Source organism: Leucopleurus acutus (assembly GCF_964270905.1).
Source record: "Leucopleurus acutus genome assembly, chromosome: 18".
Taxonomy (NCBI): domain Eukaryota; kingdom Metazoa; phylum Chordata; class Mammalia; order Artiodactyla; family Delphinidae; genus Leucopleurus; species Leucopleurus acutus.
The window spans coordinates 16,659,480-16,803,658 of NC_139160.1; the positions used below are offsets into that span (position 1 = coordinate 16,659,480).

The following is a 144,179-nucleotide window of genomic DNA, read 5'->3' on the forward strand; positions in this document are numbered from 1 at the left end:
AGAGCAAAACGGTTGCCTGGTGGAGTAGTGGCTTTTTGTTTTGTTTTTGGAAGGAGAAAAGCAGGAGCCTGTGGCCCCAGCTGGCAGCTTCCTTGACCCTGATAGAATATGCCAGTTTAATGCTCAGCTCTACCGAAGATGCCAGAAATGGCGAGGCAGGTGCCCCAGCCCTGGTTGAAAATGGAGAGGATTTTGTTCCATGTTTATTAGGATCAAAATAATCTTTTCCAGCTGTAATTGAAAGACTACATCGTGCATTTGGCATCCCCCTGGAGCCTACTATTTATTCTTTGGAGTAAACACTGGTGGAGACAAACTTCAGGTGCCCAGGGAGACCTAGCCAGGCCGACAACGTGCTCCGTGAGCCCCAGGCACTCCCGAGGGAGCATTCGTTCTGGGACACACCTCTCTGGGTGGGAGCCCTCGGGAGCCTCAGTGCCAAGCTGGGGTGTGTACACACTCACTCACAGGGCAGATTAGCTCATGGTACTCCTGCACACTGCCGGCCTCCACCAGTGCTGTGTGCTGACACCAACATCTGGTGGTCCGCTCCAGGTGCATCAGTCCAAGGTCTGGCTGTCACTCCAGATCACAGACTTTTGTTTATGAGCAGTGAATGCTCTGCTCAGCAGGGAAGGCGGAGTGATGCTGGGATGAGCCTCCTCTCAGCCTTAGGTCCTCGGAGGTCCCCTCCCACACTTACAACCTGTTAGGTTCGTTTTACCCAGGAACTCTGTCTGGCTCCAGTGCCTTCCTCAGGGCACAGGCCAGGGGCACAGAAGACTGGGATCCAAGCAGATGGCTGGTGCGGCTTCCGACCTGGTCCAGCAGGCCAAGGACTATTACAAACACCCTGGCCTCCAGCCCACGGAGAGAGGCGGATATTTTCATTAGTAAGAATTTGAAAACACCATCCACCGTCCTTCCCCAAGGAGCGCAGAGCTTAATCCCATGGCTTCTTAACCCATCTCCCAGCCTCTTATACACGAAGCCTCTGTGGACAAGTTGGTGGACATGGGCTGAGTCCCTCCCACCTCCCGGACCTCCCTCGGCATGGCTCTCCCCTTCGTGGGCATCTGAGCCTGGCTGTCCGATGCCTTGCCTGGCCAGGGGCTTGTGTCTCACCCTCCTTTGGGCTCTGACCAGCTTGTTCTTAATGACAACCTGACTTTCCCCGCCCTTTCTTTTTCACCCCTTTTTCTTTTCCAACTTTCCTTCAGCTCAAGTTGTGTGTGAGAGAAAGAAGGAGAATCATGTGCCTGGCTGAGGCATGAGATCATTTTTCTCCCCTCTTAGCATGCTCGCTGTCTGCTGGTCGGGGTTACTGGAAGAAAGCGGGAAAGCTCCGTTTCCACAGAGAGCCATCTGGCTCCACCAGACTCACGCTGATGCTAATCTGTTGGTTTCTTTTTCTTTAGTCTTTTCTTTTTCTTTCTTTCTTTTCTTTTTTTTTTTTTTGTTCCCATGGAACACTTCATCTGCAGCTGTAAACTGAGACCTGGTCCATCTGAAGGCAAGCATTCATCTGGTGCACATTTATTATGGCATCAGGCACCCCTCCGCCCCCATCCCCTTGTAGGTGTCAGGACATCATTGTGATCACTGGTGGGTCTATGTAGTTGTAATGTCAGGGCTGTACTTTCAAATGGAAATTAGGCAATTATGTTCCACATGGAGAAATCTGACAGATGCAGAGGTTTTACACCACTGGCTGTGTCACGGGGACAAAGGCAGCCAGCGCTCCCAGGGGAGGGTTAAATAAATAGAATATGTTTCAAGAGCACAGAGAAATCCAGGAATAATTAACTGCGTGATGAGAGTTCATAGATCCTGTGGCTGTTTAACTTCAAAACGTGATAATGATATGTCAACGAACTGCTTAACTCATCCTTGTAAAGGTGGCATCAGAAAACCTATTACAGTGTACAATTCAAACAGAGGTGGGCGCTGCTCTGCGCATCTGTTTTCCGGTTTCCAAATGCGAAGCCTCAGAGTATTTTCTCTTGTTTCACTTCCCCCGCATGGAGGGCTCCAGTTCGCTGAAGGAGAAGAGGGGCTGGTCATAGCCTGGTGTCTACCTGTTAGAGCAGTTTCCAGTCAACAGGCAGTGTTAGGTACATAGGTGCTCATGTGGGAAACTATGGTGCTGATACTGTCGTGGGTGCTATCGGTCCAGTACTTGTTATAGGCCAGGCATCAGCCACGTGCTGTAGTCCTGCACGTGTGAGGTAAGTGCCATGATTATCCACATTTTATAGACGGGGAAACAGGTGCAGAGGTAAGAACTGGGCCCTGCCCAACTCTGGTCTTAGCTCTTGGCCACCAGGTTGCACCCTCCTAATGTTCAACCGATACATACTAGCTCGTGCACCCTTATAAAGCACCTACATCAGATGCATATAGTTGGAGTGAACTCAACAGGAGAGATGTAAAAAAACGTTAAAACTGAATTTTTCACCTAAACTATCCATTTGTTTAAACAAATGGTTAGTTTGGAGCCTGAAACATGCAGTAAGGTTCACTCAGTGTGTCCCAGACTGGATTGGAATGAACCCATATTACCAAAAAGTAAAGTGCCCTCAGATCCTGGCCATTGCTCTTTTCTGTCCTGGAGGAGAAAACTCAGAGTGGGCTTTGGTCCATGGCTGTGGACTTTGCAGCCCCTGAATTTTCCTCCGATGTCATGGCCTTGGATTAGGCTAGGCTGATGCCAGTGGGAACTGAGAAAAAGGAAAGACATCTTTTATATAAGACACTTTTTAAACTAAGCATATGATAAAATAAATAAAATAGATTTATGTAGGAATCTCTAATGCTTTCTCAGATCAACAAATGCCAATGAGGCCCCACTGTAGAGAGAATACATTAATCAAACAAAGCAGGGGGTGTCAGGAACCGTCTACTAATTTGCCAGCGACTAATAAACACCACTCTGAACATGACTTGTTTTATCTTATTCAAGGGTGGAAAAACTTTTAAGGAGATTCAAAATCATTTAGAGCATCAGCTTCGTCTTACGTTAGGAAAAAATTAAGTTTCTGCTTACGGAAAAATCAGTTTGACTTTTTTCATCTATATTGAACACATTTGTTTGGAAATACTGTTATAAACTTGCATTGCAAGAATGAAAAACATCATTAAAGTATCTTCTTCAATAAAGACCTGAATTGAAAAGGATTGAAAACACTAGTGACAAACACAAAGGAGACCGAAGTCACAAATCGCTCAAGAATGGATCACTCAGGCACTCAACAAAGCAACAAGAACATCACCCCGTGGGCGGGACCAGCCAGACTGAATCACACCCCATCACAGCAAGGCCTTGTTCCATAGAGACCAAGCACTAATGAACTGAAAGGAAAAAATCAGAGTGAAGAAAATGGGAAAACCAATTAAAAATCAGGAATTAAAAAAATTTTAAATCAAGGAGAACTAAAATGGAGGTTAACAGCCTCGAAATATGTCATAGCTAATGTGATTCAACTGGTTAATGTCCATGATCAGTTAAAGTTATTGGCATATAATATCTTTACACAAAAATTTGTCTTCATTATAAGTTCTTCACACATCAAAAAGTTTTTCAAATTAAGCATTTGACCAAAAGAAAAATCAGTTTACAGAGAAGCCTCTCACACTTTCCCAGATTCAACAAGTGCCATTGTGAAAGTTCAAGATGCCCAGACTTGCAGGGATAATTTATTAATTGAACCTGAGCTGTCTACTACTTTGCCTGTGGTTAATGAGCATCAGATATACACACTCACGCATATAATCATTAGTCATTTTAGCTTCCCAAATATTGAAATACATTTAGAAAACCATTCAAAATCTTTGTGGCCATCAACTTATGATAGAAGAAAATTAAAAACCCTCTGATTAAAAAGGAATTGGGGGCTTCCCTGGTGGCGCAGTGGTTGAGAGTCCGCCTGTCGATGCAGGGGACGCGGGTTCGTGCCCCGGGTCCGGGAAGATCCCACATGCCGCGGAGCGGCTGGGCCCGTGAGCCATGGCCGCTGAGCCTGCGCGTCCGGAGCCTGTGCTCCGCAACGAGAGAGGCCACAACAGTGAGAGGCCCGCGTACCGCAAAAAAAAAAAAAAGGAATTGGTTTTGCCTTTCTCTTTAACACATTTGAAAATATTATTATAATCTTGTGATTGTGACTCAAAGTGATTGTGATTGGCAAAATCAGAATTGATTTTGACCCAGCTCTTGCAAAAAATAGTGTATGTGTGTTTGTGTGTATCTGAATATTAACCATGCTTTCAGGTAACATACGTATCGTATCGTGACTGCATGTATGCGTATAGCTCCATAATACCTTAGCATCTTCACAGAAGTAAAGCAAGTTGCTGGCCAGTGAGAGTACCGATAAATCAGTAGGGATGGAACAATGCAGGAAAGCTTTCCATTAGCCATTCCAATAAAAACATATCAAACTTCTTTACACTTGATCGTGGGCAATGTGAACTTTGAAAAACCATGCCCTTTATTGAAAGAAATAAAATGAGACAGTGAGCAGACTGTATAAAAACCACATGTGGGATTTTTCAGATTTCAGTCTTCATACCCTTGACAATATCTGTTCAGACTGAGCCACAGTCCTCAGATGGATCGGGGTGGAGAAACAGTTGAAAGCCTCTGATTTAGATCAAAATGTTAACAGTGGTCATCTTCAGGAACTAGAATTATGGGTGACTTTATTTTTCTCCTTCATGTGTTTGAGTTTTTCAAATAATAATGTAATGGGCTTTCCAGCAAGATGTTTAAATGAGTGGGCACTGGAGCCAAGCCACCAGATTTGGAGTCTGGCTCTGCTGCTTATTGGCTTGTGCAAATCACTTTCCACCTTTGGACTCTCAATTTTCTCTCTGTAGAATGGCAGTCATCACAGTGCCTACATCAAAAAGTTATGATGATTAGCAAGATAATGCTTGCAAAGCACATAGTGCCTTGCACATGTACTGTGCAATAAATGTTAACTATTTTTTTAAAAAAAATCCTTATACAACCCATGTCTGTATGGATTCTTACAAAAATAGAGAGTGGAAATCCTGTCTCACTGATGAAATCTATTACTATTTTCATGTGCCACATTGCCTGATGGCCTGGTATAAGTGAGCACTCTCTCCAGTTCCTTCTGTGCCGCACTTCCCTGTGTTTCTCATTCCTAACACTCATTGCAACCTGAAATTGATTTGTTTATATACTGGAATCAGCCGTCCTGTTGATTTTAAGCTACCAATAGTTTAACAAATGGCTTGCAAAACTCCTGAATATTTAACAATTGGCTTTCATGAACCAGCACACCCCTGACTATCTTCGACTTTGACAATTTCAACATTTTAAACTGCATTTTAAATGGTAGTTTGGGTTTGACGATGAAGGACAATAAACCCCCTGTCCATACCCTCAGGCCAGCACAAATATGACAATTTGTAGGCAATATTACCAGCTGTAACTAACCATATAACTGATGGACCATTTTTCTGGGTTGATTTTAACTATTGTGGAGGTAAAACAGAAGATTTCCTTGGAAACCTATAGGATTGTAAAAATAAGACCCCTTATTCCTTCCCCAAGTAGCTCCAACGCTCTGAGGAAAGGAGCAAAGTTGAGCACCTTTGGATTTTTTTTTTTAAGATCCAAGTATTTTCTTTGTCAATTTACTTCAAAAGTCAAAATAATATAGAAAGGCGTATGTTAAGATATCTTTCTCCTATTTCTACACCTGTGCACTCGTTGTTCTCGTTGACAAAATTGTTTTTTGTTTTGTTTATATTTTCTGTATTAAAATACACGTAAACACACATGGGTGTTTGTATTCCCCACTCCTTCCTGTGTTACTCAAAAGAAACTTTTTACAGTGCTCTCCACCTAGCTTTTTTCACTCAACAAAACCGGGAGTTTTTCCATGTCAGTGTAGAGACCATCCTCATTCTTTTTTATAACTGCATATGCTTTCATTATGTGGCAAGTTAAAGGTGGCCCCAAATTCTTTGCTTCTCTTCTCATTGAGAGATGGATTCTTGAATATGTGGTGGCCTTAGTGACTTGTTTGGCCAACAGAATATAGTGCAAGTGAGGCTGTGTTTGTAGGTCATGAATGAAGCTGTCTGTTCCCACCTCCTGCCACTGGGGACACTCCCCCTGGGGGGCCAGGTGCTTGGGGAGAAGTCATTGATGCCCCTCAGACCTCCATACTGTGAGGTAGCCCAAGCTAGCCCACATGGAGAGACCTTGCATAGAGAGATGCTCGGTTGGTCCCCAGCTATTTCTGCCATGCTGGCCCACACCCCAGATAGGGCAAGGAAAACAGTGGAGACTTCGGGTGATTCCAGCCCAACTACCATCTGACCTCAACTCCAGGAGAATTCCTAAGTGAGAAGCACCCAGCTGAGCCCCATCAACCCACAGAAGTGAGAGATAATAATACATTGTTGTTCTGACTTCTGTTATTTTGAGGTCCTATACCAACTGATAACCTGAACAGGTACACACGATTTATTTAATTAGCCCCTCATAGATGAGCATTCAGGTTGTTACCAATCTTGTGTTATTTCAACCAAAGATGTAATGAATAATTTTGCCTGTATATCTTTTTTATACTGTTTCAAGTATAAGTTCCCAGAACTAAAATTAGTGAGTCAAAGGAAAAATGCATTTGCAGTCTGGTTTATTTCCATTCATTTAAAGTGTCCATTTGCTCACCCATTTTTCTATTGGCTTGCCCTTTTACTTCTCAGTTTCTAGAAAATTAGTTCTTTGTGATGAGGTGCAAATATTTTTTTCCCCACTTGTCTTTGAACTTTGCTTATGTTGATTTTTGCTATAAAGAATTTTAAGTCTCCCAAATTTCTTCTATTACTTTTAGCATTTAATCTTTGATCCACTTGGAATTTGTTCTGATGCATACATATATAGTTACTAGTTACAAAATTATCTTGGTAGTATTTAAACACAGGGATATTTAATTCAGGGAGATTTGACATCTTTATAAAATTCACTCCTTTTATTCAAGAATATTTGCATTTGTTTAAGACTGCTCTTGTGTCTTTTAGGATCAATTTAAAGTTTTTTTCATATAGATCTGGAACATTTCTTAGGTTTATTCTTGGTTACCTTGGCTTTTTTTTGTTGTTACTGTAAGTGTAAAAAGGTCTTTTTTTGCATTGCATCTTCTAACAAGTTGTTTAAATGCATGAAAGCTTTTGAAAATGTTCATTTTATATTAAGCCACCTTACTGAAATCTTTTCATAATCTTCAGATGATCCTTTTGGGTTATCCAAGTATACATATTATGATAACTTTACTCTTCAATTTTTGTATGTCTAATTTCTCTTTTCTAACTGTTTATAACATTTAAATCTTATTCCTGCCTTTAATAGGAATGCTATTGGTATTTCTCCTTTAAACATAATGTTGACTTTCAGTTTGGTTTGTTAGGGAAGTACACATCTGTTCCTAATTCACTGAATTTTTTACGTCAGTAATGGACACTGAATTTTACTTTTAAGCATCTAAAGAGATACATATTTTTCTTTGATCATTAATATGTTGAATTCACATAACTAGACTTCCTAATGTTGAACTGAAATGGAGCAGTACCCTATGGTCCTTCCCTATGTCCCCAGACTGCCTTTTGTCTGTAGAAAAACTTTAGCCAAAGAATAAGTTTAATCAGAGAAGTGAGAAAATGCAGAAACAAAGAAAATCGGTCAAACAGGACAAAACAATAATAGTTTAGTCATGGAGCAAAGTTAAGGATCTTTATTTCCTTCTCAAGGGCTATAGGTAATATTCTGAGCCCTATCCTGTGAGCTGGCTTGTAGATCCTATAACCCCACCAGACGGAAGAAGTTAACTACACGATGACCAGACTGTAGCCATGACATAAGCTGCCGCGATTCCGAGAACTGGCCTCAAGGAAATGGGAACAAACTGACCCTGGAATTGAAGCCTAACTCTACTTAAAACAATCAAGATGATGCTGATCAGATCACTGCAGGACCAATTTCAAGATGATTGTCAGAGCTGACCGTGCTGTTTCTATCACTATAGGTAGCCCCCTCCCTCCGTTCTGTCTATAAAAACTCTTGCCCCACTGGTTGTCAGTGGAGGTGGGGGGAGTCGGCCTTTGGCCGGGAATTTCCCCCCACCAGCCGCCAGCCTCTGAACTAAAGCAAACTTTCCTTTCCACCAAGCTTGCCTCTTTATTGGCTTCTGAGCAGCGAGCAGCTGGACACCCACTTTCAGTAACAGAACCACCTTTGCATTGAATAAACCCCGCTTTGTCACATTGTATTATTCTTTTGAGTTCCTTGAGTCTATTTGGTAAGATTTTGTTTTTTTTTGCATCAGTAAAGTTTTTTCAGTTGTACAGTTATTACCAGGTTTTTGCGTCAATATTATGCTCACTTTGTGTCCTGTGTAAAGCTTTTTTATACCCATATCCATTTAATTTTGCTTGGTTTTTCTCATTTTGATCCTCTAAGCTCCTTACTTAAGCTTTTATTGTTATCTCTTTTTCCTTCCAATTCATCCCTGTTTCTTTGGTTTCTTTCTTTTCCTCCTATTTGTACCCTGGACCCTGTCAGCTCACATGTTGTCTCTTGTTGTCCTGTTATCACTGCCAAATAGATTCCTGCGTCTCTGCTTTGTGCCCAGGCTTTGTAGAGGTAACTGCTTCATTAAATATTTTACATTGGTAGTAAAAATACTTTTTTTCTTACTGTTTTTGTCTGCTCTCTGGCAGCATTTTATCTGCTGTTTATTTTTCCTGATCTTTTTTGGGTCTGTATCTTTGAAATAACTTGGGTTTGTTCTTTTTGATGCCTCACCTTTGAGGCAGGTGAGTTTTTCTTGGACCAGATACTTGCAGGGCCACATCCCAGCCTAGCAGGAATTTTCATTATGAACCAGGGTCTTGTGCTGGTTATAGATATATTCCCCCCAGCCAATAATGACAAGCAGCTGTGGGGTTTTTCAAAAAGCATCTTTTTCCCTGCTGCTTGTAGGTAGGGCGTTCCCTGCAAGTATGCGATTTTTTAAAACCCCATCACCTCTACTTTCCACAACCAAACTGGGTCCTGGAGGGTTTTTGCTGCCCTGTTTGTACATCGTCTCTCTGTTGTAAACATGAAGCTTAGATTCTGTTCCTCAGCTGATCTCTTTTACAAATGCATTTTGCTGACTCATCCTGATTTCTGCAGTCAAGTACTGTCCTCTCCTCTCCCTCCTATACGCTCCCCTGCTTTTTCCAGCCCATCCACCTGTTTTGTAGTTTTCAGCTTTAACTCCCTATTTTTCGTGAAAATGGAAATTAAGTCTTCATTTCTTATTTCCCTTTTGCTTTCTACAACTTCAAAGAAGAAAAGACAGACCTCCCACCTTCACCTTAAACCAGAAAGCTACGCAGATGTTAGTATTTCAAATTTTGACATGAAAAGCCTAAATGATTGAAGCAGCTAATTTTGAAAATCCTTTAAAGAAAAATAATAGGATAGGGGATTTCATTTTCCAGAGCATATAGATATCTTGAAGACTCAGGTAGATTTGTTGCCAAATCAGACTCATTTCCCTGATGCTCAGCAAGCCAAAACGCTGAGACACCGAGGTTTGCAGCAAAGAGAGGCATCCGAGCAAAGAGGTCTCAGATTCACCTCCCCGAAGGCAAGGGGCGCAGGTATTTATGGGATAAAGCATAAAGCAGCAGGGCGGTCTGGGGCGTGGAGAGCTCGCAGAAAGGTTACTGGGAAAAGGTGGGTAATTGTCATTCTGTGCAAGTGTAACTAAGCTACAGGCCTCTGCACGTTCAAAAACGGAGGCACCCGGCCTGATCTGAGGGTGGAGTTCTCGGCCCTCTGACATCAAAAGGTCACCTAGAGGACACTCGCGCATGGCGGGTTGGAGGGTCAGTGGTCCTTTCCAGACTTAACTTTCTCAGCTCCATATAGACACAGGTGATGCCAAGTTTCTGGAAAACACCTCGGGCAAACATCTTGTTTAGGCTCCCTGATCCTTGGATGACGTGCAGGTCTTTTGCAGCAACAAGTAAAACAACTTTGATGTGTAAAGACAGGTTACAGGTGAAATGGATTTAACTGGTGATTACCCCCGGTTATAGATTTAAAGTATTCAGGGTATTTTCTTAGTTTATCATTTGGGCAAGACGTCTTATCTTTCTGGACCTCATTTCTCCAGTGAGGGGAAAGGCTCTCTAAAGCCTTAAGACAGGGTGGACAACCCAAGGTTTAAGTCCAAGAAACGAATCACGGGTAGTGGAATCTAGGCTCAAGGCTGCTTGGATGGGGGAGCAGCTTGGGCCTCTGAAGTGTCAAGTGAAGAATTAACTTGTAGAGAAAAATGACTAGGGCCTGGCTCTGGGCTAGGAACTTTACATATGTTAATACTCCTGGGAGCACGTATTATTACCTGCTCCATTTTAGAGGCATGGGAATAGGGGTTTCAAGGGGTTAGATAACTTATTCAGGATGGCAGAGCCAGGACTGAAATCCTGGCCTTCCTGGTTTTGGGGCCAAATGTTCTTCTCGGAGCAATTCTCGCAGGTGTGAAGGCCTGTCCTGCCTGACATGCGTGGGCTGCGGTAGCATCTCCAGTCTCCAGGGCCCTTGCCTCCTGCCTTCCTTCCCATCTCCATGGCAATTTTTTAAAATCCAGGCCTTTTAATACGTACTGATTTAGTCTCTAATCCTGAATGCAACCGAAATAACTGGATCCCCCTCTGCTCTCGGTTCCCTGATGACCGAATTCGGGCTGTTATGTGTTACGGTAACCACGTTCTGCCTGGCCAGGCCAGTGCTCTGGAAACTACACTCTAAACGACAGGATATTTACTAACTCTAACAAAATTATTTAGACAAATCATCCATTTAAAAAATAGACCAAATAAATATCTTTGAAGACCCAAGGAATCTTTTACCCAGATCGTTTCTTAAAAATAAGACAAACAAAAAGCCATTGGTGCTTTTGCTCACATTAAAAAAAATAAGATATACTGCATTTTGAAAACTTCTCATTGTTCACTAATGAAATCAATGCAAATAACCTTGGTATATATCTTTTTTTTTAAAAAAAAGGTCAAAAACTCATTTCCGAAAAATTCATTTGCTTGGAAATTCATTTTACCTTATGAACTTCCTTGGCCTTATAAACCTGTCAGCAGAGCAAACTGGGAGCCAGTTTCCTGCAGCCATAAATTCCACCAGCCTTTTTACAAGGCCTTATCCTTTGGAAATGTAAATGCTTGTGTTGAAAAGTATTCACTGGGAAGATAAATGAGCCACAAAATGATTAGTGCCCATTAAGTGATTTGTCACCTCTGCCTGGTGAGGGCTTTGAAAGTTGATGCCATTCTTAGCACCTGAGTAAATGCGGTCTCCTGACTTCACTCCTGCCTGGGCCTGCCCAACCCCAGGGCCCCTGGACAGGCCACGTCCACCCAGGCCTGTTAGCCAGCCTTTGTGGACTCTCCCAGGGGCAGAGGTTCTAACCACAACCTGACTTGGCATTTCCACTGCCACCTTTAGGCCACAGCACCAAGCAGAGGAAGAGTGTAATTATACCCTAAAGGGATTCTCCAGAGCTGAGAGTGCCTCAGGAATTCTCCACTTTTCCTTCTGAGCAAAGGGCAGGTGGGCGCACAGTAGGTGCATGCGTTCCCAAAGGAGCTCTTTGCTCCTTTGGGCCTGGCTTCGGGCCACACCTGCCTAAATCTAGTCATTCCAGCTCAGGCCCACCTTCTCCACAGAGCCCTCCCTCTTTTCACGGCTCCTCTCTTCTGTTTGAGAACCTACACTTCCATCCACTTCAAACTCCTCTGCTGACTTTCAAGACCTAGATAACCCTCCTCACCCAGTTTATCACCCACTGGATTCCCTGAGCAGCCCTGCTGGGTGCTACAAAGAAGACAGAAATCACCATCAGCTCTGCCAATTAACGCTGATGCATCTCAGAGTCGGCTGTCTTCCCCAGAGAAGAGTGGAAAACTGGCAACGGATGAGTTTACGTTTCCTGGAGGAGAGTGCTTCCCAAAGGCAGTAAGTGACATGCACACCCTAATCAAGGATAATGAGCTCTTATCAAATATTCAAAATAAAATTAATTAACTTCATTTGATAGGTCAGTGAAGCATGCATGGGGGAGAGGGGGCAGCCGAGTGGTGGTGTAGATGGCTGATCATTGTTAAAAACAACATTCTCAGGAATGACTTCGCACTGTCGGGATGTTCTTAGTCATGACCCGCTCTGAAATGGCTCTGATTTTTACGGTTTTGAGTTCTGCCTGCTTGTCCTAGTGGCTCCCCTCCGGTACTGTTGAGATAAAAGGTGTTATTTCTTCCTCTGATCAGTGTGCCTGCCTATTGGCAGAAAACAGTAATTTTGAGAACAGAAATTTTAAGAAGTCTTCCAAAAAATAAGAAGAGATTGGCCTTGAGTGGGAGCCTGGACCTTGGGAAATACAATTGTCAAGGTAGAGATGGGGCAGTAGAGGAAAAGAAGGGGAGTGAGGGTATCAGGAGGGGCTGCACATGGAAGTCCTGGTGCCCAGACCACACAGCACACCAATTATATCAGAATCTCTAGGGGTGGGCTCCCAGCATGTCTTTTTTAAGGCTTCCAGATGATTCCAAAGTTGCGTTGCTCCCAATACTGAGTGTCACTCTGCTTGGTCCAATGGGCTGACAGTGTACAGACGTGGTGAAGGAGGGAGGGGACAGGAAAGCTGGAAACCTCATGGGGGGAGCCGTGTGCAGGTCCTGGCCCATGGCTCCCCAGCCCTGTCACAGATCCAGAAGATTCGTCTTTGTGAGAAAGAAATTCTGACAGGCTCTGACATTGCTAACTTTCCTGAATCAATTTCATTCTGCCGTTTTTAGAAGTATGTACATTCTTTGGGTTATTAGAATGTAGTTGATAAGTTCTGTTTCTTAGTTCCTTTGAGAATTTCCACAGGGTAGCCTTAGCCCTAGTCCTCTGAGATCATTTTCATTTTCCTTTCAGAAAATAGGTAGTAAATCACTTACGAAATGTCAAATACTGTGCAGGGTTCTGGGGATACAATGGTGTGTTGACCATACCGCTCTCTGCTGTGAGGACTCACAGCAGTTGTATGCAGTTGTATTCACGGCCGAGGTTTATCACAGCTGTGTGATAAGGACACAGGCGAATCACAAGGAAAGGGGAGTGGGAAGGATCAGGTGCAGGCTTCCTCAGGCTCGTTCCCCCCGCCCCCGCGAGAGGGGTCACGCAGAGTGCACCCCCAGCCAAGTGCGGCCACAGGCAGGCAGTGACTGTCTGGGAGACCACTGGAGACTTCGGCTTGAGGTCTTTACTGGGGGCTGATCACGTGAGCACCCCCTGGCCAGCACGTTCCCAAATTCCAGAGCCCCAGTAGAAAAGCAGGTGTTCAGCATACACCACATTGTTTGTGCCATCTGGGGCACAGTGGGCCGCTCGGAGGATCTCAGTGTGAGAAGCCAAGGTTCTAGACATCGACCAAGGGCCAACCCTGCAAGCAGGCAAGGAAGGTGGTCTCAGCCCTGCTGTGTGACCTGTTTGCTGCAGAAATGCTAAGCTGAAACGGTCTCTGCCTCCCTGAAGCTCTGTGTAGTTGGAGAGAGAAACATTTGTCTAATCGTTATGTGTACAAATATCACCACGTCTCTGTGAAAGTTCCAGGAAGGAGATGTACTGGCTGCCAGGAGAGCTGCTGCAGGGAGTCTGACCTGGCCTGGAAGGTCAGCCGAGCCTCCCTAAGGCTTCCCATGGCCAACTCAGAAAGATCAGAACTTAGTTAATTCGCAGGGGCTGGCAGAACCTTGTAGGTGAGGAACAGCAGGTCTAACAGCCGTGGAGCCAGAAAAAAAAAAGTAGTGTGTCTGTAACCGAGATGGAAGGGTTGGAGTTCTGGCAGGCAAGGCCTTGCAGGTCACGGGGAGGATGTGGGGCTTCACCCCAAGAGCAGGGAGAAAGCACCGAGAAGTCAGAAGTGAAGCAGCGGGTGGTGGGATAGGGACTTCAGTTCTTACTTCGAAGCTGAGTAATTTGGTTACTGTGTGCTAGGGAAGAAAACCAGAAAAGGGCGGGTAGCAACAAATGTCAGGTTATTTTCTGTGTTTTCTTTAATCAGTCATGTTTTTTTTGCTTCACCTCAGTTTTGTAGACAGATACAGTAATTCTCAGTCTGGTTGTGAAATACCCCAGAGTATCTGCAATGATTTCTGGGGCTCTTAGTAAATCTTCAGAGCAAAATTAATTAATTTCACCATCCGGGTACATGTCAAATGCATACAGTTTAAAGCGAAACATAGTTTTGACTGGGTAAGTGAAGCCAAGGAAGCAATGGCAGGGATCTGAAACTCTCAGAGCTTTGAGGAAAGAAGAGTAATTAAGTGATTACTTATAGATTTGCTAAGAATACACTTGAATACTAAACACACAATAGTGAAACATCAATTCTTTCTCCAAGAAACTTAATTTTAAAAACTAAAAAAAAAAAGCTTGAAAGAAAAAATTTAAGGAACTCATGGTATAAATATACCCAGTATTTTTAAGGTTATTATTTTTGTATTAATGTAATAGTCATATATGTTTGTCATAAAAATTTCTAACATGAGACAAACAAGAAGAAAAAAGGACAAAAGAGAGAGAAATTACTTATACTTTGAACACCAATTTTAAAAGCTAATTTCCCTCAGCTCTCCAATTTAGTTTTTTTCCCAATTATTCACTATTTATAGTCTCACAACGAATACTCTTATAGCTAATGCTTTGCACACATTCATGATTATTTCCTAAGCCTGTATTTCTAACAGTGGGTATTGCTGAAGCAAAGGCAGTGCAAACATTTAAAGCTTTTGACATTTGTTTCCAACCCGGCCTCCCCAGAAGTTGTACCTTTTTATATTCTCCTTAGCAGTGCCCATTTCCCACAGCTACTCCAGCTCTGAGCACTACTGACAATTTGACAGAGAAGGAGCATCTCGTTTTATTGTTTTTGTTTTTTTTTTTTTGCAGTACGCGGGCCTCTCACTGTTGCGGCCTCTCCCGCTGCGGAGCACAGGCTCCGGACGCGCAGGCTCAGCGGCCATGGCTCACGGGCCCAGCCGCTCCGTGATACGTGGGATCCTCCCGACCGGGGCACGAACTTGCATCCCCTGCATCGGCGGACTCCCAACCACTGCGCCACCAGGGAAGCCCAAGCATCTCGTTTTATTTGTGCATCAATGACTCACGTGCTTTCGTGGAACACACGAAACACACTCAGCTCTGTGACGAGACCTGGGCCATGTGATCTCTGCCCTCAAGACAGCTGACAATCAGGTGGGAAACCTGATGCTTGGTGGCAGCTGGCTGCAGAAGGGAGGGGGTTTATGTGAGAGTGCTGGGAAGCATTTCTGTCCTGGGGGGTATTGCTGAAGGAGGAATCAACAGGATTTGATTCTTAGATAAAACAATGAAGTTGGTTGTATGAAAAGTGACTATAGGGCTGCCAGCTAGAAAAAGGATAGAGGAAACTGGATATTGGAAATTGGGTAACTAAAAGGACCTTATTCAGGGCCAAGGAGACAGTTCCTAGAGGAGCCTGGGTGGGGGTGAGGCTGGTAACAGCTCTTGCTTTCTCTTTTTAACTTTTGGAGGAAGCATCTTTACTTGTGTAAAGAAAAAACAATAATGAATTTCTGTAATGTTAGGTGTGCTGCATTTGAAATGTTAGTAGTTATTCAAAGTTCAGAGGCCAGTGGAATATGAGGTTGGGGCACAGGTAAGAGAGTAGGGCTTCCAGTGACGACCTGGGTGTCCTCAGGATCCAGTGGCTTTGGCCACCAAGGGCTGGACGAAATCTGAGGCAGTGAGTACGTGTGTGAGCGTGTGTGTGTGCTGAGAGGGTGGTGGAGGGGAGGCAGAGGGCCAAGACACAGCCGAGAAGTGGAGCCAGTAGAAGACACAGAACTGTTCCACCAAGTCTTTCTCAAATTGGGGGAGCCTCACACAAGTGGGAGCACAGTGCCCACACAGGTTTCCCAGGGGTGAGTCTTCTAGGAGGAGGGGAGAGTCAGCATCAAGCCAGTTTTCTCTCCCACCCTGAGATGTGGTCCTGAAAGGAGAACCGATTTGCTCAAAGACACACAACACACCCCGAAGTTGCTCTGGGCCAAAATATATGTCCACTGACCTCCAAGGACAGTATTTGGGATCGTGCAAGGAGAAGGCAGAAAAAGCCCGATTTTAACACCACAGTGTTATGCTGACCTATGTGTCAGGCTCTCGATTCTTACCCACGTGGCCTGGCTATCAATCAAACAGGAAATTTCTTTGGAGCGCTCGCTCTTGGAAGCCTGTGCTACATCCCGAATTCCACAACTGACTCCTAGAATTGAGTTTTTGGAGACGAGGATTCACTACAACTACACCACACGATCAGGTACGGAAGCGCGGGAGTGTTAAAGGTCCTACAGATTAAAGAAAATTTCCCTGTGTGAAAGGAGGTGTGTAAAAAATTACAGAGTACTTTCCAGAACGTACTTACCTGATGGAGTTAGTTAGAGACTCAGAAACAAAATTATTTCCCAAAGAGAAGGTTTGGGGTCCTGTTGGAGGCACGAAGGTCACCCGAGTGGCTTCCACCCGAATCCTCCTGCAGGTCAAGCTGATGAGTCAGCACAAACTCCTGGACTTGTCTGCACAAAACCTGCCTACGCCCCCTAAACGTCTTCACTATGCATCAGAATTCCCTGCTAAATTACTTTTTGGCATCTACTTCTAACTTTCCCGCATATCTTATGCCCGCACTCTAAATAACTACAATAATGCACACATTGGACAAATCTTTTAAAAATGAAGCAATGTTTACAACTCCGGCACACCATAAAATGCACATGTTCAGGTATTGTTATGAACTAGAAGCTGCCAAACTGATAAGGAGTAAAGGAAGGGCAGGCTTTCTTTTTTCTTTTTGGGGTGGGGGTGGGGCTGCCCCATGCAGCTTGCGGATCCTGTCTCCCTGACCAGGGACTGAACCCCTGCCATGGCAGTGAACGTGCTGACTACTCCCCCTGGTCCTCCCGGCAATTCCCCCTTTTTCTTTTTTTTAATAAGGGTAGAAACTCGGTCTGTCAAGTCTTCTCGTGTGGAATCTAGTACTTATAGTCACCACATGAAAACCTAAAAGTGCTGTCCTGACCCCAGGAAAACAGCAGGCCAACAGGGTCCAGCTTAAGAAATGACCCGATTTTCACAATGAGCCGTCTCCTCCCAATGTTTTGAAATCTGAAGCACCAGACTGTTAAAAACCCATACCTTTATGGTGGGTAGGCTGGGGCAGAGGGGTGATATGGCTTGAATTCCTCAGGGCAGAATCACACTAGGGGTGCTTTCTAGTTCCATGCCAGTCGCCTCCAGGGGGAGTTGCTGCTGCCTGAAGGGACTAGCGGTATTGATCACAGAAATAAAACATTCCTGGTTAGTCCTTTACATCTCTTGGCATTCGGTGATTTTCTAGGAAGTGCAGAAGAAAAAGTTTTAGCCCTTTGGGAGTGTCTTAAATCACGTGAGAAGCAGCCAAGTCTTGCGTGGATCTGTTGTCACTTGTCCCTTTTCTGTCTTTGTGCTGCCACCTAGGGAGAGAAGGAGAATACATGTTGTATCCTGGTGAGGAGAAGCAGTCACCTGCAATCCCGAGGACTATCTGCACCTTCCAGAACAGAAAAGCAAGGCTGGTTGGGTTAGTCCTGAGATCAGCAGCTGTGCATTTGTGCTTCAAAGAGAAGCCTTTGGGACTTACCTGGTGGCACAGTGGTTAAGAATCCACCTGCCAATGCAGGGGACAAGGGTTCGAGCCCTGGTCAGGGAAGATCCCACATGCTGTTGAGCAACTAACGCGCCACAACTACTGAGCCTGTGCTCTAGAGCCCGCAAACCACAACTACTGAGCCCACGTGCCACAACTACTGAAGCCTGGCCACAACAAGAGAAGCCACTGCAGTGAGAAGCCTGCACACCACATCCAAGAGTGGCCCCTGCTCGCTGCAACTACAGAAAGCCCGTGCACAGCAACGAAGACCCAATGCAGCCAAAAATAAATAAATAAAAAAGAGAAGCCCTCAGGCAAAGGAAGCGGTTTCCTTTGGGGCGACCTCATTCTAGGGCTAATGTTAGGCTCCTGGAGGTGGGTGAGACGCACATTTTCCTTCCAGTGTTCAAAGGGAGTGAAATACAAAATAATGTTAAGCTTGCCCAAACTCAGGGAATAGATACCCTCATTTTAGGAAAAAAATGATAATACAAGAAACATGAAAAAAAGTTCTAAGGTGAATAATTCTTAAACCATGTTTTCTTCTCTTTTCCTATGCAGATCCAATGTATAAAAAATAAATATAGACTTGCTGGTGGAAGTAGTAGTCCTTAATATCCTCCTGAAAAATGCCATGGAACAAGTGTAATTATTGAAAGCTGGTTTCTTACTGATCACAAAGTCAAACAATTTACTCTGGAGCTATAAGGTATCAAAAAAAAAGAAGTTGATGGAAATCAGACTTCTATGCTGTAAGTGGATAAGATGTGACAGAGGTTAGACCTTCCCTGACCAGCCGCCTCACCAGAACTCTGTCCACTTCCCTGCTCAGCTTCTTCCACAGCCCCCGGCAATATCTGACACTCCATCTAGCTGCCCCCCAGAGCAGAAACTTCTCGAAGGCAGGTATTTTTTGCCATGTGGACAGCTGCATTCCTAGTGCCTAGAACAACATTTGGCACAAAGCGGGTGCTCAGTATATGCTCTTAAAAGAATAAATGAATCTAAGCTTATTCCTTGGCTCCTTTTTTCTTTTGAAAGAACTTATAACTTGACTAACTTTAATTTTACACATTCTGATTAAAGCACATGTGTAAGGTAACAATTCTCTTAACATCCATAAAGAAGCTCTGATTCTTCTGTAAATCACATTCGGTGCTTCCCTCCGCCCCTCCCTGTCTCAAATAGGCTTGATTAGTGTGAGACCATCAAAATAACATTTATTAACAAAAGTACAGTAAATGCTAAAAAGCTGACAGCTGAATTAAAGACTTGGCATGCAAATGCAATAGCTAAGTAGAAGCTTTCATTCTGGCTCAGCACTGCTGAGGATAAATTGACCTGCAGAATTCATTATGAATAGAGCAAAAAGATGAAACAGAATAAATCTGATTTTTCCTTTCTTAGGATAAAATTCACAATTAAAACAGACTACTGAAGGAGAAATGGCCATAAAGCTATATACACAACAATAAGAACCTTGGGGAGGCAAAAAAGAGAGAGGGCTGGGCTTGAGGGTGGAAGGACAGCCTCGGGCTTGGCCACTCACAGTCTGGGTGTCCTCACTTGGACCATCTATGAAACAGGGATACACCCCCCTTCCAGTCTACCTTAGAAGGTTGCTATAAAGATTAATTTAACTACTGATACAGGATTGCTGTAAAAACTGTAAAGTACTATTAAACATAAGGTACTTTGCATCAGTCTAACGACCCTGAGAAGCATATAAACTGGAGGAGTGTATAAGTCTGTGTATCAAAAGGTGCACGAATCTAACCATTTCTGCCTTATTCAGATGAGGTCAAAGCCTGTGGACATCGTCCAAGGACACTAACAAATGGCCTTTCACTTGCCTTCCTAGACTCAGAGCTCCTTGCCTTCCACCAAGAGGTTCAACTGTATAATGCAGCTAACTCTGGAGATCTCCAAATCTTGGATTAGTCCTGGAGAAAGGGCTGTTTGGGGAAAAAAAAATACGTGATACAAGTCAGCTAGTTAAGTTAGATCAACTTTAAGAACAGAGAAAGTCAAGCTTAACCTATGTGAAGAGGCTGTCTTTCAAATCTGGTGAAGGGGTGACTTGCCAGGATGCAACTCAAGTCAAAGTTAGGGCCTCTGGGGAAGGGAGTTAATTTGGTGCGGAGAGCCCGGCAGTCGGAAGTCCTGAGTTTACTAGCTGTGTGACCTTGGGCAAATGAAATGACCTTACCCTTCTCAACTGTAAAATGGAGGAAATAATACCAATTGTGCCACATGGTTTCCGGAAGGATTTTAAACACATAAATTCATGGGAAAAGTGCTTAAAAAATTGCAAGGCACTTTGCCAGTCTTTGTTATTACTTTCTAAGAATTATGCTCTTTGCAGTTCTTTCCACTGCAAAGTAATGTAATCTATGGAAAATGAAGAAAAGAGACAAATATATAACATGAACACAACAGCCAGAGTGAACATGTTGGTGTATTTGCTTCCAGTCAAACAGATGAGAGAATCCACCCAAGGAGCTCAGACGAGGGCCTGATGCGGGGTGAGCACAGGACAGATGCTAATCAAGGGCATAGCCTCACAGAGGTGGAGGAGATGAGGCGCCCCAAGCAGCAGTGACCGCAGGGCAGGACATCAAACAACCCAATGATCTAGTCTCATCTCACACGGAAGACACCACTGTGGGTCAGCCATGCTAGTGGTTTGTCCATGGGTCAGAGTTAAGGCAGGATTAGGACTACAACCAAGTATAAATCCAGCTCCTTTAAATTAATTGGCCTTTTCAGACCAACTATTTTACTTTTTAAAAGTAAACTTTTTAGTTTAGTTTGAAACATGGTTGCTCATTTTCACTTCATTTTCATCTGTTTACTGTTATTGTCATCATAAGTTTGCATGCAGTATAAACACTGTACATTTAGTAAATGTAAATGGGTACATTTCAGCTTCTCACTTCCAAATTGCCTTTGTGTCTGGCTAAAGCCCCGAGTAAGAGTAAGAGAAACGGGAGTGTGGGAGTGAAGGTCGGCGCACTAAAAATAGACCTGAACGGATGAAACCCAGTCCCCCTTGACATCCACATTAAACCTGATGGAGGGGAATCTCTTTGGGAGTCAGAACCCGAGAAGCACAAACCTGGAAGATGAAAGAGCCTGAGAGCTAGAGTACAAGGAAGATTTAAATCGAAGATAAACCAGGCACAAAAAAGGAAAGGATGTTGGTAATCTGAGATCAGTTTCAGAAATACGAATGGTTTGATGAAAATGATGGAGGCTCTTGTGTGTGTACACAAGTGGTTTTAGAGTTTGCAGAAATCTTTTGAAACTTTCCCCAAACTCAGCACATTAATCAAAAAGATAAATGATGTAAGTAAGGTAAGCAAAGTGCCAAAGGATCTGAGTTTTCTGCGCTACCCCAATGTTTGATACTGTACCTGTGGTAATAAAGTCTAAAAAGTCTCTAGTTTGAAATTCTTTAAATTTGAAGGAAGGATAGGATATATACGTGTATGTGTGTATATACGTATGTATGTTTGTGGGTGCATATGTGCATGTATTTGTATTTAAGTGTGTGTGTATATACATGTGTGTCAATTTGTGTATATTGTGCATGTATATATATAAAGTCCACACTGATTTGTTCCTAATATTATTCCCCAGAATAGCACTTGGCAGGTAGGTGTAACACCTTTAGTTTTTCACTCTTCAACTACTATTCAACTCCTAGTTAACACTGCACATTGCAAGTAGGATTAGTATCTTGACATCAAAAGTAAACTCAAATATGGAAGAAAACAAAATTGATGATTTCAGATTCCCATTTAATCTATAGCTAAGTCATGATGTGAGCACCTATTTAAAGCTCCTGAAATCTAATGTACAGTGTAGTGACTATAGTTAATAATACTGTATTGTATACTTGAAATTTGCTCAGAGAATAGATCTTCAGTGTTCTCATCTCACTCACTCACACACACACACACACACACACACACACACACACACACACACGGTAAACAAGTGAGGTGACAAATATGTTAATGAGCTTGGTTATGGTAATCATGTCACAATCTTTGTGTATCAAAACATCACATTGTACACTTTATACAATTTGTCAATTATACATCTATAAAGCTGGAAAAAAATAAAAGCTTCTGTGAAGACAAGGAGTATATAGACCACATATACTCTCAAACTTCAATAATTTAGGTTATGGGCTTTATATGAATAATCTTTAAATGCCATGTAAAAGCAAATTTATTAACAGCACAGATGTAAACAATGTATTCTAACTTGAGACATTCTGACGCAGATAAAATGACTACAGTAAGTGAGGTTTAATCAACTGATAGAAGAAAATTCACAGCCCTTTATCCAGAGATTAAAGATTATATCTATTTCTATTAAGCCTCTACAAGGAGTTTATGAATATGTTCTTAAACTTCAACTCTAACAGCACCACAGAAAACCACTCAGAATGAAACTTGAATTCCAAAGTTCAGCCATAAAATGTCAAGGAACCCCATTTTGTACTGCAGAACACTTTTCTGAGGTGTCCGGTACAGACTAACTGATTGATCGATTGATTACCTCATACCTTTATAGAAGGCCTGCTCTGCGCTGCCCCATGTTAGGTGCTGTGGACATAACTGTGACCTAGTCAGGCAAGGTTCTATGAAGAGGGTGAGGCAGGAAGATGGGAGAGGATTGGAGGCAAGTGAGGAATTAGGAATTGCATCTCTGAGAAAATGATGCTTGAGATGCTTGAAATGACATGATGGAACAAATCATGTGAAGATCTGGAGGAAGGATATAAAAGATAAACAAGTCACACAAAGGCACTGATATGGGAACAGTGTGGCATATTCAAGGACCAACAAGAAGGTCATGTAATAGCTTAGACAATTTGAAAGACCAAGATAGATCAAGATCATGACTTTGACCCTTGGGATAAAAAGGTCAAGTCTCAATTAGTGAGGACACTGGTTAGAATACTCAACCTATCCAACATTTGTGCCCAACCTATCCAGTGTGTACCAACATCTACCAACTGCATACTCTGTGCGAGACACAAGGTGAATAGTACAGAGTCAACATTTGTGCCCAACCTATCCAGTGTGTACCAACATCTACCAACTGCATACTCTGTGCGAGACACAAGGTGAATAGCACAGAGTTCCTGCTGTTAAGTAGCTTACCTTCAACAGGGGTGATAATTCAAGAGTTTAAGTAGCCTTTCTCTCATCCTTTTGCCCTTTGGGTTGGGTGTCACTCTCCTGGCTCCTATGGCACCCTGCCTTACAACTACAGCTGCTGTGGGGATTAAATGAATTATTATACGTAAAGTGCTCAACAGTGCCAAGCACATAAATGCTAGACAGTATTTGTTGTTATTAGTATCATTAGTTATTAGTATTATGAAATGATCACATGAGAAACAGGATATTAGCACAATTTCAAGGTATCAGAAATGGAGGGGCATTTCACAAAATAACTGACCAGTACTCTCAAGGTGTCAAGGTCACGGAAAGATAAAGAAAGACTGAGAGACACATTACAGAAAAGAGGAGATATACTTAACTAAATGCAATGTGGAAGGATGGACTGGACCCTGGAATGGAAAAACATTAGTGTAAAAATAGATGAAACTCAAACAAGGGGGTAGATTAGTTAATAATATTGTGTTATTGTAAAGTCCCTGGTTTTGATAATTGTACTGGTTATATAAGGTGTTAAGGTTAGAGGAAGCTGAGTGAAGAGTATATGTGTACTCTCTAATGTTTTTGCAACTTTTCTATAAGTCTAACGTTATTTCAAAGTAAAAAAGTAAAGACAAAGAAATTGGCACAGAAATGTCGGAGATGTTGGAACTAGCAGACAAGAACATTTAAGCAGCTATTGTTAACGAACTACTTGAAGGAGAACACAATGAGGAGAGAAATGCGAAGATATAAAAAAGAGCCAAATGGAACATCTAGAGCTGAAAATTCCAATATATGAAATAAAAATTCACTGAGGTTATAGAAAATAAAACACTACAAGACAAAGTAAAATTGAAAATAAAGAAGAAGAACAGAAGTTAAAGGACCTGTGGGACATCAAGTAGTCTAGCATACATGTAACTGGAGTCCCAGAAGCCAAGAGGGTGAAGAGAAAAGGGGGTGGGTGGGTGAAGAACAGAAAATTTATAGACATACTGGCCAGAAATTTTCCAAATTTAATGAAAATAATCAAGAAAACAACGAAGAGACACAACCAAATCAGGTATGAAAGAAGGAATATCACTAGATTCACAGACATAAAAAGGATAATAAAAATATAAGAAACAAGTTATACCAATAAATTTGACAACTAGATGAAAGATACATTTCTTGAAAGACATAAATTACTAAAACTGGCACAAGAAAAAGAAGAAAATTAGAATAGCTTTACATTATAGAAATTGAACTAGTAACTAAAAAATTTCCCAGAAAAAAAAAAAAAATTCCAGGCCCAAATGGCTTCACTAGTGAATTCTGTCCAACATAAAAAGGAAAAACAATACTAATCTCACAAAAACGCTTTCAGAAAATGGGTGATGACAGACTATTTCCCAACTCATTTAATAAAGTCAGCTTTACTCTGATACCAAAACTAGACAAAATCATTACAAATAAGGAAAACTACAGACCAATATCCCTCATGAACAGAGATTAAAAAAATCGTTAATAAAATATTAGGAAATAAAACACAATACTATATATGAAAAGACCAAGTGAGTTTATCCCAGGAATATAAAGTTCAACATTCAAAAATCGATCATTATACTTCACATATTAAAATATATTCCTTTACTAAAGGAAAACTGCATGATCATCTCAATAGATGAAGAAAACTTATTTGACAAAATTCAATATCCATTCATGATTAAAACTCTCACTGAGAAGAACTTCCTCAGTCTGATAAAGGAAATCTACAAAAACCACACACATAGATCGACAGTAGCAGCAAGCACACCTCTTGCCTGGGTCTTGGTTTCTAAATACCATTCTCCTCTAAAAGGAACCCTGGCTCCTTGGGAAAGAGGCTGATTCCAGGGCTTGGACACAGAAAATACATGAAGAGTCTGGAATACCCTCTTGCAGAAGAAGTAATGAAGTATTTAAAAATGAATGAAACATAACAAAAAGATACAGTAGGCAGCTTGAAGGGACTCCTACTGGCCCTTCTGGGACAATATGAGGAACAGAATAATGTAATTTAAATCACTGGATAAAATAACCTTCAAGTGCATGATGATATAAGCTCATAAATGAATAAATAAGTAGAGAAGGGAAAGCCCTTCCTTCTAGAAAAATGTCAAAGTAAATAAATATAAATGTAAAATAAATAAATATAAAAGAAATGATGGAGTTGGAAAAAACATCAGTTTTATTTTAAAACTTGTGAGTGAATGCTGAATGAGGAATAGGATACTTAAAAGTGCCAGAGTATTTGCCCACAAATCACTTATTAATTACAAAGAGAAAAATAATAACTCTACAGTGGATAAACCTGGTGGACACCACCTTAATCAAGCAATCAAAGTTAACATCCCTAGTACTGGGTCATGTGACTCTTGACATGGTGCACTAAGAAAGACACAGCATTACTTCTGTGGGTGCCCAAAAGGTAAAACTTGGATCTAATCAAGAGGATACATTAGGCAAACTCAAAGTGAGGAACATTCGACTAAATAACCAGCCTGTGCTCTTCAAAAATGTCAAGGTCAAGTAAGACAAGGAATAGGTGAGAAATTTTTCCAGATTAAAGAAGACAAAAGAAGGCTCAGTGCCAGACAGTTTTACCATGGATGTTCTTTAAAAGTTTCCAGAAATAGATTGTTCTTATGCAAAATTATTCCTTCCAGAATACTGGGAAAGATTGAAAGCCAGCTGAATTCTAACACTAAGATCTAACAGCAATATTGCTTTCGAATATAGATGCAAACATTCTAAATAAAAGCCTAGACAACCTAATTGAGAACTAGATTTGACAATGGTTAAACCAGATAGGGAGCATCCATGATGCTCTCCTTTATCTACTGCCAGGTAGAGTTTAGTGTAGGAACTCAAGCACAGTTTAATTGTGATAAAAACTCTACAACCAGCACAAGAGATGCCAAAAAGATATTTGATAACAACCAATACCAATGACTAATTAAAACTTTAAGGAAACTAAGTATAAAAGGAAATACCAAAGATAGATATTCTTTATCCCATTAACAATAGCTAGTGTCAGAACTGATGGTAACGCACATTAATAAAATCACAAATTAGGCAAAGATAACTACTATTACATATTATTCTTCAATACTGTTCTAGGTAGTCTTACCCATGTAATATGATATAAAAGATATAAAAGAGCTACTATAACTATCAGAACTGCACACAAATTTTTCGAAGTTAAAATTATGTACCTTATTATGCATTGAAAACCCAATATGAATAAAATTTTAAAATTTAGATTAATAGTTTAGTAAATTAGTTATTTAAAGGATAAATATATAAAAATGTAATACTTTACCACAAAATAGCCAGTTAGGAGATATAACTGAAAAAAAAAAAAAAAAAAGATTTCATTAATAGCAACAAGAATACCTAGAGATACTCCTAAAAAGAAGTATCTAGAACCTACATGAAGATGAAGAACCAAATGTTAGTGAAAGGTATGATTAGGATTTTAGTAAATATAGACAAATACCATATTCCTGAATAAGGACACTGACTTTTGTAAAGATGTGTTTTTCTCAAAATAATTTATGGGTCTTTCAAAATCTCAGTAAAACCCATTAGAATTTACTCTTAGAACCTGTAAAAATGATCCTACAAATCTAATGGAAAAAATAAATAGATGAGAAAATAATTACAAACCAAGGGAAAAAAATTACAATGAACACAGTGGACAAAAATGAATGTCTTTAAGTTATAAAATACTTTTTAGAATCAATAAGAAAAATACTGATACTCCAATAATTTAACAAAGGGCATAAACGAATAATTCTCTATAAGATGGCAAATGATAGGTAAATGTGAAAAAATGAACATTATTATTACTGTGGACAAAAAAATGTTGCCTGCCATTTCAGAAAACAACAAATGCTGCCCACCATCAAGCCATCAGCCTCTGCAGAGCTTTCCCTCACCCGCCCCCCCACCTCGGTGTGCCCTGAGGGGAATTCAGGATGGAGAAAAACAGAATACTGGCCCTGAACCAGAATACTGGTTCAGATGCATATCAAAGGAGTAATTTCAATGAGCCCAGACTCTTGCATCTTCCCATACCCAGAAAAGCACTAAACTCATTAACTTGAGATGTCTGGGGTTTCTTTTGTGTGTATATGATTAGCAGTAATCTTTTGATGTTTGACTGCATGTTTTTTTTTTTCCAACAAAAATTCCTACATATCCTGGCTTCTCTCTTACCTCTTTGTAACAGTTCCTCAGAGCTATCTGAGAGGCTGCCTCCCAGGCTATAGTCCTCTGTAAGTTCCCTGAATAAAACATAACTCTCAACTTTCAGGTTGTGTGGGGTTTTCTTCAGTCGACATTATTAATCAGGAAAATGTGAATTAAAACCACACCAACATGCCTTTTTTCCACTTATTTGCAAAGACACTACTCAAAGCTAATAAGATAAGGACTCATACCATCATTTGTTAGAGTGCAAGATACTATAACCTTTCTGTGAAATATATTCCCAAAAGTATATATTTGAAAAACTTAGTTATTAATCAGTAAGCCCACTTCTAAAAATCCATTCTAAGAAAACAATAAAAGATACGGACAAATATTTACATAGACTCTGATTCTTCCAATAGCAAATGTTTAAAAATAATACAAATGTCCAAAATAGGACTATGATCATTAAATAATCAAATACTCAAATAATTAAAAATTACTGTCATTAAAGAAGTATATTTATGAAGAAGAGTAGCCTGGGAAAATGCTCACAAAATGATGTCAAGAAAAAAGGTTATAAAATTACTATTATAATTCCTTTAAAAATTATTATAGAAGAAAATACACCATATTACCTCCAGGTAATGAAAAGTCGGGAGATTATAATTTTTGTTTTATACTTTTCTCTATTTTCTGCAAAGAACATGTATTCATAAAACAGAAAATACATTAAACAAAAGATTTACCCAAAACTAAAGGCTTTTAAAAAGTAGTAGTTTATCTGATAGTTGTGTTATATTTCTCTCAGTATATTGAAAACCATATTGCTATAGCTACCATGTGCAACGTTGCATAAAATAACAGGCATACACTCAAATATTGTCACACATCAGTTTATTGAGGAAATTGTGATGCTAGAGGTTAATTCTATTCACTTGATTACTTTTCATGATGTCAAACAAAACTCCAAAGGCCACAAGCCATGAAGTTATACAATTACTTTCCCATATTTTGTTCAGGAAAACACAAAAATCAAACACAAAGAAATGTTCAAGTGAATCTGAAAATTGCCCCCTTCCTACTTTTTTTTAAAAGGTGGTAATTAAGGGTTAGGAAGTACAGTGGAATGGAGGAAGGCTGAAAATGGGACATGTAGAAGGCAAATATTTTTGCTTGATTTAATTTTCAAAGTTTCAAATCTTTCCAATTTTTTTAACATGTTTTGCACCAAAAAAGGAATCAATACTTTTCATTCCACTCTTGTCAACTTTAGCCAAAGCCTTCTGAGCTGCAGTCATTTTGCTATTTTTCTGTTATTGAAAATAAGAGAGAAAAATTGTTATGAATGTAACATTTATAAATCATACATGCAAATCAAACAAGACCATGCATGTCTCAAGGTTCGTTAAGGGAGGTAAGCATTTGCTGCTGACATGCTTCATAAAGGAGTGATTCTTTTTAAAAGTTCTGATTTCTATTCAGAATTCAGATCTAAGAGACAAAATATGTTAAAAGAGGCAGGAGACAAAACTGCCACCTTCTAAGGAGTGGAATGTTACAACCAACGGTTTACTTTAGGGGAAATAATTCTGGAGGGTGTATTAAGTGAAATAACACAAACAATGGAACTGACACAGGCAGCAATTGTCAGAGGGAGGAATTACAGCCTTGTATTACCAAATGATGAATAATTCACAACAATCTACCATCTGATTTTATTCATAGGCTCTATGGGAAACCAAGGACAAAGCTATTATATTCAAAAGATAACCTGTATTGCAAAGCATCCAGGACCAGCAGGATAGCTGTCCCATTTTTCCTCCAACAAAAAAATACTTTCTAAAAAGCTGACTCCAAATAACTCTGCCTTTTAAAATTCTCTCTCTTCCTGGTCACTGTTTTTGTTTTGTTTTGTTTTGCCATGTCCTATAACAAGCACTGGCAGAAGGGAAATAGCAGCTGATTTTACTTCAGTGTTCAGCAAAAGCATAAATGATGGGAATCAGCAAAGAAAAAATCATCTGTCTCTCTGGGAACTGTGAGACAGAGCCATTGCCAAGGTATCTTTTAAGGGCACAGTCAATATATGATCCCTAAAAATTTGCTTTTTACATTCTGTCACTTATAATTTAGTAGGCTTATATTTTGGCTGGATGGGGAAAAGTGACAGTCTCTGAGACAAGTTATCCTCCATCCCCTGCAATTAACTGACATCCTGGTCCAACCTCTTATCTCACTGGTGCGGTGCCCAAGTGGATACAATGGGAAGCAGCGCTTAGAAGGGTGGGGCAGAAATACTCCTCACAGAGAAACTCGAAAATGTCCCTGCTTACAGAAAGCACTGAGATAACCAGCTATTTTAGCCAAATCTCAAGTTGGATTATCCCCTGATAGCCCATGCCCTGATAAATTACATGTAGATTAAAGAATACAATTTTTAGAAAACATTAAATCTATGGAGAGTAAGTGTTCTTAAAATCTAGGTGGAAGTTAACCTATCTTGGGGCAAGGCAAGGTCTTTCTAAGCATAAAAATAATGAGAAAATCATAAAAAACTTCCATATTTAATCCTCAGATAAACTTAAAATAGTTCAAAAGTCAAATGAAAAGCCTAAACAAACTGGAAAATTATCTGTACCCTATATGTCATGAAAAGTGTTAATAGCCTGAACTTAGAATGAGCTCTTACAAATCAACAAGAAAAATATTACTATCCCAATATAAAAACAGGCAAGAAACATGAACTGACAATTTGCAAAAATGCAGACAGGCAATAAGCATTTGGAAAAACAACCTTTCTACCTAAAGTAGCCTACTTAGGCAAATTTTTCAAGAATAAAAATAATACTTGATGTTGTCAAGAATGTGAGATGAACACTCATCAGCAATAACGGCTGGGAGTACAAATTTCTGCTACACTTTTGGAAAGCATTTTAGCTATATATATGTATACCAGTAATCATGGAAAGAGTTCATGTTTTCTAAGCCTTTACTCTTAGTTTTAAATTGTGTCTAATGAAATAGAGATGCAGACTATAAATGAGAATGTTTATCACCTCATTAAAACAAACAAAAAAGCAGAAGTAACCTATGTGTCCAAAAATAGGAGAATGATTAAATAGACTATATTCCCTGTGGTGAAATAAAATAACACATGACTGAATATCACAAAACCATTAATAATTTTTCAAAGAAAGCTTAATGACATGAACATTTTCACAATATAGAGCTAAATGAAAAAGGCAGAACCCCAAACTATATATGTGTGTGTATATATATATATGATGATGTATAGGATAAATCAGTAAGAAATGTTATGAAAATACTTGCTGGGGTGGTTGCTGAATTATGGAGTTGTTAATAATTGTTGTCATTGTCATAATTGCTGGGAAGCTACTGGGCAGCAGAGCCGACAAAAAATTACCTTTGGAGCCCCTTCCTCTGCCCCATCCTATCACTCTGAATATATTGCAAAGTTTAGGCACACTCTTGCTAATAAGTATACTGCATTTCTTTATCTGTAAAAAGTCTTCTTTGCTTGACGCTTTCATCACCATTCATAATTTTGAATTAATTCTTAAGTCACAGAAATGCAAGTTAATAATTCTTCATGGTTAAAATGATAAAATCACAATCAAGCATGCAATCGTTCCTCGAAGTCCCCATGCAGCAACAGCCACAGGATTCAAGAGTATTTGCTGCTGCACCCAGACACATACCTTTACAGTCTTCAAATCTTTAGTGTTAAACTTAGTGTAATCTTCTTTTGCTTCTACGGGCTCATCTGATAACTTTACTTTCTGCAATGTTAGAGCAGTGAAGTGTCAAACGTCAGCTTGACACTTACATCAGTCCATTAAAAAAAAAACCCAACATGTATGTGCAATTTGGACCAATAGCGAGGTCAAATGGAGCAGCAGACCCTGCAGAGGGCTTACTTTTTACAAGTCCCTTCGCTTTTTGCCAGTTATCTAGGAACTAAGCCAGACGTCCCTTCCAAGAAGCAGCCTTGGTGATGGGGAGATGTGAGCAGGCAAGCCCATGACCCAGCCCTTAGGCTGTCTAGCGGTATGATCACATAATGTATGTACCAGGGACAGGGGGCATCGAGGTGACTGCTGACTTCCAGGACAGTCTAAGGCGGGGTGAATGCAGGCACAGAAGGCAAAGAAGAGAATTTCCTTTAAGATGGCCGGGGTCCAGCCAGAACCCCGACTTCATTCACCTGCAGGGCTGCTGTAATGTCCATTTAGGAATACAGGGACAGCATTCTGACTGTCACCATCTTTGTATAGCTTTATGTTCTTACCTCCTTTCAATTCAGTTATCTCATTTTATCCACATAAGAACAACCTTGCAAAGCAAGCAGAAGGAAGCACAGAGGTTAAGTGAACAGCTTAAGGTCACCTAGCAGAGGACTTGAGGTGAGATCTCAACTATGGTACAAGTGCTCTTTCCATTGGACCCAATGCAATTAGGTCAACCTTTACTTCATGATTTTACCTTTCACATGAGCATTTTTCACCAATCAATGAATGTGAGAATCTTGTCAAGAGCTAGACTGTGGCCATATGTTCATATTATGGTAGGAATCTGACACATTTATTATGTAAAAGGCACATAGCAGGGCAGGTAAGTCTTGATGTTTAACATGGAGAACTGACTGCACAGGGATCACAACTTGGACTTTTACAGATTTTCAAGCTCTCTGTGGAGACGCTGGGTTGACAAGACCCAATATGGACCCACCCTAGGAAATGCAGATTTGTTCCCAGCTTCACTCTTCACACCCAGCTTTCACTACACAAAGAACTGTAGAGTCGGTACTAAAAGATGCCACAGCCCATGTACAATACAAGTGGGTAAAATGACACGTCTTGAAATTTTTCACCAGCACACTGTTGAATACGTTGGGAAAAAAACATTAACTGTAACATCTACTTAAATTTCTGTTATTTAAAAGACTGAATCACTACAGATTTGGGGGAATGTTTCAGAAGAAATAGAAAAGTGGCTCAGAAAGACAGTAACAAAGGGTCTGACTAAATGGGTACAGTTCTGGAAAAAAAGGCAGACAGAAAGTACAGAGGAACTAATGCTAAGATTGGTCTTATTCTTACAAATGACTTGCAAAGAAGGCACTTAGGAACATCTCCAAATCCACTGATTGCATTCAGCTCTGCCAGCTGACAGTGATAAATTCAAAAGATGCAAGGGGGTGAGAATTGGAAGCCGGGCCTCAACATAGTCAAACATAATAGTAATAAAATAATGCAAAACATATTAAGGATGAGAGGCTCCATGCTACGAATTACAACACAGATGCAAAGATACCTAACAGTCACTGGAACGTTATTTCCTGCAAACAATCAACTATATTTCTGTAAAAATCAATCAAATCCTAGACACAGACGGGAAACCTAGCAGCAGACATTATCCTACACTTGTTTCAACTATGGTACATCATCCAGTGAAGTTTGCAATGTACAAACCGGAGCCCCAGGAAGACACAATAGAGCAGGAAACCTCAGAAAGCGACTAAAATAATCTAGGAGGTGAAGTTGAGATGTAGGAGAAATGAGATGCCAAGATCTAAATCTGGGCTTAGCCAAGTCCCGCTCAGGGGCCAAGTCCAGCTGGCTGGCTGTTTTTATAAATGAAGTTTTACTGGAACACAGCCATACTGATTGGCTTATGAATTGTCTGTGGCTGTCTTCGTGCGGCCAGAGGGTAGGTTCTCGTATTTTTGTAGAAAGAATTCAGAGCCGAGACTGAGAGGCCAAGTAAGCAAAGGATTTACTGAGTGACAGTACACTCTCAGGAGGGAGCGCAGGCAGGCTCAGGTGAGCAGCAGTGAGTCCTTTCGGCAAGCTGGTTATACGGGGTGTGAAAATGATTGGGTGGAATATTCATCAAGAAGGGAGGGATTTGGGGGTAATTTCCTGGTTTTCATCCCAGGTCCACCTTCCCGAGAGGAGGGGGAGTTTCTGTCCTTATTTGGCTTTGCTCGGATCTGTCGTGGTGCCGGTGCATGATGGGTACTGCTCTGGTTGCAATGCTAATTCTACTGTAATGAGGGCATAATGAGCAAAAGGTTACATTCCGACCAGGAGGTTCCTGCCTTTCTTTGTTTGCCTCTAGGACCCTTGTCTTCACAAGACATATGGTCTCCTGTCAGCCCGGAGGTTCCCGCTTTTCTGTGTTTGCCCCTAGAACCCCTGTCATTGCAAGATGTATTATGGTCTCCTGTCACATGACCTGTGCCTCCCTCCTCTGCTCATGTCTGGCTAACTGCCTGCTCTAACGTCTCCCCCCTCGGGGAGTCTGGACCCTTAAAATCTTTTAAGGGTCAAAGGGTCGATGGTCCGTCTTCCGTAGCTGCTTCAAGCTGAGCAGGGGCATTGTCCCTACCAGTGGGGTCCAGATCACCTTGCTCTGTCAGAGACAGGAGGTCTCAGGGTCATGTACAGCGGCAGAGATGGGGAGTGGGGAGTAGAAGGAGGCTGCAGCCCTGTCCAGTGGGTGTTGATGGTCCCCATCTTCTTGCAGGATGGGTTGAAATCCCTGGCATACCATCACATGTAGGTGACACTGTCGTAACCTGAAGAAACAGACTTAACAAACAGGAGACTAAAAAGGCAGGGGCCCCAAATCAGCAAAAATATTACTGTAGTCAGAGGTCCAAGCAGGGGTAGGAACCAGGTCATGTTTGGTAATACCCCTCTGACTGCAGTCCATGTGGAGCTGGCACTGGGGTCACCCTTCCCACAAGTGTGGAGCCACTGGGCCTGTTCATGTATCTTTTGCATATCTTCTTCCACCTGGCCAGTGGTGTTGATGGAGGTGCAGCACATTTTTTTGATTACTGCACATACCCCTCCCCGTTCAGCTAGCAGATAGTCCAGGGCCAGTCTGTTATCCATCACCACACTTGCTAGGAAATAAAGGGGGTTCCCCCATGGTCCTGGCCAGAGGAGACAGAATATCTGGCAGGTTGCAACGCATTGCCTCAAGGTAGGCAAAGCCGCCCATGGGGCCACCAAACAACAGCTGCTCCAGTTGCTGCCAGGATGAGGCCCATCAGCCTCTTACTTCAGGAGTGGTGGATACTATGGAGGGATACACCTAGGTTCATCTGATTACTTAGCTGGCCTAGCGTGCACTGTACCGCAAGCAGGGCCTTATCTATCCAAGGCAAGGCCACAGCCAATCCTGGGGAGGGGAAGGAGAGCTGGGGTTATTCTGAGAAGGCAGCTGGTTTATGTTCAGGCCGCAGAGGGACAGGCGTCTGGGGCAGTGCACGCCTGGCGCACTTCTGAGGAGCTGAGCCATTCCTGTAAGTGGTTTGCCCAAGAGGGTGTACCCACGCGGCTTGAGGAGAGAGGCCACCGTTACAAGAGGGGTCGTGAGGTGTGGGGACTTTTCTGTAGGCCTTAGGAGGGCCATATTGTAAATGCCGGACAACTCGCGTTTTCCCTCCCTCTTCCACTGGTCACTAGGGGCAGGGGCAGCAAGACAGGCTAGACTCATTGCACTTGGGAATGAGTACTTGGTATTGGTTAGAAATATTGATGTGAGGGGTGAGATCCAAGCATGGAAGCTGCGTTAGGGACGGGATATGAACTTCAAGAGAGATGGGGTGAGTTTCTTGGCTAGGGTCAGCAAAACCTGATTTCCAGACTCTGAAATCACCTTTAGGACTTATCCTGATTTATTAGGAACTTAGTGACCTCACTGGTTTCGGTGTCCACCAAAATATCTGAGGGTAAGAAGGGCCTACCATTAGTCATTTCAAAGGGGCTGAGCCTCAGCTTGTCTGAGCCTGCCCGTGTTCCCTCCTGAGAGTTTACTATCTCTCAATAAATCCTCGCTTTGCTTACTTGGCCTCTTGTGACTTGTCTCTGAATTCTTTCTGTGAGGAAACAAGAACCTACCCTCTGGCAACATCTGTGGTAAGCCAGCCAGGAGTATTATTGGGAGGTCAAATATCCCTCCTCCTTTCCCTGGCAAGTCTTAGCCTCTCATCTCACTTGTGCTTGAGAGCCACTGCCTGACTTCTTGTCATTACTCTCCCTTTTGCTCCCTTTGCCTGTCACCTTTTGGACCTGCTTGCTGCAACATACGTGGGCATGGGTCAAGCATATGTAAGACACCAGGGTGTTTCCCACCACAAGACTCCTGCCGTGTAAGGATATGTGGGTCATGGAAGGGACTAGAGAGAAGATAGGTCTGTCCACCCACCTTAAAACAACTTCCATGTAACGTTTTTAGGCACACAAGCTTAAAACATAACACCCTCCCTTTCCCTGTGGCTATCCCCACAGGATTATTTTAGGTCCACTTATGTCTGACTATCTTTGTCTCTGTGTCTCTATCTTGCTCTTATTACTTCCTTGGAAATGGGGGGAAGAAATTTGTCAGGCGTTTTCCAACCTAGCTGCTAGGTCCTACATATTTCACTATTGCATATGCATAGGGCATGTCAAGAAAAGTTTCCAGCCATTTTCACAGGCAGCCAGGGACACGGACCATTTGATTAACTATGATCAGGTTCAACTTTGTGGAAATATAAAATGCAGCCTTACTTGGACTGTAAATGAAAGGAAATTAAGACTTCTCTAGATAATAGAAAGGAGGCTTGTACACAGTCCTACATACCACCTCCCTTAGTGGCCAGTGCCTGTTTTCAGATCCTGACCACCCTTTTAGAGAAAGGGGACTGGGACCTAAATAGCTCCTGGAACTATGAAGACATCTGTTCCAGGGGAATACACCCTGGAACACATGGATTACTCAATGGTCAGAGAATCTACAGAGAAACCCTCAGGAAGGTCGTTCATCCTGGGTACCAGAGCTGTCAGGATAGGACACAGGCCCCAGCACTCTGGGGCTGGCAGAGTTGCCATGTGGCAGGGCCACTAACTACCCTGACATTGGCCAAAGTTGACAGGACTAGGTGAACAGGGATGCCTGTAGCCAGTCCTGACAGAGGGAACCCCTAAAGGGACATCCTAACTGTAGTGCTCCTCTCTTTTACGGGAGCCCTCTCTCCCTGAAGGATCAGTGGGGAGCATCTCCTCCATCCCCAAGGATTCACCCCTCAGGGTGCATTCTAAGTCACTGGGACAAGTTTTCTCTAGATTTTTTTAAACAGGAAAAGCTCATCTTCTTCTGTAATAGAGCCTGGCCCCAGTATAAACTTGAGGATGATGAGATCTGGCCAGAAAATGGAAGCCTCCACTATAATACCATCGTACAGTTAGAATTTTTTTGCGAAAGGCATGGAAAACGGACAGAGATTCCTTATGTTCAGGCCCTTATGGCCCTAAGAGAGAACCTGGAGCTATGCAAGTCCTGTGTTAGGGAACCTTGCAGGTTGGGACCTGTTCAAACTATTCAAAAACCCCCTCTGGTAGTATCTCTGCAGGAAAATAAGTCTCGGACAGAAGACCCAAGTCCTCTTTCGCCACCTTCAGCCCCTCCAGCACCATATAAGCCTCTTTATCCTTCCATACCAGAAGTGCAGCCAGAGCTCCTTTGCCCCCTCTAAGAAGCAACAGGCAGACCTCAGGGAATGACCAGAGTCTGCACCCCCTTTCTTTGTCTGACCTCAACCAGTGCTGCACTCACTTAGGCCGATTCTCAGAGGATCCTAGCCAGTTCACTGAAGAATTCCAGGGACTAATGCTTTCCTACAACCTTATTTGGAAGGACCTGAATGTTGCCATTTCCCACTGCAGCACCCGTGACGAAAAGACCTGTATTTGGGTGCATGCTCAAGCATATGCTGATGGATTATACACTGTCCAACCCAATTATTACCCTGTGGGCATGACAGCAGTGCCACTGATTGATCCCAATTGGGACTATGAACTAGGCCAACCTAGTATCCCTAGAAGAGACCACATGATCCTTTGCCTCACTGAAGGGATGAGACACCAGCGCATAATTAAACCTGTCAACTATGATGAGGTTTAAGAGATCGCCCAAGGTGAGGACAAAAATCCAGCCCTATTTCGGGCCTGGCTGGTAGATTCCCTCAGAAAGTATACAAATGTGGACCCAGATGCTTTTGAGGGACGCATTGTGCTTGCAACTTACTTCATTTACCATTCGGCCCCTGACATCCATAGGAAGCTGCAAAAGCTTGCCGTGGGTCCCCAAACCCCTCTCAACCTTCTTATGGATATGGCCTTCACTGTCTTTAACAATACGGACCAGAGATAGCCTCATCCACCAGAGGGCAGACAGCAGAAGCAAGAACAACAGGCCTGCAGCCTGTAGAACAAAAACCACATTCACAGAAAGACAGACAAGATGAAAGGGCAGAGGGCTATGTACCAGATGAAGTAAAAAGATAAAACCCCAGAAAAACAACTAAATGAAGTGGAGATAGGCAACCTTCCAGAAAAAGAATTCAGAATATTGATAGTGAAGATGATCCATGACCTCGGAAAAAGAATGGAGGCAAAGATCGAGAAGATGCAAGAAATGTTTAACAAAGACCTAGAAGAATTAAAGAACAAACAAACAGAGATGAACAATACAATAACTGAAATGAAAACTACACTAGAAGGAATCAATAGCAGAATAACTGAGGCAGGAGAATGGATAAGTGACCTGGAAGACAGAATGGTGGAATTCACTGCTGTGGAACAGAAGAAAAAAGAATGAAAAGAAATGAAGACAGCCGAAGAGACCTCTGGGACAATATTAAATGCAACAACATGCGCATTATATGGGTCCCAGAAGGAGAAGAGAGAGAGAAAGGACCAGAGAAAATATTTGAAGAGATTATAGTCGAAAACTTCCCTAACATGGGAAAGGAAATAGCTACCCAAGTCCAGGAAGCGCAGCAGTAATCAAGACAAGACACACAGTAATCAAACTGGCAAAAATTAAAGACAAAGAAAATTTATTAAAAGCAGCAAGGGAAAAATGACAAATAACACACAAGGGAACTCCCATAAGGTTAATGGCTGATTTCTCAGCAGAAACTCTACAAGCCAGAAGGGAGTGGCATGATATACTTAAAGTGATGAAAGGGAAGAACCTACAACCAAGATTACTCTACCCGGCAAGGATCTCATCCAGATTGGAAGGAGAAATCAAAAGCTTTACAGACAAGCAAAAGCTAAGAGAATTCAGCACCACCAAACCAGCCCTACAACAAATGCTAAAGGAACTTCTCTAAGTGGGAAACACAAAAGAAGAAAAGGGCCTACAAAAACAAACCCAAAACAATTAAGAAAATGGTAATAGGAACATGCATATCAATAATTACCTTAAACGTGAATGGATTAAATGCTCCAACCAAAAGACAGAGGCTTGCTGAATGGATACAAAAACAAGACCCATATATATGCTGTCTACAAGAGACCCACTTCAGACCTAGGGACACATACAGACTGAAACTGAGGGGATGGAAAAAGATATTCCTGCAAATGGAAATCAAAAGAAAGCTGGAGTAGCTATACTCATATCAGATAAAACAGACTTTAAAGTAAAGAATGTTACAAGAGACAAGGAAGAACATTACATAATGATCAAGGGATCAATCCAAGAAGAAGATATAACAATTACAAATATATATGCACCCAACATAGGAGCACCTTAATACATAAGGCAACTGCTAACAGCTATGAAAGAGGAAATCGACAGTAACACAATAATAGTGGGGAACTTTATCACCAATGGACAGATCATCCAAAATGAAAGTAAATAAGGAAACAGAAGCTTTAAATGACACAACAGACCAGATAGATTTAATTGATATTTATGGGACATTCCATCCCAAAACAGCAGATTACACTGTCTTCTCAAGTGCCCATGGAACATTCTCCAGGATCGATCACATCTTGGGTCACAAATCAAGCCTCAGTAAATTTAAGAAAACTGAAATCATATCAAGCATCTTTTCTGACCACAAGGCTATGAGATTAGAAATGCATTACAGGGAAAAAAACGTAAAAAACAAAAACACATGGAGGCTAAACAATACATTACTAAATAACCAAGAGATCACTGAAGAAATCAAAGAGGAGATCAAAAAATACCTAGAGACAAATGACAATGAAAACACTATGATCCAAAACCTATGGGATGCAGCAACAGCAGTTCTAAGAGGGAAGTTTATAGCTATACAAGCCTACCTCAAGAAACAAGAAAAATCTCAAATAAACAATCTAAACTTACACCTAAAGCAACTAGAGAAAGAAGAAAAAACAAAACCCAAAATTAGCAAAAGGAAAGAAATCATAAAGATCAGAGCAGAAATAAATGAAATAGAAACAAAGAAAACAATAGCAAACATTAATAAACTAAAAGCTGGTTCTTTGAGAAGATAAGCAAAATTGATAAACCATTAGCCAGACTCATCAAGAAAAAGAGGGAGAGGACTCAAATCAATAAAATTAGAAATGAAAAAGGAGAAGTTACAACAGACAACGCAGAAATACAAAGCATCCTAAGAGACTACTACAAGCAACTCTATGCCAATAAAATGGACAACCTGGAAGAAATGGACAAATTCTTAGAAATGCACAACCTGCCAAGACTGAATCAGGAAGAAATAGAAAATATGAGCAGACCAATCACAAGCACTGAAATTGAAACTGTGATTAAAAATCTTCCAACAAACAAAAGCCCAGGACCAGACGGCTTCACGAGCGAATTCTATCAAACATTTAGAGAAGAGCTAACACCTATCCTTCTCAAACTCTTCCAAAATATAGCAGAGGGAGGAACACTCCCAAATTCCTTCTACGAGGCCACCATCACCTTGATACCAAAACCAGACAAGGATGTCACAAAGAAAGAAAACTACAGGCCAATATCATTGATGAACATAGATGCAAAAATCCTCAACAAAATACTAGCAAACAGAATCCAACAGCACATTAAAAGGATCATACACTATGATCAAGTAGGGTTTATTCCAGGAATGCAAGGATTCTTCAATATACGCAAATCTATCAATGTGATACACCATATTAACAAACTGAAGGAGAAAAACCATATGATCATCTCAATAGATGCAGAGAAAGCTTTTGACAAAATTCAACACCCATTTATGATAAAAACCCTGCAGAAAGTAGGCATAGAGGGAACTTTCCTCAACATAATAAAGGCCATATATGACAAGCCCACAGCCAACATCATCCTCAATGGTGAAAAACTGAAAGCATTTCCACTAAGATCAGGAACAAGACAAGGTTGCCCACTCTCACCACTGTTATTCAACATAGTTTTGGAAGTTTTAGCCACAGCAATCAGAGAAGAAAAGGAAATAAAAGGAATCCAAATCGGAAAAGAAGAAGTAAAGCTGTCACTGTTTGCAGATGACATGATACTATACATAGAAAATCCTAAAGATGCTACCAGAAAACTACTAGAGCTAATCAATGAATTTGGTAAAGTAGCAGGATACAAAATTAATGCACAGAAATCTCTGGCATTCCTATACACTAATGATGAAAAATCTGAAAGTGAAATCAAGAAACCACTCCCATTTACCACTGCAACAAAAAGAATAAAATATCTAGGAATAAACCTACCTAAGGAGACAAAAGACCTATATGCAGAAAATTATAACACACTGATGAAAGAAATTAAAGATGATACAAATAGATGGAGAGATATACCATGTTCTTGGATTGGAAGAATCAACATTGTAAAAATGACTCTACTACCCAAAGCAATCTACAGATTCAATGCAATCCCTATCAAACTACCACTGGCATTTTTCACAGAACTAGAACAAAAAATTTCGCAATTTGTATGGAAACACAAAAGACCCTGAATAGCCAAAGCAATCTCGAGAACGAAAAAAGGAGCAGGAGGAATCAGGCTCCCTGACTTCAGACTATACTACAAAGCTACAGTAAACAAGACAGTATGGTACTGGCACAAAAACAGAAAGATAGATCAATGGAACAGGATAGAAAGCCCAGAGATAAACCCACGCACATATGGTCACCTTATCTTTGACAAAGGTGGCAGGAATGCACAGTGGAGAAAGGACAGCCTCTTCAATAAGTGGTGCTGGGAAAACTGGACAGATACATGTAAAAGTATGAGATTAGATCACTCCCTAACACCATACACAAGAATAAGCTCAAAATGGATTAAAGACCTAAATGTAAGGCCAGAAACTATCAAACTCTTAGAGGAAAAAATAGGAAGAACACTCTTTGACATAAATCACAGCAAGATCTTTTTTGATTCACCTCGTAGAGTAATGGAAATAAAAACAAAAATAAACAAATGGGACCTAATGAAACTTCAAAGCTTTTGCACAGCAAAGGAAACCATAAACAAGACCAAAAGACAACCCTCAGAATGGGAGAAAATATTTGCACATGAAGCAACCGACAAAGGATTAATCTCCAAAATTTACAAGCAGCTCATGCAGCTCAATAACAAGAAAACAAACAACCCAATCCAAAAATGGGCAGAAGACTAAATAGACATTTCTCCAAAGAAGATATACAGACTGCCAACAAACACATGAAAGAATGCTCAACATCACTAATCATTAGCGAAATGCAAATCAAAACTACAATGAGATATCATCTCACACCAGTCAGAATGGCCATCATCAAAAAATCTAGAAACAATAAATGCTGGAGAGGGTGTGGAGAAAAGGGAACACTCTTGCACTGCTGGTGGGAATGTGAATTGGTTCAGCCACTATGGAGAACAGTATGGTAATGTGAATTGGTTCAGCCACTATGGAGAACAGTATGGGAATGTGAATTGGTTCAGCCACTATGGAGAACAGTATGGGAATGTGAATTGGTTCAGCCACTATGGAGAACACTATGGAGAACAGAACAGTTCCTTAAAAAACTACAAATAGAACTACCATATGACCCAGCCATCCCACTACTGGGCATATACCCTGAGAAAACCGAAATTCAAAGAGTCATGTACCAAAATGCTCATTGCAGCTCTATTTACAATAGCCCGGAGATGGAAACAACCTAAGTGCCCATCATGGGATGAATGGATAAAGAAGATGTGGCACATATATACAATGGAATATTACTCAGCCATAAAAAGAAACGAAATCGAGCTATTTGTAATGAGGTGGATAGACCTAGAGTCTGTCATACAGAGTGAAGTAAGTCAGAAAGAAAAAGACAAATACCGTATGCTAACACATATATATGGAATTTAAGAAAAAAAAAATGTCATGAAGAACCTAGGGGTAAGGCAGGAATAAAGACAGAGACCTCCTAGAGAATGGACTTGAGGTTATGGGGAGGGGGAAGGGTGAGCTGTGACAGGGCGAGAGAGAGTCATGGACATATACACACTAACAAATGTAAGGCAGATAGCTAGTGGGAAGCAGCCGCATGGCACAGGGATATAGGCTCGGTGCTTTGTGACAGCCTGGAGGGGTGGGATAGGGAGGGTGGGAGGGAGGGAGACGCAAGAGGGAAGAGATATGGGAACATATGTATATGTATAACTGATTCACTTTGTTATAAAGCAGAAACTAACACACCATTGTAAAGCAATTATACCCCAATAAAGATGTTAAAAAAAAAAAAATCCTGAGTATGTTGGTCACCTCGAAAGCAGGGAAAAAGGAAAGTTGTTTAACACCCACCTTACATTCATTTGCAAAGCACTCATTACTCTTCTGGCAGGAGAATGCCCTCACTGACAAGCTGTTGCACGTGTTTACTTCCCTGTGTCTGAGCAGCGCTCACTGGTCTGCGATCACGCCTGGACTTCGGGATGCTACTCTTTGCTCTCAAGTGTGGTTTATAGCTGGCTTCTCTACTCCCTATATCTGGGAGACAAACCTAGGCCATAGCCCACAGTGCAGAGGAGCTGTGGGTGGCAGTTTGAGAACATCTGGAAGGGGAAAGGTTTCCCACTGATAGCTTCTCTGTGTTGCAAAAATCATGCTCTATGTGCCTTTGTGCCCATGACAATTATATTTGGAAAAATGAGTTTTAGTTCTAGAGTATTCCTGGTGATTAATAAAGTTAATTACAGGATCTAGCTCACTCAAGAAGACTTAATTTTAATTATACTTCTTTAATATTTTGACATAGGTATCCAGCTAAAATCAACTCTTTGATTCTCACAGCACTTTATCATTCACGTAAAAGCCACAGAAATAAAAATACTGATGAAGAACCCAGTATAATCTTTATGCCACATAAGTTGAATGAAGTATGTTTTAAAATACACTAAACTAAATTTATGTGGCAAAAGTATAATATTTTTCTAAGTCCTCCAAAGATAGCTTAGTCACAGCTTCTTACCTTTGATGGAGGGCTTGGCACTGAAGCTGGAGGTTCTGGAAGCCTGAGGAGTAAAAAATAAAAATCATAGTCATGGTTTTTCATAGACAAGCAAACAGAAAAACTGGGCCAACTTCAGACTTAGTAAGTCCTACTTTCATCTAGTAGTTTCACCTCCATATATCTTAATGTTCAATCACCTCAGTGGAAAGAGTGAAATTTTTCTAAGTGAATAAATGTTCATTTGCCTCCTTAATTCTAAGTATTGGAATTGTCTGAGAAAGAACAAAATGAGAAGTCATTTGCTGAAATGGAATTGCTTTTCTTTAGCCTCTAAAAATTTGCATTTTGGTACTGTATTTTTTCATCATAAATGATGAATCTAGAATATATACAAAAGTGAAAATTATTTTAACTGTTGACAAAAAGTCATACAAACTTTACTTTTCTTGTATTAGAGTTTAATTGACATATCTTTCTCCTCAAGTCTTTAACCAAAACTTAAAAATTTCAGCAGTAAAGAATATAAAAAAAATAGGGAGTGCTTCCGGGAAGATGGCGGAGGAGTAAGACACGGAGATCACCTTCCTCCCCACAGATACACCAGGGATACATCTACACGTGGAGCAGCTCCTACAGAACACCTACGGAACGTTGGCAGAAGACCTCAGACCTCCCAAAAGGCAAGAAATCCCCCACATAGCTGGGTAGGGCAAAAGAAAAAAGAATAAACAGAGACAAAAGGATACGGACGGGACCTGCACCAGTGGGAGGGAGCTGTGAAGGAGGAAAGGTTTCCACACACTAGAAAGCCCCTTTATGGGCGGAGACTGCGGGAGGCAGAGGGGGAAGCTTCGGAGCCGCGGAGGAGAGCACAGCAACAGGGGTGTGGAGGGCAAAGCGGGGAGATTCCTGCACGGAGGATCGGTGCCGACCGGCACTCACCAGCCCGAGAGGCTTGTCTGCTCACCCGCCAGGGCAGGCGCACTTGGGAGCTGAGGCATGGCTTCGGTCGGAGCACAGGGAGAGGACTGGGGTTGGCGGCGTGAACACAGCGTGCAGGGGGTTAGTGCGCCACGGCTAGCCAGGAGGAAGTCCGGGGAAAAGTCTGGACCTGCCGAAGAGGCAAGAGACTTTTTCTTCCCTCTTTGTTTCCTGGTGCGCGAGGAGAGGGGATTAAGAGCACTGCTTAAAGGAGCTCCAGAGACAGGCGCGAGCCGCAGCTAAAAGCGCGGACCCCAGAGACGGGCAGGAGATGCTAAGGCTGCTGCTGCTGCCACCAAGAAGCCTGTGTGCGAGCATAGGTCACTATCCACACCCCCCTTCCGGGGAGCCTGTGCAGCCAGCCACTGCCGGGGTCCCGGGATCCAGGGACAACTTCCCCGGGAGAACGCACGGCGCACCTCAGGCTGGTGAAACGTCACGCCGGCCTCTGCCGCCGCAGGCTCACCCCGCACTCCGTGCCCCTCCCTCCCCCCGGCCTGAGTGAGCCAGAGCCCCCGAGTCAGCTGCTCCTTTAACCCCGTCCTGTCTGCGCAAAGAACAGACGCCCTCCGGAGACCTACACGCAGAGGTGGGGCCAAATCCAAAGCTGAGCCCCTGGGAGCTGTGAGAACAAAGAAGAGAAAGGGAAATCTCTCCCAGCAGCCTCAGAAGCAGCGGATTAAAGCTCCACAATCAACTTGATGTACCTGCATCTGTGGAATACATGAATAGACAACGAATCATCCCAAATTGAGGAGGTGGACTTTGAGAGCAAGATTTATGATTTTTCCCCCTTTTCCTTTTTTTGTGAGTGTGTATGTGTATGCTTCTGTCTGAGATTTTGTCTGTATAGCTTTGCTTCTACCATTTGTCCTAGGGCTCTATCCCTCTTTTTTTTTTTCTCTTAATAATTATTTTTTTATTTTAATAACTTTATTATATTTTATCTTTATTTTATTTTATCACTTTCTTTTTATCCTTCCTTCCTTCCCTCCTTCCTTCCTTCCTCCCTCCCTCCCTCCTTCCCTCCCTCCTTTCTTTCTTTCTACTTCTACTAACTCTTTCTTTCTACTTTTTCTCCCTTTTATTCTGAGCCGTGCGGATGAAAGGCTCTTGGTGCTGCAACCAGGAGTCAGTGCTGTGCCTCTGAGGTGGGAGAGCCAACTTCAGGACACTGGTCCAAAAGAGACCTCCCAGCTCCACATAATATCAAACGGCAAAAATCTCCCAAAAATCTCCATCTCAACACTATCACCCAGCTTCACTCAACGACCAGCAAGCTACAGTGCTGAACATCCTATGCCAAACAACTAGCAAGACAGGAACACAACCCCACCCATTAGCAGAGAGGCTGCCTAAAATCATAGTAAGTCCACAGACACCCCAAAACACACCACCAGACGTGGACCTGCCCACCAGAAAGACAAGATCCAGCCTCATCCACCAGAACACAGACACTAGTCCCCTCCACCAGGAAGCCTACACAACCCACTGAACCAACCTTAGCCACTGGGGACAGACACCAAAAACAACGGGAACTACGAACGTGCAGCCTGCAAAAAGGAGACACCAAACACAGTAAGATAAGCAAAATGAGAAGACAGAAAAACACACAGCAGATGAAGGAGCAAGATAAAAACCCACCAGACCTAACAAATGAAGAGGAAATAGGCAGTCTACCTGAAAAAGAATTCAGAATAATGATAGTAAAGATGATCCAAAATCTTGGAAATAGAATAGAGAAAAGGCAAGAAACATTTAACAAGGACCTAGAAGAACTAAAGATGAAACAAACAATGATGAACAACACAATAAATGAAATGAAAAATACTCTAGATGGGATCAATAGCAGAATAACTGAGGCAGAAGAACGGATAAGTGACCTGGAAGATAAAATAGTGGAAATAACTACTGCAGAGCAGAATAAAGAAAAAAGAATGAAAAGAACTGAGGACAGTCTCAGAGACCTCTGGGACAACATTAAATGCACCAACATTCGAATTATAGGTGTTCCAGAAGAAGAAGAGAAAAAGAAAGGGACTGAGAAAATATTTGAAGAGATTATAGTCGAAAACTTCCCTAATATGGGAAAGGAAATAGTTAATCAAGTCCAGGAAGCACAGAGAGTCCCATACAGGATAAATCCAAGGAGAAATACACCAAGACACATATTAATCAAACTGTCAAAAATTAAATACAAAGAAATATTGAAAGCAGCAAGGGAAAAACAACAAATAACACACAAGGGAATCCCCATAAGGTTAACAGCTGATGTTTCAGCAGAAACTCTGCAAGCCAGAAGGAAGTGGCAGGACATATTTAAACTGATGAAGGAGAAAAACCTGCAACCAAGATTACTCTACCCAGCAAGGATCTCATTCAGATTTGATGGAGAAATTAAAACCTTTACAGCCAAGCAAAAGCTGAGAGAGTTCAGCACCACCAAACCAGCTCTACAACAACTGCTAAAGGAACTTCTCTAGGCAAGAAACACAAGAGAAGGAAAAGACCTACAGTAACGAACCCAAAACAATTAAGAAAATGGGAATAGGAACATACATATCAATAATTACCTTAAATGTAAATGGACTAAATGCTACATTTACCAAAAGGCACAGATTGGCTGAAATGGATACAAGAAGAAGACCCATATATTTGCTGTCTACAAGAGACCCACTTCAGACCTAGAGACACTTACAGACTGAAAGTAAGGGGATGGAAAAAGGTATTTCATGCAAATGGAAACCAAAAGAAAGCTGGAGTAGCAATTCTCATATCAGACAAAATAAGACTTTAAAGACTATTAGAAGAGACAAAGAAGGACACTACATAATGATCAAGGGATCAATCCAAGAAGAAGATATAACAATTGTAAATATTTATGCACCCAACATAGGAGCACCTCAATACATAAGGCAAATACTAACAGCCATAAAAGGGGAAAAAGACAGTAAAACATTCATAGTAGGGGACTTTAACACCCCACTTTCACCAATGGACAGATCATCCAAAATGAAAATAAATAAGGAAAAACAAGCTTTAAATGATACATTAAACAAGATGGACTTAATTGATATTTATAGGACATTCCATCCAAAAACAACAGAATACACATTTTTTTCTAGTGCTCATGGAACATTCTCCAGGACAGATCATATCTTGGGTCACAAATCAAGCCTTGGTAAATTTAAGAAAATCGAAGTTGTATCAAGTATCTTTTCTGACCACAACGCTATGAGACTAGATATCAATTACAGGAAAAGATCTGTAAAATATACAAACACATGGAGGCTAAACAATACACTACTTAATAACGAAGTGATCACTGAAGAAATCAAAGAGGAAATTAAAAAATGCCTAGAAACAAATGACAGTGGAGACACGATGACCCAAAACCTATGGGATGCAGCAAAAGCAGTTCTAAGGGGGAAGTTTATAGCAATACAAGCCTACCTTAAGAAACAGGAAACATTTCAAATAAACAACCTAAACTTGCACCAAAAGCAATTAGAGGAAGAAGAACAAAAACACCCCAAAGTTAGCAGAAGGAAAGAAATCATAAAGATCAGAGCAGAAATAAATGAAAAAAAAACGAAGGAAACAATAGCAAAGATCAATAAAACTAAAAGCTGGTTCTTTGAGAAGATAAACAAAATTGATAAACCATTAGCCAGACTCATCAAGAAAAAGAGGGAGAGGACTCAAATCAATAAAATTAGAAATGAAAAAGGAGAAGTAACAACTGACACTGCAGAAATACAAAAGATCATGAGAGATTACTACAAGCAACTCTATGCCAATAAAATGGACAACCTGGAAAAAATGGACAAATTCTTAGAAATGCACAACCTGTGAAGACTGAATCAGGAAGAAATTGAAAATATGAACAGACCAATCACAAGCACTGAAATTGAAACTGTAATTAAAAATCTTCCAACAAACAAAAGCCCAGGACCAGACGGCTTCACAAGCGAGTTCTATCAAACATTTAGAGAAGAGCTAACACCTATCCTTCTCAAACTCTTCCAGAATATAGCAGAGGGAGGAACACTCCCAAATTCCTTCTACGAGGCCACCATCACCTTGATACCAAAACCAGACAAGGATGTCACAAAGAAAGAAAACTACAGACCAATATCACTGATGAACATAGATGCAAAAATCCTCAACAAAATACTAGCAAACAGAATCCAACAGCACATTAAAAGGATCATACACCATAATCAAGTGGGGTTTATTCCAGGAATGCAAGGATTCAATATACGCAAATCAATCAACATGATACACCATATTAACAAACTGAAAAAGAAAAACCATATGATCATCTCAATAGATGCAGAAAAGCTTTTGACAAAATTCAACACCCATTTATGATAAAAAACCTCCAGAAAGTAGGCAGAGGGAACTTTCCTCAACATAATAAGGGCCATATATGACAAACCCACAGCCAACGTTGTCCTCAATGGTGAAAAACTGAAAGCATTTCCACTAAGATCAGGAACAAGACAAGGTTGCCCACTCTCACCACTGTTATTCAACATAGTTTTGGAAGTTTTAGCCACAGCAATCAGAGAAGAAAAGGAAATAAAAGGAATCCAAATCGGAAAAGAAAAAGTAAAGCTGTCACTGTTTGCAGATGACATGATATTATACATACAGAATCCTAAAGATGCTACCAGAAAACTACTAGAGCTAATCAATGAATTTGGTAAAGTAGCAGGATACAAAATTAATGCACAGAAATCTCTGGCATTCCTATATACTAATGATGAAAAATCTGAAAGTGAAATCAAGAAACCACTCCCATTTACCATTGCAACAAAAAGAATAAAATATTTAGGAATAAACCTACCTAAGGAGACAAAAGACCTATATGCAGAAAATTATAACACACTGATGAAAGAAATTAAAGACGCTACAAATAGATGGAGAGATATACCATGTTCTTGGATTGGAAGAATCAACATTGTAAAAATGACTCTACTACCCAAAGCAATCTACAGATTCAATGCAATCCCTATCAAACTACCACTGGCATTTTTCACAAAACTAGAACAAAAAATTTCACAACTTGTATGGAAACACAAAAGACCCCGAATAGCCAAAGCAATGTCGAGAATGAAAAACGCAGCTGGAGGAATCAGGCTCCCTGACTTTAGGGTATACTACAAAGCTACAGTAATCAAGACAGTATGGTACTGGCACAAAAACAGATAGATCAATGGAGCAGGATAGAAAGCCCAGAGATAAACCCACGCACATATGGTCACCTTATCTTTGATAAAGGAGGCAGGAATGTACAGTGGAGAAAGGACAGCCTCTTCAGTAAGTGGTGCTGGGAAAACTGGACAGGTACATGTAAAAGTATGAAATTAGATCACTCCCTAACACCATACACAAAAATAAGCTCAAAATGGATTAAAGACCTAAATGTAAGGCCAGGAACTATCAAACTCTTAGAGGAAAACATAGGACACTCTATGACATAAATCACAGCAAGATCCTTTTTGACCCACCTCCTAGAAAAATGGAAATAAAAACAAAAATAAACAAATGGGACCTAATGAAACTTCAAAGCTTTTGCACAGCAAAGGAAACCATAAACAAGACCAAAAGACAACCCTCAGAATGGGAGAAAATTATTTGCAAATGAAGCAGCTGACAAAGGATTAATCTCCAAAATTTATAAGCAGCTCATGCAGCTTAATAACAAAAAAACAAACAACCCAATCCAAAAACGGGCAGAAGACCTAAATAGATATTTCTCCAAAGAAGATATACGGACTGCCAACAAACACATGAAAGAATGCTCAACATCACTAATCATTAGAGAAATGCAAATCAAAATTACAATGAGATATCATCTCACACCAGTCAGAATGGCCATCATCAAAAAATCTAGAAACAATAAATGCTGGAGAGGGTGTGGAGAAAAGGGAACCCTCTTTCACTGTTGGTGAGAATGTAAATTGATACAGCTACTATGGAGAACAGTATGGAGGTTCCTTAAAAAACTACAAATAGAACTACCATATGACCCAGCCATCCCACTACTGGGCATATACCCTGAAAAAACCATAATTCAAAAAGAGTCATGTACCAAAATGTTCACTGCAGCTCTATTTACAATAGCCCGGAGATGGAAACAATCTAAGTGTCCATCATCGGATGAATGGATAAAGAAGATGTGGCACATATATACTATGGAATATTACTCAGCCATAAAAAGAAACGAAATTGAACTATTTGTAATGAGGTGGATATACCTAGAGTCTGTCATACAGAGTGAAGTTAAGTCAGAAAGAGAGAGACAAATACCATATGCTAACACAGATATATGGAATTTAAGAAAAAAAAAAGTCATGAAGAGCCTAGGGGTTAGACAGGAATAAAGACACAGACCTACTAGAGAATGGACTTGAGGATATGGGGAGGGGGAAGGGTAAGCTGTGACAAAGCGAGAGAGAGGCATGGACATATATACACTACCAAACGTAAGGTAGATAGCTAGTGGGAAGCAGCCGCATAGCACAGGGAGATCAGCTCAGTGCTTTGTGACCGTCTGGAGGGGTGGGATAGGGAGGGTGGGAGGGAGGGAGACGCAAGAGAGAAGAGATATGCGAACATATGTATATATATAACTGATTCATTTTGTTGTAAAGCAGAAACTAACACACCATTGTAAAGCAATTATACTCCAATAAAGATGTTAGAAAAATAATATTAAAAAAATGGAATACAAAGCCATAAAGTCTCTAACAAGATAAGCAGGTACAAAGAAATCCAGGAAAATATTAAACAGAAGGATATGTTTATCAATTCAAAGCAGGCTTTCAACATACTATATTACTATACTACAGAAACCAGTATCTACTAACTGTTTTTTTAAAGTAGGACCTAAGATGCAATTTGCTAAAAACAGCAACTGTATCTATTAAAAAGTCATCTTATATTCATGTATCAGAGGAAAAAATTATTATAAGAATCAGGAAAGGCTATTAAATCATCACACACATGAAATCTGAACAACAGTTGCTAAAATACAGAAAATAAACATTTTTTTCAGCCTAAGATAAAGTCTTTATATTTTATTAAAGATCATTATGAAGGAAGGAACACAAATCAGGTCATTCTCAAACCCTTCTTCCCCCTCAAAGACACAGATTGTGCTTCATTCTTCATTGAGTTCCAAGTGTTGGGCATAATAAAAATACTTAGTGAACATCTAATGATAATAAAAATGGTACAAAACCTTTAAATATAACTTTCAAAAATATTCTATTCTGCCATTCTACTCTTTCTTTCCCACGAACCAAATCAGTTAAGTCTGGCTGGGGATAAAATTTTAACACAGTTTACCCTCTAATATCAAAACAACCGATAACCCCAATCCTAACACTCAGGGGTTCCTACAACTAGTATCCATTAAATCAGCTTGTTCCAATCAAAAAACTATCCATTAAAAATCACCTCCAAATCATACAGTCTATGACATAACTCACGAATAATCTCTTATCAGAAAAAGTGATATAAGCCATAAAGAAACCCTATTTCTTGGAAACCAAGAAGCACAATTATGCTTAGTTATGACTAAAGCTGAACCACACTTACTTTAAATATTTAGATAAGTCATCACTCAATTCTTTAGGGATGTAATCCGATATCAGACCATGGGCATAACAAATATAATCCTCTGAAAGAAATAGAATGGAGAATGAAAAAAAAATTAGTAATAATTATGGTAGTTTTACAGTCAAATTGACCAGAGTTCAAATTCTGGCACTGTCTGGCCTTAGAGAGTCACTTAAGCTTTTTTTTGTGAAACGGGGATGCTCATATCTATCTGTCACAGTAGTGGGGTAATCTGATGGATGGATATGTAGGATGATATCAAAGATATGATGAGATAATCAAGCACAATACAGTAGATGCCCACTAAATAACAGGTAAAAACTCAGGGTTCTTTTCTTAGCTGAGGCCCTTGAATACAGATAAAGTTCAAAAATCAGATGTAACAATATGAAATATTCATGTCTTTTTAAAAGACTAATCTTTTCTAGGTCTGTTTCAATATAAAATAAATCTAATTATTTAACAGTAAATGAGTATGCTCATTTAAGAGAAATAATACATGATATGTCTCTATTAAGTACTTGCTTTATAAGAGTCCTGAATGTTATATATACCCCCAAACTAATAAAATGCCTTAAAAAACAGAAAAAAACAAAACTCAGCAGAGAGTATAATCATTACTTCTAAAGTATTTGGATTCTCAGTACTAAAATGAAACTCTGGTATCAATTAAATACAGAACGTAAGAGAAAATCTGTTTTAAAGCTCTGTTCCTTAATTCAGTATTTTTTGTAGAATACTAGGGGATAATCAAACTTAATAGATGGGATAATCACAAGGGGATATAAACTACCAAAAGCAATATCCCAGGTTTGTTGCTGGGATATTCATTTTCTTCTTTTTTTCCTTTCTCTTCTACCTTCAACGTTAGGATAACAATTTGCCTCAGTATTACTTAGGAAGTGACTGCTGCCTGGTCCACCTCATTCTCAAAAAGTCTTCAGTAAGAGATTTTCACTGCCAGCACAGAACTGAAAGTTATCACTGGACCCTTCTTAAAATATGCTCATGGTTCTGAGTTAGTAATTATCTAATGAGTCATGAATAGACAAAGAAAGTTATTTTAAGAAAGCCAATATATCATCTGTTTGCTTCTTCTGGTAGCATATCAAGCTAAAGATCTAAAAAAGGAAAGAATGCAGAGTATAAAGCTTACGTTATGGCTGGGAACCTAAATGGTCATGTAGCCAAGCCCAGACTCATATTTAGAGATTGGTACAAACACTGGCCTCAGAGCAGAAGACCTGGCCTGCTAGCTAGGATGGGTGACCTTGAATAAGTCATCTGCTTCTCTAAGACCACAGGTTTTCATTTTTAAAATGAGAAGATCTGTCTAAATAACCTCTAACACCCCTTCTCCTACTTTAACAAAAATCTATGGTTTTATCCATCCATCCATCCATCCATCCATCCATCCATCCATCCATCCATGCATCTGTCTATCTGTCCAGCCATTTGACTCAGTCCCTTCTCTTCTTTTGTTAAAGCCAATCAAAGACACTGATAGCTGGTAAACTCAGATGTCAAGGGCAAGTCTACCACTCCCAGAATGGCAGAAGCCAGCTATTATCTATATGTACAACGTACTGTAAGGTGGATTTCTGCGAGTCGAAGATTGCCTGAATTACCAACAGGCCACCGTTCCTAGTTCTTTTTTTTTTTTTTTTTTAATGATGAAACTCTGATGTTTTGGAGTTGTATACTGGAACAGGGGAACACTGAATTGGAGCTTAAAGTCAAAATAATGTCTGTCCTACCATTTCAGAAAGTTAATTGTATTAGATAGCTGTTTTTATTCAACTACACATATAAAAATAAGAGGACACTACACTGTAAAAAAGCAAAAAATTTACCTTAATAACCTAAAAGAAAAAACTGCCAATTGAATAAAGTTTCATCTAAAATCAAAATACTGAGACCTACAGTAGGACCTATGCTTCTTGAGAGTAAGATGCAAACAGATACAGCTCATTGGAAATCCTGGTGCCACACGAACAGTACAACAGGAAGGTTATGAGTGTGGGCTTAAGAGTCAGGCAAGCTCCATTAGTAGCTCAGCTCTACCATTTACTAGCTGTGTGACTTTGGACACAGCCTCAGGACTCTCACTGTAAAATGAGACTTAGATGGAGGGTCAGATGGGCTAATGTGTGCACACTGGCAGCTTAGTAAAAGGCTTGGCACACAACACACCCTCAATAAATGATAGCCAGGGTTGTTAGGGCTGTTATTACTGTTAGCACAAAATATATATTTCTCGAATGAATGATTTAAGTATCAATTAGTGAAAGAAGTGAACTAAGGCAGAAGTACTACTTGGTTCTGAAATAAAATGCACACCTGCCACAAGATCTACGAGAACACATCGGCAAGAATGTGAAGCTTCTGAGACATTAAGATTTTAAAATCATAAGACTGGCATTTACTCTGGTCAGCAACTTACTCCAGACAAAAATAATTTCTGATGAAATGATTTACTTACCTTCCTTGTCACTGGAAACCGGGTCACCAGAGAAAAATGCAGTAGACTGTACCCGGGCACCGACATTTACATTATTGGTTTTTAACGCTGCCATAGTCTGATTAACCTATGAAATAAACGAAAGGGGAATATCAGGGTATTTTCAACTAACTTTAGAAACCCCATGACTTTCCAGACAGTCCTCAATCCAGTTAAGATCCAGGAAGAAGTAGTTGAGGATCTAGAAATACCTTCACCAGATATCACAAGATGAGAGATAGCTGCACATCTGAAGAAAGGTGAAGGGTAGTAACAGCACTACGGGATGAGCTCAGTACATGGACTTCCTAAGGCCTACACAATATGAGAGCACTGACTCTGGAGGCAGGCTGCTTGGGTTTGCTCTGTGACCATGGGCTAGTTACTTAACCTCTCTGTGCCTCTATCTATGAGAGGGGGATAAAGATAGTACCTATCTCATAGTACTGTTGTGAGGATTAAATGAGTTAATGTACGTTAAGCTCTTAGTACAGAAAATGGCACAAAGCTTATATGTAATGATTTTCTAAATAGAATAAATAATATAAATTTCTCACTTCCTAGGAATTTAAGAAAGGAAACACAATCAATAAACATAAACCTCACTTTGCTATTTTGTGTCATTATCATTTGCTAAGAGCAAAAACAAAATGCCAAGTTTCTGCTCAGTACTTCTCATTCTTCACCTACACAGAATTCGACTAATGCAAATACTACTTACCATTAAAGCAAATGAAAAGTGAAACATGGGTACTTTTCAAATCTTTTCACCACTCTGTACATAAGAACCTGATTAATTCTGCAAGGTTCATTTCTATGTTCCCAAGTTCCCAATGTGCTCAGTAACATGATATTACAAACATGTTTTTCACATACAAGAGAGAAGAGAATCTTAGGAATCAGTACTAGAACTGGTATCCACTGAACTTACAAAAACTTTGTCATCCATAGATCTGGTCTGGCGAGATTCTTTGTCACGGTGAAAGTGTGCAATATCCTTAGACCAGTAGCTTTTTTGTTTTTTCCTTTACTATACCCATAATAAGAAATACACAGCAACCCAATACCCCAAAACATATATAAGTACGTTTCATACAGTCATACTTAATACTTGCCCATACTCTGTGCTATCTTTTAATACATCCTATCCTATTCTATTCCATTCCATTCTAAGAGAAATACTGATTGTGACCCACTAAATCGATTTGAAAAACACTGCCCAAGACCTTATATTGGTCTAATTCTTAGGATCACTAAGATACAGGGTTTGCCTGGAAGATGACCCCTCTTCAGCATCCAGACACTAAGCCTGAATCCCATCTGCCTGGTCCCCTGTGGGTCATGTGTGAGCAACGTCGACCTCTGAGACGCCTATAGGACTGACAGCATCAAGTGCACGTAGCCCTGGTATCACCTGGCTTGAAAGACTCAAGTCTACACCAACAAATAGCAAGAACTTCTTCATTCTCACTGGTGAGGACCACAGGGAAATGGGGATGCAGGTCAAAGGAACACATCAAGCTAAAACGATACATGAATTAGGGAGAATGAAAAGCCAAAGATTCTTCTTCCACTTGGAGGTCTTTGTACAGCTTCTCTCTTGCAGTTGATGTTCAAGATGGTCTTTGGGGTCAGGCTTACTACCTTCTCTAAATATGTTTAAAAAGGAGCATTAAACTCTTTCTGCCACAAGGCATTGGAGAGGTACCGTACCTTTTTTTCCAGCCATTTTAATGTCTTCTCTTTGCTGTACTTGTAATATTTCTTCTTGTCTATTTCTGGATTAAATTAAAAGAAAAAAAAAGACAGTGCAGTGGATTAAACAAAAAATAAACTCGTAAGTTTATATCGTATACAAGATAACAGTTTTAAAATATTTCAGGGAATTCCCTGTCAGTCCAGTGGTTTGGACTCTGCTTTTACTGCAAGGGCCTGGGTTCAATCTCTAGTTGGTGAACTAAGGTCCCATAAGCCGTGAGGTGTGGTCAAAAAAAAAAAAAAATCCTAATATTTTACACTTTTGAAAAACTCAATTTATAACCCTGGGAACATACTTGAGACATTAAAAAAAATCCCTAAACAGAACTGGGATACCTCAGATCTCAACCAACTATTAAATGAGTGGAAATTTAAGAAAGTTATCAAATTATACAAACTGTCCTTATCGGGAGAAATTTTTTTCCCCTTCTTTTTATTGTATCTATACGAGATGGTGGATGTTAACTAAATCTACTGATAGTCATTTCAAAATATATGTAAATCAAACCATCATTTTGTACAACTTAAACCTACACAGTAATATATGTCAATTATTTCTCAATAAAACTGAAAACAATTCTACAGATAAATCTGGAGGAAAGGTAATTTTTTAATTGAAGTATAACTGACATACAATATCATATTAAGTTTCAGGTGTAGTGATTTGATATTTATACACATTCTGAAATGGTCACCACAATAAATCTAGTCATTGTCTCAAAAGGTAATTTTTAAAACTCAGCAAATTAACATACCGAGCAATCTTAATTTTTCTGAATAATTTTAAGCTCACCTCAATGTTTTCAATGAAAGACTCCTTTTGTAAAATAAAAACGGAAATCTCAAGAAAGAAAATTGAAGCTAAATGCAGGTGCCTATGAAGTTCATTGCATTCATTCAGGAAAAGAATCTTGTTAACTATTTAGAGCTGTTCTGGTGGGATTAGTGGAGAAAGAAGAAAAGATATATCTATCTTGCAATGTATTACCAATATAGCCATAGCTATTTCAGGGGAATTTAGAGTAACGATAGGCTCAATCTGGCCCTTTATGGAGATAAAAGTTTCATCTCATATAAATTATACTTCCTCTCCTCACAATCCAGCTAGCTTTATGTAATCTAACGACTTAATGTCATACATGGTATATGATATTAAGCCGTTATTTCCTTGGTAACACTTCATTCACAGGGTTTCTTGCTTTCTGTGCAGTCAGCAGACGCAGCTCTTCCACTCCGGCCTCCCGCCTCCATGCAGGAGTTACCTTTGTGACCACTGGAATTCCCACGACCAGATGCAAACTCGCCACATGTGACTCTGCTTGAATTACACAGAATGACGCTTTCTCTTTCCTCATGATCATGGTGGGAAACGGAAACTGCTTGTTCAGGGGTGGTTTTCAGCAATCTGTTAAACTGCTTGAAGTTTCACTGAACGGTTGGTATGGGGAAGGGCTGGCCTGAGCTCTTGCACATTTCCTCCCCATTTCAGCCTGTGGTCGTCAACACTGTGGGCAATAGGAGGTGGATGGAGTGGGTGCTGGACCTTTGCACCCATCTCCTCAGGACACGTCACTGGAATAATGAAAATGAGGGACCCACTTCTGGCATTGCCAGAAGTTTGAGAATTCCAAGGCGCAATGCCTGCTCTCCTGGAGCCAGGACTGCTTGGCAAACAGCGTGCTGTGGAACCAAGGCAGATGAGGCTAGACTCAGCCTCCCTGGAGGTGATATAATATTTCTTTGTACAAAAATAGGGAGAATTCTAAGAGCATACAGCAGTCACTTAGAACATGTATGCTGCTGAATGAGTCTCAGACGTTCTGATCATTGCCTGAGACAATCTCGATAGAGGCTCAGTGGTCAGGTCTCTCCCAGGAATCCCACCTTGACTCTGCCACTCACTTGTCTCTTGTCTCTACCTCCAAATTTCCTGAAAGGACATTCTACAACCTGCCATAGCTTTCCTCCCTCTCGTTCACTCTCTGAGCCCCTTGCAGGCCCCTTCTTTCCCTCTGGAAATGCTGGTTCAGAAGAAGTGGAGACCAGGCTATGAGCCGTACTGCTGGGGCTCCTACACCCCCAGCGCACGATGTCACCTCAGGAAGTCACCTATTGAATGAGGTGATGGCACAACACCTGGCACACATCAAATACTTAGTATTAGTTATGAAAAAATTAAATTATAACTTGTTAATGATAATAACATCAGAGTCTAACGTATAGTCAGGCCTGTGCTAAGTTCTTCATACACAGTTTCTCACTGAATGCTCAGAATGAATCTCAGGTAAAAACTACTATTTGTCCCCATATTAAAAAATTAGGTTTGAGTGAAGTTAAATAAATTGTCCAAAGTCACTGAGCTGGTAAACAGGAGCATGGATTCCTTCCCAACCTGACTTCAAAGCCGTGCATCTGGTGTTCATTTTACTGAGATCAATTAGTCCTCACCCCACTCAGTACTTCCGCCCCTATTCCTTATGGGAAAAGACTCTCCACCATGGACCTATACAACCTTTCTCTTGGTCGTTCTGCATCTCTAATGGCTTTTCCTCTGACTCTTTTCCGGCTCCACTGCCTCCTCCTTGGACGCCAACTTGTATCTCTCTCTGGGCATGACTTCATCCTGTCTTAGCAAGACTAAACCCATCCAGGAAGCCCAGAGCCCCGAGCTGAGGCTCTGTGTGTCATCTTCCTCCCAAATCACCTTCCTGGTCGCCCAGGCTTGAGTCACTCCTGCCTTGCTTCCCACTGGATTCCGTGGGAGACAGGAAGGAGCCAACATTATCTTGTAGAGAACAACGAGGGAGGAAGAATCAAAACAAACAAACAAAAAAACCCCAAAACAAACTGTGTCTGAAATCAGGAGGCTTAGCTTCTTGTGCTGGATCAGTTCTACTTCATTTTTTAAAAAAAACAACTGTATTTAGGAATAATGTTCGTATGATTAACACACCCATTTTTGGTTTACAATTTGAGGAGTATGGCCAAATGTCTACATACAGTCATGTAACCACCAGCCCAAGAAGTTCCCCTGAGCTTACAGTCAATTCTCTCACCCCTATCCAGACCTCAGGTAACCACTGATCTGCTATGATTACAGAATTGTTTTTGCTTTATTCTAGAACATCATAGGAATGGAATCATACAGTAAGTACTTTTTTGTGACCCTCTTCTTTTGCTCAACACAATTTCTGTGAGATTCTTCCATTTTGCTGCAGCTAGCAATAGCTCTTTCCTTTGTATTATGGAGTAGTATCCTGTGTATGGATATCCCATGTTTTGTATACCCACTCACCTACTGAAGGGCATTTAGATTGTTTCCAGTTTTGGGCTATTTTGAAAAAGTTGCTCTGAACATTCTTGCACAAATCTTTGTATGGACATATGTCTTCATAACTCTTGGGCAAATACCTAGGAGTAGCATTACTGAGTCGTAAGAAATTGTCAAATGGTTTGACCATTTTATGCTTCCACTAGCCAGGCAGGTGAGTTCCCGTTGTTCCATAACTTACTGGTAGTGTCTGTCTGTTTTATTTTAGCAACTCTGGTGGATATCAGTGGTATTTCCCTGTGATTTTAATTTACATTTTTCTGATGACTAATGATATTGAACATCTTTTCATGTGCCTTATTCATAAATCTTCTTTTGTGAAGTCTGTTCAAACCTTTTGCTGATTTTTCTACAGGGCCGGATATCATCTTATTATTGTGTTAAAAGAGTTCCTTTTACATTTATATATATCTTTTATCAGATATATGTCATATAAATATTTTCTTCCAACTGTGACTTGTCTTCTTTTCTTAATAGTATCTTTCAAAGACCAGAAGATATTAATTTTAATGATATGTAATTTATAATTTTTTTGTATGGTTAGTAGTTTTTGTGTCCTATGAAATCTTTGCCAATCCTCAAGGTCACAAAGGTTTTCTTCTGTGGCTTCTTCCAGAAATTCAATAGTTTTCATTTTTGCATTTAAATTATTGATCCATTTCAAGTTAATTTTTCTGTATGACTCTGAGGTGAGAGTTAATGTTAATTGTTTTTCATATGGATATCCAATTTTTCCTGGTTATTTGTTGAAAAGATTATCCTTTCTCCCATTAAATTATCTTGACACTGTTGGAAAAAAAAAACAATTGGCTACATAAATGTGGGTCTACTTCTGTTCTATTTGGTTCCATTTATCTATCTATTTAAGCTTATACCAATGCCATAATTTCTTTATCATTGTAGCTTTACAGTAAGTCTTGAAATCAGGTTGTGTAAGTTCTCCAACTTTGTTCTTCTTTTTCAAAATTGTTTTGGCTACTGTAGATCCTTTGCACAGTCATATAAATTCTAGAATCAGCTTCTCAGTTTCTACCAAAAAAAAAAAAAAAAGCCTGATAGACATTCCATTAACTCTATAGATTACTTTGGAGAGAATGGACATCTTAACAATATTAAGTCTTCTAATTCATGAACATGGTATATCTCTCTACTTATTTAATTCTTTAATTTCTCTGCAATGTCTTGTAATGTTCAGTGTACTGGTCTTGCATATTTTACGTTTCATTTATCCTTACAACTTCATGATTTTTTACATTATAAATGGTGTGCTTTTATTACACTGTCCAATTGTTCACTGCTAATATACAGAAATAGAATTTTGCTATATTGACCTTATATCCTGAGAACTTATTAGTTCTAGTGATTTTTTTTTTTTGGTAAATTCTTTGGAGCTTTTTACATACATGACCATACTGTTTATGAAAAAAAGATAGTTTCACTATTTACTTTCTGATCTGCATAGCTTTTATTTATTTATTTATTGGCATGTGGGATCTTAGTTCCCTGACTAGGGATTGAACCCATGCCCCTGCAGTGGAAGCATGGAGTCTTAACCACTGGACTGCCAGGGAAGTCCAAATTTTTTTCTTATCTTGTTGCAAATGCTAGGATTTCCGCTAGCAGGATGAGGAGTTGATATCCTTATCTTGTACCAATCTTAGGGGAAAAGTGTGTTCAGTCTTTTACAAGTATGATATTACTTGCAAAAGTAATGAAGTATGATATTAGCTTATGTTTGTCATGGATGTCCTTTACCAGAAGGAAGAAGCTCCTTCCTATCTCTAATTTGCTGAGAATTTATATTATGACTGAATTTTGTCAAATGTTTTTTTCTGCATCTACTGGGATGATCACAGTTTTCCTTTTGTAATGTATAAATATGGTGACTCATACTGATTGATTTTCTAATGTTCAACCAACTCTGCATTCTTATGATAAACCTCACTTGGTTATAATGTACTATCCTTTTTACATAGTTAATTTGCAAATATTTTTAAAGGATTTTTCCATCTATGATCATAAGGGATACTAGATTAGTTTTCTTTTTGTAATAACTTCGATTTTGGTATTGGGGCCATTCCAGTTTCATAAAATTAGTTGGGAAATATGCCTTCTTCATTTAATTTCTAAAAGAATTTGACTAAGTATCATCATTTCTTTGAGTATTATTTTTTTCTTAAAGTATGGTAGAATTCACCAGTGAAGCCAGCTGGGCCTGGAGTTTTTTTCCTAGGAAGTTTTTAAATTACAAATTTATTTCTAACTAAACATTCCCCTGGACAAGATGATCACTAAGAAGTACCAAGCTTGAATATCCCAAAATACTATATAAGGATGAAGTGCATAAACTACTGTTTAATTTTAAAATTTACACATTTTGATAAGCAAGGTGGTTTAAAATATTCACGAAGGCCACAGATTACCCACAATTATGAAAAATACCATAACATGTTCTATTGTGTCCTAAATTTAATATTTGCGAGTTTGTGAGTTAGATGACATGTGCACATGCTGGAAAGGTTTCTTTCCCTAATGTGTCTGGTGCCTATAAAACTGGTCTCAAACATCTGGAAAGATTGGGTTTACAAAATAAAGATGGAATAAAAAAGGAGTCCACAATTAAATAACATGTTCAGCAATTGGGTAATCAGTTCACAAACTTGAATTTCCCTGATGTATTGTTGAACAAACTGCCTGGAGCAGATTTTCACATCTACTTTCTGAATGTTTTCCATAACTGAGAAACTCATATGGTCTCTTTTTTTTTTTCCTGCCTCCTGGGGATAGAAACTTGGCAACTGTGCTTGGGGTATTTTAATCAGGTAAGTTTTCCTGGCTCTTCCTGTTAATCACAATGAACAGCACAGCATAGCTTTTGCTTGCAATATGAAACAGAGTATTATACTCAAGATGAAGTTCATAACCCTTTATTAGTCCTTTCCCCTGTCATCTCTCCACTGAATGGGAGCTTTTTGGCAAGAAGCATGCTGAGCCCCAGAGCTAGCAAACTGAGACACATTGTTTCCTTCACTAATAAAGCAGGCAGTGCTAACTAACTAAGGTCACCACCATCATCATTCAGGATGCAAACAACTGTGGCTGGGTTTATTCGGCAGGGAGAAGGAAAGGTTCTCATAAACCTAGCAGGCTTAACGAGATCTTTAATGCCACAGACTTTTGAGACAGCATCTGGAGTCCAATATCAAAATAGCTGGCTGGGGAATTTGAGCATTTCAGGTTTTTACTCTCTCTGCACAGTGCCTGTGGGGAGGATGGAACTGAAAAAACATCAACTTTCCTCTTTATCTCTGCTCCCTGTCACGGGTAGTACCTGACCACTCTTTAGCAGTCTTCTTTGTTTCTTAGTTAAAAACCCTAGCAATAAAATAAAGAGAATGGAACCAAATACTAACTTAAAAATAGACAAAAATCTAATTCAAACAAGCAGCCAGGACCCAAGGCAATCACTAAAAGAGGATGCCTGGAAAACAGAACGCTCACTGCCAGGATGAGAATTGTCTTTTCCTTAAGCTGTAGAAGTTCCCACTGTCTCCTTTCCTGTCTCTCTCTTTGTCTCACAAAGAGACATTATTAATGGGATATACAAGACTAACAAAAAATTAAGTTTCTATTTTTACATGAGACAACACCTAAAAACTCTAACAGAGTCTGCTGGAAGTGTTACACGTTGTAAGAAGGAAGAGGAAGAGTCGCCGCCAGACAGACATGGGTTCAAACCTTGATTTTACCACTTCAAGTTCTATGATGTTAGTCAATGTGCTTAAACTCTTTGAGCTTCAATTTCCTCATTTGTAAAAATTCTGGTTCTACTAACAATGAAAGGGAATTACTGCAAGAATTCAATAACATACGTAAAACAACAAGCATAGAGATGATATATAATAATTTGTTAATATATGGTAGACATTTTTATTATTACCTGATTATCCCCATTCTCCTACTTAAACCACTTGACTCTGTATTAATCAATGGACCATCAAACAAATGTGCATTGGTCACTTACTGTATACCTAGTACTTAAACATCAGCAAAGAATTTAAAATTTCTAGTTCACAAGCCTTAATGGTACAAACATTTATTGAGCACTTACTCTACACCCAGCACTCTCTGGGCACTGATTTACTTGTATGATTTCATTTAATTCCTAAAGCATCTCTTTGTGGTAGATAGTAGATACTATTAACTGCAATTCTTAAATAATGTTCATATGCTGTAATTTAGAGATCTCAACACTCTAAAGGCAAGAGAAGGAAAGCTTTATTTTATGATTTAGAACAACTTTGCAGAGTACTAATTATAACATATGGAAGAATATGAGGGATACTCTTAACCCTTCATCTCACAGATCAAGGATGCTGAAAAGTTTGAATGATTTGCTCAAAACCATGTAGCAAATACATTCTTAATTTTTCTTGTAGGCTATCAGATTTTTTTTCTTGTAGGCTATCAGGTAATCTGTGATCAGATTACCAGATTGTTCCTAAAGAAATTCTTTCCCTGAAAGAGATATGAAGCAAAAATAACAAAACATTAACACTGGTTGATTTTGCGGTTGGAGACAAATATTTGTAGCTTGTTCCCGAGTTTTTCTGTACCTTTAAATTTTTTGATTAAAAAGACTGCCTCCCTTGCCCATGTACTTTCATTTTCAAAGCAGTTATATCATCAACCTTTCTTTATACATGCCAGGTTTCTAAAAACCCTAGGCCTCAAATTTTTCTTTCTTTCTTTTTTAATGACAGTAAGGCAAAACAAAGTAATTTAGGTTAAATTTCGCAGGTAAAAGATGTATGCAATTCTCTAGAAGTCTTGGCAGTTCCTTCATAATTTAATTCTTCCCCTAATGAACTACATTCTGTAAATCTTAAAATAATGGAAGGTTCAAAAACAAAACAAAACAAAAAAATTTTTTTTCTGCCCGTGCTGCGCAGCTTCCGGGATCTTAGTTCCCCGACCAGGGACTGAACCTGCACCCTCGGCAGTGAAAGCACGGAATCCTAACCACTGGACCGGCAGGGAATTCCCCCCCCCCAATTTTTTAAAAACAAGAAATAATAAGATCTCTAATGCCTCAACCTTCAAAAAGGCCTCTTCATCAAAACAGAAGCAATTCCACATCGCTTGCTTCACCCCTTGACGCAGAACACAAATATGTGAAATATTTTTCTTTATGTCATTTCTGTATACAAGGACAGCATACTAAGACAGACATCATTTTCCACAAAGATCCAAAGAGAAACACACAGTAGCTTGAAGTTTACAACTGGTTATTTAGAGCTGGTCAAACAAGACAAGTATAGGGCATTCACTTTTTATTACAGCAGAACTTCCAAAAGTTAGGCGATGTTGAGAAGTGAAAGAGATTAGGACAGTTCAGATAATGATTCACCAGACGGTCAGGGGGTCAGTGAGCAAGGAGGAAGGAATGGAAGTGAGGGAAGCTCCTGCTTTGGAACACAGGCTGTACACTAACAAATGACAATGCTTTAATACTATTTCTGAATTTGGGCTGCTGGGTTTTGGTTTCAGGCAACTGTTCTTATACAGCTATTGGAAGATTTTTGGCTAATGAGTTAATCGTGTTGTCAGCTTCCATTAACTTGGCAAAATGAAAATGACTTGTAATTATTCCTCACTGCTTTAGCTTTCAGAAATGGCTATGAGCTACTTCATTTGTCACCCACAAAAAGATTACTGTCTCCTGCCAAGATCAGCACCAGGGAGTGTCATTAATAGCGCTGCTTTGATAAAAACCTGGGCACCACATACCCCTCAGGCTCAAAACAGAGCTCTGTGTCTGGCCAAGTGTGAATTTAGTAGAACCTTCGAATGTGAAATGCAATGAATGAGGTTTTCTCTTTTTCCACCGTAAGCTTACACTTCTTGGAGTCACCACTTTCTTGGTCCTAGAAGAACTACCCTAGTTGGCCAAACCATCTAGAACCCCAAATAACCATAACTTATCAGCCTGCTGTTTCGGTTCTCACACTGTGTTTCCGTATTAACTCTAAAACTACTTGGATGATTTTTGGAGACACTGATGCTAAGTCTGAATGCTATTACAAACCTGTCAAAACACATTCACACACTGCCTCACTTCCTCCTCTCAAAATTCAAATGAATGCCTACAACTCATCTCTGTCACCCCCAGCCTGCTCCTCGCACCCATGTCCCCTGTCTCCAGGGGGCCATCTCTACCCATCCTGTGGGTCAAGGTACAAACCCAGAAGCCATCCTTGATTCCTCCTTCTCTTGACCATCATCCAGTCAACACACAAGGCTGCTACTTCCTTCTGGTTCCACCTCCTAAGCTCAGGTGACCATCACCTCCCGCCTGGACCACAGCAGCAGCCTCTGGGGACCAGACCTTAGCTTCTCCACACAATAGCACTGCCCTACTTAAAACTTTGCTGACACTCCACTACCATTAGGTCAAGTCCAGACACGTATAAGGCCCTTCACCACCTGAACCCGTGCGCAGCACTCTCCCCTGTTCTTTCCTTACTAACCTAAACGCGTGACTGAACTTCTTGGATCTTGCTAAGCATGACAAACTTTTCCATACATCCATGCTGCTACTCTGACTTAGCCTCCACTTAGAGGTTATCTCCCACAGGAGAGCAACACAATGCCCCCCTACCCGCACTTCCCACCCTACCTAGGCCAGGTTATAAACCTGTCCTGTGCGTCCCCACAAAACCCCGAGTTCACGTCCCTTATTCCCTACTGTCATTGCCCTACTTGTCATTTGTCTCCATCAGAGTAGAAGCAAAGTGAGGCAAAGGATAATATTTTATTTATAACTATCCCTAGAGCCTGGCTCTAGTGCTCAACATATGCTTCTTAGTAGGTGCTCAATAAATGTTTCTTGAATCAATAAAGGCATAGATTTTATTCAATTTTACAAATGAGAAACCCGAGGCAGAAAGTAGTTGAGGCACTTACCTAAAGTCACAGCCTAGCTGAAAGAAGAGCTGAGACTAAAGCCTGAGCCTCGTGAATCCTGGCCCTGCAGGAGACAGGCCACCATATTTCACTGGTTCAAATTTCGCAGACTGAACAAGCCAGTGCAATAGAGGATGAATATTGACAAGTGGAAGCGAATCTGAACGACAGCTTCCCCTATGACCCACACAGAATAAGCATCACATTCCACAGGCCTTCAAGCCACTGCATTCTCAGACAGATGCCCAGCTTTTCTGGCAGCCATAAACCTGATTTCAAAGGCCGTATGCCATACCTTTCTCCTCTGTCACATGTCGAAGTAACTTCTCAAGTTCAGGAAGTTTCAGCAACAAGATGCAATTCGGAAACATGTCATCCATCACAACTTGTTCCAGGGGCTGAAACTTTCCCTGAAAAAAAGACTTTAGTCAGTCAGGATGCAAGTACTCCAGTCAACAAACTCATACATTAAAAAAAAGAGACAAAGATATATAACCTCATAGCTGGACCTTTAAACTAAATTCAAAGTCACTTGTTCCACCTAAGGATTCCCTTAATGGGACAGGCTCCAGAACTGACTCTCGGCTCCCTTTAGGAAGCTCTTGAAAGCGCCTGGGTTCCATCAAGTGGCAAGAAATGTTTTAATTTAAATGTTCTCTTTTTCCTTCAGATAGGAAGAATAATTCACAGGTTTCCCAAGTTACTGTCTTTAGATTCCTACCTTAATCTATATTCTTCCATGATCACGCAATGTGTTAAATATTTAACTACTTTAAAACAATATTTTACTAATATGTAATGGACTACCACACAGTCTTGACATCATCATTTCATAATACACTAATGTTTCATTCTTGTTTTCTTTACCATATATATATAAAAAGGTTTTGCAGTAAGAAATTTGTTTGAATATAAAGTTAATAACAGTTGGGAGAGCTAGACAGAAGAATTATTTTTACTGATGTTAAAATAAATCATGTTTAACAGAGAATGGGTCAACATTTTGAAAGTACATACTAATATTGTTTTAATTAAATAGGAAAAGATCACATCTAAAATGTAGGGGAGGAAATATCTGAATGCCTCACGGGCTACTTTAAGGGGCACTTTAAGTATTTGAGAAGAGAGAGCAAGATGGTTCACAGTGAAAGCCAACTACCACCATGAGCTTCATTCTGCATCTGCCTCCCTGAACCAGCCACAGCACCCCCAGAGCCTCCCAGAGGGCCAGGGTGAGGATTAATTCACCAGAGTCAGGGTCTTAATGGGAAATAGGCAAACAGTTCCCCCAAATGGGGGAGGGCCTTTAAAGGTGCATCGACACAGGTACTGATCCTAAGGCTGGTTGGTGGCTTCCTCCCGCTAATGTATCCTAGAAACAGCAGGAATGGGAGCCACCTGAAGTTTCCATCTTCTTCCCTGAATACTTCTAGGGCCTTCCTGGTAGGGACTAGAACCGTTTCTGCTCCTTAGAGATACACGGCTCACCGGCCTCACTGCTCGCCGTGCCCTAATTACAGCGGCTACCGCAGTAGCTTCCAGGTAAGGGGAAACATGATTAAACTAAGGAATAAAACTTCACTAATGCACAATAAAGAACACAGAATGTAGGAGAGGAGAATAAGAGACGACAAGGTGCACCAGGAGAAAGCACCACCTAAAGTTTTAAGTCAGTTTTATTACTCTCAGTATTTATCACAAATTAAGCCAATATAAATACAAAACACGAGTTTTGGAGAATGGATCTAAGTACTCAGTGAGAACCCATAAGCACTTAAACTATTTGCAGACATGAGAGTGCAAAAATAAGATTCCTCTAAGTGTTTAAACAACACCCTTCCTTAAAGTTGTCATTTCGAAGGTTTTCAAGCTGTGGTTGGTGGATCCCTGGGAGATACAGTACCCCTGCAGGGGGTCCACAAGCTCCAAGCTCTTTTCAAGCTAAGGCTACAACGCTACTTGCATTTTCACTGTGTCAACATTTGCACTGATGACTTCAATGCAAAGGTGGGTAAAAGCCCTGGCTCCTCAGCACCAGTCGGGGTGGTACCAGCAAACCGTCCAGCAGCCGCTGCACTCTTCACTGCCACGGACAAGCAGGTAAAAAAATCCCAGCTGCACTTAAGGATTTCCTTGATCAAGGAGCGAAAGCAATTTCTTTTATTTAAATCTTGACCTTGGAGTGCAAGTAGGTTAAATGCTCTGTGTGATGAAAGTCAAGTGTGGCTGAAGTACTTCGGCTATCGCCGAGGCTCAGGGATCATCTCAAGGAAAAGTGCTGTGTGACCGTCCGAGTTGCGAGCAGAACTAGCTGCCTTTTTCTCAATTTTTTACCCAAAAGAACCACTATGAACTATGGTTATTCAGACTTGAGTACTGACAGCACATAAATGAAGTGAACCTGTCACTTCAAGGGAAAGATTGACAGTGCTTGTAGCCAACGATAAAATTTGAACTTTAAAGCAAAAATTAGAATTGTAGAGAATTTGTCTGCCACTATGACAAGCTTCCCAACACTCAGTTTTCTAAAGAGATCACCGGTAATATTAAATTAACAAAGGTGTGTGTGTGTGCGTGTGTATGTGTGTGTGTGTGTGTGTGTGTGTAATAAGGTGTGTAGACATTTGGAAGACCTGCATAATTCAGTGACACAATATTTTCCAAATGACCAATGCATGATATTGCAAAGTAATATGCGTGAAAGATCCAATAGATTTTAACGTAAGAGAGTGTTAAAAACCAGACAGCAGGCCCAAAATGGAGTCGTTTGTGCTAAGCCCAAACAGAGACTTAATTTAATTAGTTTCAGCTCACCCAGAAGAGGAATCTTAAACCAGCCAATCAGTAATCTGCTAACGAGCACTAGCCAGGTCATTTGCCTGATAGACGCCAGGCATGCCCTAAAGAAACGTGACCTTGCCGTAACCAATCCCCCTTTAGTCTAGTTGAACTTTCTTGTTCTTATTCCCTTCTGGCTGGAAAAGTTTTTCATTTTGTACAGTTCCCTGGAGCTTCTTTCTGTCTGCTAGAATAGATGCTGCCCAATTCGCGAATCATTCAAGAAAGCAAATAAGATCTTTAAAATTTACTCATTTGAATTTTGTTTTTTAACAAGAACACGGAAAGTTCATTGACAGGGTTTCAGATTCCACATTGCAACTAACTTTTAAGAAACCACCACTTGTTGGTTTTTGGAGTAGTATCAAAGCAGAGTATCCACAACTATCTAAAAGGCTAATATACAATTCCTTCCTTTTCTGACCTCATATGTGAAAGGCTGCATATTCTTTACACACTTCCACTCAAACAGTGTATGGAAACAGACCGAATGCAGAACAAGATGTGAAAATCCAGTTGTCTTCTCTCAAGCCAGACATCAAAGAGATTTGCAAAAATGTAAAACAGTACCATACTCCTCACTGACTTGTACTGTTTGTTTCATTAGAAACATGTCATATGTTAATATATAATGGGCTTCTTATTTTTATTTTAAAAATAATAAAATTATTTTTAAATTTCTCAGTTTCAATTTCTAATGTAGTCAATATTGATAGATAAAACACACAGGAACAAAAAGTTCTTTGGGATCCTTAATAATTGTCAACTGTAAAGGTATCCTGGGACCTCTGGCTGGAACTATTACTATTAATAAACTCTGTCTTATATCACAAAGGTAAATTTTACTCCATCTGGGATTCCTCAACTACAGCTTCCCCATTAAGGAGCTTTTGCTGGACACACCCCCAGAGTACCTGTTTCACAGTGTCTCACACAGAAGAAAATGAAAGACGATAAATCTTCTTTATTCTCTTAAGGCCTGAGGTCTTAACATTTGTACTGTATTTCAAGACTAATGAGTACGTAATGAGAATTTCATTGTTAGACTTTGTCAAACAAGTAAGGCAGATAACACAAAGGGTTAGGCAGTTCTCAGGACTCGTTGGTGAGCTAGTCCAAGATCATGATGCTGGATCTCAGGTCTGCCGATCAGTGCTCTGATCTGTACCAGCACACGTGATATAGGTGTTGTATACCAACCAAGTTAAACCTGAACTGTGGGGAGTCTACATTTGGACCATTATAAGGAGAGAGAGGAGATCATGTTAAAAAAAACAATCTATTCTGTTTCCCCACTGTTAATATCCCAAACTGGGAAACTCACCTCTCTATCAGCCTTTATAAGGTAGTGGAGAAGCAGAAACAGAGGGTCCATGGGTGTGGCAAAGTGAAGAAGACCTCCTACAGATTAAAAAGAGAATTCAACAACATGGAAAGACAACTTAGTTATTTCACCTTAATCCCAATGTGGGAACCATTCATTGAAAAATATATGTGAAATTCCAAATTCAGAAGCTCCTCCTACACAGGCCCAAGATTATGTGATTCTCTCAAAAGGCAGAACATGGTCCACGAGATTTCACTCCAAACAGCTTCAAATCCCTGGTGTGGAGAGGACAGCCAAGACACTGAACTTGATCTTTAACTTTCTATTTCTTTTTTAGAAATCATTTTTAATAGAGGCCCTCCTCTCCCCACCTCCCACCCCCTGCCAAAAAAAATAGCAGGGTTCGGGGGAATACAGACAGAATGTGAATCAGGCAAACATTAGGAAACCTGTATAAGTCTATCTACAAAGCTGCAGTAAAATGTAATTTCCTGTGCTTTTGAGGATGAAGCCATGGGAAAGCCATATTATTCCCTCTGTACGTGGCTTCTCCTATGGGCTCTGGGCTCACAGCTCTGAACTGTCAATGACTCAAAGCTCAGAGGTCGTTACCCACTCCAGAAACTACCCCATCCCTCCTCCCAAAGAAAAATGCAAGAGGGCAGGAGTCTCACAAGACTGAGCATAAGAAACTGGAATCTCTGCAGTAAGATGAGTGGTGCTCTCCACGCTGAAAGGAAAAAAGGCAAATCAACTAGGCTGCCTGCGCCCCACTTTTCTCTACCGCACTCCCCTCCAAGCGTCCCAGAGTCCTTCTTCCATGGAAGTGAACCAGAAGAGGTATTTCATCAAAAAGAACAATAAACAATTCATCTCCATGCTTATAAATTTGGTTTCAGGAAACATGTACTGACTTTTATTCTCTAACAGAGCAACCTACCTATACAGCCAAGAAATTCTAACCGTAAATTATATACATGAATCCATTTCACAGTATGTTGAAAAAAAATTAAGGACGTAATTTTACATGATGACATTAGTTAATTATTATTTTTTTAAGTAGAAGAGAAGTTTATGAAACAACCTATCAGAAGCTCTAAGCTCAGTTTATATGAGGCATCCATTATATTCAGAAATTAGAAACAGGTTTCTTGTTCTGAAAACAATATCCTGGTAGCCATTCTTAAAAACAGCTCTTTCTGGACTTCCCTGGTGGTGCAGTGGTTGAAAGTCCGCCTGCCGATGTGGGGGGACGTGGGTTCGTGCCCCGGTCCGGTAAAAAAAAAAAAAAAAAGCAGGTACCAAGTCAGACAGTCCAGGAGAGCTCATCAATCACTGCTTCTGAATACTTTCCAGTTTCATCTGGATATTACTGTGTCTATCCAGCCAAACTCAAAGGCAAGTATACTACATCAGAAGTGGGAACTCTCATATATTGCCAAATGAAAAATAAGAAAAGAGAACAATAAAAAGGAATGTATACTTGGCACCTACCAGGGTAAATACACAGTCTACCACTGCATTTCGGCAACTGAAAACCACTTCAAATCTTCTCATGCACACAGGTATATGAAATTCAACACCAGCAATAAACTCTTCTTCTGTATGCCTTACAAGAAAGGCAAAGTGGCCTTTCTACCTTAGCACTAAGTGGTGACTTAGACGGTCAACAGAAAGCAGAGGGCTTAGAAAGCAATGGAAAGCACTCTCTGCAAACAATGAGAGACAGAGGGACAGAGGGAACTGAGATACCCCATGACGCACCCTCCCACTCTCACCCAGAACTGTCAGGGCTACGTGTGGCATCCTTTTTCCTTCAGAGTCAACACTGAGCCCCAAATCAAAGGAACGCTCTTAAAAGAAATAGAAATTGGGTGTTGGGTGTGTGTGTTGGGGGCAGGTGGGGTGACCATAGTAACTTATATGAGAAAGTATTCTCTTCTCTTCTCTTCTATTTTATTCTAGAAGCTATATCAACATCCATCTGCAAGGAAATAAGATGTTAAAAACTTGAAGATCCTCAAAAATGGATAAGAGCAAACAGTTTCCAGTGAACACAATGTGCACTCCATAGTACAAAAGTCATCTGACTCGGGGTGTGTCAGTGTTTTAGGAGAAAAATCAGAATTGTTAGTTAAAAATTTCCTACCATCTAAGACACACAGTTATTGATCTAAACTTGTTTAAATCTTTCCTTTCTCTTTGATTAAACCCTGCTCTGACGCCAACAAAGAAAAAACCATGGACCAGACTCCAAACTGGGCAGATAGATGTGAAGGATGGCAAAGTCAGGGTATGTGTTAATGTAAATATATACACTAGTCACTTACCTGATTGAACTGATTCATTTATAAACCAAGAATGGTTTTTTTCCTTGAAAACTTTTATTTCAAACAGCTGTGGTAGACACACATTGAACAAGTAAATGGCTCCTTCCCCTGTTAAAACAAATCTGTTTTTTATTTGTAAGTTTTCACACACACACACACAAATATCAAAAGACTATCTAATAGTTCTGAGGAATGTTCCTAATATGAACATAAACATACATAGATATAGTCTACACAAAGTGACTCCAAGGAACGCTTGTAGCTATTACATACAGATGCTTGTTTTCCAACTGTATAATCCTCACTGAACTTAGACCAATAAACACAAAAGTACAAATCATTTATCTTAACTGCTACAGAGCCTCTCATTGAGTCCTCTATCAGATCAGGAAGGAAAACCCATTTTTAAACTACCCAAACCTAATGGCTCAGCCAGATGAACTGAGTTGGCCTGTGGGCCCTGTCTCCAGGGCGGTGTACAGCCTCCCATACAGAGGGCGGGAGACAGGGCCTGCACATCTGAGGCGAGCTCCACAGGAGAAAGGCCAGGGCCCTACAACAGCAACGTGCTTTACGCCATGAGGAGTGAGGAAAGCCACACCCAATTGGATGAAAATTTCCCTTTCTTAAAACACCAAAAAAAAAGGAAGTTAGAAGGGGGCGGGGACTGGGCGCATCTGCATGAATCTGAATGAATCCCTCCAATGCACGAATTTTTTTTCTAAGCATAGCAAAATCCAGGGCCCTGAGTTTGAGTCTATCTCAACTACATGCTGGGCGTGAGCCCTTGGGGAAGCTATATAATCCTTTCTGTACTTCTCTCCCCATATCTGTAAAATGCGAGCAATACTGAACCTACCTCAGTATTTTTTTTATAAGGATTGAAAAGACAGAATACGTACACGTAAAGCTCCTAACACAGCACGTTAGTGAGTGCTCGGCAAAAGTTAGCCTTTATTTCTCCATAGTCAGTATAGCAAAATGTTGTCCACGGACATTTAGATGAAATGAATTTTACAAGAAGCCTGACCTTTTTTGTACCTTCCTTTTGTTAAATGCTTTACTGATAACTAAAACTTCTCTTGAAAAAACATTTCTCACCTCATCTTACTTACATATACCTAGGAGTTCCACATAATATAACTGACCAATTACATTCAATTTCATTTTGAGGAAAAGAAAACTGGAGGAAGCCGGAATTTTTGCCTCTCTTGTTGTTTCTATTTATGTGTCTTTGCAACAACAATAACAACACGGCACTGCTCACTGGATTTCTCTTGCTTTCACTATTCAGTACGACAGTCACCAAGAGGATGCTCTAATTTGCCAAATATCAGGTATCTACTCAAAGCCTTATAAAATTAATAATAACCTTGTAAATCTTATAAAATAAACTAATGGAGAAAAATTTCACACAGAGATAAATAGTATCACCAATATTACTATATACTTATAGTGTATTTTAATATTTTTGCCTAAAAATTATAAGACAAAGCAAAATACACTGAATATAAAGGTAAAATTGTTCCTGATAAAACATGTATCTCCTCAAAATACAATGTTTTTAATGCAAAAAAATCACCCCTTGACAGGAAAAAATACATATACTACCTTTCGGTCTGAACAAAATAAGGAAAGTACAGCTAAAAATGAAACTATTCAAAATCTTGGCATGTCCAGTAAAAGCCTTCCTTTTTTTTTTTTATAAACTCTGGTTATTTATTTTACTTTATAACATAAAATGAGTATAAATGGAGGCTAATATTGGATAACTACTTTAGGAAAAGTTGGCTTAAAAAGGCCAAGGAAAATTCATCTGTTTTCAGAGAGAAATCAAACACGCTCCATTTTTTTTTTTGTTTTGCCATCATTTCTGATGAATACAGCTCTATGGATTAAATTTAAGAAGAAATAAAAAAACATTTAAGTCAAGTGAATTATCTTAGAAGACTGGTTATGTCATTAGCTTGCTTTTGTCACCATGTAATGCTATCCTACCTTTAAAAGCTATTCAGGAAGAACAAGCATACAAAGACAAATAAATATACACACTTTTCAGCTACAACGTTTTAAAAATGTTCAAGTTACCATTATCGGGGGGGGGGGGGCAGGAGCGCTTACCTGAACACGGGTTAACCAGTTTTACAAACATAAGCCCACTTTTCATCTTCTTTGAAGCATCTTTTAAATACTCTGAAAAGAAATGGTGAGCTTGTAAAATTAAAAGACATCTGTTTTGTTGCTCACTTTACTTACTTTACTCTTTTTCTTTCTTCTGTTTTTACAATTTTTCTTCCTAAAAATTTTAGCTCTCTTCTATTGCTTATAAATTGTGTGATCTTATGCAAATTATCAACTTCTCTGTGAAGTGCAGTGGAATTTAAGGTAGTTTTAATTTACTTCTTTGAGAAGTGCTGAGGAGCAGGGCTCAGAAGGGTTAAACCTTGGCTCAAGCACCCGACAGCCCTGTCACCTCAGGCAAGGGTCCTCATGTCCCGTCTCAGCCGTCACATGTATAAAATGATGATAGTATGTACACTTGCCTTTCAAAGGATTAAACTAGCTAATTTGTTTAAAGTTTGTATATTCAGACAAACAGAAATAATAAATAATAAGTGATAGCTCTTATTTTTTTTTATTGTTACTATTATTATTAAATAGAACATTTAAAAAATCAATATGTACTGGACATTCATGTTTTTTGCCCCTAATTATGATTATCTACTCATGTCCTCTGCCCATTTTTCTAGTAGGGCATTCATCTTTTTTTTTTACTACTGTATTAGGAGTCTTTACACAGTAAGGATATCAAATCTGCTTTTAATGATATTTTTTTGGGGGGTGGGGGCGACGGGGCGCACCATGTGGCATGTGGGATCTCAGTTCCCAGACCAGGGATTGAACCCAGGCTATGGCAGTGAAAGCCCTGAATCCTAACCACTAGGCCATCAGGGAACTCCCTGTTTTTAATGATTATTTCACCACTTACGAGATGTAAAATCTTTGTGTAATCTCATCAATAACTTCCTTCATGGTTGTATCTTTTGTGTTATACTTAGAAAGGCCTTCTCTACCTCAAGATAATGTGAATTGCCCATATTTTCTTCTAGTACTTTTAGATTATAGTTAACCTATTTGGAATACATCTCTGTATAAGATATGGGGAGGAGATATCCAACTTTAATTTTTTGCAATGAGTTGTTCAGTTGTCTCCATGCCATCTAACTGAATAACCTATGCTAAGTGTTTCAAACACATTTATGAGTCTGTTTATGGACACTGTATTTTGACCCATGAATCTGTGGCTATATTAGCATTAGTACTTCAATATTTTAATTATTGTAGCTTTAAAATACATTTTAATATCTGGTGAGTTAAGTCCTCTCATTATGTTTCCTCCATGATATTTTAATGTCAAAGTTTAAATCATATTGATTAAAACATAAAGACCATGACAATTTTATTTATAACATCCTCATACATTTTGAGTGGCATATTTAAACCCATTTAAAGAATCTCTCTCCAAAAGGAACCAAGGGACTCTGATTAATAAGGGAGCAGAGCAACAATCTACCAAAGAGTCAATCAGAAAGCTCTGAGGAAGGAAGGGAACTTACAGTCACCTTTATTTTCTACAGCCCCACTCCCTTTACCCCACTTCAGATCTTCATAAACTTAAATATAGCAAGCATGTTTAGAAACTGGCTTACTGATAAATGGTGTAGGTACAACTTTTTTCTAAATAGTGACATTAAATATATAAAGAAAAAACCCCCTAATTTTGAGATTTTCACTTGCAACCAAATGGAATATCAGAAACCCAATTTAACAGCCAAAAAACAAAAATAAAAAGGACAAAATATGCAAAACAACTATTTTCAATACACTGAGGTTGAGCCATGCAGGACAGTTATCTGAGAGATGGGAAACAAATGAGGTGAGCCCTGTGACCGCCCCAGCTTACTGCCTTGAGACAGTTTCCAGGCCACGGTGCAGAATGGGAGAACCCAGGTGAAGCCTGGCTGACTCCCTGAGTTGTAGAGATGGAGCGGAGAGTTCTCAAGACACCATGGCTAGAGTTCACAGGTCAGCATGCAGGAACTGAGCAACAAAGAGAGAAAACCCCAGAGATCAGCAAAGAGTACTGCTTGAGTAGAGTATTCAACAGAGTGCTGATCAGTGCATGCACGTGATGAAACTACCTAAGGGTAGGAGAAAAACCAGCTGAACAGATTAGAGGAAACAGTACCCCACATGCACTCGGGGCCCTGCACTGGGCCTATTCCCAGGCAGACTGGAAAACCTCATAATTCAGAGGACACTGGGTACAGTACTCCAAAGGGTCTTGCCTCAGTGGTAGGGGACAGACTAGACTAAATGTTGCTCCAGTCCCACCGAACTAATTTTAAAAGCAAGACCTAAAAGAATCAAACTGTTTCCAAGTACCTCCACTGTGTCCCAGAGTGAAGCTCAAGATTATTTATAGGAATACAAAAATATTCATCTGCCAAAAAGGTAAAATTCACAATGTCTAATCAAATATTACTAGGCATTCAAAGAAGCAAAAAAATATGACCTATAATGAGAAAAATAATCAATTATTGAGAGGGGGTACTGATGTTAGACACAGATGTTAGAATGAAGAGACAAAAGGATTAAACACAGTATTCCTCATGTACAAAAAGTTAAGTAGAGACACAGAAGATTTTTTAAAAAGACCCAAGTTGAGATAAAAAATACACCAGATGCGATTAATGGTGGAAGGAAAGATTAATGAACTTGAAGACATAGCAATAGAAACTATCTAAAATGAAAACACAGAGAAAGAAGAATTAAAAATAAAGCATCAGCAAACTGTGGGACAACTTCAAGCATCCTAATAATTTATGTGTGAACTGGAGCTCCTGAAAGAGAACAGGGGGGAAACAGAAGAAGTATTTGAAGTATGGCAGAACAGTTTTGAATTTGATGAAAACTATAAAACCACACATCCAAGAAGTTCAATAAACCCAAAGCACAAAGAAACAGGAATAAAATTATGCATCAGAATCAACAGTTCAAAACCAGTAATAAAGAAAATATCTTAAAAGCAGAGAGAAAAAAATGACATCATGTACTGAAGCACAAAGCTAAAAATGATAGCAAATTTCTTATTAGAAACAATGCAAGCCAGAAGACAATGGGGAAACATCTTTAAAATACTAAAAGAACACATGATGAACCCAGAGAAAATAGCCTTGAAAAGTGAAGGTGGTCAATAGATTCTTTCAGAAATACAAGGGCTGAAAGAAATAATCACCAATGGACCCACATGACAAGGAATGCTAAGGGAAGTTCTTCTGCTAGAAGGAATATGAAACCCCATGAAAATATGAATCTACACAAAGGAATGAGGAACACTGCTAATGGTGACTGCAGGGGTAAAGAATTTTTCTTACTATTTAAATATCTTTAAAGATCATTGACTAAACAAAAATAACAATTTAGTGCAGGGTTTATAACATATGCATAAATAAAATATATGACAATAATAGCATAAAGGCCAGGAAGGGAGAAATGAAAATATACCATTGAGAGTTTCCTATACTATATGTGGAGTGGTGTTATATCACTTGAAGGTAGACGTAATCATTTAAATATGTGTACAGTAAACCCTAAAGCAGCCAGTTAAATTACAAAACAAAACAAAATGCTGTTACTAATACGACAACAAAGGAGATGAAATAGAATCATAAAAAGCACTCAATTCAAAAGAAGGCAAAGAGGGAGTAAAAGAAGTACAAAGGGGCTTCCCTGGTGGCGCAGTGGTTGAGAGCCCGCCTGCTGATGCAGGGGACACGGGTTCGTGCCCCGGTCCGGGAAGATCCCACATGCCGCGGAGCGGCTGGGCCTGTGAGCCATGGCTGCCGAGCCTGCACGTCCAGAGCCTGTGCTCCGCAACGGGAGAGGCCACAACAGTGAGAGGCCCGCGTACCACACACACACACACACAAGTACAAAGAACAGATGAGATAATTGAAAACAAAAAGCAGAATGGCAGACTCAAATCTAACCATATCAATAATCACATTCAATGTAAATGGACTGAACATCCCAAGTAAAAGAAATTGTCAGACTAGATAAACAAGTAAGATAAAATTATATGCTTCCTATAAGAAACACCATTTATATATAAAGATACAAGTAGATTAAAAGTAAAAGGAAGAAGATAGAGTGTGCATATCATGCTAACACTAATTAAAGGAAAGATGCAATGGCTCTGTTAATAACAGACAAAGGATATTGCCAGGGATGAAGAAGGTCATTTCATAATGATAGAAGGGTCAGGAGGAAACAATCCTCAATGTTTACAATCACACACACAGAGCTTCAAGATACACAAAGCGAAAACTGATAGACACTTCTGCCCCATCTCTAACCCCTGGCAATCACTAATCTGTTCTCTAACTCTAAAATGCTGTCATTTTGAAAATGTTATATAAATGGAACCATACAGATTCAATTTTAAGAAATCTTTTAAGACTTTCCTTTCTGCAACTTATAAAAATGTAAAGGATAAAGTTTAGCACTGTTAAAAACTTGTCCACAAACTAAAACAGGTTGTGGTCTTCTCTCCTTTCCCTGCCTGCTGTTTCCCACTTCCCAGCATCACATTTCTTCATTATGTCTCAAGGCACAGAAAAGGTGACCTCTCTTTTTTCAGCAATACAGCCTTTATTTTATTTCAGTATGACAGTAAATCTTTCAACTGTAACTTGGCAAATTATTATTGATTTCTGTTTTTCTTTTTTTAATAGAAAACTTTGGTTCTAGTGATCCTTGCCAGCTCTTCCTCCAGCTTTCCCATTCCTCCAGAGCTTAAAATAATCAAACTTTGCAAATATCCAAAATCTAAAAAAGATATTTTTAATAACTATTCAAGGGAAGCAGTGTTTCCATTTTTCCCAGGAAGAGCAGTAAGTCCAGAGGATTAGCTACAGCCTAAAATGTCAAACTATGAGAACTTTGGAATTACTAAGTACAAATAAATACTGACATTAATGTGTTCTGCTGCAAATGCCAGTGTTCTCTGAAATAGGCTTTAAGATATATTAGTGTAGATAACACTGAAATGTCTATGTAACAGGGGAAAAAAGTCATCTTTTCTCATATAGAGCCTACAAAACAACTAGCTGTTGGACTCAACCTTTCAACACAGAATTCCAAGTGAGATGCTATACTCTTTAACACAGCATGCATTTCAAAATTCATCTCTCCTGCCCAATTCATTCATTCATTTGTTAATTATTGATTAGTAAAAACTGACCCAGCCTCTACCCATGGGGAGTTTTCAGATGTCCCATGGAAGAGACATATCTTGAATCAAATAATCACACAAATGTAGACTGCAAATGTAACAACTGCTGAGAAGAAATACATGGACTATTAGACCTTATGAAAGATGATGTAACACAGATAAGGAGGTCTGGGAAGGCTTCCTGTGTGTAACACTGGTTGAGTTCTTTGCTTTGATGCCTAAGGAGTCAAAGGAAGCATGCATTCACTTTACCAGCTAAATATTCAGTTGGCTTCTGGGCCAAATCCAGTGCACAGGAGGGTTTTGTTTGCTATGCACATTTTAAAAAATTTGAATTAGGTGCCAATATTTGGAAATCAGGTAATTTTACATGAGATATATTTTCCCTAAATATGAAAAAAAAATCGTTGGGCAAAGATTTGCCTTGCACTATCAAAACACCTGGCAACAACGAACATTTTGTTAAACGGCAGCTACCACTGTCTAGTTCCCTTTAGTCTTCCAAGGCATCTGTACACTCACCTCATGGTTGGATGATTATCAAATGCCACGTCTGTGCTCACTAAACTGCATTCTCATTTTCTAGATTCTAGGTACCTACAGCAAATATCAGATGTGAATAAGTAACCATTTAGTAATAAACACTATCCTCTTATTGAAACTGATTCTATTACCAATTTTACTATTCTAGGCAGTGAGGATATAGCTGTGAATAAAACAAAGCCCCTGTGCTCACAGAAAGACTGCATTTAATACACCCCTTCATCTTCCCCTGTCTGCTTCTTCTCCACCCCAGTCCCTCAATCCTCTGCCCTCGCGCCTCAACTATCCAGTGCTACAGGGCAGGGAGTAAGACTCAGATCTGCCAGAACCTAGAGCCCCCGTGTCCAGAACTGCATTGTCAAACAGAAATAAAATGCATCCCATAAATATGAGCCACATTTGTAATTAAAACTTTTCTAGAAGCCATATTAAAAATACATAAAATAAATTTTCAATGATATATTTAACCCAATGTATATATCTAGAATATTTTTATTTCAATACATTAAAAAATATGAAATATGTTAGCATGATGTTAGCTGTGGGTTTTTTATAGACGCCCTTTAACAGACTGAGAAAGTTTCCTATTCCTAATTTTTTGAGTGTTGTTATCACGAAAGAGTATTTTCTCAAATGCTTTTTCTGTGGCTGTTGAGATGATTATGTGGTTTGGGGCCTTTATTTTATTGAAATAGTACAATATATTACATTGATTGATTTTGGTATGTTAAACCAACTTTGTATTCCTAGAACAAATCCCACTTGGTCATGGTGTATAATCCTTTTTACATACTCCTGGATTTGGTTTGTTACTTTTTGAGGATTTTTGCATCTATGTTCATAAGGGATATATTCTGTAGTTTTCTTTTCTTATGACATCTTTGTCTGGTTTTGGTATGAGGGTAATACTGGCCTCACAGAATGAGTTGGGAGGTAGTCTCTCTTCTTCCATTTTTGGGGAGAAACTTGTAAAGAACTGGTATTAATTTGTTCATTATTTAGAAGATTTTGCCAGTGAAGCTATCTGGGACTGGGCTTTTTTCTATGGAATGATTTTAATTTACTAATCTAATCTCTCTACCTGCTATAGGTCGGTTCAGATTGTCTATTTCTTCTTGAGTCCGTTTTTGTAGTTTATGCCTTTCTAGGGATTTGTCCATTTCATCTAAATTATCTACTTTGTTGGCATACAATTGTTCATAGTATTCCCTTATGTTCCTTTTTTATTGAATATTTCTATAAGATCGGCAATGATATACTCTCTCATTCCTGATTTTAGTAATTTGAATTTTCCTTTTCTTGGTCAGTCTAGCTAAAGATTTGCCAATTTTGTTGATCTTTTCAAAATGGCCTCCTTTGACTTCACTGATTTTTCTGTGTTGTTTTTCTGTAATCTTTATTTCTTCCCCTAGTTTGCTTTGGGTTCAGTTTGTTCTTCTTTTTCTAGTTTCTTAAGATGAAAGATAAGGTTATTGATGTGAGATCTTTCTTCTTTTTTAATATAGGCATGTACAGCTATATATTTCACTCTGAACACTGCTTTACTTCCATTCCTTACATTACTGTGCTCCATTTTCTTTCTTTTCAAAGTACTTTCTAGTTTCCTTTGTAATTTCTCCCTTGATCCATTGATTATTTAGGAGTATGCTGCTTAAAATTTCCACATATTTGTGAATTCCCCCAATTTTTTTTTTTTTTTTTTTTTGTGGTACACGGGCCTCCCACTGCTGTGGCCCCTCCCGCTGCGGAGCACAGGCTCTGGACGCGCAGGCTCAGTGGCCATGGCTCATGGGCCCAGCCGCTCCACGGCATGAGGGATCCTCCCGGACCGGGGCACGAACCCGTGTCCCCTGCATTGGCAGGCGGACTCTCAACCACTGCGCCACCAGGGAAGCCCGAATTCCCCAAATTTTCTTCTATTAATTGCTTATTTTCGTTTCACTATTTTTAGAGAGCATATGTTGTATGATTTCAGTCCTTTGAAATTTATCGGGGTTTGTTTTATGGCCTAGATTATGGTCTGTTCTGGAGAATGTTGTTGTTGAGTGCAATGTTCTATAGATGTCTCTTAGGTCTTGCTGGTTTACAGAGTTGGTCAAGCCTTCTATTTCCTCGATGATCTTCCTCCTAGTTGTTTTATCCATATTGAAATGAGTTATTGAAATCTCCCACTATTATTGCTCAGTTTTCCACATTACCCTTCTTTTCAGTCAGTTTTTGCTTCATGCATTTTGGGGCTCTGTCATTAGGTGCATATGTTTATAATTATTATAGCTTCCTAATTATCATTATAATTATCCCCTTTTCTGTCCAGTAACAACTTTTAATACATTTACATTTCATGTAATTACTGATAAGGTAAGATTTACATCTGCCATTTAACTCTTTGTTTTCTATATGTCATGAAGTTTTTGTTCCTCTTTTCCCCTATTACTGACTTCTTTCCCATTAAATAGATATTTTCTAGCACACAATTTTAATTCCCTTGTCATTTCTTTCACTATATTTTAGGGGGAGTTACTTTCTTAGTGGTTGTCCTGGGAATTACAATCAGCATCTTAACTTGCAAGAACGTAGTTCAGATTAATGCTAACTTGAAATTTTCAATATCATAAAGAAATTTCCCTGCAATGTATTACCCCCTCATTTGTACTATTATTATCGTACAAATTACATCTTTATATAAGCCCATCAACAGTTTTATAATTATTGCCACATGAGGTTGTATTTTAAATCAGAGAGAGAAAAGAGTTACAAACAAAAATACATCTGCACTGTCTTTTATATTTTTATCTATGTATTTATCTCTACCAGTGATCTATAGTCTTCATGCAGATTCAAGTTATCATCCAGTGTCTTTTCCTTTTAATCTGAAGTACGCCATTGTGATTTTCAGGTCTTAGTTTTTCTTTATCTGGGAATGCTTTAGTTTCTCCCACAGTTCTGAAGGATAGTTTTATCAGACAGAGAACCCTTGGTTGACAGTTTTTCTTTCAGCATCTTTAATACGTCATCCCACTAACTTCCAGCCTCTATGGTTTCTACTGAGAAGTCAGTTGTTAATCTTATTGAGGCTCCCTGTATTTGATAAGTCATTTTTCTCTTGATGCTTTCAAGATTCTCTCTTCGTGTCTGTCTTTTAATGGTTTGACTATGATGTGAGTAGGTGTGGATCCCCTTTAGTTTATCCCCTTGGAGTTTACTGAGCTTCTTAAATCTGTATATTATTTGTCATCAAATTTGAGAAATGTGGGCTTCCCTGGTGGCGCAGTGGTTGAGAGTCCATCTGCCGATGCAGGGGACACGGGTTTGTGCCCCGGTCCGGGAAGATCCCACATGCCACGGAGCAGCTGGGCCCATGAGCCATGGCCACTGAGCCTGTGCGTCCGGAGCCTGTGCTCCACAATGGGAGAGGCCACAACAGTGAGAGGCCTGTGTACTGCAAAAAAAAAAAAAATTTTGAGAAATGTTTCACTATTAATTGTTTAAATATTCTTTGTCCCCCTTTCTTTTTCTCTCCTCCTCTGGGACCCATTATAAATATTCTGATATGCTTGATGGTGTACTACAGGTCTCTGAGACTGTTCAGTTTTCTCAATTCTTTTTTCTTTCTGTTCCTCAGGCTGGATAATATCAATTGATCAATCTTCAAGTTTGCTGTTTCTTCCCTCTTCTAGCTTAAATCTGCTGTTGAGCCTGCTAATGAAATTTTCTTTTCAGTCATTGTAATTTTCAACTTCAGAATTTATATATTCTTTTGTAATTTCTATCTCTTTATTGATATACTCTATTTTGTGAGATTTCATTGTCATACTTTCTTTTAATTCTTCAGACATAGTTTACTTTAGTTCTTTGAGTATATTTATAATAGCTGATTAAAATCTTTGTAGAATAAGTCCAACATCTTGGACCCCTCAGGAGCAGTTTCTATTGATTACTTTTTTCCCCCTGTGTATGAGGCATACTTTCTTATATCTTCATGTGTCTCACATCTTTTTATTGAAAACTGCACATTTTAGATAATATAACAATAAATGTGACAATTCTGGAAATCAGAGTCCCTTTACCTAACTCTCTAAGACTTACTGTTGTTGCTGCTTTTGGTCATCGTTGCAATTGTTACAATTTGTTTGTTTAGTGACTTTTCTGGACAAATCCTGTAGTCTCTATTCCCTGTTGTGTGCAAACACTGATGTCTCAGTTAGCTTAGCGTTAGCTAATGACTGGTCTGAGATATCCTTAAAAGTTTTGAACCAAAAAGTCTCCCAACATTTGCTGAGGGGATCTTCATGTGTGTTGGGGCATGCCTTCAACACTCAGGCAATTTAAACTTCTGCCTTAGCTTTTATTTACTGCTTCCCTTGGGCCTCAAGGTCCGTCAGAGGTGAGAGAATCGGGCTTCTCAGGTCTTTCCTAGGTATGCACACAGCCTTGCATGTGTGCACAGTGCTGTAATTCCCTAGGAATATGTCAGAGCTTTTCAAAGCCTTTTACGGAGATTTTATTCCCGTATCTTCCTTTTAAGTTTTTGGCCAGGTTCTCATTTCCGCAACTGGCATTGCCCCCTCAGCAGCTGAGTATCAATTACTGCTGAGTGTTTTTGACAAAGGTCCTGGGGATAGGGTTTTCCTGCCGAGTGAGTTCTGAGCTCCAGTCAGGTCAAATGACAACAATGCCCTGTGAACAGGGCTTTTCCAGGGAGCTGGAAGACAGGTCAAATAGGGACAATGCTCTGGGAATGGGACTTTTTTTTGAGGAGCCCCAAACATGGCCTGCCCATCCAGTGGTTGCAAGCCTGCTGGTTTTCAAGGTTACGGTAGATCTGAGCAAAGGGAGATGGGAGCAGTTCAAGTTGCAATGCCACAAACCTTGCTCAGTGAGATTCAGCAGTTTTTCTTGAATAAACACTCCTCGGATTGTTGGAAGCCTTTGGCTAATTTCAAGAGTTCTGAAAAAGTTGATTTTGGACATCTTTGCCAATGTTTTCACTGCTTTTACGGAGGAGTGGATCTACCGCCATCAGATTTTGAAGACTTAGTATGAAAACATAACTCATATTGTTATAATACTTCTAATATATCCCTTAGTTGATAGTTTTGTGTGTGTCCCTTAAGCACACAAAATTACTTTTGACTATAAGCTAAAGGCTCTGTCAAAGATAGACAGTTTAGGGCTTCCCTGGTGGCACAGTGGTTGAGAGCCCGCCTGCCGATGCAAGGGACACAGGTTCGTGCCCCGGTCTGGGAAGATCCCACATGCTGCGGAGCGGCTGGGCCCGTGAGCCATGGCCACTGAGCCTGTGAGTCCGGAGCCTGTGCTCCGCAATGGGAGAGGCCACAACAGTGAGAGGCCTGCGTACTGCAAAAAAAAAAAAAAAAAAAAAAAGATAGTTTAAAATTTTTCATTTAAATTTGGAAAATCCTGGGTTATCCCATGGGCTAGCTCCTCACCCACCAAGCTTGGAAGCTCCATCGTTTTTCTAACTTTTACCTGCAACATCAGCACAGCTGAAGGATAGGTAAATTAATTAGGGAAGCAAAAAATATCTGCTTTTAGAATAATGGGAAAGAATCAGAAAAGTAGGATTGGGACTGTAAAGAAGGGTTTTCTTCTATAAACCTATTTTTTTAAATTTATTTATGGCTGTGTTGGGTCTTTGCTTCTGTGTGAGGGCTTTCTCTAGCTGTGGCAAGCGGGGGTCACTCTTCATCGCGGTGCATGGGCCTCTCACCATCGCGGCCTCTCTTGTTGCGGAGCACAGGCTCCAGACGCGCAGGCTCAGCAATTGCAGCTCACGGGCCCAGCCGCTCCGCGGCATGTGGGATCCTCCCAGACCAGGGCTCGAACCCGTGTCCCCTGCATTGGCAGGCAGATTCTCAACCACTGAGCCACCAGGGAAGCCCTATAAACCTATTTTTAACTGATACCTATTTCTTTGTCATGTCAGCATAGAAAGAACACAAGATCTGAAGTCAGACAGATCCATAATCCATTCCCAGCTCCTCTTCTTACTCAGTAGTGTAACCTTGGGCAAGATATTCAACCTCTCATGCCTCACTTATTTCATTTACAAAACGGGCATAGTAATTATTTTACAGGTTTTTGTTAGGCTTAAATAAATGTGAAAGTGGCTAGAACATGCAATAAGCACTCAATTAAGAACCAGTGTCCTTGCTCTTAACTATGTGGAAACATTAAGAATGTGTTGGGAATATTAAGATCAAAACATAAAAGTCAAGAATTCCAAGCACAGAACTACCAAAGGGCCTAACAATTAGCTTTCCAAGAGCAGACTAAATTAGGACCAGTATGGGAACACCTCGGAGATACTGTGGGTTCAGTTCTAGACCACTGCAATAAAGTGAATATCACGATAAAGCTTATATCGCAATAAAGCGAGTCACAAGAACTTTTTGGTCTCCCAGTGTGCACATAAAAGTTATGTTTATACTATAGTGTAGTCTGTTAAGTGTGTAATAGCATTATGCTTAAAAAAAATACATCTTAATTTAAAAATTTTGCTAAAAAATGCTATCATTGGATCTTTCAGTGAGTCGTAATCTTGCAGTAGTAACAACAACAAAGATCACACTGATCAACATAACAAATACAGTCATAATGAAAAAATTTGAAATATTCTAAGAATTACCAAATGTGACATAGAGACATGAAGTGAACAAATGCTGTTGGAGAAATGTCGCCAGCAGACTTACCCAACGCAGAGTTGCCACAATCTGTCAATCTGTAAAAACATGCAGTATCTGTGAAGTGCAATAAAGCAAAGCGCAATAAAATTATGCTTGTGTATTCTTTTTAAGAAGCCAGAACACAATGCATTTTATGTGCAAAAATTAGGATAACATATAGTAAAGTACCCAGCAGTTTCTGGCACATGGAATATGCTCGATAAATGTTACATGAATGTGTTGTTTGGTTTTTAGAACAAGCTCAGTAAGAAATGATAAAAGCAAGTTTTTATATTTAAGGAGCCAAACTTCATTTATATGGAAAATTTACTCATGTGAAACACCGTCTTTTAAAACCATGCTGAATAAAATAAGACTTCACATTTCATTTTTTAAAGAGTAAGCTTTACTTTCTTTTTTTGACTGTTTTCTCTTACATAAGAGATGACATAAGCCATGCTGGCTAAAAGAGTATTTTACAAAAACAGAAAAAAATCAGACAAATCAGAAGCAGGTCCTCAGTCTCTTTCGGCATTTCAGATTCAATAATATCTTAAACTTCCAATTATCTCAAGCCCTGCCTCTTGAGTTGATGTCTAACCAATTCCACACAGTTTTCTTATGGTCTCTGCCTTCTCTATAAAGATCCAATTTTATGTCCCACTGGTCACCACAAACTCTAGCGGCAAATCTTCCATCTGTTTACCATCCTGATCTAAATACCTCAACAGAAAGGAAACTCTGATTGCTACTTTCCTGACGTTTGAACTTTAAAGAAAATATACCCATGACAAAGAGACAACTGTGTCCAGTGAATGTAAAATAACAAATAAAAGCTAATATGTATGCAGCATTTACTGTATACCAGACATTATATATATATATGAGGTATGTGTGTATATACACGTATATATTCATCAGATTATATGTATATATAATCCTCATATAATCCTTGTAATATCTCTATGAGGTAGGTACCATTTTAACTCCTAGTTTTGTAGATGATAAATTTGCCTAAAGTTAGGAAACCTGTCCAAGGTCACAGAGCTATTCAGCTATACACAGAGCCAAGATTTAAATCAGGCAACAAACATTTTAAACTATGACACTTTAGAGAATCTCTTTTTTTTCTCCCGTTGCGGAGCACAGGCTCCGGACGCGCAGGCTCAGCGGCCATGGCTCACGGGCCCAGCCGCTCCACGGCATGTGGGATCTTCCCGGACCGGGGCACGAACCCGTGTCCCCTGCATCGGCAGACAGACTCTCAACCACTGCGCCACCAGGGAAGCCCTAGAGAATCTCTTAATCTGAAGTCCCATCCTTCCTTCTTAACTCAGGAAACAAAACTGCGGCTGTGAAGCACAGTAATTATCTTGGTATAACTGTTCTCCTATGACACAACATCTCAAACTCATCTGTCCCCCTCCTGTCCTGTCCTCCTCAGAGGCTTCTTTCTCGTCAGTTGCCCCACTCCAATCCAGCCAGTACCCCCCAAGTGTCAGGGGTGCAGCAGAAGGAAGAGAAGGAGGGGGAGCTAAGGAAAGTGAGAAAGAGAAAAGGAAAGGATCAAAAAATAGATAAAAGAAGGATGAGAGAAATTTGTTGTGGGATACAAGAAACATCTGGTGATAAAAACATATAAAGTCAAGTTTGACCAATGGAAAAAAAAGGAAACTGATGTTATTAGCGATTACAATACCCTATGCACTGCTGCATATATCCTCTGCCCCCAATTATCTATGACATCTTAATGCTTAAAAATTAGAGTGCACAGCACATTATCAATGCATAGACTTAAACATTCAGTATGTTTGAAAAGTTACTCGTGAAGTATTGTACAAGCCAAAATGGAACATTATTTTTCATCTGCAGAGTATACAGTATGGGGTGTTGTACACTTGATATGAAGTTATTTATCAACTAGTTTTTAAACTTGGCAGCTCGTTTTTATCCCTCTCTTGGTTAAGACTTTCTTCATATCGTTTAAAGTTCAAAGACACGAGACAGGAGAGAGAGAGAGCCACCTTTTTGCCAAGTGTTCTTATGACTTGGAAGCAATGGGCATTTGTTCGTGACCCTGTCCGATTTTTGGCACATAGCAGATAAGCTCTGAGAAACACACACCCCCTGTTAAACGGAGAAGAAAGAACAGACATCAAAGCACCACTCATTTTATTTTTAGATACCATATCAAGGCTATTCAGGTTTCTTATGAAGATCCAATAGGAAAAAAAAAAAAAAGAGAGAGAGAGAGAGATTATCACTCTCACACTCATGCAATATGCCCTAAACAGGTCCCAGTTCATTTTCTTTAGACTTCAGCCATTAGAATATATTCAGACACACTGGTTCCCTTCTGCCTGATTGGCAGAGATACCTTCTTGGGAACGCTTTGCTAGGACACAAATACGATGCATGCAAGACAAATCAGCATAATTTCCAAGTTACTTGCCGCTTCCAGGAATGCTAATTTCAGTAATAACTATATGCCTTCCTTTCCCAAGATGTTAGTACTGCCATCAAAGAGATCTGGGTCATTTTCCTGGCTTTGAAGCTCTCAGCTTCCTCAAACACTACAGGAGGCAAACCAAGAAAAGCTAGAGAGTGGCATGCAATAGAAAAAGAATTTCCAAGTACCGGGTTCCTCTAAGAATATCTTTTCATTTTGAAGTTTTGAAGAAAATGGCCTTTGCCAAGACCATAGAAGATTAAAATCTCCATTCTTTTAGGGCTGACCTATCAATGGCCACATTTCTAGGAATGGCTTGTGCACTGAAGAAGAAACTGATGCAGAACTTCAAGTTTGTAGCCAACTCAAAGCCACAAAGAACAGCAACATATAGAGATGGAGCCGAGGCCTTGAGACATCCAGGAAGCAGGAAAATTCTGGTGAGATAGAAAGGACAGACCTGACTGGGACGTCCAATGACAATAGCACTGGCTCATGGAGAGGAGGTGTGCCTGGTTCCTGGTCATCAAACTGACAACAGAGGACACCCAGCCCTCCTGTCCTCCCACCTCTCCCACAGGGGCAAGGACCATCATCGGCCAGCAGAGTGGCCTTGCGCACAGAGCAGGGGCCCTGGAGGACGCAGGAGAGCTGACAGTCTTTGCCACTTAATTCCTGTTGAATGTTGGGCAGATTATTTGACTTCTCTGAGTCTTGTAAAATGGTGATAATAAAGCTTGTGTTGCCTACTTCCCATGGTCACTGTGAGGGTCAAATACAATAACACACAATATCATCAGAGTGTATTACAATGGTATAAGAGATGCAAGATACGGGCCTAGGAGACAGGTATCCTAAAAATTATATAAACCTTGGCAAAGGAAGGAGAGTATAAGTTATAGCCAAACCCAATTCTCCATACAATAAACCTCTGCCACATCTCTATGCCATTCAAAGACCACCAATTAACAGGAAACTCAGAATGCTGGACTGAGACAGGCTGGGTGACGTGGCTGAGGCTCCTGGCCGGAGCGGGTCTCACTGGAGAGGGAGGGCAGTGGTCGGCTCTTGTGCTGTCCATCCTGCACCTTTTCCTTCCTCTGGACAGAACACTCCCTACCCTCAGCGCCCTCTGCCATCGCTCTCTCCCACCTGTAATGGTAGTGGAGCTCACCCCTCCCTGGCTACAGCTCATAGTGGGTAGAGGCTAGGGTTACAAGTGATCTCAGGGGCTGGTCAGAAGCCTGTCTTGAAAACCGTAAACAAAGAACTAAGAAAAGAGGGGTCGCTTCTCCCAGCAGACACCAGGAGGCTTGGGGCTTGGGTGCAGGGTGTATGCAGCCTGTTTTACAGGAATCGGAAGAAGTTGATTTGAGACAAGGAAGTTAACACTGAGAGAGGCAGAAACCCTGGACCTCCTGGTACTGCAATGCCCTATTCCAGAGGTCTCTGAGCTCTCCACCAGCCCGCCACCCTGCCCCCAACACAGCCGGCCCTTCTTAGGAACACGTGGCCCTACTAAGGAAGTCCTGAAGAAGCATCAGTCACGCTTTCTAATACACAATCAGGATGCATTGGCCCCACACTAAAGAAAGAGTAATTACCATACTAAGGTAGACTCATGGTCCGTTCAAACTGGCATCCTATTTATGGCAAACACACCAAGGTCGTTTGCAGAAAACCATGCTTGTCTTCAAAAATTCAAGCTCAAATGGCTTTCAAAACATCCTGGCCAGGCTGTATGTTCACTATAGTTCTGTGAATTTATCTTCACCCCTCCTGCATCTGATTGTATTTTCAGTCTTTATCCACTCAAGATAATCCAAGGCCAATATCACTGATGAATACAGATGCAAAAATCCTCAATAAAATACTACGAAACAAATCCAACAGCATATTAAAAGGATCATACACTATGATCAAGTGGGCTTTACCCCAGGAAGGCAAGGATTCTTCAATATATGCAAATCAATCAATGGGATACACCATATTAACAAACTGAAGGATAAAAACTATATGATAATCTCAACAGATGCAGAAAAAACTTTCAACAAAATTCAAGACCCATTTATGATAAAAACTCTCTAGAAAGTGGGCAAAGAGGGAACCTACCTCAACATAATAAAGCTCATCTATGACAAGCCTGCAGCCAACATCGTTCCTAATGGTGAAAAACTGACACCATTTCTTCTAATATCAGGAACAATACAAGGTTGCCCACTCTCACCACTATTATTCAACATAGTTTTGGAAGTTTTTGTCACAACAAGCAGAGAAGAAAAAGAAATAAAAGGAATCCAAATCAGAAAAGAAGTAAAACTGTCACTGTTTGCAGATGACATGATACTATACATAGAGAATTCTAAAGATGCCACCAGAAAACTACTAGAACTAATCAATGAATTTAGTAGCGTAGCAGACTACAAAATTAATGCACAGAAGTCTCTTGCATTCCTATATACTAACAACGAAAAACCTGTAAGAGAAATTAAGGAAAGACTCCCATTTACCATTACAACAAAAAGAATAAAATACCTAGGAATAAACCTACCTAAGGAGACAAAAGACCTGTATGCAGAACACTATAAGACACTGAGGTAAGAAATTAAAGATGATACAAACAGATGGATACCATGTTCTTGGATTGGAAGAAAATGACTATACTACCCAAAGCAAACTACAGATTCAATGCAATCCCTATCAAACTACAAATGGCATTTTTCACAGAACTAGAACAAAAATTTCACAATTTGTATGGAAACACAAAAGACCCCAAATAGCCAAAGTGATCCTGAGAAAGAAAAACGGAGGGTTTCCCTGGTGGCGCAGTGGTTGAAAGTCCGTCAGCCGATGCAGGGGATGCGGGTTCATGCCCCGGTCCGGGAAGATCCCACATGCCACAGAGTGGCTAGGCCCGTGAGCCACGACCACCAAGCCTGCGCGTCCGGAGCCGGTGCTCCGCAATGGGAGAGGCCACAACAGTGAGAGGCCCGCATACCACAAAAAAAGAAAAAAAAGAAAAACGGAGCTGGAGGAATCAGGCTCCCTGACGTCAGACTACACTACAAAGCTACAGTTATCAAGACAGTATGGTACTGGAACAAAAACAGAAATATAGATCAGTGGAACAGAATAGAAAGCCCAGAGATAAATCCACGCACATATGGTCACCTTATCTTTGATAAAGAAGGCAAGAATATAAAATGGAGAAAAGACACCCTCTTCAGTAAGTGGTGCTGGGAAAACTGGACATCTACATGTAAAAGAATGAAATTAGAACACTCCCTAACACCATACACAAAAATAAACTCAAAATGGATTAAAGACCTAAATGTAAGGCCAGACACTATAAAACTCTTAGAGGAAAACATAGGCAGGACACTCTATGACACAGATCACAGCAAGATCCTTTTTGACCCACCTCGTAGAGAAATGGAAATAAAGACAAAAATAAACAAGTGGGACCTAATGAAACTTAAAGGCTTTTGCACAGCAAAGGAAACCATAATCAAGACGAAAAGACAACCCTCAGAATGGGAGAAAATATTTGCAAATGAAGCAATTGACAAAGGATTAATCTCCAAAATATACAAGCAGATCATGCAGCTCAATATCAAAAAAACAAACAACGCAGTGCAAAAATGGGCGGAAGGCCTAAATAGACATTTCTCCAAAGAAGATACACAGATTGCCAACAAACACATGAAAGAATGCTCAACATCACTAATCATTACAGAAATGCAAAACAAAAGTACAATGAGGTATCACCTCACACCAGTGAGAATGGCCATCATCAAAAAATCTACAAACAATAAATGCTGGAGGGGGTGTGGAGAAAAGGGAACGCTCTTGCACTGTTGATGGGAATGTAAATTGGTACAGCCACTACGGAGAACAGTATGGAGGTTCCTTAAAAAGCTAAAAGTAGAACTACCATATGACCCAGCAATCCCACTACTGGGCATATACCTTGAGAAAACATAATTGAAAGAGAGACATGTACCGCAATGTTCACTGCAGCACTATTTACAATAGCCAGAACATGGAAGCAACCTAAATGTCCATCGACAGATGAATGGTTAAAGAAGATGTGGCACATATATACAACGTAATATTACTCAGCCATAAAAAGAAATGAAATTGAGTTATTTGTAGTGAGATGGATGGACCCAGAGTCTGTCATACAGAGTGAAGTAAATCAGAAAGAGAAAAACAGGGGCTTCCCTGGTGGCGAAGTGGTTGGGAGTCCGCCAGCCGATGCAGGGGATGCGGGTTCGTGCCCCGGTCCGGGAGGATCCCACGTGCAACGGAGCGGCTGGACCCGTGAGCCATGGCCGCTGAGGCTGTGGGTCCGGAGCCTGTGCTCCGCAACGGGAGAGGCCGCAGCAATGAGAGGCCCGCGTACCGCAAAAAAAAAAGGGAAGAGAAAAACAAATACCGTATGCTAACACATATATATGGAATCTAAAAAAAATATGGTTCTGATGAACGTAGGGGCAGGCCAGGAATAAAGACGCAGACGTATGGAATGGACTTGAGGACACGGGGAGGGGGAAGGGTAAGCTGGGACGAAGTGAGAGAGTGGCACTGACTTACATACACGACCAAATGTAAAATAGCTAGCTAGTGGGAAGCAGCCGCATGGCACAGAGAGATCAGCTCGGTGCTTTGTGACCACCTGGAGGGGTAGGATAGTGAGGGTGGGCGGGAGACGCAAGAGGGAAGGGATATGGGGATATATGTATAGCTGATTCACTTTGTTATACAGCAGAAACTAACACAACATTGTAAAGCAATTATACTCCAATAAAGATATTAAAAAAAAAAGATAATCCATTTCAAGTATGTACTGCCTACTCTGTGAAGCAGTACTTCTTATTTGGTATATTTGTTATAAGTAAACTCATAACAAGCCTCTTCAGTGCTCAAAATACGACCTACAGATTCTTTGTCAGCTTTATTCATATCACTGTCTGAGTTTCTGTCTTTATCAAAATTAAAAGAAAAAAATTTCAGCCCCCTAGCTCCCCATTAAAACAGTCTAACCATCTTTTTCTAATTCTATGTAGAACTATAGTAAACAGAACCAGACAGTACTCTTGTGTAACCTCAGTGTCCCTGAGTGTTTTAGTCAGTGTTCCCTCAAATAAGAAGTAAGAGTAAATAGTGAAATAAAGGCAGAAATAGAAAAATGAGAAAAAATTTAAGAACACTGGAATTCATTCTATGATACATACAACACAAAAAGCCTGGAAAAAATACTTCCAAAATTGTTATTTTTCAGTGGCAGGATGATGGACAAATTCTTTTCTTCTGTATATTTTTCTGCATTACTAAAATTTCTACACTGGGTACGTACTACCGCTCTAATAAAAAAATTTAATGAAAAAAAAAACCACTGGGAAAAAAACGTGTAAGTGAAGAGTTAGATGGTCAGAACTGAAGTTAAAAGAGCAACTGACGATGGAAGAGAGTCTTGCCAAATGTTGTGAGGACTTCAGGCCCTCGCAGGGAAATCAACTCTGGCTGGGGAGCCCTCAGCCAGCCTGGATTCTAGCAGTTCCGGAGGCAGGTAAGGAAACAGGCTCAGAGCATATCGGACCCTTTCACCATTGAGCTCACTCCACTTTAGCGAACAGTCATACCTAGAACAGAAAGGCACTTTCAAAGATAATTTAAAAACAAATATAAAGGACCTCTGAAGGCTGGAAGGCCTAGGTGGCATGCTTGCTTTCAGAGGTACCAGGCAAGGTTGGGTTCTGAAGCTTAAGGCCAATGAGCCCACCAATGAGGAGCTAACGGGGGCCACCCGGGGAGAACGTGCCTGGATCCTCCCCAGCTTCTGGCAGGTACTGGGCGTCCAATACATACATACTCATATAAAAATGACAGTGAACTGAATAACGACGATGAAATGTGTAGGTGGTCTAAGAGGTACCACTAACTTGCACACTAACGGGGAGAGGCCCAGAAGGAAGGCTTCCTGGAAGAGGTGACACTTGCACTGGGTTTAAAAGATAAGTACGCAGTTGCCAAGCAGAGAACGTGGGAAAGAGTGGGTAGGGGTCCAGGCAGACACAAAGTCATGCGCACTCAAAGAAAGAGAAGTTATGCAACCTCAATATCGCTAAGTATTTTAGTGGGTGTTCCAATAAATACGTAGTAAGAATAGATAGTAAAATAAAGGCAGAAATAGAAAAAAGAACACTGGAATTCACTTTGTGATACATACAAATGTCTTAGCTTCATGGAAACTAAAGTTGATGGAAATGGAAAGGGAAGAAAAAGGACAGTGTGAGCAAAGACAAAGGCTGCAGGGAGAAACAGAATGTGAGCCATTTATTCTTTTAGCAAATGTTTACTGAATGCCTGCTCTGTCCCAGGCCAGGGAGGCTAAAAGCTTGGGGTACAAGAGAGAGCGTATGTGTAATTCAAAGCAACAGACAACAACCCCGTGAGACCGGTACTGTTCTCCCCACTGCAGAGATGAGGAAATCGAGGCTTTACAACGAGCATGCAATCTGTCCAAGGACACAGAGCTCATAAATAGCATAAATCTAGTTTTAGGTGTGTTTTATTACAGCCAGGCTTTCAAGAACACTGTTGTTTGTTTGTTTCTTAACAGCATGGTTAAAGCTCAGAGGATACGGGGAAAACCCATTCAGTCCCTATTCCGCAATTGAAGTGGAAAAAAAATCATGAACATTTCTTACTTTCCTTTTATGAATTTTTTTCTGCCCTGGAGGATAAATATGTGGGAGTCATGAGTTCTGACTTATAAATGTCCAGGGGCCTTTTGGAACAATTACTAGCATGACAAGATCAGGCTCTGGAAACAGCCCAGTTATACCAATTGGCAACTGATTAAGTCCATCCACTTCAGAATGTGCTCGGATAGCAAGGGGAGCAGATCCAGTGAGTGGCCATCTGAGAAAGGTCAGTCAGGTTCCCTCCAAAAACGTTTCATAAAGACAAAGCCAGATTCAGGATTTGTGTGGAAAATGTTAAATACACTCTGTGCTGGAAAACTCAGAGACTCCCTAACGGCTGACAGCCTGCAGGAGACTATTCAGTAAATGACAAATCTTCCAAGAAGCTGAGCTGAATGATTCAGAAGTTGTCTAAAGTGAGCACTTGAATCCTCCAGGTTCCCTATCTCTGGCCAAGTTAATGCAGGTTCCTCCCTGGTGAAAAAGCTCTTCTGAAAGTAGGGAAGCTTTCAGCCCACGAGGTATATTTCTAAACACAAACATACATACAAGCAAAAAAGCACTGTTGACAAAGAACAAAATACTTGCTTCTTCTTCTGAGACTAACCACATGCCCTCAGGTAAAAGAGGAAAAAAGTTTCTTTTTTTTTTAGGGTCATTGAAAAGTCATTTGGGTCTATAGTAATTCTTCCTTTGCCACATACTTTAAACTTCTACTTTTCAAACAAGAGGTGTTTCTTGTGGGTTTATTAAAAAGCTACAAGTCTCTAATCAGAAATAACATAAATTTTCTCCATTATTAAATAGGAAATTAGTTTTTCCTTTTAAATTTGATTTCTTTTTTAATCCTTTAATTAGAATATAGTTCTAAAGCTTGCAGTTATACAAATCTATTTTTGTGTTCCTTTTGGAGAGACAAATATGACATTTTATGGTGATTATCATGGCACCTCACATAAAAGGGTCATTACTGTATTTGGAATGTCTAAGGTAGGCAGGCAGGCCTGGGATTATCTCCCAAAGGGTACCCCTTCCTCTACCCCCCAGAAACTGGCATTACTTATGCTATCTTGGGGGGAAAAAATAACAAAGAGAAATACTCTTCCTAAAATACTTTTAAATGTGTATTTTCATAAAATGAAGGGGAATAAGTTTATTGCGAAACTTGTCTACAGTTGAAGATGTGATCTGAATTCCAGTTTGACCTGGAGGCTCTTTAATCAGGGGGCTGACTGGGGGATGATTTCAGCCTAAGTGGATCCTGAGATCATTTCTGTCTTTCCCTTTTTCCTCAAGTAACATTAGGGTTTCCCAATGCTTTAACATTTCCTTGGAGATGGCTAAGTAACAGAGTTCAGCCTCAGAAGCATATAACACAGTCTTCTCTCCTACATTCAGTGAATCTGTTCCCGCTGGCCTCTCACGCTGGCATCCACTCCAACTTATTAGGACTGACAAGCGTACAAAACTTGGACTAGAGAAAAATATTAAAAATATAACTTAAACATTTACTTTTAGGGCAGCAAAGAGAGATGGAAACTTCTACCTTATTCCAAAAAGTTGAGATGTTCACGGTCTCTTACAGTAACCAAAGCTGCGAATAGGCTAGTATTCCAGGGAGTGTGGGAGAAACGTTTGAGATCATCCCAAAGTGCAAGGAATGCTGACCCTGCTGAAACGGAAGGCAGCTCTATCTCCACTGGCCTATGAAAATCAAGGCTACGTCCGACCACCTCCAAGTATCCCTTCCAAGTTTCAGCTTTTGTTTTTCTGAGATATTTGACTTTTCCAGACAAACTGAAAACGAGTGGCAGAGAGACCTCTGTTACTATACAATACAGCCCTATGGTAGGGTATAGTCTCCATCTCTTAAATGCATAACTTACTGGGGATGACTTCCCATAGGCTGGAAAAAACAACAAATACATCTGTGAAGATGGGCCTCATACCCTGTACTTACATGCACTCCCCTGACCATGGAAATTCTGACCCGCCAGAAAGACAGCTAAATCTGAGGCTGGCTGTTCCTATCTCCCAATCCAGCTCCCTAGGGCTGGTCCTACTTCAGTGGTTCCTAGTGGTGTCCTCTGACCAGCAGCACCAGCAGCACTGGGCGGGGTGGGGTGGGGACTTGTTAGAAATGCACATTCTCAGGGCCCCCACCCCAGACCTACTGAATCAGAGACTCTGGGGATGGGGCCAAGCTCCCCAGATGACTGATGCCCTCAAGATTGAGAAGCATAGTTGCACAGCAGTTAACTATCAGACCACCAGCGTTTCTACACCCAGGGCCTGCAGATGGCAGTAAAGTCCAGCTAGAAGAATTACAGGCACTAGAAGCTCAAGTTCTAAGTCCTACAGAACCAGCCTGCCTGACCACACTGTTCTTCTTTAACAGTTCCTTAACAGCTGGCTCAGCCTCCTCCAATGAGTTGGAAGGTCACAATTCAACTCAGCTTTGAACAGGAACTAGACTGAAATTCTTCTCGCCGCCTGACAGTAGACATATTAAACCAACAGTTATCAGAGATGCAATCAATATTAAATGATCTTAAAGGTTTTTGTGTTTAATACGGTGAGGATACAGACATACTTTAAGAATGAAAATTTCAATACTGATTAAATAGAACAAGATAAGAAATTCAAATTATTCTCAGCCATTGTGTGTATCTGAATAAAAATAATGCACTTGATTCTGAATGAGTTCCCACCGTTAAAATCTCATTGAATTGATGTGACAACAGTGAGAAGAGATGTTTTCTACTGTAAAGCATGTATCAGGTAGCCCTTTACTAGATTCTGTGAAAACCCTGAATTTTGCACTAACTTTTCCTATACAAACTACAAACATCTCTAGTGAGGATATGGAGCAACGGGAACTCTCACAAACAGCTGGGAGTACATATCAGTACAAGCACTTTGGAAAACTGTTGAGCAGAGTCTACCAAAGCTGAACATACAATATCCAGGACCGGCAATTCCACTCCTGGGTCTATACTGCAGAGAAATGAGCACTTCCATCTACCAAAAGCCTCATAAAAGAGTGTTCTTAGAAGTGTAACTCGTAACAGTTACAAACGGGAAATAATCCGAACATCCACCCACAGTAGTGGAGATAAATATTATGAATATGCATACAATAAAATACACCCAGCAAAGAAAACACAAACCAACCAACAAACCAGACTACTGCTCCACAGAATATGGGTGGACCTCAGCTGAGTAAACGATGCCAGGTACAAAGTTAACACACACTTATCCAAACAGGCAGAACAAATTTCTGGTGACAGAGGTCGGCATAGAGGTTACTGAGGCTATCTACCAACAGGCAAGAGGAGCTCACTGGAAAAGTTCTAGGTCTTGACCTGGGGAATGGTTACAGGGGTGTATACATATGAAAAGTTCATTGAGTTGCACACTTTAACTGGTACACGTTATGTATGGTACACTTCTTTATAAAGGGAGGAAAAGTTAAACATGCACAACATAGTCTTGACAGGTGGTCATGTAACTATTTTCAATATCCATCATAAAAATCTAGATTACTGGGCGACTATATAGTTATCAGAGTATCATTTACTGCAAAAATACTGTATTTGCTAAGCTAAATATCAAAGTTACATAAAGAAAACAATGGGTTTTCCTTATAGCCAATGTTATGCCGTCAAATCAGTGTTTCATCCTATGAAAAGGCCAAACCTTTCTGTCTTGCACTCCCTGGTTCCAAACTCCATTTACTCTGCCACCTCATGCCATCATAGGTGGCAACTGATGTCCATCATCCCAAGCCCCAGCAGACCCTGGATGTGGTCATCATCCCGGGGGAGGCTGAAAATACTGGCTCCAGCATTCCTGTCATTAGCTACTTGCCTGAACCTCTCTGAACCACCCCTGTCCTAACCCCTGCCACCATCCAGCTCCCCTCCTGCCTCACAAACCAAGGCCTGTCCCAGGGCTGGGATCCTGTTAAGACAGCGCAGCCTCCAGGCCAATGTGGACCTACTGGATCCTAGGTTCCGATCCAGTAGGACTCAGCCGCCAAGCCAGCTGTCGAGTGGGGGATTCCTAATTACACCCCAAGAGCAGACACCTCCAGGCCTCGAGGCCCCGAACCCGCACTGCTCTCCCCCCACCTGGGCCGCTCCCTCCAGCCCACCCGATGGATCCACAAAGAACCAGAACGGGGAAAATCCGCTTGGTCGGTTTCTGCGCTTCCTGCTGAGGTTTTGAAAAGCGCAGCTGCTGGCACTTGTAACCAAGATGAGGAACCACGTGTTCCGCGAGGCACTCGGGTCCCGCCCGCGCGGCCGAGGGGCGCGCATGGCCTGTTCCGGCTGCGCCTCGGCTCTGCGCTGACCCGTGAACACTCTGGGGTGCGCGCTCGGGGGCCGCGGGCCAGAGGAGGCGCGCCCCGCCGCCGCCGAGAACCCGCCCGGGAGCCGTCCCAGCCGCTGTTTGGCGCGCTCTAGCGCCGGGCCGCCCGGGGCCGGAGGCCCGGCCTCGGCCGGGCGCGCCGCCGTCCCGGGACGGGCGTGTTTACCTGGGACTAGGAACACGTGCTGCCGGGCGCTAGCCCCTTCTCCGCAGTCCACGCCTGCCGCCATGCCGCCCGTTCGGTTCCGGCGGCCGCAGGCCTCTGAGCCCTGGGAGGGCGGGCTCAGCGAGAGCCCGGTGGCAAATGGCGGGAGAAGGGTCGATTCCGGGGAGCGCGGCGCGCGGAGGGACTGGCGGGGTCCGGAGGGCGGCCAGCGGGGCGAATTTCGTTTCGTTTCCGGAGCCCGCCAGCGGTCCCGGTTAAGCTTTTAAACTGAGCGCCAGGCCCAGGCCGCCGGCCCACTGGCGCGTCGCCCGCTGGCGGGGAAGGGTCACGGCCTCTCCCCTCCGCGGCTCGGCCAATGGTAGGTGCTCACCCGCGGCGCCCAGTGACGCGGCGCGGGGGGCGGCGACCCAGGTTGGCGGCGGCGGCGGCGGCGCGCGGGGTGGCCTCAGTCTCGGGGCGCCCGGTCACCGCCCCCAGCGGCCCTCCGCCCAGGGACTCCCCACCCTGCGGAGAGCGGGCCGAGGCCGGGTCTCTGCGGAGAGGGGTTCCCGGAGGGATGACGCCTGCCACCTCTGAGGGCTGGCGGACTCGCGCACACCTAGCGGGAGGAAAAGCGTGGAGCAAATCCACGTTAAGGACAACAGCTATCACATCGGAATCCTAATGCCACCGTTCCTTGTCAACGTTTCCTTATATCATTTGCATTCTGCCTTGGAATTAATGTCAGAATCTGGTGTGCTTTGTGATTCATAACAAAATGCATGTAAAGCGGTCCTCAAATTGGGGTTAGTCCTCATTACGAAAAAGAGGGGCACAGTTTGAGGCTCAAAACGTGCATTTGTTGTTTTGGAAGACATTGATTTGTAATGAGTTAAAAATTAAGACTTTTAAAAGCGATGTTCAAAAAGTTAAGAGTCATGAAATTTCGGGATTTAAACTTTTAAAAATAAAATTTTAATAGTACATGGTTTTAGGAAAGAAGATAATAAATATTTGTCTCATACTTCAGAATAGTATGACTCCCTGCTACCCCAGATCCCCAGGCCCCCTCCCCAGGGGCAATCACTGTTAACAGTTTCTTGTCTGTTCTTCAGAATTCTTCCATTCAAAAACAAGTTTATGTGTCTTTTTTTTTTTTTTTGCATAAATGGAAGAGAATATACATAACTCTTAATGCACTTAACTTTTTTTGCTTAATCTTGAAGGGAGTTAAATTGTGCAGCACTAGATCTATCTCAGCCTTCTGAAAAGATATTTTTATTTCAGTCCTGTTTCCCATGAGGGGAGACAAATGCAGCTCAAGTTGACTGCAGGACACACCTGGCAGAGAGGAAGCCTTTCTGGTTGAGGAGGGGGACCCAGATGCTAACTCTGGGGCAGGCAGCAGATTGGTATTGCTCTAGAGCTGTTTTCATCGTTTTCTGATCCTTTCCAGCCGTTGGCTGTTTGAACATGTGTTTTTATGTGGTTGTTTTCACAATGCAAAGACAGTTTTGTCTGCTTTTGTACCTTAGCATTGCCATGAACACATTTCCCATGGCATCCAGAACTGTCATTGAAGACATGCTATTTCACATTGCTAATGTACCAAGGTTACTTGACCAATCCTTAGTGTACAATATTTAGATTATTTCAAAATGTTATTCTAAAAAATGCTACAATGTATACTATATATGGACTATGCAGCAGTTTGAAGCAATGAACTAGAGGTACACGCAATGAACTAGATGCACACGTTACAGCATGGATGCTTTATATCAAGAGGGAAACAAAGAAGTAGGAAGAGATTTATGGCAGAAAACCATGTAGGTAAATTAAAAACACACATAAAACAACATTATATCTTTTAGAAGGATATATGCACATTTAAGGCCATGTATCACATAAGAAATGGGTGCCTTTAAAAGGGAGGGGAATGGGATTGGGGATGGATAAGGAATGAGAAGGCAAGAAAAATCAAAAGGGGCCAGGGTGCACGTGGATGACTGTCACTATGTCCTATGAATGAGAGTATAATACATTCTCTGACATTTAGGTCCAAGGATGAAAACTTTTTTAAAAAAAAATGTGCTGCAACAAACATCTCTAAGCAATTTCATTTATTCACTTAAAAAAATTATTTAAGTACCTTCTTGGAAGGAGGACCAGTGGTGATGTTGGAGACTGGCTCAAGATTCCTATTGTCGTCAGGGTAAAGTCCAAGGTACTAAGCTTGGAACACATGGCCCGTGAGATCTGGTTCTCACTTGCCCCTCCAGCCACAGTTTCTACCGCCTCCCTCCCTCCCCACCTTGACCACAGTCTGGCCCTGAGGAACTGCCCCCTCTGTCACATCCAGCACTTGACACTGTGTTCCTAATGTCGGAACCACGCTCCTCTCAACTAGCCTCATTCCTCTGCCTTTTCTCTCACCCTCCACTTCGCCTAGACAACATTTCATCATATATCAGGCTCACTGAGACAAAACCTTCTCATTGCACTCCACTTCCTGTCTCCAAACATCCTCCCCATGAATGAGATGCCTCCAGTCTTCTCAGTTACCTCACTAAGGAGTGAGCCTGATTTTCAGTCAGTTCCTTGAGGAAGGACAGCATCTAATAATTCACCAGTTTATCCTCAAAAAATAATGATGCCTTTCACTGCATACCAACTGTGACAAGTACTGCGCTGAACATGTAACTCTGACTCTTTCAGTCCTCCCAAAAGTCTTAAGGGGAAGTATCAGTATGATCCCCACGTTTTACAGAGGAAGAATGTAAAGTTTAGAGAGATCAACTAATTACCCAACACACACAACCAGCAAGTGGCAGGAATTCCAACCCAGAAATTGTGCTCTTAACCTTCCCTCCCTCCTTCCCTAGTGTCCCAATGCCTAGGACAAAGCTGTATGGGCACATAGCATATGCTCCACAAATATTTTTGAATAAACATGTATGTGGATAGATAGGCAGTTATGGTAACAGTCAGTGTGGCCGGTGCCATTCCTAAGTTTTAAACAAGAACAAAGTGATTACATCTAGTATATCATAAAATATTCCATAAATTAATTTTTATACTAGTTATACTAACACGCAAAGAGACAAGCAGGTCGTTCTTCAAGGAATAAGAAGGGAACAGCAACATTAATACCTCTGAGTAGAGAAACATAGAAACTCTTCTAAATGCCAGAAATAAGAAATGTTCACTTTCTAGTGGAAAAATAAAAGGAACTGGGGAAAATTTTTAAAAACAGTTCAGAGTCCAGTGACCTCTACCAGTGCTTAGTGGTGACCAGAACAGAGAGAGCTTGAACTAAGGGTAGTGATTTTTTTTTCTCTAATAGATTATTAAACACTTATGAGAATTCTTCTTTCAAAACAAAATAAGAATGAAAATCCATGTTTATCATCACTTTCATCCTAAGAAAGAATTGTTGCCTTGTGTTTTATCTTGTTGCCAAATGCTCATCTAGGGACAACAGGGAAGGCAACACGGTACTGGAGAATCATATGGGGAGGAGAAAGGCATCAGCTCTCAAAAGGGCCAACTATTTAGAAAAGAGACCAAGCAGTAGTACTGAACCATTCTTTCTGGGGAGAATATTTCCTTTATATTCACTCTCTTATCCAACCCAACCCAAAACAGGATCCTACATGTTGCAAAAGGTTGCATAATTTGTACGCAAATACCCACATATAAAACTGTGAGATCTGCCAGTTATAGAACAACAAGAATGACTGAAGCTATTGAGAAAGAAAGAAGAGCAGCCCCAGACATTCAGAAGGTGGCCTGGGGCTCCCAGCTGGATCATGGTGACTCTCCCAGTATCTTAAACAAATCTCCCAGAACACCCGCCTCAGACAAGGCTGTCCTGAGACCACAATAAAATGAGGACAGAGCAAGGCCACTTCATGATTTGGGCAAAGCACAGACAAACACAGGTCACTCTGCCACCTACAAAATACTGAACACTTCATCTGTTAGCTGAAATGAGTGACTGCTCCTTCTTTACTAATTCCAGCTTCACCCTCACCCCAGCTCCCCCCTCCCCATAGAGGAGATTTATTGGGACACCACTTTCTAACAGCACCCAAACTAGAGTGGATCCCTGCATCCTTAGACCCTCCCCAAGTCACCTAACCAGAGCCCAACCCTCCAAAGCTTCCTCCCAACATCCTCCATCTAGTAAGACGCCCCTGACTTCCCATGGCCTGTGTTCTCCCGTTCAACTGCAGGGGTGTTCCTGGTGGTCTTGGGCTAAACTTGGGGTTGCCACTGTGTTTACTCATTTCCCTGTGTGTATGTGTGTGTGTGTGTACAGTTATAAACCTTACATACATTCACATAAAATTAAGGTAGTAAGAAAATTCAGGCAATTCAAGCTCCAAAATGTACTTTTGCAACTGAACTACCTATAGGGCTAGGCCACCATGGTCAAGTGAATCAGATAGTCAGATAATTACATATTTTGCTGCATGACAGCCTAAGCAATCACCATACACTTCAGAAAATTTCAATAGCTCGATGTCCTAGTTATTCTCACTTTGCTTTTATATGTGCTTTTAATATTTTCTGCAGTGCAGAGTTTTTGAGACATGTTTTTTATGCTGTGAGTTACCTAACAAGTTAACGAATGGAGAAATGCCAAAATGCTGGCTATTTTTCATTTATTTTATTGTTATTTTTTTAAACATACTGACTTCTTTTTTTTCCTGTTTACAAAATCCATCATAGTTTTTATTTTTTTAATTAAAATTTTTTTTTCATTTAAATATTAATTTTCAAAAGCAGGGTACAAACTTGTATAGAGAATATGATTACAACTAAGAAGAATAATAAAAATAAAAGATTGGTGACTAACATCTAACCATAGTTGTCCTTTAATCATTTCTTTCTACTTTGATATATTTTCCAAAATTGTTCAGTTAATATTTTTAATTTGATAATAGCAATATTATTAATTTCTAGGTTGTTTTTGTTTTTTACTCTGTGCTTCCTCCTAGGTGCTAAAACAATAATATTCTGGTTCTCTTTTTGGTAAGTCCTGATTGCTTTTACTAATAATTTCATAATTAAGCGACTTAAAAGATACACATTCATTTATAACGTCGAAACAGTACATTGCTGCTGTTCTCTGCCTACAAGTAAAATACTCTTCAAATAGTAATAAGATATTTTATTAACTAATTCTGTTGAACTAGCTGAAAATAGGAACTGCAACTGCTAAATATAGCTGACCTGTTGCAAAAGATTAACAATTTTTCTGGTAATGTGAATTCCACCCTGTTTTGTTCAACAGCAAAAATAAGTAATGAGTGACTATTTCAAGAGGAACTGCTGCATCTTCTACAGAATAATAGTCAATTTCATGTTGACTTTTGTAATTACAGTGACCATGTGACATTCCTGAAAACTCAGTCTTCCTTCATTAGTTTATTAAATATTCCTATTTTTTTAAGAACTTAATAAAACGATTGTCCTTTAAAAGTACGTACAAACTTCAATTTTTAGAAGTTTTTGATAAAAGGCAGGAAATAACCTAATAATGAAATAACAATCTCCTGGTTGTTACTTTGTATTTGGTGCTTGGTACCTCTCATTCTCTCTCTCTCTCCACTTGGGCCAATCTAAATTAATTCTACAATATTACTGACACCTACTCTGTGCCAGACACTGTTTTGGTTGCTTGGGCTATATCAGTAAATAAAACATATAAAAATGCCTACCCTCCTGGGGTTTACATCTAGTAGAGGGAGACAGAAGCTATATACATAATAAACACATTCTATAGTGCAGTAGAAGAGGGCCAGCAGTGTGTCGGGAAGAAATACAACAGGGCAAGTGGGCTTGTGAGAACTAAGAGGGTTGCAGTTTTAAATAAAGCAATCAGGGTGGGCCTCATTAAGAGGATAACATTTGAGCAAAGACTTGAAGGAAGAAAGGGAGTTAGGCATGCGTATATCTGAGGGAAGGGTGTTCAGGCACAGGGAACAGCCAGTGCAAAGGCTCCAGACTGCAGCTTTTATGGCACATTCGAGGACAGCAAAGGAGTCTGCGTGGCTTGAATGGGGTGAGCAAGGGGAAGAGGTAGCAGGAGATGAGTTTGGAGAAGTGAGAACCTTACATGCCATGGGAGGGGGTAAAATGGGATTCCCCAGAGGGCTGACCAAGGAGTGCTAAAAGAGTGTAATAAAGCATAAGAAAAGGGAAAAAGGTAGAACAACCAAGCATAGTTGCAACTAAAAACGTGAAAGAAGCCCAGTGTCGCTCAAAAGCTTTCCACTGTAATCCACAGTAAGAAATATATTTTACAGCATCACCCAAAAGACACACATACAAATAAAACAGAAGCTTCACAAACCAATACTTACACACATTATGTTCAATGGACTCTAATTCTAGGCTATTAGATTTCTTTTCTTTATTCAATGCTGATAACATTTACTAAGTTGATTTCACAACCTAGTAATGGGTTGTGATGTACAGTTAAAAGAGCACTGCTAATCAGTAATATGATCATTTTGGCTACACCCTAACATGTGGATGACATAATCAACATCATTGTCAACTCTGAGTGAGCTTTGGCTAAACATACATAAGGCCTAATGACTTTAAACAGGGAACCACCATTAGCTCATTAATCAAAAGCCAATGTATATACAAGATACTCTGCTTTCATGACAGCTGTCGTCATATAAAAATATTGTGTGGGCTAAGTCACTATTAGGAAATGTAAAACATGTGAAATTCGGGTACATCATTTCTGACAGGCAGCCAATATTTATGGTAGTTGACTAAAGAGACTTTACTTCAAATAAACAAATGTTTAATGTTTCTGTAGAAGCGTAGACATGACCCTAATTAGTAAATTTGCTAATAGATTTCTGTTCATTATCTCCAGACCAATCTTTAGATATATTTGTTTTAGAAAACAGTGCAAATTTTAGAACTCGATCTCAAAATGTTTTGAGAGTTTCTCAAAATGTTTGAGAACAGCTTGGTTTTATGAGTATATAAGCACTGGTACTTTTCGGAACCGTTAAATTGTCCTTTCAAAACGCAAAATTTGTTTTCAACTAGGTTATACTTTTAAATATATTTTTTTGCCACTGCAAAAAGTTCTTAGATTTGCCATTGTATAGGTTCAAGTTTTATTGTACCCTGGAAATATCCCCTCCAATCCAACCCACTTACCACACAGCAAGTGTCCAATTTTTCCCACAGTGTTATCCAAAGGATCTTTCTGCAATGATGGAAATGCTCTATATCTGTGCTCTCTGTTAAGGTAGCTGCTAGCCACTTGTGGCTTTTAAGCACTTGAAATGTGGATGATGTGAAAACCTGAACAAGTCACTGCCTTGCTTAAACCCCTTTATTTCCAGCAATGTTGGAAATTCCAACAATTTCCAACAAATAAAATTTAAAATCCTCAACTTGGCATTCAACACCAAGATGAGCTGACCCCTGCCCACCACTAGGTCACCGTGACCCCAGCCTCTCAGGTCTTCTTTCTGCCTCTGCAACATGCCGTGTTCCTTCTACCCTCAAAAATTGGGCACAAGGTGTTCCCTCTGCCGGGAAGTTCTTCCCACTCCCACCCAAAAGTCCTCTCACGTCCTCCTTTCCTGGCCAAAGACTACTCATTTCTTTTTTTTTTTTTTTTTTTTTTTTTTTGCGGTACGCGGGCCTCTCCCGTTGCGGAGCACAGGCTCCGGACGCGCAGGCTCAGCGGCCATGGCTCACGGGCCCAGCCGCTCCGCGGCATGTGGGATCTTCCCAGACTGGGGCACGAACCCGCGTCCCCTGCATCGACAGGCGGACTCTCAACCACTGCGCCACCAGGGAAGCCCCGACTACTCATTTCTTAGGTCTCCTTCTCTTCGTGGCTCACGTATTCACTCACTCATTCAGCAAATGTTTGTTGAGTCCCATCTATGGGCCAGGTGTTGTGCTAGGGGCTGGCAAGTGACAGCAAAGATGGTAGGACAATAGACAGGCTCTTTGTCCTTGTGGAGCTTTTAGTCTAGTTAGGATGACAGACTGTCTAAAATAACCAAAATAAGAGTAAATTGTGATAGCATCTTAAATCAGGGCTCTGAGCTGTACCAGAGAATAATCGCAGGTGGGGAGAAGATTCTCAGAGGATATGACATTTTCATTGAGACCCTGCAGGAAGGAAGGAGCCACATATGTGAAGAAGATGAAAAAGGGCACTGGAGAGCACTTGTCACAGCACTAATTAAACTTGTCCCTGTGATTACATATTTAGTTAATATCTGTAAAGTCCATGAGGGCAGGGACCCTGTCTATCTTGTCTTATCTTCTCATAGCACAGAAACTGGCACATAATCAATGCTCAGTAAATTCTTGTTAGTGGATGAATAAGTAAATTTTTTGAAGTCTAAAAATTAGAACAATTGCTGTAGAATAATTATGAAAGGAAAAATAACTAGTAAGTATTAATTATGATTTATTTTGGCTTATAAAGATAATTTTATCTAAAGGTTTTAAACCTTCTAAGTACAACCTGTAAAGTACAAATAGTCTTCTCAAGAATTTGTTGACATTCTATGAATTCTCAGAATGTCTTAGTGAAGCAACTACTCGTTGATTCTCATCTTCCATGTCCAAGTTCCTACTGGTTATTAAATTATTTACTAAACTAAGCCTCACTGAGGCCATTCCTTCCATTCGTGCTCCAGGTTCTCTCTTGGCTGTTCCAACGAGGAGCACATCAGCTCACGTTGCACAGTGAGTTCATACTTCAAGTATCTGCCTACACTAGTCCAAACAGATAGCATTTATAGACATGATGTAAAAACTGAAAAGGCATAGATCATGTTGTAAAGCCAGACAAGCATCCCTATGGGAAGGAGGGAAATACAGAACAGTAGGTTGGAACTGGCCCTGCAGGCCTACAGTCTGGGCTCAGAGGCAGGCATAGGCAGCTGGGAGTTCCATTCTGGTGGGCACCAGGAATAAACGTACCCCATATGAGACAGGGGTCAGGGTGGCCTCATTATTTCAAACCAGGAAATGAGGTAAGGATGGATGAAACGCAGGATAATGGGATGAGGGAAGATGTAGACATAGACTCGAAGCCAGGACCTGGCAAAGCCATCTGTGACTAGGTGACTGGACCTTGGGTATCCCCAGTATGACCAAGGGTAGGAGGCCTGAGCTACAGATATAAGACTTGGCTCTGAGTTGGGAGCTGAGTGGAGGAAATCACAAGATTACTAGATAAGGGGGCAGAAGTGGAACAGGAGGTAAGGATGAGGAGGATAAACAGAAGGAAAACCTACCTTTTAAGATGAACCTGGAAGCTGGAATTCCAAAACACATGTGGAAGAGGATAATTACTGAGTAAAACACGGCCCACAGAATCTACTATAGGAACCTGGATTCTCTCAACAAGGTACAAAAATAACAGAGCAATCTGAAACTCGTGTTAATATAAATGTCTTAGAGTCCCAAAGAGATAAAGGAATGCCCTCATAAGAAGTGACAAGATATTATAAAATTTAAAAATTGGTACAAATAAGGGAAGAACAATGGTATATTTTTAAAAATCCATTTAGATTCCTAAAAATGAAAAATACAGTCATTAAAATAAATGCATTAAGTAGAATAAATTCTATACTGGACACAGTCAATAGAGAAGTGATAAATTGGAAGATAAGTAATGAGGAAATGACTGCTATATATCCCTATATATACACACATATGTATGATATGTGCATATGATATATGCACATGATATATACACATATATGATTTTTAAACTGGGCAGGAAGAATATGCACTTTGTTTCAAGATAGTCCTTACCCTTCTAGAGAGAGAAGAGACAATGGTACAAAGGCAGCATCAACTATACCCATAATATCTTAATATTTAAAATATTTAAAGCAAATGTGACAAAATTTCTCTGTACTTCCCCAGTGTTTGAAAATTTAAAGGACTTGCCTTATTATAGTCAGTACTACAGATAACCATTTACTTTAAAACTGAGACCAGATATAAAACACAACACCATGTCCTTAATTTGTAAAGAAGATAGGCTGGTAAATACGTTTTAAAAAATCAGTTATATGGTGTGGACATGGTTTTCAGCAAAGAAAGCCCTAGTCCCTATATCTACTTAGGGCTGTGATAAAGGGAACAGACTTGAGTTGCAGCCAAAGAGATTTAGCTTAGACATGAGAAATAACTTCATATCTCTGCAAGATGTTCAAGATTGCCTGGGGATTTTGAGAACAAGAGCTTTGCTGAAACAGCTTAGATCCTAGCCTACTTGGAACTAGAAGGGATTATCGATGTCATAGATGTCCTTTGAAATTTGAGATTCTGTCTGCCAACTTTATAGATCTGAAGATCTTAACTGATCTACTCAGAATCTACAGCAAGGAAGAAAGGACAAAGAGGAAGAGAACAAGAAATCTTGGCCATCAGTCCTCATAAGAGCTTTTCCTAACATGAGAAGCTAGTGGAGCAGGACGGAGGTGACAAGGCTCTGGGGGCACCAGTGAAGCAGGGTACGGCACTGTTCTACCTCTATTCCAGGCTACTTCTCTCCATCATCAACAAACATTTGTAGAGGATCTTTCACATTCCACACTGTGCAAGGTGCTCTGCAGAATGAATATGGGAAAGGATAACATCATTGCTTATTCTTAAAAAGTGTACAATTTGAAAAGGTCCATGCATGTGAAATAATTAGAAAAACATAACACAGCCATTGATAATCAAGGCCAAGTACTTCAGTAGTAAAGACCGTGGACTGGGCTCACTGGTAATGAAGAGGGGTTTATGAGGAGTCTTGGGGGATGGATGGAACTTGAACAGTCAGAGAAGGGTTGAGGGCATTTCAGATGTCTGCTAAATGTGGGCTAACGCCTGAGGGAGGAATATTCCTAAATATCAGAGAATGTTGTTAAACGGAGGGTCTGGCTACAGTGCAGATGTTTTGGAGAGCACGGGAGGTGGTGAAGTGAAATAGTTGATTAGTGGTGTGTGGTCACAGGATGCTCTGAAAATCAGCCAGAGAATCCTAGACTGGAGGAGGGAGTTGGGGGAGAAGCCAGTGTGTGTCCTTGAGCAAGTCAGGGGTGTATATTGAAAACCACGCTTCCAAGATTCGCTCGGCAGCAGTCTTCACAATTAAATATTTCACACGGATTAGGTATACAACAAAAGTCTGCATGCATTTTCTGCTTCTGTTTTCTGTTAAAATATATAAATTTTGTTGTTGTTGTTAAATGACCACTCAGTTACTTTAGAACACACTTATGCTAAGAAGCCCAGGTATAAATGGACTGACCTTATCATCAGTCAGACAACATCTGCTGAGCCTTAACCTGGAGTTTAGAACCCTTTCCCAATGGTTTGTCCTTCTTTAGATTTTCACTGCCTCTAAGCACTATTTCTCAGAAAATAGCAGTAATTGTACTAACAACTAATTTGGCAGATATGAAAAATTCAGACTTCTTAAATACAGAATTTCAACAATTTTATTCCAAATCCCCAACGTAATGCGTGTATAATGCTCCCGGGAAAGGGCATTAGGGTTACGCTGGAAGGCACAGTGTGTCAGAGCCTCAGGCGGAGCCCTGAACTGAGAGCAGGGACATGGGTTCAGTCCCAGCTCAGGGTCTCGTCAGTTGTTTTCCTGAGTCCGGCCCCTTCCTCAGTCCAGGTTTCATCTAAAATTGAGGGGGGTGAAGATGGAAAAACTAAAAAAGTAGGTTTTAGCTTAAATGTATAAAAATACATTTATTTATTTAACAGGGGTTCTAGTTTGAGCCTAGCCTGACATATTTTTAGGGCATAACCGAACACGCTTGGCAGGTGGGTAGTTGCATGAGGATAGAATTCTCTAGGGAGACGAACTCATTCTTAGAGAGCTAAGCCCATGCTTGGTTCAAAACCAGGTCTCTAGCACTAGAGAATGGAGACAGTACGGAGTACATGCTCTACTATTTAGAGCCTCTTGGCCCAGGCCCCATGAACTGGTGGTTGAATTCTAGGAAAAATTCAGAGACATTGAAGTACAAATTACTCACAAGACCGCTTAAATCAGTTGAGTATTTTCAACTGCAGGGAATTAAAATCCCTGACTCAGGCTGGCACGAACTATAAGAACATTTAACTGTATAACCGGATTCCAAAGGTAGAGCAGCCTTAGCTTCATCCTAAGACTGGCTCTCTTCGTGCTCACAATTTGGCTGCCAGTGGCAATGGGAGCTACATGCTTCCTGGTTTACATGGAAGCATGAAATAGAAGTCCTTCTTTTTTTCCTGCCTATACCATCTCAGATTACATGCCCATCCCTGGCCTAATGACAGTGGCTGGGTGACTGCCATTGACTTAAATGAATCCGGTTCTATCCTTGGAGATCTAGGTGGTCATCAAATCCCTTGGGATGTATAGAAGAGGGATAAGTTTCTGAAAAGCATTTTGGTTCTGTAAGGTACTAATGAATATTCTGCAGGCAGTGAACATCTTCCATGACTCTGATCCAGTATCTGGGGAGGCGGGGAACAGAGAACAACTCCTAGTGGTTGAAAATACTTACAGTTAGGGCACCAGAACACTGGGGTGTTGACAAGTATGGGTGTCTCTGATAGCTTTATAAGACTTGAAAGGCCATTTGTTCCTCAAATGTCCACAATGTAGTTTTGGTAATTTTGGTAATTTCATATTCTTTAATATGAAATGGGTTTCTCACTCACTGCTACTGACTTGGGCGGAAATGACATGTTCCATGCAGCTGGAAGGAAGTTGCCTACAAGAAGTTATCAACTATGTGTGAGGATTGGAGACTATACCAAAATGTACAAATGATGGCTGGGATTTGGGATGAGTGAAAATTCAAGAAATGCATTTGGACAGGCCTCTGGGGATTTGGTTAAAGCAAAGAATGGAAGATATTTATAGCAATGGTTTTTCCTTGATGCATGGTATAATTATACTTTGAATCACGAATCCAGCTTATTTCTTGATAGGTGTGTTTGAACTGCAGAAATTCTAGCTCAGCTTTTACCTCTGCTAATGGCATCATCTTAATGTTAGTGCCTATTGTTATATGCCTCCTTTCTTTACCAATAAGACCTCCTTGAGCTTATGAGAGGAGCTGTGTTCCGTACTTCTTTCAAAGCATCTACTTTGCATGTAAACAGAGAGCCTGGCTGTGGCGTAACTGAATTTCTAAGCACAGAAGTGTGGTTTCCTGATAAAGAAAATGAAACCCTGTCTCCAAGTCCTTATGAGTCCAACATGCATGCTAACTTTTTTTTTAAACTGTACCTCAGACTCACACTGAACAATCCTATTCTATTCCAAAGGAAAAAAAGAGTTAAACTTATGTTACATGCCTGTAAGGCATTTTAAAGTTAATCGGGCCCTTTGGGTCTAATTTAATTTGTGTAAGATTGCTGTTGATGATTAGAATAGCTATTTAAGATTTTTGTTAACAGTCTATTACGTGGACTTAATGGAAACACTCCAAAGGCAGTCTGTTCACTTTCCCCTGTCAAATTCAGGTTACAGAGACTTCATAGATGTTGTAAGTAGACATCAATATGAAAAGGGGATAGAACACAAATTAAAATCATAAGTGTACTTAAACTGCCAACTTTGAGCTTTGGTTAAAAACATCTGTCACATAAAAGCAAACATTCAGAGCTATTGTGTCTTGTAACAATTGTCTTTATTTTTCATATCTTTGGCATTTTCATCATTTTATGTTACTGCTCCCTTTGGAATTTTTTGTATGAATGCTGGCTTTCTATAATATCACTGCTTTCTCTACACAAACCGCGTCTGTAAGGCTTTTGTACCAATACTATAAAGTGAGTAGATCCCAAGTATGGCTGGGATCCCAGATGGTCTCAAAGAACCCACAAAGTCCACTGACTATTGCAAAGCACTTGAAGAAAGTGGGTGTATTTAGCTTGTTCAGGCCCATATTAAACCAAACTAGCACTTTGATTTCCCCTACGAGGTTGTTTTTCGTCAATTAAATTTTTACACTTAACATTCTTACAGACATAAAATGACCATGAGTAACACTTTGGTCCAGTTCTTCCTTTAGTATAACCTAGGAAATTTCAGGATGTTCTTGAGCTGTCTCCTGTTACTTGTTATCATCAAACATTTTTTTTTTCAGATTTAAGATTTCATTGCTCATATTCCTTTGTTCCATAGCTTTAATTTTTTTATGCCTTTATTCTGTTTCCATTTTCTGTTATTCAGCCTTTGTGTTTCAAAACCACAGCCCTTCTAATTCATCTTTCTGTTCCTGCTTTCCTCTTCCATCTCCTTGACTTTCTTTTCCCTCCTTTACTCTTTTTCCTTTTATAGAATGAGAGACGCTTTGAGGGGATGGTAAGTGTCCTGTGAACGGCAGCTGAACATCCACTCACCATCAGGAAGAGCAGGAGACTGGGAGCGCATCCCCAGCGCCACATTCCACTGCCCAGGAACACTCCTTGCTTCTCCAGTGGCTGGTGAGGACCGGGGCTATACAGGGCAGCACAGATGCTGAAGCTGCAGGCAAACATTCTGAAAATAATCAGGTCACTCATTGAGTGGGAAGGGGTTGTACCCAAATGCTAATCTGTATTTATTCTTGATTTAGCCTTAGTGATGATAGGTTATGATACTGCAGTTTATACATTATAATCAGTCAGGTGTATCTGCTCTAACAATTAAGCACTTACGTGGAAAGCATGATCTTGATAGGCATTTGGCTGCAGGTTCACCATACAGTACTCTTATCCTAAAATGACTTTTTAAAGTGTATTTGTTCATAAAGTGGAACATAAGATTTAGATTAAACCCATTCCTTATTTTAGAAAAGGAATCTCTATTTTATAGTGTTTTATTAAATGGGTAATTGACATTAAGAAAAGGGATTTAAAAAACGAGTAGAAAATGTTGTGGATCGTCCACCCCTCCCACAAGCCCAGCTGCATCTACTCTCTTCCTGATCGCCCCAGGCTGCTCACCAGAGTCTCCTTCCTTACACTGTCATTTGCACCATCTGTGAGATTATTTCAACTCTCACTTCTTTTTCATTCAGAATGAAATGTCTTTTATAGTAAAGCTGAGAATATGTTCAATCTCATGAATGCTGACACTCAAATACAAATGCAGTCACATTCCCCCTATAACTACTTACATAATTTTATTTTTTTTAACATCCTTATTGGAGTATAATTGCTTTACAATTTTGTATTAGTTTCTGCTCTATAACAAAGTAAATCAGCTATACATATACATATATCCCCATATCTCCTCCCTCTTGAGTCTCCCTCCCACCCTCCCTACCCCATCCCTCTAGGTGGTCACAGAGCACGGAGCTGATCTCCCTGTGCTATGTGGCTGCTTCCCACTAGCTATCTGTTTTACATTTGGTAGTGTATATACGTCCATGCCACTCTCTCACTTTGTCCCAACTTACCCTTCCCCCTCCCTGTGTCCTCAAGTTCATTCCATACATCTGCATCTTTATTCCTGTCCTGCCCCTATGTTCATCAGAACCATATATATGTTTTTAGATTCCATATATATGTGTTAGCATATGGTATTTGTTTTTCTCTTCTGACTTACTTCACCCAGTATGACAGACTCTAGGTCCATCCACCTCACTACAAATAACTCAATTTCATCTCTTTTTATGGCTGTGTAATATTCCGTTGTATATATGTGCCACATCTTCCTTAACCATTCATCTGTTGATGGACACTTAGGTTGCTCCCATGTCCTGGCTATTGTAAATAGTGCTGCAGTGAACATTGTGGTACATGTCTCTTTTTCAATTATGGTTTTCTCAGGGTATATGCCCAGTAGTGGGATTGCTGGGTCATACGGTAGTTCTATTTTTAGTTTTTTAAGGAACCTCCACACTCTTCACCATAGTGGCTGTATTAATTTACATTCCCACCAACAGTGCAAAAGGGTTCCCTTTTCTCCACACCCTCTCCAGCATTTATTGTTTGAAGATTTTTGGATGATGGCCATTCTGACCAGTGTGGGGTGATACCTCATTGTAGTTTTGATTTGCATTTCTCTAATGAATAGTGATGTTGAGTATCCTTCCATGTGTTTGTTGGCAATCTGTATGTCTTCTTTGGAGAAATATCTATTTAGGTCTTCTGCCTATTTTTGGATTGGGTTGTTTGTTTTTTTGATATTGAGCTGCATGAACTGCTTGTATATTTTGGAGACCAATCCTTTGTCAGTTGCTTCGTTTGCAAATATCTTCTCCCATTCTGAGGGTTGTCTTTTCGCCTTATGTTTACCTTTGCTGTGCAAAAGCTTTTAAGTTTCATTAGGTCCCACTTGTTTATTTTTGTCTTAATTTCCATTTCTCTAGGAGGTGGGTCAAAAAGGATCTTGCTGTGATTTATGTCACAGAGTGTCCTGCCTATGTTTTCCTCTAAGAGTTTGATAGTGTCTGGCCTTACATTTAGGTCTTTAATCCATTTTGAGTTTATTTTTGTGTATGGTGTTAGGGAGTGTTCTAATTTCATTCTTTTACATGTTGCTGTCGAGTTTTCCCAGCACCACTTATTGAAGAGACTGTCTTTTCTCCATTGTATATTCTTACCTCTTTTATCAAAGATAAGGTGACCGTATGTGCGTGGGTTTATCTCTGGGCTTTCTATCCTGTTCCATTGATCTATATTTCTGTTTTTGTTCCAGTACCATACTGTCTTGATAACTGTACCTTTGTAGTATAGTCTGAAGTCTGGGAGCCTGATTCCTCCAGCTCCATTTTTCTTTCTCAAGATTGCTTTGGTTATTCAGGGTTTTTTGTGTTTCCATACAAATTGTGCAATTTTTTGTTCTAATTCTGTGAAAAATGCCATTGGTAGTTTGATACGGATTGCATTGAATTTGTAGATTGCTTTGGGTAGTATAGTCATTTTCACAATGTTGATTTTTCCAATCCAAAAACATGGTATATCTCTCCATCTGTTTGTATCATCTTTAATTTCTTTCATCAGTGTCTCATAGTTTTCTGCATACAGGTCTTTTGTCTCATTAGGTAGTTTTATTCCTAGGTATTTTATTCTTTTTGTTGCAATGGTAAATGGGAGTGTTTCCTTAATTTCTCTTTCAGATTTTTCATTGTTAGTGTATAGGAATGCAAGAGATTTCTGTGCATTAATTTTGTATCTTTCTACTTTACCAAAGTCATTGATTAGCTCTAGTAGTTTTCTGGTGGCATCTTTAGGATTCTCTATGTATAGTATCATGTCATCTGCAAACAGTGACAGTTTTACTTCTTCTTTTCCAATTTGTGTTATTTATTTTTCTTCTCTGATTGCCGTGGCTAGGACTTCCAAAACTATGTTGAATAATAGTGGTGAGAGTAGACATCCTTGTCTTGTTCCTGATCTTAGAGGAAATGGTTTCAGTTTTTCACCATTGAGAATGATGTTTGCTGTGGGTTTGTCATATATGGCCTTTATTATGTTGAGGTAGGTTCCCTCTATGCCCACTTTCTGGAGAGTTTTTTTCATAAATGGGTGTTGAATTTTGTCAAAAGCTTTTCTGCATCTATTGAGATGATCATATGGTTTTTATTCCTTAATTTGTTAATGTGGTGTATCACATTGATTGATTTGCATATATTGAAGAATCCTGGCATCCCTGGGATAAATCCCACTTGATCATGGTGTATGATCATTTTAATGTGTTGTTGGATTCTGTTTGCTAGTATTTTGTTCAGGATTTTTGCATCTATGTTCATCAGTGATACTGGCCTATAATTTTCTTTTTCCGTGATATCTTTTTCTGGTTTTGGTATCAGGGTGATGGTGGCCTCGTTGAATGAATTTGGGAGTGTTCCTTACTCTGGATTTTTTTGGAAGAGTTTGAGAAGGATCAGTGTTAGCTCTTCTCTAAATGTTTGATAGAATTCACCTGTGAAGTCTTCTGGTCCTGGACTTTTGTTTGTTGGAAGATTTTAAATTGGGGTTTCAATTTCATTACTTGTGATAGGTCTGTTTATATTTTCTAATTCTTCCTAGTTCAGTCTTGGAAATTGTACCTTTCCAAGAATTTGTCCATTTCTTCATGGTTGTCCATTTTATTGGCATAGAGTTGTTTGTAGTAGTCTCTTATAATCCTTTGTATTTCTGCAGTGTCAGTTGTGACTTCTCCTTTTTCATTTCTAATTTTACTTGTGTTCTCTCCCTTTTTTTCTTGATGAGTCTGGGTAAGGTTTTATCAATTTTGTTTATCTTCTCAAAGAACCAGCTTTTAGTTTTATTGACCTTTGCTATTGTTTTCTTTGTTTCTACTTCATTTATTTCTGCTCTGATCTTTATGATTTCTTTCCTTCTATTGAATTTGGGTTTTCTTTGTTCTTCTTTCTCTAGTTGTTTTAAGTGTAGGGTTATATTGTTTATTTGAGATTTTTCTTGTTTCTTGAGGTGAGATTGAATTGCTATAAACTTCCTTCTTAGAACTGCTTTTGCTTCATCCCATAGGTTTTGGGTCGTCATGTTTTCATTTGTTTCTATGTATTTTTTTATTTAAAGTGGCAGAATACACTTTCTTCTCAAGTGCACAGGGAACATTCTCCAGGATAGATCACATCTTGGGTCACATATTAAGCCTCAGAAAATTTAAGAAAATTGCAATTGGGTCAAGCATCTTTTCTGACCACAACGTTATGAGATTGGAAATCAATTTTAGGAAAAAAACTGTATAAAACACAAATACATGGAGCCTAAGCAGTGCACTACTAAATAACCAAGAAATCCCTGAAGAAATCAAAGAAGAAATACAACTTACTTTGATATACATCATATTCTAAAGATTTATGTAGGTTGATTTGTGTCCAGTGCCTTCATCCTAACTGCTACATGGTTTTCTATTCTATGTAAACCACTCTGTTTACACGTTGAGTTGAGCTAGTCCTTAGATGCAGTTACAAAAGTGTTGCAATGAATGCCTGTGTCTTTGGCCGTTTTGCACATGTTGGAGAGGTTCTTTAGGATCTATACCTAGATGTGGAACTGCCTTGTTGTAGGTTATGTGGACCTTCAAATTTATTAAGCAATATTAAATTTTTCAAAGTGATTGTAGCAATTTACTCTCTAGCCAATGATTTTTTAAAAGTTCTTTTTCTCTCGCGTCCTTAACAACATTCTGTGTGGTCATAGTCAAATATATTCTTTGCCAAAACCAATGAGTAAAAAGGGTGATCTCAATGTCTCTTTATTTTTAATTTCTCTGGGTACTGGTGAGATTAACCATGTTTTCACATGTTTATTGGTTATTCAAATTTATTCCTCTGTAAATTGCCTATTCACATTCTTTGCCCATTTTTTCTATTGGGTTATCACTTTTTCTCATTGATTTGTTGGAATTCTTTACACAGTAGTAATTGTCTGCTGTGTGCTATGCAAATATCCTAGTGTGTGCCTTGCTTTTTTACTTTGTATATCGTATTGTGTGGATTTTCTTAAAATTTAAGATATTTAAGCTTATTATCTTTTTTATGGTTTATGTTCTTGAATTTTATATAGTAATAGTAACTACTTCTCTATTCCAATACCATAAAGATATTATTTTCTTCCAAACTTTTGCAATATTGCATTTTTTACATTTAGATTTTCATCTACCTAAGTAGCCAATTTCCCCAAGACCACTAATTGTAATGCTCCTTCTGTCATATGCCAAATGTCTATGTCTAAGTTCTTAAGTGTGTAGACTTCTTTGTCCTTGGTGTTCTGAAGTTTCACTGTGATGTGTCTAACTATAGTCCTATTATTTTCATTCAAGAGTGAGGTAAAATAGTCTTTCAGAGCAACAAAGCCTGAGAAATTAACTAGATCTTTGCTGAAAGAGCTGCTGAAGGAACGTTCTTCAGGAAGAAGAATGCTGAAACCAGGTGAGAGAATTGGGATGTAAGAAGCAATGCATCTTTGCTTTATTTGGCAAAGATGCAAATAAAACAAAAAAAGTTCTGCCTACCAAACAGTAATCATTATACATGTTGGCTATTCTAAGGGTTATATAACAGCCAATTTCTTCTTAACTATATCGTAAAAGGTAAGAAAGGGAAAGGCAGAGAAAATCACAAAAAGAGTAAATAGAAGGTGGAAGATTTTGAGAAATCTATGCTGTTGAGATCAATTTTGTGCTTTTCTCTCTCTCTCTCTCTCTTTTTTTTCCATTAAGCTAATTAGTGAAAAATAACAACTTTATGCATTTTTTAAAATATTGAGAATTTGCAGATTTTTTAGTTTGAAATAGTATAAGCATCTCACAAAAGTTATTTTAAGCTTTAGAAAGTAAGTAAATATCCAAAAGGTGGGAGCAACACAAGTATCTATCAGTGGATGAATGGATAAACAAAATGTGGTAATATACACATAATAGAATATTAGAATAGCTTTAAAAAGGAAATTCTGACATATGTTACGACGTGGATAAACTTCGCGGACACTATGCCAAGTAAAATAAGCCAGTCATCAAAAGACAAACACTGTGTAATTCCACTTGTATGAGGTGCCTAGAGTAATCAAATCCATAGAGACAGAATGTAAGTGGTGGTTGCCAGCAGTGCAGGGGGAGGAGAATGGGGAGGTTTTTTAAAAAAATAAATACAGACTTCCAGTTTCACAAAAGATGAAAATAGTTCTGGAAATGGATGATAATGATGGTTGCACAACAATGTGAGTGTATCAATACTTAATGCCACTGAAATGTACACCTTAAAATGGTGAAGAGAGTAAATTTTATGTGTATTTTAAGACAATTTAAAAAATAATTTAAAGAAATGAGTAAAATTATCTTTAGCTCTGTTTTGTAGTGTGTCCAGGGGCGAAAGCATTTCTGAGAGAGAAGTCAATTGCTCTGTCAAGGTTCTAAGACACCAAGCCCAGTCTCGTGGGGTCATACCTTATCCATCTCCCACAATGCGATATCCAATTGGTCCCTGCTCACTGGAGTCAACTCTAGAATCTCTTCCCCTTTCTGTAGGACTTAGGCCCTATAATTTCTTACTTTAATTAACACAATAAAATTGTAACCAGTCTCTCTGATATCATCTATTTTCCATACTTCAAGCTGAGTGATCTTCCAAAAGCATGAATATGTTTTAAAAAAAAGAAGAAGAAAAAATAATGGACAAGGAGAAGACAGTGATTAACAATGTGAAATGAGGCAGAAGAGTCAAGGAGAAAATGCAGTCTGAGAAAGAGGTGATGGGATGGTGTCCTTCAAGAGAGAATAGTTTAAGTCATGGAGACAGAAGCCAGTGACAAGGGGTAAGAAAAAAGTGAAGAAAGTAAAATGAAATTGCCTGTCTGCCTAGAATTTCCTCTCTGATTTGTCTGCCAGGCAAACACTTAGTCTTTAAAGACCAAATAAATGACATCTTTTTCACAAAGTCTTCCTTAATATCTTCAGGAAAAGTTGAGAGCTTCCCTTTTCCCAAATCAGAGTCCTTTGTTCTTGCTTTTACTATGGGATTTATTAAATCTCTCTAATTATTTTTTTCATCACTTCCTGTCACTAGACTGTGAACCCTTGGGAGCAGATATTATTTTCTATTTATCTTTGTATTCCCAGATCCAACATGATATGAACAACATAGTGCTGGTTGAATGAATGAATGGTGTTGAAAGCACCTATAACTTAAGATCTTAATCTAATTAATTCTTCCCCACCCAGTGGAAAGCTACTACATCAGAGTCTATTGAGATCTATCTCCCTAACCACCCTGAAGAAGAGGGTCATGATGTATGGGTGGATATATGATACCCACTCAGAAATCCCATCATGTAGGTCTAGAAATATTTGCACGATAGTCATAATTAATGCATAACACACAGTCTGCAGCCAGGCATAGATCAACACATTTTGTGCATAACCTGTAAATTCTTGTGGAGAGTCTAATTTCAGCTCCACTGCTCCCAAGTTTTTGTTCAGGAGTTGGCACATGAGCCAAATTCAGCCTTCCACCTGTTTTTGTAAATAAAGTTTTATAAAAACACAGCCATGCTCATTTATTTACCTGTTGTCTATGGCTGCTTTCATGCTACAAAGGCAGAGTTGTTGGGTAGTTGTAACAGAAATTGTATAGTTTGCTTAGTCTAAATCATTCACAGTCTGGACCTTTAGAGAAAACATTTGCCAATGCTGCTTTAGTTGATAGGCTAACACTGTATAAGTAAACATGATTTCATGTCTTACGATACGTTAGGTGAATGGTACAATCTTTTGGTTTAAGCTCTAAATATTATACCCAAATTGTCTCTACCATGAAATGCATTTTCTACTTTTCATAATCTCAGCTGTTTAAGTGAAAGAAATGAATGCACTAACACATAATTCAAGATGTTACTATTTTTAGGTTCACTCTTCATCCACTGTTCTTCTCTATCATACACGACACTTAAAATTGTAGATGAAAATTCATTTTAACTTGAATTACTAACCTCTGTTAAATTATATTGTATTGCTTATTAAGTGAGCATTATTATCCACATTAAATCTGCCACCAGTGAAAAATTACACACAAAAGAGTGTAATCCCCTCATTAGACTGAGGCCCTAGGGTGTGCCTGAAAATGCACAGAGGCCCCGAATACTCAGCTTTCTTTGCGGAGCTCTGACTTTGCTGAAAGACGTCTAGAAACGGAGGTAGTCAGGCAGTTCGCTGCTGGCTACACATCTGTACAGAACTCAGAAGCATTGTTTATTCCAGCAGGGATCTGGAATAAATTATCCTTAATATTTTGGCTCCTGAAATAGCTGTTTCAAATGTTAGACTATGTGAACTTGCATATCATGGGGGCGCTCACAACTAAATCATGATCCTTCTATTGTTCCTAAGTCCACTAGAATCTAAACGCCATGGGACTTTTATCCTGTATCTCCAGGTCCAGAAATAGTCCTTAGCACATAGTAGGTACAAAATAAATGTCTGTTGAATAAATTTATTATGAAAATTCCATTGCAAATATGGGAGGTTCTAGAGGGCATTTCTGAAGACCAAGGAGAGTTTAAGCTCATTCACACTGAGTATGAATGTTGAACTTTGAGGCTTTACAGCATTGTTTAGCTATATTTAAAACGAATGTATGTGTGTGTGTGTGTGTGTGTGTGTGTATTTAAGGTAACTTTTTGACAGATAAACAACCTATACCCTGAGGACAATGCACAACACCTAATGAGGGGAAAAAACTTACTTTCCGAATAAGATGTAGAAAGTTACAAGTGTCTGTCTCTCTTACCCTAACAAGGAGAACAGGCCAGAAACACTACAAATTCATAGTTTGATTTGTTGTTGTTTCTGTTCATTTGCTTTATACCCATCAGAGAACCCATGAGACAAAAAACAAAAACACCTACATTAACTACAGTTTAGAAAGAATCAAGCCCTTCCTAGTAGAGGAGTCCTACAGCTTCTTTCAACCTAGGGGCATGTTGGAAGGATCATCAAAAGGAAGGGAGAAACAGGCCTGTCTTCAAACAAATTTTCAATGATTGCATTTGGGCTGGCAAAGTAGATTGGAATCACAAGGTTCCCAGTAATAAAGCTAGTCTGTACCCACTCAGCCTGCACTGGAGTGCATGGGACTAGTACACTAAAAGTTGGCGCCAGAGCAGGAAAGCTGAGAAATTTCCTCCAGAGGTACATCAAGTCTTCCCCAAGTAGAAGAAAGTGGCCGGCTAAAGTGGAAGCAAGGCAGGAGTGATGAGAGAGAATCTCCAAGGTATATGAATTTCATTGATTGTAAGGCAGCGACACAGTAAAGTTTGTGTACAGGGCAGCATAGCTGACAGAAGTCCTCTCCTAAGAGCATGGGCTTTCACCTAGTGCAAGGCAGCAGCGTGCAGAAGCTGGGGGAAAAGAAGGAGAACTGAGAGAAAAGCCCCCTACCCCAAGGCACACCAGGCCTTTACTGAGTACACTGTAGCTGCCTACTGAAAGCTAGACAATGCCACAGAAACACAAAAAGTTCCTGGCTGGGTTATAAAGCACAAAGAGGTGGCTCACAGTTTAGAAAGCTGGGGGTTGGGCTGAAAAGCTGGGAGAAATTCCCAGGGTCCTGCAAGCTCTAGGATTCCAAGATATACAAAGAAAAGTCCTGATTCCACTCCTAAAACTCATGAAACCAGCCATGAACTAAATCTAAATACCTGCGACAAAGCTCTGAACCAGCCCAACTACAGATCAGATTGACCAGGCCTCCAACTGCAGAGGACTAACAGAGCAAGGGCCATGCTATTTGATAGGAGTAAATATTATTTTCCTCTATCTCTACTGTTCTTTTAAACTTCATGGCCAGTATACAACAACCAAATTTGAGATACTAAGAAGAGTAGGACAGTGTGACTCACAGTCAAGAGAAAATGTCATTCGAAGTAGATCCGCAAATGGCCCAAATTTTAACAACAGAGGAAACCAGTTATGGGGTACGTGGCAACTATATTATCTTTGCAACTGTTTTGTAATCTAATACTGTTCTTTAAAAAAATTTTTTTCCTGAAACACCTGTGGGACAATACCAAACCATCTAATATACATGTAATTAGTGGCCCAGAAAGAAAGGTGAGAGAAAATGGAGCAGAAAAAATATTTGAAAAACTAAAGGCCAAGAATTATCAAAATTGTTGAAAAACACCAAGTCACACACTTAATAAGCTCAGTGAATACCGAGCAGGCTTAAAACAAACAACAACAAAAACATCTTGAGGCACATTATAGTCAAACTGGTGAAAACCAAAGGTAAAAAGAAAATCCTAAAAGCATCCCAAGAAAACACATTACCTTCAGAACATCAACACGAATGATGACTGCTTTTCCTTAGTAAAAATGGAAGCCAGAAGAAAATATAACAAGTTTATGGTGAGGAAATAAAAGAAAAAACTCAACATAGAATTTGATATATATCTCAGCAGTGTTTAGTAGTTTTAACAATATTGTGTGTGTGTGTGTATATACACACTGCTGATATACATATTAATAATGTTTGATAGTTTTAACAATGTTTAGGATAGATGGAGAGTTACATAGATAGATAGGTAGATAGACAGATAGATAGATACTGAGACCATGTTCATAGGTGAAAGATTCAATATTAAGATGTTGGCTGTCTCCAAATTGATCTATAGATTCATCACAATCCCAGCTGAAATCTCAAAAGGGTCTTTTGTAGGAAATGAAACGTTAATTTTAAAGTTTGTATGAGAATGCAAGGAACCTAAAATAGCCAAATTAAATTTGAAAAACAAGAACAAAGTGGGAAGATTAACACTACCTGACTTCAAAGCTGCATTAATCAAGACAATATAGTTTTGGCATAAATATAGACAAAGAGATAATGACACAGATTAGACAGTCCAGTAATAGACTCTCATACAGATGAACAACTGATTTTTAACAGAGGTACAAAGGCAATTCAATGGAGAAAGTATAGACTTTGTAACAGTGGTGCTGGAACAATTGGGCATCCATATTTTAAAAAAAGAACTTTGATTCACATCTCACATCATACACAAAAATCAACTCAAAATGAATCATATACATAAATGTAAAATTATAAATCTTCTGGAAGAAACATAGGAGAAAATCTTTGTTACTCTGCATTAACAGAGATCTTAGCTGCAACACCAAAAGCATAATCCACGAAAGAAAAAAATGATAAATTGCACTATATCAAAATAAAAGAATTCTCCTGGAAAGGCACTGTTCAGAGAATGAAACAAGAAGCCACAGACTGGGAAAATATATTTCTAAAGCATATATCTGATATAGTACTTGTATCCAGAATATATAAAGAACTTTCAAAACTCAGTAATAAGGAAAGAAACAACCCAATTAAAAATTGGGCAAAAAATTTGAACACTTTATCAAGGAACATACACATATGGCAAATAAGCACATGAAATGATGCTTTACATCACCTGGAAATGTAAATCGAAACCACAATGAGATAACACCTATTAGAATGGCTAAAATTAAAAAGACCGATTGTACCAGTGCTGGGAAGGGTGTGGAGTGAGTGCAACGGCTCATGTACTACGGTAGGAATGTAAAATGGTCCAATCACGTTGGAAAATTTTCGACAGCTTCTTAAAAAGGTAAACATACATTTACTGTATGACTCATTCTTTCCATTCTGCAATGGTTAATTTTGTGTGTCAACTCGATTGGGTCACTGGGTGCCCAGATATTTGGTCAACCATTATTCTGTGTGTGTCTGTGAGGGTGTTTCTGGATGAGATGAATGTTTGAATCAGTTAGAGTAAAGCAGATTGCCCTCCCCACTGAGGGTGGGCCTCACCCAATCTGTTGAGGGCCTGAGTAGAACAAAATGGCTGAAGAAGGATGAATTCACTCTCTCTGTCTGATCATCTTTGAGCTAGAACATCAGTCTTCTCCTGCCCTGGGACTTGGACTCAGACTGGAACTTAACACCATTGGCTCTCCAGGTACTCAGACTTTTGGACTCACACTGGAACTGTACCAATATTTCTCTTGGGTTGCCAGCTTGCCAACTGCAGATTTTAGGACTTCGCAATCAAATGAGACAATTCCTTATAGTAAATCCTTTCTGTCTCTCTCTCTCTCTCTTTATCAATAAATCAATCTATCATCTATCTATCTACAAATGTATCTATATAGATATTTATTATATAATCCTATTTGTTCTTTTTCTCTGGAGAACCCAGACTAACACACACCCCCAGATGTTTACCCAAGAGAAATGAAAACATTATGTCTACACAAATACTATACACAAATGATAATAGGGTGGGAGGGAGACGCAAGAGGGAGGGGATATGGGGATATATGTGTACATATAGCTGATTCACTTTGCTATACAGCAGAAACTAACACAACATTGTAAAGCAATTATACTCCAATAAAGATGTTAAAAAATATTTATCTATAATAGTAAAAAACTAGAAATAAGCCAAATATTTGCAGGTGAATACATGAACAGAATGTAGTAGATCTATACAATCAAATACTACTCAGCAATAAAAAAGGAACTCCTTATATACACACCACATGGATGAATCTCAAAACCACAATGATGAGAAAAAGAAGCTAAATAGAAAAGACTATATACTATATAATTCCATTTATATAAGTTCTAGAATAAGGTAACAAAAAATTGATTAGTGGAGGGAGTGTTGAACTGTAAAGTGACATGAAACAACTTTGGGTGGTAATGGGAATGTCCTATGTTCTGATTATGGTGCCAGTTTAATAGGGAGGTACATCTGTCAAATTCATTAAATTGTACACGTTAAATGGATGCAGCTTATTGTATGTAGTAACAATTTTCAATGAAGTCATTTTAAAATGTGCATATATACCTTTACCATTATGCGAGTGCATAGAAAACAGTTTGGACCTTTGTACAGGGAAATAGACTGGGAACTTTACCTTTTTACTCTATACAATTCCAGATTTAAAAAATGTACTACAAAATATATTTACTATAAATATTAAAATATAAAATTTAACTGTATAGCTTCATAACAGAGATTGGGGAAGTATAGAAAACTTTAAGAAAAATTACAAATTATCCATAATCTCATCACTCAGAAAGAGCCTTCTTAACATTTTGGTTCAATTTAAACTAGAATCATGTGCATATATTCTTGGGAGCATGGCTGCACAGATTCACATAAAACTGAGCTCATTCTGTATATAATTTTTACCTCCTGCTTTTTTATTGAGTATTATATCATAAGCACTTCCAAACGTCTTTAGCTATTGTTTGAAAACATGATTTTTATGGAAGCATAGTGTTCCACTATATGGAAGCACCATAATTTATTTAACCAACACCTTATGGTTGGATATGTGGATTATTTCCCATTTTTATTATAAATAATGCCCCATAAATATACTTATATGTTAATCTTTTCAGGCATCCCTATTTATTTTCTCAAAATAGATTCCTCAATGTGGAATTATTGTATCTAAAGCAATACAGGTCACTTTGCACAGTTCTGATATGACTGAGTTTCAGTTAAACATGGCACCATGCAAAGAGAGGGCTTCCGTATTTGTAAGGGTACTGATGCACGAAGCCACATTGCTTTTCCAAAAATTGTACCAGTTTACATTTCCACTAGCAACCTATAATACATCCCAGCCACACCTGGATAATGTCACTTTTATAAATCTTTGATAATTTGAGAGGCAAAAGCATAGTATCTAATTTGTAATGTATTTTTCTTCTGTTATTAGAATGGCTTAACTTCTGTCATATGTTTATTAATCATTTGTATTTGTCCTTTTGTGAACTGCTTTAAATTTTGAAGAAAAATGCTCAGCAAAGGTGAAATGAAATTTTAAAATAAACTTTATATCTCTATAATAATCCCCCTACTCTCTATAAAGACTTCAAATCTTCAGAATCACCACAGTATAATGTTAAAAACGTATCTTGGATGGTATCAGCAAGAATGAAAGCAGTGAATAAACAATCCATTGCAAACAAAATGCTGCCAGAATAGAAGTGAAAAAGGAATGTAAATCTCAATAGCTTCCTTCACTTTAATCTCAAAGCTAGCTTTCAAACTCATATGGTTCAGGTTGACTCAGAATTCTAAATCTTAGACACAATTTTCCATTTCCTATGAAAATAAGCTACATTGTGTTTCATACTGTAGTTGCTGGAAACACATATGTTTTAGGCTAATAGTGTAATTATAATACAGTCAGCCTCCTTATCCCGTGGGTTCTGCATCCACAGATTCAACCAGCCGCAGGTCAAAAATATTCAGAAAAAAAATTCCAGAAGGTTTCAAAAAACAAAACTTGAATTTGCCACACTCTGGCAACTATTTACATAGCATTTACACTGTATTTACAACTATGTATACAACATTTACATGGTAGTCGGTATTATAAGTCATCTAGAGATGATTTAAGGTATATGAGAGGATGTGTGTAGGTTATATGCAAATACCACACCATCTTACATTGAGCATCTGTGGACTACAGGTAACTTTCCACTATTAATGTAATAAAGACCTGTTTGAAATGATGAAATTTGTCATTAAGGAAGGGAATACAACTGGTTTGAAGCACGTCTGTCAAAACAACAGACAACATCAAAACAAAATTGTCTTCCAGCATGAGGGCTTAGCTTGGGGCTGGGCATGTAGTAGACACTCAATTAACTGCACTAAGAGAGTAAATGCTGACTAAATAAATACTATTCCTACTTTCTTAGGATTTCTTTTTCATTTTCAATGAGATACAATCTACATATAATATAATGTGCAGGACTCCAATATTCAGTTGAATGAGTTCTGACAATTATTCACTCCTGTCATCACCCCCTGAAACAAATTATAGAATACTTCCATCACCCTGGAGAATTTTCTCCTGGCCCTTTCCAATTAATTACCCATCTCCCAAACCCAGAAGCGACCAATTCCTGGTTTTTATCACCATAGTTATTTTTTACTGTTCACAAACTTCATATAAATGGAATCAACACTATGTATTCTTTTGTACAGGAATTATTTTGCTCAATATAGTATTTTTAAGATTCATCCATGTTGCTATGAGTATCATTCATTCCTTTTAGCCACTCAGTATACACTGTATTATTGTATGGATATACGGCAACTTGTTTTTCCATTCTTTTCTTGATGGACATTAGGCTATTTTTTCAACCTAATGGCCCTAATCTGGGGCCATTATGATGAATAAGGCTGCTATGAACATTATTGCACAAGTCTTTTCGTAAACATAGTTTTCATTTTCCTTAAACTCCTACAAGTGGAATTGCTGGGTTATGGGGAAAAATGTATCTTTAACTTTATAAGAAGTTTCCAAACACTTCTCCAAATTGGTTATGCCATTTTATACTCTCACCAGAAGTGCATGAGAGTTCTAGTTGCTTCACATCCTAGCCAACACTTACTGTCACTCTTTTTTATTTTTGTCATTCTACTGGGTATGTAGGGTCTCTCACTGTGTTTGTTTGTTTGTGTTTGATGGAGATATAAAGTTTAATGAATTTTGATGATTTTATAAATCATGTAATCACCACGTAAAACAACATATAAAATATTTCTATTACCCTAGAAATTTCCCTTGTGCCTCTTTCAATTAGTTCTCTCCTTTTACACAGACAACTATTTTCTGACTTCTATTATCATAGATTAGTTTTGGCTGTTCTAGTAATTAAAATAAATGGAATCATATGGTACGTTAGTTATCTGTTTCTGCATAAAAAATTGCCACAAACTTAGCAGCTTAAACAACAAACATTTATCATCTCACAGTTTCTGTAGATCAGAAATCTGGCACAGCATGGTTTAATTCTCTGCTCATGATCTCACAAGGCCAAAATGAAGGTGTTGGCTGAGGGGAGGTTCTCATCTGGAGCTCAGTCATCTTCCAAGCACTGGTTGTTGGCAGAATCCATTTCCTTCTCACACTTTCCACATGGACTCCTCCATCTTCAAGCTAGTCTGAGTTCTTCTCAAGCTTCAAATATCTCTCACTTCCCCCTTCAGCCTCTGCTTTCAAGAATTCGTATGATTAATTGGACCTCCCAGGATAATCCTGAATAATCTCCCAATTTTAAGGTCAGCTGACAAGTAACCTTAATTACATCTGCAAAGTCCATTTTGCCATGTCATGTAACATATTCACAGGTATAACAACATGACTTTGGGGCCAAAATTTTGCCACCTACTGTAATAATTCTTTTTTTTTTTTTTTTTGCTCACTTGCTGAAATCAGGTTAGTATCTGCAAGTTTCAGGTATATTTTGCTATTATCAATCATTTTAAACTTTTTTTTTCTTGGCAAGTATTCCATTCTGTGAATATACATAGTTTATCTACTCTCCCAGTTGACTGACATGTGTGTTTTTCCAGTTTTTGGCTATTGTGAGTAAAATTCTTACAAATATTATTTTACAAGTCCTTTAATTAACATATGTTTTGTTTTTTTTGTTTTTTTGTTTTCAGTACGCAGGCCTCTCATTGCTGTGGTCTCTCCCGTTGCGGAGCATAGGCTCCGGACGCGCAGGCTCAGCGGCCATGGCTCATGGGCCTAGCTGCTCCGCAACATGTGGGATCTTCCTGGACCGGGGCACGAACCCCTGTCCCCTGCATCTGCAGGCGGACTCTCAACCACTGCGCCACCAGGGACACCCTACTTAACGTATGTTTGAACGTCTCTTGCTAAGTACCTAGAAATGTAATTGCTGAGTCATAGGGGACATGTATGTTTAATTTTATGAGAAGATGCCAAATAGTTCTCCAAGTTGCTTGTACCATGCTTTACACTCCCACCAACGATGTATGAGAGTTTCAATTGCTCCACATCCTTCCTACATTTGCATTTGTTGTTGTCAGTCTTTTTTTTTATCCATTGTACTGAATATGAAATTGCAGCACATTGTGGTTTTAATTTGCTTTTTCCAGATAACTAATGATGTTCAGTTACTTTTCTTCTGTTTGTTGGCTATTCACGTCTTCTTTTGTGAAACGTCTGTTCAAATTTTGTGCCCTTTTTAAAAACAGGATTTTTTCAATTATCAACTTGTATATATTAAGATAGAGTCCTTTGTCAGATGTTTATTGCAAATATTTTCTCCAGTCTGTGACTTGGCAATCATTTTCTCAATAATGGCTCTTGAGTACCAGAACATTTCATTTTGATGGAGTCTAATCTGTCAATATTTGTCCTATTATTGTTTGTTAGTGTTTTTGGAGTCTTGTCTAAGAATACTTGTTTTTTTCTAAAAGCTGTATGATTATAGATTGTTTACATTTAAGACTATGACACATCTTAATTTTCCTCTACAAAGTGACATGGGAGTTGAAGTTTATTATTAAAATACGGATATCCAGTTCTTTCTAGCATCAATTAAAAAGACTTTCCCCCATTGATTGATTTTTGTCAAAAATCACCTGAGTATGCATACATATATATAGTATAAGTTCTCTCGTTCCACTCTTCTCTTTCAGAATATTTCTCACTATTCTAAATCTTTTGCAAGTATTCTAGCACCATTTGTTGAAATGATTTTCTTTCCCTACTTAATTGCCTTAGCAATTTTGTCAGAAATCAATTGATCATATATGTGTGGGTCTATTTCTGGACCCTATTCTGTTTCATTGATCTATTTGCTTTGCTTATTCCAACACCACACTGTCTTGATTACTGTGGCTTATAAAAAGTCTTGAAATCAGCTTTGTTCTTCTTCAAACTTGCTTTGGCTAGTTTAGGGCTTTGCATTTCCATATGAATTTTATTGCCAATTTGTCAGCTTATACAAAATAGCCTGCTGAAATTTTGAATGAGTTAATGTTGAATCTGTATATCCATTTAGGAAGAACTGACATCTTAATATTGAATGCTTCTGATCAATGAACATGGTGTATCTTTCCATTTATTTTGATCTTTTATTTCTCTCAGCAATTTCTTATTATTTTCAGCATACAAGTATTGCACATATTTTGTCATATGTATTCCTAATTGTTTCTTACTTTTTGATTTGTTATAAATGACATATCTTTTAAAGTTTCAATTTCTAATTGTTTGTTGCTAGTATATAGAAATACAATTGAGTTTTGAATATTGACCTCCTGAAAACAAGCTAAGTTCGTTTGTTAGTTCTAGTGATTTTCAAAATAGATTCCCCTTGGATTTTCTACATAGATAATCATGTTGAATGCAGAAAAAGGTAGTTTTACATTTTTCTTTCTGATCTGGATGTTTATTTTTCTTGCCTTTTCCCACTAGCTAGAATCTCCTAGAAAAATGTTGACTAGAAATGGTGATAGTGAACATTATTTCCTTGTCCCAGATCTTCGGGGAAAAGCATTCAGTCGTTTACCATATGTACGGTATAGCTGCATGTTTTCAAGGACGTACTTTTTCAGGTCGGGGAAGTTTCTTTCTATTCCTAGTTTGCTGCAAGTTTTTATCAGGGATAGATGTTGTATTTTGTCAAATGCCTTTCTGTATCTATTGATATTATGATATAGTTTCTCTTTTTTAGACTGTTAGTGTGGTGTGTTTCACTGAATAATTTTCAAATATTAAATCAATATTGCATTCCTGAATAAACCTCAACTGGCTATGATGTATTATAATTTTTATATATTGTTGGATTCAATCTGCTAACATTTTATTAGCATATTGGGGGCTTGTTTTTGAAGGACCTGGGTCTGTAGTTTTCTTGTATTGTCTTTTCCAGGTTTTGGTGTTAGGATAATACTTGCCTATTAGTATGTATCCCTTCACTGTGCGTAACAGACGCACAGTGTCTGTAGGTTGGCTGTCCCACTCTCCACATCCAAGCTCTCTTTTATTTGACTCTTCTCTTGATGTTACAAAAACCAAATATTTTATTTCACAGTCTTCTTTTCAACTAAGGGTGGCCATATGACAGTGTTCTGGCCAATTACATAAAAAGAACTCTGTTGATACCTGGGTTTTTTCTTCCTCCTTCTTCATGCCTGGAATCCTGACCAAATGCATGGATGGGCAGTTGCCATCTTGCAACCAAGAGGATGAAAACCACATACTGAGGATGGTACAAAAGGAAGCTAAAAGGAGCTGCATTCGTTCATAACCTATCATCAGCTTCCCTCTCCCTCACCTGAGTTTCTGTTACACATGCTAAATCCTTATTCACTTAAGCCTCAACTAACTGGGTTTTCTCCTACAGCTGAATGCAGTAAAAAAAATGACACACCATGCTTTCTTTTTCTTCACAGCACTTATCATTATTGGACTTTATGGGTGACATTTATTTGTTGATTTGTTTACAGTCAAACTTACACTAGAATGTAAGTTTAAGGGAGGAATTTGTGCTTGTTTTACTTATTTCTGTGTCCCAGCATCTAGAACAGTGCCCGACCAGTTAAGATACCCACTATTAATATCTGCCAGGTGACTGCATTGCTTTGCAACTTGCTTTTTTCCATGTTAGCACCTGTAGTTCTACCTATTTTTTTGTATCAGCATTCATTGTAATAGGGATATATGCTATCCTGGTGTTCCATGATGTTCCATGATTTTATGTATCCTTTCCTCTACAGACAGGTATCTAGTTATTTGCGTCTTTTTCTTTTTTAAAAAAATTACACACGTTGTGACTACAATTGGATTCATATGTGATTATTTCCGTAGGATAAAATTATCCTCCAAAAAAGACTGACTCAGCACACTCCTACGAATTGCATATGAGACTAGCCATTACTCTACATTGTTGGCTAAGTATATATTAATCAACTTTTATTTCTGCCAACCTGAGGGGTTGAGAAGTAAGGAGTAAGGCCATATCTGAATTTTTAAAAGTATTTTAATTTTATTAGAATATAGTTGATTTACAATGTTGTGTTAGTTTCAGGTGTACAGCAAAGTGATTCAGTTATACATATATTCATTCTTTTTTAGATTCTTTTCTAATATAGGTTATCACAGAATATTGAGTAGAGTTCCCTGTGCTATACAGTAGGTCCTTGTTGGTTATCTATCTTATATATAGTAGTGCTGTGTATTCATCCCAGTCTCCTCATTTATCCCTCCCCCCACATTTCCCCTTTGGTAACTGTAAATTTATTTTCGATATATATAAGTCTGTTTCTGTTTTGTAAATAAGTTCATTTCTATCTCTTTTTTTAAAAAGTTAGATTCTGCATATGAGTGATATCCTCTGATATTTGTCTTTCTCTGTCTGACTTATTTCTCTTAGTATGATCATCTCTAGGTTCATCCATGTTGCTGCAAATGGCATTATTTCATTCTTTTTTATGGCTGACTAATATTCCATTGTATATAAGTAACACATCTTTTTTATCCTTTCCTCCACTGATGGACATTTAGATTGCTTCCATTTCCTGGCTGTTGTAAATAGTGCTGCAATGAACATTGGGGTACATGTATCCTTTTGGATTATGGTTTTCTCCAGATATGTGCCCAGGAATGGGATTGCTGGATCATATGGTAGTTCTATTCTTAGTTTTTAAAGGAACCTCCATACTGTTCTCCATAGTGGTTGTACCACTGAATGTTGATTTCATCTGCATTTTCCTGACAATCAGTGAGACTGACTATCTTTTCATATATTTATTGGACCATTGATTTTCTCTATATCCTTTGCCTATATTTCATTAAAATCCATCTTGTAAAAAAAGTTTATAGTTATTCTTTGTATATTCATATATTAATCCTTTGCCTGTTTTTTATGTTGCAAATATATTTTCTCAGACTGTACTTGTTTTTAAATGTTATTCATGATGTCTTTCACCAAATAAAGTTTTAATATTTTATGTAATAAAATCCATCCAGTTTTCCCTTTATGATGTATACATACCATATCATGTTTAGAAATGCCTTTCCCACTCAGTAATTATAAATATATACAACGGTATTTTCTAACTAAAGTATTTAGCACTTTATTATTTATGCTTGCATATGAAGTTGGAACAGATCTTTGTTTTCATCCAAATGGATAGCCAATTGTAATACCACTAATTTTTCCTTCACTGATATGACATAAGTGAAATACTTATATATAGACTATATAGAGAGATTATGCTTCTAGTATATATATAAATACCTGTTTTTACTCTATTATCTATTTGTCCCTTTCAGTACCATTACCCCACTTTTAAAATTAGTACAGCTTAGAGTACATTTTGATATGTGTTAGAGAAAGTCCCTCCTAACTGTTCTTATTTCAAAAATTTCTTGGCCATTTTGAGGCTTTCTCTTCTAGATCAGCTTGAGAAGTTCAATTTGGGAATGAGCTTGCTTGGCTTCATAAAGATTTTATTGAGGTTTTCTTGGAATTGCTTTGGATTTATAGATTAACTTAGAGAAGACTGATAGCTTTACAAATGTGGACTATTCAATTAGAAAAGAAGTATTTTTCTCCATTTATTTAGATCTCCTTTTGTAGTAATTTTGTTTTACATGTAGTTTTTACCATAAGTTTTGAAAATTTTTATGTTTAGTATATTGCCAGCTATTTTGTAGCTTTGTTGTTTTTATGAATTGGACCATTTTCCCTCTGACATTGCTAATCGGCTATTGTGGTACATAGGAATGCTAATCAGTTTTTGTATGTTGACTACATGTATCTGAAGTCAATTCTTTGTTCATATAGTTTTTCAGTTTCTTTTTTTGAATTCTCTAGGCAGATGTTTCTATCATCCATAAGAGCCCAATCTGTTAGCTTCCATACTGCGTTGCTTCCCCTATGAGTGTTAAATTTGGGAATTTAAAATATTAGCATGGAAATTTAAGGGGGCTACAAAAGTTTTAATTAGAAACATGAATATATATATGGGCAAAAAATATATATTGCCCACCATATATATTTTAGATTTTACCCTGGTTTTGGAATAATAGTCATTAAAATTAAAAAAAAAATAAGGCATTGTTAAGAAGAATTGTGTATTAAAATAACATTCACTTAAAGTATTCGATTTTATTCTTAGCTAAAATGAATAGGGCATTAAGAATTCCTTTCATGTTTCTTTAACAAATTATCTACCATTATCTAAGAATGATCCACCAAAGACTACAATTTAAGCTTCTGAGGAAGCTTAGATAGTTGAACAGAGGCATTTAAGATCCTATTGAATGTGGTTTTAATTTTCAAATGGGAAGTACAGACCAAATAAAATTTACATATGATTTTTTTGAACAAATACTTGGAAATTTGATCACTTCTATGGAACATTTGAGTTTTATGGTCAGATTAGCATCTATAAGATCCCACTTGCTAATTAACAGTGAGCAGAGAACCAGATGATGACAATTTAAATATAGACAGTCTTTATACTGAAATATGTAATGTTATATTTTTATGTAAACATAAATTTTAAAGTATTTTATATCTTTTACATCCAAGGAAAAAAAAGTGGGTCACTTCAATCATGCTGAACAGACTTTTATTTTTTAAATGATTTTTACCTGTTTCAATTTTTCTGACCATTCTCAATAATATTTTGAAACAAAATGATTAAAATGACCAAACAAATAAAGCAAGCAGGTCTGCTGGCCTCTCTTGTTTTCCTAGCACAGAAAGCCAGTGTGGGAAGGCACTAATCCACCCCTCCTGCCACTATTATTCAACATAGTTTTGGAAGTCCTAGCCATGGCAATCAGAGAAGAAAAAGAAATAAAAAGAATACAAATTGGAAAAGAAGAAGTAAAACTGTCACTGTTTGCAGATGGCATGATACTATACATAGAGAATCTTAAAGATGCCACCAGAAAACTACTAGAGTTAATCAATGAACTTGGTAAATTAGCAGAATACAAAATTAATGCACAGAAATCTCTTGCATTCCTATATACTAACAACAAAAGATCAGAAAGAGAAATTAAGGAAACAATCCCATTCAACATTGAAACAAAAAGAATAAAATATATAAGAATGAACCTACCTAAGGAGGTAAAAGACCTGTACTCAGAAACTATAAGACACTGATGAAAGAAATCAAAGATGACACAAACAGATGGAGAGATATAACATGATCGTGGGTTGGAAGAATCAACATTGTGAAAATGGCTATACTACTCAAAGCAATCTACAGATTCAATGCAATCGTTATCAAATTACCAATGGCATTTTTTACAGAACTAGAATTTAAAAAATCTTAAAATTTGTATGGAGACACAAAAGATCCCGAATAGTCAAAGCAATCTTGAGGGAAAAAAACGGAGCTGGAGGAATCAGACTCCCTGACTTCAGACTATATTACAAGGCTACAGTAATCAAGACAGTATGGTACTGGCACAAAAACAGGAATATAGATCAATGGAACAGGATAGAAAGCCCAGAGATAAACCCATGCACCTATGGTCAACTAATCTATGAGAAAGGAGGCAAGGAAATACAATGGAGAAAAGACAGGCTCTTCAATAAGTGGTGCTGGGAAAACTAGACAGCTACATGTGAAAGAATGAAATTAGAACACTCCCTAACACCATACACAAAAATAAACTCAAAATGGATTAAAGACCTAAATGTAAGACCAGACACTATAAAACTCTTACAGGAAAACATACGAAGAACACTCTTTGACATAAATCACAGCAAGGTCTTTTTTGACCCACTTCCTAGAGTAATGGAAATAAAAACAAAAATAAACAAATGGGATCTAATGAAATTTAAAAGCTTTTGTACAGCAAAGGAAACTATAAACAAAACGAAAAGACAACCCTCAGATTGGGAGAAAATATTTGCAAATGAATCAACGGACAAAGGATTAATCTCCAAAATATATAAACAGCTCATGCAGCTCAATATTAAAAAAACAAACAACCCAATCAAAAAATGGGCAGAAGACCTAAATAGACATTTCTCCAAAGAAGATATACAGATGGCCAAGAGGCACATGAAAAGCTGCTTAACATCACTAATTATTAGAGAAGTGCAAATTAAAACTCCAATGAGGTATCACCTCATGTCAGTCAGAATGGGCATCATCAGAAAATCTACAAACAAAATATGCTGGAGAGGGTGTGCAGAAAAGGGAACCCTCTTGCACTGTTGGTGGGAATGTAAATTGATACAGCCACTATGGAGCACAGTATGGAGGTGCCTTAAAAAATTGAAAATAGAACTACCATATGACCCAGCAATCCCACTACTGGGCATATACCCTGAGAAAACCATAGCTCAAAAAGAGACATGTACCGCAGTGTTCATTACAGCACTATTTACAATAGCCAGGACATGGAAGCAACCTAAGTGTCCATCGACAAATGAATGGATATAGAAGATATGGCACATATATACAATGGAATATTAGCCATAAAAAGAAACGAAATTGAGTTATTTTTAGTGAGGTGGATGGACGTAGAGTCTGTCATACAGAGCAAAGTAAGTCAGAAAGAGAAAAACAAATATAGTATGGTAACACATATATGTGGAATCTAGAAAAATGGTACAGATGAACTGGTTTGCAAGGCAGAAATAGAGACACAGATGTAGAGAACAAATGTATGGACACCAAGGGGGGAAAGTCGGGGGTGGGTGGTGGTGGTGGGATGAATTGGGAGATTTGGATTGACATATGTACACTAATATGTATAAAATAGATAACTAATAAGAGCCTGCTGTATAAAAAAATAGATAAAATAAAGTTAAAAAAAAAAAAAACTGGTTTAGTTCTTCCTTGCTGCACCCAGGGTTTAAGAGTTGGAGACTGACTTGAATCTCCCAGTGTGAAGTTTTCACTTCATGGAAACACAGGCGTAGTGATCTTGTAGCAAAAGCTAAACACAAAACCATCCCCCCTCTCACCCCTCTCACCCCCTTTTTTCACTATAGTTACCATAGGAAAGGGATCACTGGAAAAATAGAAGGGAGAGAGGAGAAAATGAGAGGGTGGATAAAACCCCAATGTCTGTTCAACCATAAATCCTGACAGAAGAGACACTGGAGAACAAGAGTAGATAATTTCTTAGAGGAAAAAACAATGCATAAGGGTATGAGGATGAATGTAAGGAAAGGGACAGGGAAGATCAAATTTTAAAAAATATATCAATCCAAGTCAAGCATTTTTTTTCCCCATCATGTTAAAAGGGTACCTACCGGAGCTTGAAAATAAGGGTGATCATGAAGAGCGATGAGGGTGGTCACATTTTTTCCCCACTAAGATTAAAGAACCTGGAATGTAGTTGGATTTCAGCACTCCCCATATTTATCTCTTCTCCGTTTTTCTTACTATTTCTCCCCCAATTTCAATATTACAAGCCATAGCTACACATATAATTGAGGGTTTAAGAGTTGGAGACTGAACTGAACCTCCCAGTATGAAGTTTTGACTTCATGGAAACACAGCCATGGTGATCTTGTAGCAAAAGCTAAACACAAAACCATGTGCCCCCAATCCCCTCTCTCACCCCCTTTTTTTCATTATAATTACCATAGGAAAGGGATCACTGTTCAGGAACCCAAGCAGGCTTTAGATTTTTCCCATTAAGGGAAAGGATATTCTTCAGGGGTTACATCTTGTAATCAGAAATAAAGGAGAAAACCCGGCAGGGCTGTCTTGTTGGAATCATGTATAGGCAGCATGAAAATCCATGGCCATTCTCTTACTCTTAAGCACGAAATCATCTACCAAAGGTAGAAGAAATAGGAAAAGTTATATTTACTCTTTTAAAAACCACTTCTGATTTTTTTTTTTTTGCCAACATCAAGAATTCTTCCTGGAAATAAACTTATTATTAAGGCAGAACCAAGTAAAATGATGTGTATGTCCAGAAAGAATTGCATTTTGTGTCGAGGAGTTAAACTGCACATCAGATTATGTCAGCACAAGCAGATGGGGTTCAACATTTTTAACTTCTCTTTTCCCTCCCTTTACTAAACTTCCCTATTCTTCTACACTTAGTTTTACCAAGCTTCCCTTAGCTTCACCAGCTTAACAAGGTCTGGGCAGGCAGCACATACAAGATGTCCTGAAAACACATTGCCCTATGTAAACAATTGTTTTTGGCAATTCAGAGGTTTTGTGGCAGGACTGCATTTTTTTTTTTTTCTGAAAATCAAATGTTTAGGCCAAAATTAGACTTGCATGTGCGTTTTTATGACTTGGCATATTCAAACATTACAATTGTGTGTTTAAAAAGGGAACTTGATCTTTTTTTGCTCTTTTTTCTTTGGGCTTCCATTTTTTCCTAGTTCCATTGTTTTCTCTTTTACAGTACATTTTCATATCTCGGTACATCGCTTAAGCATCTGTTTCTCCTCAATCATAATTTTCATTCAAGAATAATAACTCTTTGGTCTCTTTGCACATGTTTTGTTTTGCCCCCACCTATGAACTTCACCAGAGTGTGTTGAAGGTTAACGGCTCCATTTCTGGAATTTTCTTGGATCCCTTTAGGAGGAAATTGCCAAAGTATATAAGGAGGGCTCAAATGTATCTGGGCTTTGCCAAGGCCTTTGAGAAAGGCTCCACATAGCTGTACCTTCTTCCAGATCCCTTCTGTTCTCACTGTGCCCGGCTTCTTCATGATTCCACATAGGGGTTCGTATCTTTTGCTCATGTGGGAAAAGAACCTTTGGATTAATAAAGCACCAGAATACTTGTTTATCTAACAATGCTCTACCTTGTATATTAATGGGTAGAAAATTGCTTCTCACTTCACTGAGTTTTCCATCCTCTTCCCTTTTCCATCCCACACTGCCCAGAGTCATGAATGTCTCCATTGGTCATTTTCTAATGCTCCCGTCAGTCTTTAGGAATGATGAGAGTTGCTCAAATATCTTTTCCCACAACTGCTAAGGTAGTAGAAAGATGAGGTAAATGACATAAGCCTTGCTGGAAAGGTTGGAGGGACCTTTTAGCAGTGTTTGCCTGAGGGGCACTGGATCATAGGGTCACTGCATTAGCTTATCTATCCTGTAACACATGTCAAGCAGTTTGCTTCAGTTGTGACTTTCTGCGGCAAGAGGCAGTAAACTCAACCTAAAGTAAATTCAAGCAAAACAGATTTTAGTGGTTTGTATAACTGAAAAGCTCAGAGATGGGGCTCTCCTCTTATGCAGCACAATGTGGGGCTCAGATGGTGTCATAAGACCACTGGTCTCTCTCTAGATCTCTTGGCTTTTCTCTCTTAAGTGTTGGCTCATTCCTAGGCAGGCTCTCCCCTCAAACTCACAAGATGGCTGCAGAAGCTCCAGAACTTACATCTTCTCAGTTTCACATCCACAAGGGGTCATTGCAGTTAGCCATCTGATATTAGGAGTGTTAGCCTCATGAAGCTAGATTTCCAGTGTTTCTGGAAAGAGGAGTACCCGTGGACATCTGACACCCCTGAGGATTAATCAACCCTGGAGCCATCCTACCTTAAGACTTGTGATCTGAGACAATAACTTATTGATTAAACTATTTTATGTGAGGCTTTCTTGTTAAAGGGGAATTCATCTTTTTTGCCGTTTCATCTTTTGGCCTACACCTTCTTCTAGTTCCATTATTTTCTCTTATACAGTACATTCAGCTGAAAGCATCCAAAATGTGATTGTCATTGGCTGTAGTTGGGTCATGTGCCTATTCCTGACCATTCACAATGGGAACTTGTACTGATGTGTGACTGGCCTCAGCCTAGATGCTCCAGTCGACTTCTGCCATGGGACGGGTTCATCCTACCTGATGACATGGACTGAGTGTAGAGGAGGAGGAAAGCTACTGGGAAATTAGGGTATGGTTTACATAAAATAGTGAAATAGGGGCTTCCCTGGTGGTGCAGTGGTTGAGAGTCCGCCTGCAGATGCAGGGGACGCGGGTTCGTGCCCCGGTCCGGGAAGATCCCACATGCCGCGGAGCGGCTGAGCCCGTGAGCCATGGCTGCTGAGCCTGCGCGTCCAGAGCCTGTGCTCCGCGACGGGAGAGGCCACAACAGTGAGAGACCCGCGTACCACACAAAAAAATTAAATTAAATTAAAAAAAAATAGTGAAATAGATACTGTGAAGCAAAAATATTGGTGTCTAGTACTTCATCCTTTGAATGTGCCTTTTATTATCCAGTGGCCGCAGATTGTCAGTATAGTGAGTAGGGAGTGTATAATTTGTTACCTGGTCTGGTAGCGCAGCGTATATAACTCTGCAGCTGTTTTAGATCAAAGGCAGATCTGCTATGCTGTTGACTCATCTCAATAGTCTATGTATACTTTTCCTCAGTTAGGACCTCATATATCCAGCTTTGGCACATCAGCCATTTCAGGTCATGGCAAAGGAAAAGGTGGCTCATGGCCAAGACAGACAAAGCCTTGAGTTGCTGGATAATCTAGTGCTCTCTAAAGGATACCAGAAAACCCAGG

At 39.5% G+C, this 144,179-nt stretch overlaps 1 protein-coding gene across 5 annotated transcripts; it reads right to left on the reverse strand.

Annotated features, from left to right (window-relative positions):
- Nucleotides 1–17,290: 17,290 nt before the first annotated feature.
- On the reverse strand, nt 17,291–101,630 carry RNASEH2B (ribonuclease H2 subunit B). 5 transcript variants are annotated; one of them, XM_082859653.1, is made up of 12 exons: nt 101,368–101,630; nt 87,696–87,743; nt 75,264–75,335; nt 73,143–73,250; nt 70,810–70,886; nt 66,943–67,057; nt 56,306–56,370; nt 54,575–54,680; nt 52,072–52,153; nt 43,498–43,540; nt 30,934–31,014; nt 26,174–26,366 (listed from the first exon to the last, which is right to left on the reverse strand). In XM_082859653.1, exons 1-12 carry the CDS (start codon nt 101,429–101,431, stop codon nt 26,301–26,303), a joined length of 927 nt encoding a protein of 308 aa, XP_082715779.1. In that variant the 5' UTR covers nt 101,432–101,630; the 3' UTR covers nt 26,174–26,300. The 5 variants fall into 5 exon arrangements, with proteins under 5 accessions (XP_082715780.1, XP_082715781.1, XP_082715779.1 ...); XM_082859651.1 differs by lacking the exon at nt 26,174–26,366 and adding an exon at nt 28,102–28,524; XM_082859654.1 differs by lacking the exons at nt 26,174–26,366; nt 30,934–31,014 and adding an exon at nt 17,291–17,637.
- Between the last annotated feature and the right edge of the window lie 42,549 nt (nt 101,631–144,179).

Excerpts from the sequence above, each read along its gene's own strand:
- RNASEH2B (XM_082859651.1), bottom strand. The coding sequence starts at position 101,431 with ATGGCGGCAGGCGTGGACTGCGGAGAAGGGGCTAGCGCCCGGCAGCAC. Across the intron at positions 54,681-56,305 it reads TAAAATGGCTGGAAAAAAAG|GTTAATCAGACTATGGCAGC; the intron begins GTACGGTACCTC and ends TTTATTTCATAG. Across the intron at positions 31,015-43,497 it reads TGCCAAGCCCTCCATCAAAG|AAAGTAAAGTTATCAGATGA; the intron begins GTAAGAAGCTGT and ends CTAACATTGCAG.